We start from the raw sequence: 144,179 nt of genomic DNA, 5'->3' as shown, positions 1-144,179 counted from the left end.
GGTTTATTTTCAAGCCATTCTAGTGAATTGAAGTCCCTTAGTTTGTGTTTGTGTTTTCATGTAAGGGCAGTGACAGATTTGGTATTTATTCCCCTCCTTTGTCAGGTCTGGACACTGACGGAAAAACGCAGAGTAAAACTGAGCTGCGACACCTCTACCTGATGGAGAAGTATTCTTGGAAATGGAAGCAGTTCCTGAGCAAACGTGGAAAGAGGAATTCGCCTTTGGACCTCAAACTAGGACACAATAACTGGCTCAGACAGGTAAAGGTGGTAACAAGATGGAGGACGAAGGTATGCGAGCAAGACTGGTGTGGGCCATATACAGCAGTGTATCACAGACTTGCCATCTGTCATCTTCACCAATATGTATTGCGTGGCTGTAACTAGCACACTCAGTTTGGAGCATTTCAACAATAGAGTTCATTCTTTATCGGCCTCATTTTTGTTTTTTTCCCCACCCTCGCATAGTAACTTTCCCCAGGTCAGGGCAGAGAATATAGAAGCAGCCAAGCATTGGCCCTGTAAACAAGAACTGCCATTGATTAGCATTAACACCGGCAGAGACCAGTTGGGCAGGATGACCTGTCTTTGTGCTGAAAATTCTATATAGTCGGCCTTATTTCACTTTGGGGAGATACAGAGCCTTTGTTCAGTACAGCACTCTCAGCTCTGCACGAATGGGTGGTCCCAGGGAGGATCCAGCATTCGAACAATGCACCATGACTGTGTGACTATTGTAACTTGATTGTAATTTGAATTGGTCCCAGCCTGGCGCACTCTTTAAATATGTGCCCAACAATTGAAGACTGCAAGCAAAGACTTGTTGATCTTTGCTTGTGACAGCTTGCTTTTATACAGTTTTTGTAACACTCCTCACATTGCTGAATGTGTGAGCTTCACAAAGGGGAAGACTTCGACACCAAGCAGGAGGTGGAGGAATTAATGGGCTGGGAAGGAGGAGATTGAAAGCACAGGGAATTTTAAGGAAGCTTTTGAAGACAGAGGGATAGCACTGGGAAGTATACAGCACCAAACGAGACCATTCGGCCCATTGTGCCTGTGCTGACTTTTTGAAAGAGCTATCCAATTAGTCCCACTTTCTTGGCCTTAGCCATACCCCTGCAATTTTTTCCCTTCAAGTATTTATCCAATTCCCTTTTGAAAGTTGCTATTGAATCTGCTTACACCACCCTTTCAGGCAGTGCATTCCAGATCATCGTAGCACGCTGCATAAAAAAATGTTTCCAAGTGATCGTGGAAGAAATTTCCAGAGGGCAGAAGTACTGGCTCTGAGCTCGCCCTCCCAAAGTGAAGCCGGGTAATGCAGATCCTAAAGTAACTGGGAGTCAGAGGAGCAGAAGGTCTGGGCTGCAACTTGTGGCTGGAGGTTTCCCCAGAGAGAGTGGGGCAAGGCCATGGGGACATTTGAAATCAAGAATCTCAACATTGATTTGCTGAGACTTGGGAAGCTTTTGGAGCTGGGGGGGTGAAGGGTTACTGGGAGAGAGTATGGGCCATGGTTCTGGGTTCACAGAGGTTTGTGGAGTTGGAAAGGTTGCAAGGTAATTATTTGAGAAGTCAATCCTCAAGTCGTGGATTAGGATTTCAGCAGCGATGGGGGTGAGATCAGGTGCAAGCAAAATTGGTGTTCTAGAGGCTATGAGTAACCAGGTATTGAGACACAGGCATTGAGATACAATACAAGAATGAAGTCACTGCTGTAGAAGTATATGTAATGTATTTAAAATGCTGCAGCAGTACTGAATTAAGACAGGTGGTTTTCATAGTTTGTGGATTTCAAATCGGGCCAAAGTCATCTTTCCTCCTGTGGCCATTCAGCCATGTTTTGTTCTTTTGAGTGGAAGGAACAGGTTAATTCTTCACATACTGCCAGACCTTTTTAATGTGTTTCTAATCCTACCCCTGACCCTGTCACGTAGCAATTCTGCACTTGCTCATCTGGGTAGCCGGGAGTCCTCTCCCATTGGCTGGCCGGCTGGGAGACTGGAATGAATGGTCCTTTCCTGTTTTCTGCTGCTGTTCTAAAATCGCTGAACTACATTTGAGTAGTGACATCACCCATCCTACTTTGCTGTTTCTCAGGTCCTGTTCACTCCTGCAACACAAGCCGCACGGCAGGCTGCTTGTACAATCGTGGAGGCACTCACCACCATTCCAAGCCGCAAGCAACAAGTCCTTGATCTCCTCACCAGGTACCTTCCCGTTCACCACAAAGCTAAGCAACAGCAACTCCAGGTCTAACTGTAACATCATGGGGCCTCAATTACAGAGCACAAGGTCGACAGGGGCAGTAATGTGGTTTTTGCCCCGTTATATTGAGTTTCTTCCTTTTCAATATTAAACATGTGATTTTTAATTGCATTTATTCTAGTTCCCCAATGTCTCTGATGTTTGTGGAAGTTAAGGCAAGGGCAGACCAGCTTGCGTCTGGCTGTGTGAAGCTGTCCATGATACGATTTTGCACTCGTAAATTCTTAGAGGGGAATGTATTTTATTCCAAATAAATCACCCCTTTAATAAGAGGAAATAATTACTCCTAGTGGATATTTCTTCAACATTTTATATAAATATTAATTTTCTTGTTAACACGTCAGTCTTCATTCCAGCTAGTTTGTCAGTTACAGGGCCTGTTCTCTTACAGCTCCGTTTAAAAACAGCAGGATGAGGGGGTGACCAAGCTGGCCAGAGGGCTGTTCTAGAGCCGCCTGATCCCAGGAAAACACGCTATAGACTAGGATTGCAGATTTTCACTAACGCTAACTCCATTTGTCAATCTGTGAGCAGCCTCAGAAACACAATGTTCACAAGTGGAATCACTGGGACTTCTAGTCATTTTAATATTTCAACCTTCTGTGTTTTTGTTTTGCCAGTTACCTGGATGAGCTGAGTGTTGCCGGTGAGTGTGCAGCTGAGTATCTTGCACTCTATCAGAAACTCATCAAACCTGCTCATTGGAAGATCTACCTGGCAGCTCGGGGAGTGCTGCCATACATCGGGAACCTGATCACAAAGGTCTGTCACTGACCAGCCAACTTTGTTTCCATTCCAAAACAAATCAGAGAGAATTCTAGGTGCCACAATTTTTCAAAACATTGTGTCATGAGCATTATTTGCAGAACCGTCCGCTCCCACCCCTGAGGCTGCTTAATTTCTCAGTTATTTGGTTTCTGCCCAAACTTCTGGGAGAGAAAATGTTTGAACATTTGTGTTTTCTGTGTCTCCCTCCCACCCCCGAGTAATTCGAGTTAGTTAGTCTCGTTATTTGCGTGTCTTGTTGGTGATTAACTGCCAAAGCAATTAATAGTTAATCCCTCTGAGAGTCTGTCGTCTTGCTTGAGTTCATTAATTCCTAGACAGGATTAGCAACAGATGTGCACTACCAATGTGCAACACTGGTTTAGATCAGTTGTAACAGGCAGTGTGACATTTAAGATTTGTCATTGTGCTATTTGTACGTGTTTGAGGGGTCAGGATATGGTTTGGGGAGTGGTTGGTTGACCTTATAGGGACATGATTAATTGAATCTATCTTGCATTGCTTTAGAGTGACCTTTCATTGGATAACTGTTGTTAGCAAGGCTTGGCATAAGGTGATATTACCCTCTGATATACCAGTCTTGAAAGGGTTGAGCCCCAGTTGCCAGATTTTTTTCTGCTGCACGCACAGTTCAAGTACTATGTGAACAGAGTTTGCTGTAATTTAATTATATTTTTAAAATGTATAAACTTCAGTTATGTGGATAGACTGGAGAAGCTGGTGGTGTTCTCAAAGCAGAGAAGGTTGAGAGTGGGTTTGATGGAGATGCTCAAAATCATGAGGGGTCTAGACAGAGTGGATAGAGAGAAATTGTTCCCATTGGCGGAAGGGTCGCGAACCAGAGGACACAGATTTAAGCTGATTGGCAGAAGAACCAAAGGTGACACGAGGGAAAACTTTTTTACGCAGCGAGTGGTTAGAATCTGGAATGTACTGCCTGAAAGAGCGGTGGAGGCAGACTCAATTTTATCTTTCAAAAGGGAGTTGTAGAAGTATCTGAAGGAAAAACATTTGCAGGGATGTGGGGAAAGGACGGGGGAGTGGGACAAGCTGAAGTGCTCTTGCAGAGAGCCGGCATGGGCTCGACGGGCCGAATGGCCTCCTTCGTTGCTGTAACCATTCTATGATAAAAAGCCATGTGATTGCAAGCTAGCAAGAAACAGAACTGTCAGGTGTTTGACATAAAGCAAGAATTTACTATCCATTTAGTTATGAATCTGTATTAACTTTAAAGGACGCCAAATCTTACCATTAGAAATAAAAACTGAAAAATTCTGGAAATACTCAGTGGATCAGGCAGCGTCTGTGGAGAGAGAAACAGAGTTTGCTTTTCAGGTCGATGACCTTTCATCAAAACTTAACATTAGAGTTATTCCTTTCATTGTGTTGCTCTTGTTTCTCCCCAATTAGTGTAAATCTAATTTATCTGTCTTATATTCAAAGTTTCCTCCAGCATTTAAGAGATAACTTGTACATATTACAGTCTTTGATAATATTTGGCCAATGTTCTGTTAGCCTTAAGGTTTTTGAATGCTTACTTTTTCCTTTATGATGATGAGAGCTTATTCCTTGATTATATATTTTATTCCTAATTCTTTACAGGACAAAAGAGGCAGTAGCGACTAAGACAAACCTAAAATCACAAAAAATGAGAGAGATTCTGATTCATGAGTACAACAGGCGTCCTGTAAGGAGGAGGATGATCAGGGTTTGTCCCCAATAGCTTAACAAGTTTGCCGAGTGAATCACTGAACGCATTCTCCGGTTCCATCTCTTGTCTGTGCCAACTTAGCTGGATTCAGCCAGGGTGGCAGTCTGGCTACGGTTACTGTCAATGCCCCTGGTTTATGGGGGGGCGGGGGGAAATCAGCCAGCTCTTATGCTCCTGATCGCTATCCACTGACTCCTACTGGAACGTGCATGTATGTAGGTGTCAAGCGAGGACCAAATTGGGCTAAGCTGTCAAACCTCCCCCATGAAAACTGGCCACTTGAATGAGGTATGAGAGGGTGACCAGTGCCTCTGCTCCTGTACCACTTCAAGGAGTCGGTGCTTTCTACAGAACAAAAAAGAGAAAGAATAGCTGTCTTTTAATTGCAGAATCACCTTGGTCCACTGTGCCTGATTTCTAATGTTGTGATGCTCCTGTCCCCTGATTTGTGTTTTAGGAAATTGCTCATTTACTGGCACTGGAGGAGGCAACACTCAGCACTGATCTGCAGCAGGGATATGCATTAAAAAGCCTGACAGGTGAGATATACACTGAGTGTTACAATGCAGGGACGTACACTAATGCAGCAATAGGTAGATTGTTGTGTATTTTATATATTCACTGTTTTGCTGCCCTTTTTCAGCACTGCTTTCATCCTTTGTGGAGGTGGAATCAATAAAACGTCACTTCAAGAGTCGCTTGGTGGGCACAGTGCTGAATGGCTACTTGTGTCTGCGAAAACTTGTGGTTCAGCGAACAAAACTGATTGATGAGACACAAGATATGTTGCTGGAGATGTTAGAGGACATGACAACAGGTAATAACACAGGCACATTCAAATTTCTTAAAGCTGAGCTCTATAATTTAAAGGGGAAGCAAAGATTTGTACTTTGGTGACAGTGCTCCCTGTCTCTGGTAAAAAAAATTACAATGATGTCTTCTATCTAGTCGGTATAGCTTGATTTCTGCAGCTTAGTTTGGGTGCCTGCTCTGGTGATGCATGTCATAGCACATGGCGTGTCAGCTGTGGCTCAGTTGGTAGCGCTCTCGCTTCTGAGTCAGAAGGTTGTGGGTTCAAGTCCCATTCCAGAAACTTGAGCTCATAATCTAGGCTGACAATCCCAGTGTTGCACTGTCAGAGGTGCCGTCTTTCAGATGAGATGTTAAACCGAGGCCCCGTCTATCCTCTCGGGTACTACTTGAAGAAAAGTAGAGGAGTTCTCCTAGTGTCTTATCCCTCAATCAACATCACTAAAAACACATCCGTTTGTGGGATTTTGCTGTGTGCAAATTGGCTGCTGCATTTTCTGCATTACAACAGTGACCACACTTCAAAAGTGCTTTGGGACATCCTGAGGTCATGAAAGATGCCGTATAAATGCACGTTATTTCTTGATGACATGCTGCCTTTAGAATCTTGGAGTTTTACAATGTGGAAGCAGTCATTTGGCCCATTGTGTCTTTGCCAGTTGTCTGAAAGAGCAGTCCAATCTTCAAAAGCCTTTATAATTTTGAAAACCTCCATCACATTTCTTCAACTTTTTTCTAAAGAATTCCAGTTTGTCAAGTCTCCTCAAAATTAAAGCCTCTCATCCCTGGTATTATCTTAGTGAATTTCTCCATGACCGTGACATTCTTGCTGAAGTGGTTCACCCAAAACTGGACAGACTATTCAAATCAGTCATTTTTAATAGGTTTAGCAAACATCTTTGCTTTTGTATTTTATGTCCTTGTCTATAAAGCCTAGACTCTTTTTTTTCACAACTTTCTCAACTTGTCCTCTCACCTTTCATGACTTGTGCATCTGAACCCTTAAGTGTCTCTCCTCCTTTACTCCTTCTAAAATTTGCCAATTAGTGCCTCCCCCCTGTTGTATCACTGTATTTCTCCATGTTGAATGTTATTTGCTATCCATCTGTCCAGTCTACTAATCTGGGTACTCCTGAAATCCTTTCCACAGTTCACCACACTCCCTATTTTCGCATTGTCTGCAAAATGTGATATTGTGCCCTGTATACCAAGTCCAAATCATTTTGTCGCAATAGACCCAACACTGACCTCTGGGGAGCAATACTGTTTCCATCCCTCCGGTCTAAAAAACATTCATTAACCTTTACTATGTATTTCCTGTCCTTTAATCAGTTTCATATCTCTGCTGCCGCATTCCTTTTAATATCTACAATTTTTCTAATTTGTCAACATATTTCTTCCTCGATTCTCCTTTCACTGTTCAGTGGTCTGTAATATACGTCCAACAGAGTAACAGTTCTCTACTGATTCTTTAATGCTAACCAAATAGATTCAGCTTTCACAATATCTTCAGCACCATCCCTATGTTCTAGTACTGTACTGCAATAGAATCTTTTATGAACATTGCCACCTTCCTGTTTCTCCTACTCTATCCCTCCTGAATATTTAGTAACCAAGAATGTTAAGCTTCCAGTTCTGCTTTAGACTAGGGTACATCTCACCCCCCCACTCCCCACCCCAGCAGCTCAACTCTTGGAGTGGCTTAACTCTCAAACTCATTAGAAATTCTATCGTATTATGATCATTCTTCCCCAGAGGCTCCTTTACTGTAGGATTACTAATTAACCCTGTCTCATTACACAATACTCAATCTAAAATAGATTGTTCTCTGGTTGGTTTGTCGATATGTTCTAGAAAACTGTCTCAAATGCATTCCATGAACAACTCCTCCAAGCTACTTTTGCCAATGTGTTTCGCTCAGTCTATGAAGATTAACATCACCCATGATTATTGTATTACCCTTGTTACATGCTCCTCTAATTTTCTGATTTATACTCTGTCCAACTTTTATGGACTAGGATCCTTTCTCCCTCCTGTCTTTATCTTATCCTTTATTATGGTACTACTCACCGTGTTTCAGGAATTTGAACCCTTCCCTCCTACACCCATCTTTCCAGCCATGCATTTAACTCCCTTATCTTGCTATTCCTATGCTAACTAGCATGTGACACTGAGAGTAATCCTGAGATTACTATCCTTGAGGTCCTGTTTTTCAATTTATCTCCTGATTACTGAAACTCCCATTTAAGACCTCAGTTCTATTTCTTCCAATGGAGTTGATTTTTGCATGAATCTGGGCGTTCCATTTCCCTCAACATTTTTTGCACCCGATCTGTTCTGTCCCTTACTATGGCATCTTGGAGACGACATACCACTTGGTACTCTGAGTGCCAGCTATAAAAGCACCTGGGCTATTGATCCTGATGGGAGCCTGCATTTTGAAACTGCTTGGTGGCTGATCAGAAGTTACCCCAGTTTAGGCAGTTACTGCAGCCCGGTCACTACTGACCGCATACGGTAGCCATTGCCGGTCAACTTATGCTGCACAGTCAGCACGTGGGGATTTTCCAGGATTGGATTGGCTAACAAGCCAACTCAAAGTGCTAACTCCCATTAAAGTCACTGCAGCAGCAACACAGAGGTCATCCACATAATCAACAGGAGAGCAGGAACAGAGCAGAGACCAAAAATAATGCGTTTCCACAAGACTGAATATATTCTGATATCTGCTGATAGGAACTGTTATGATCTATTTACTTAAAAGAGCACTGACAAGTACAAAAAATACTTTTCCTGGCCTTTCTGTCTATAGGTGCCATTTCCACAACCTAGACTAGAATGTTCGAAAGTTGTTTATTTAGCAGGTTACTTTAGGGATTTCCAGAATAGACGGATGTGATTCAAGCTCTCTAAAGTTTGGGCCTGGCTTTCTCTTGGCAGTGAAGATGATGTTTGTTTATCGTGCTGATCATATTTTAACCCATACACTTCTGCAGGCACAGAGTCTGAAACAAAGGCGTTCATGGCTGTCTGTATTGAAACTGCTAAACGATACAGCCTTGATGATTACCGAACGCCAGTCTTCATCTTCGAGAGGCTGTGCAGCATCATCTACCCGGTAAGTACAGAGGAACCATGAGAGTATATGGATTTGTACATTGGACCAGCCACCTGACCTACAGGGAAGTTCTACATGTAACTCTGTTACAAACCACATTTCTTTGAGGGTTAAGGTTCTACAAGATGAGGCACATCAAAGCAAAAGATAAGCAACAATCCTTACCAGGTGTTGAGTCATCTCTGTTTAAGTCACCATCATACCAACAGTAGGATGAGCACACTAATGGGGCCCGCATCAACCCTAGTTTTTTATATATTTGTTCTCGGGATGAGGGTGGTGTTGTCAAGGTTAAATTTATTACTCATTTCTCATTGCCTGCCCCAGTGTCTGGGGAGCTGCAGGCACACCATTAGTGTCCTGGTTCTGACTTCCATGAATGGCTTTACTCTTTCAAATAATTCTGTATTTATGTTCCAAGATTTTTTTTAAGATTTACATTCATACATCTTCAGTAAAATTTGAAACATAAAATTGAGAAATTGCTACCACATTGAGTTATCAGAATTATATACTTGTTCGGACAGTGGCTCTGATGGTTGAACTAGTGTGCAACAGAGCAACATATACCAGAAGAACCCAACATTTATGTAGCATCTTAAATATAGAAAAATAGGGTGCAGAGTTTGTGGTGGGGAGAGTTAGAGGTTCGTAGCTCGATTGAGGCGGCGAGGTCGGGAGAGGGAGCTTTGGCTTGAAAGGGAAGGGGGAAGCAGCTCAATGGATGATCTCCACCTTGGTGACAAAAAAGTGCTCTTGTAACATTCTTGTGGGTGGATATGCAGCATTTTTCCTCACTGAATATGTGATATTCAATGCTGGTACAAACAAAGATAAAGATCAACACCTTTGTCAATAGATCTTCTCTCTTGGCAGGAGGAAAATGAAGTGACAGAATTCTTTGTGACATTGGAAAAGGATCCACAGCAAGAAGATTTCCTGCAGGGCAGGATGCCAGGAAACCCCTACAGCAGCAATGAGCCTGGCATTGGACCACTCATGAGAGACATTAAGAACAAGATATGCCAGGATTGTGACCTTGTAGCACTACTAGAAGATGACAGTGGGATGGAGGTATGAACCAATACAGAAACAGAAACAAAATAGTGTCCTGGCTCCAACAACGGCCTTATTAATAACACTCAGAACGGCAGTATTATAAATTGAAGATTGCAAGCCTCCAATTTTTTTTCAAATTTGTGCTCTGGATGTGGCAAGGCTGAATTTATTGCCCATCCGTAGTTGCCCCAAGGAGGTGGTGATGAGCTGCTTTGAACCGCTGCAGTCCATGTGGTGAAGTGCTCCCACAGGGGGGTTACGTAGGGATTTCCAGGATACTGGCTCAGTGACAATAAAGGAATGGTGTTGTATGTATGTCAGGATGGTGTGCAACCTGGAGGTGATGATGTTCACATGGCCTCTGTGGTGCTTTGTGATAGTTTAGCTTCTTAATTATTCCTTCAATTCCATTACTTTGTTCCAGAGCCGCGTTGTTGCTGTTGATCTTTTTTTTGTCTTCTCTCTCCTTTCTCCTCCCACCCCCCACCCTCCCCCTTTTTAAAAAAACTTTTCTGCTTCCATTCTCTCCTCCCCTCCACAGGACGGTGTGGCTGAGATTGGAAGCTGGCATGTGGCACGTCAGCAGAGTGCACTCATTTCCTGCTACTTTAATGACGAGCTCCACCCCCACATTAATTTTAGTTATGTTTAATTCTGACAAAATAACTTTTTCAATCAGTTTGATCCATTTTATAGAACTTGCTGTAAATATTTGGTTATGCTGATAGCTTACAGTATATCTTGTATTTAGTAAATGCGATATTGATGAGATTCTAATATTTGTGCTTTTCTTTCCAGCTCCTGGTTAACAATAAAATCATCAGCTTGGACCTGCCAGTGGCTGAAGTGTACAAGAAGGTCTGGTGTCCAGCCAATGAAGTGAGTGCAAGCCAGCAATACAGAGTGATCAGTATGTGGAATGAATTCCTGACGGAAGCAAAAACCTACAATCATTAAAGAGAGAATTGGCTGCTGCTATGGGAGGGGAATTGTAGTGTATCTCTGACTGGATCAACTAAAATGGGTTGAAAAGATTCACAGAAAAGAGTGCCATGTAGTCTGGTACCAAAACCTCTTTTTCATCCAGATGTGTGTTTAATGTTTGACCCAAGTGTAACTGAGGTATAACTTGCAAGTGATTATTCAGTAAGTAACATGTTTGAATGTTGCACAGGGGGAGCCAATGCGTATAATCTACCGAATGCGAGGGCTTCTAGGAGATGCAACTGAGGAGTTTATTGAATCATTGGATTCAACTACAGGTAACAACATCACTGACACACAGATAATTGTTGCATTTATCAAGTTTTCAGTCACTACCTCTTGTCCCACATCAAGTTCTAAATCATTAAACATTTCGACTGCTCTGACACTCACTGTCTGCTTTACAGCTACCATATTTACTGTCACTGTTCTAACCCTTAATTATTGCTCTTTCCATGTAGATGAGGAAGAGGATGAAGAGGAGGTGTATAAAATGGCAGGAGTGATGGCCCAATGTGGCGGTCTTGAATGCATGCTAATGCGATTGGCTGGAATCAAAGACTTCAAGCAGGGACGACACCTTTTAACTGTGAGTGGCAGAGATGGAATGTGTTCTGTACTAATCATTTCTAGATGTATTATATGAACATTAGGGCACACTGTCCTGGTTCCAGGCACTTGTAAAACATTAGCTTGTACTTTTCAGTTTCCATAGATTAGTGCCTGAATTGACTGAATGTTCACATCCTTAGAACAAAGAACCAAAAAGTTATACCGTGCTGTCCCCCTGGGGTCGGTATTGAGACCACTGCTCTTTTTGATACACAGGTATATTAATGACCTGGACTTGGGTATACGGGGCATAATTTCAAAGTTTGCAGATGACACGAAACTCGGAAATGTAGTTAACAGTGAGAAGGATCGTAGCAGACTTCAGGACGACATAGACAGTCTGGTGAAATGGGCTGACACATGGCAGATGCAATTTAACGCAGAGAAGTGGGAAAAGATGCATTTTGGTAGGAAGAATGAGGAGAGGCAATATTAGCTAAATGGTACAATTTTAATGGGGGTGCACGGACAGTGAGACCTGTGGGTGTATGTACACAAATCTTTGAAAGTGACAGGACAAGTTGAGAAAGCTGTTAAAAAGGTGTAATGTATGCACCTGTGAGTATGCTCACAGCTTTGTTGCATTGTGAGTGGCTTAGCCAGTCACGTGATGTTCACAGGACTCAGTAAAATCTCAGTCAGTTGATTCCAGGTCTTCCACGATGAGGTATGCAGTTGTGAGCCAAATGGATGAACTGGTAATGCATAGTTTGACTGTTAAACCTTTGTTAATAAACCAACTAGTTCTTAATAGCAATGTGTTGTTATGAATTCTTATGAAAGAACCCATGAAACAAATACATTACATATGGCTTTATAAATAGAGGCATAGAGTACAAAAGCAAGGAAATTATGCTGAACCTTTATAAATTACTCATTCAGCCCCAGCTGGAGTATTGTGTCCAATTCTTAGGAAGGATGTCAAGGCCTTAGAGAGGATATAGATGAGATTTACAAGAATGGTACTAGGGCTGCAGGACTTCAGTTACATGGAGAGACTTGTTCTCCTTAGAGCAAAAAATGTGAAAAGATTTAATAGAGCTGTTCAAATTACAAAGGGTTTTGATAGAGTAAATAAGGAGAATCTGTTTTCAGTGGCAGAAGGTAACCAAAGGACACATTTTAAGGTAAATAGCAAAAGAGTTGAGATTAGGAGAATTTTCTTTGAGACAGTGAGTTATGATCTGGAATGCACTGCCTGAAAGAGTGGTGGAAGCAGATTTAATAGTAATTTCAGAAGGGAATTGGATAAATACTTGAAGGGGGGAAATTTGCAGGGCTATAGGGAAAGAACAGGGGAATAGGACTAATTCGACAGTTCTTTCAAAAAGCCTGCACAGGCATGATGGGCCAAATGTCCTTCTGTGCTGAATCATTCTCTGACTACAACAGAAAGAGTCAGCTTCAGGTTTGTTTAGATTCATACAAAAGCAAAACACTGCAGATGCTGGAAATCTGCAATAAAAACAGAAAATGCTGGAAATACTGAGCATCTGTGGAGAGAGAAACAGTTAGAGTTTTAGATTGATGATCTTTCATCAGAACTGAAATATGTTAGAGATTTAACAGTTTATAAGCAAGTACAGGAAGCGGGAGGAAAGAGTCAAGGACAGGAGTGATTAAAGGGACGATGGTGCAAGGCAAAAGGTGGTGGTAATGGGAGAAGTAAAGAAACACAACATGGAGGTGTAACTGGTGAAAGCAGAGCCATTACCCAACACTTGCTGTCTGAGAAAATGGACGCTCTAAAACTATTGAACTCTGACGTCAGAAAGCTGTAAAGTGCCTAATCGAAACATGAGGTGCTGTTCTTTGAGCTTGCGTTGAGCTTCATTGGAACAGTGTAGGGGGCCACGGTCAGCATGGGATATTGAATTAAACTGGCAAGCGACCGGAAACTTGCTGTCTTAATAGAAGTGTTCATCAAAGCAATCACTCAGTTTGCATTTGGTCTCCCCATTGTAGAGGAGACTTGCCTAGGAGGAGTTTTTGGGGCCCTGGATGGTCGGAAGGGAGAGGTGAAAGAGCAGGTGTTGCATCTCCTGTGCTTGCACGGGTAGGTGCTGTGGGAAGGGGAGCAGGTGTTGTGGGTGCTGTAAGAGTGGACCAGAGGGAATAGTCTCTTCGGAATGCTGAAAGGGGGTGGGTAAGGGAAGATGTATTTGGCAATTATTTCTGGGGAATTGTGTGCCAGGTTCTTTCACCTGATTTTGATGTCAGAGATTTTAGGCAAGACTTATGCTCCTAACATTGTCTTCACGGTAGCCTTTAAAGGTTCCTGCCGAGGTTGTAGGTTACAATTGTTCTATTGTATGTTGCTATTGTTCTCGCAGTCCTTGGTAGTTAAAGTTTACAGTGCTTATTCCTAAATTTGTGAAGTTTTCTGGCGTCAGTCAGACGAGATTTCCGTTTGTCCCTTTTACCTTGTTCTTCATCATTGTTTTCTGTTTCCCTTCTCGTGTTTGATTCAGTATCTGCCAAGACTCGCTTTCATAGCCACATCTATTTCCTCGGTAACTATCTCCACCTCAGACTTAAGTCACATGGATTTCAACTGAAATTGCACCCTTCATGTTTTGGGTCCACCCAGGATTACAGATATGTCCAAGATATTGAACGTTCCTCGAACCACTGCTCTCGCTGCATCCTGAGATCCACACTCAACACTATGCGCTGCAACACGCACGTTCTCGCCCTCTCTTCAGCAGCACTGACTTGCTCTTATCTCTAAGCTGTCCTGGTCCGCAGTTCCATTTCATCCTTCGCCTCATCCGGTACTTTAACCAAAAACTTTTTTTCTTCCTTTCAGGTATCAAGGATTGTAAACTTCAACAACTCTTGTACACCAATGCCCCTCCGGAACTTCTTCCACTACACTTCTCTCTCATCCCATCCCTTTTTCCAATCTCACCCCCTGCCTTGTTTTCACTATTCCCTCTGACCTTCCTCTCTCTGACTCTCTGACCCCGAACAATCAGTCCTCAGCAAAGGTCTGAGCTTCATTCCCTTACACCCCACCTCAATGAATTTTGAGCTCGGCACAATGCTGAGCTCTCTTTTTGCTGCCTTCACCTCTGTGCCCACTTCTTCGGCCAGGAGTCCCCCCCCCCGCTGACCCTTTCTCACACTTTCAGAATTTTCGCTGTACCTGGACCCCTCCCTCTGGCCTCTTGCCCTCTAGATATTTTCATTGCAAACTGCCGATGGGACATCGGCCGTCTCAATTTCTCTGCTCCCCTCACTCACTCCAACCTACCTCCCTCTGAATTTTCAGCACTCCGCTCGCACAGATCCAACCGCAACCTTGTCATTAAACCTTCTGACAAGGGTGGCGCTGTTGTTGTTTGGCCAACTGACCTCTACCTTGCAGAGGCTGATCGCCAACTCTCTGACATTTCCTCCTATCTCCCCCTGGATCATGACCCCACTACTGAACATCAAACCATCATTTCCCAGACCATCATTGACCTCATCTCCTCTAAAGACCTTCCCTCCACAGCCACCAACCCCGCACAGCCCGCTTCTACCTCCTTCCCAAGATCCACAAACCGGACTGCCCCAGAAGACCCATCGTTTCAGCCTATTCTTGCTCCACAAAACTTATTTCTTCCTATCTCGACTTTTTTTTCACCCCTTGTCCACTACATCCGCAACTCCTCCAACGCCCTCCTTCACTTTAACAGTTTCCAGTTTCCTAGCCCCAACCTCCTTTTCACTATGCACGTCCAATCGCTCTACATTTCCATCCCCCACCAGGATGGCCTGAGGGCGCTCCGCTTCTTCCTCGAGCAGAGGCCCAACCCATCCTCCACCACCCTCCTCCGCCTGGCTGAACTTGTTCTTACATTGAACAACTTCTACTTTAACTCCACTCACTTTCTCCAAATTAAAGGTGTTGCTATGGGAACCCGCATGGGTCCTAGCTATACCTGCCTTTTCATGGGATATGTGGAACATTCTTTGTTCCAGTCCTACTCAGGTCCCCTCCCTCACCTCTTTTTCCAGTACATTGGTGACTGTGTTGGTGCTGTTTCCTGCTCTCGCCCTGAACTTGAAAATTTCATTCACTTTGCATCCAACTTCCACCCTTTCCTCACCTTCACATAGTTTATCTCTGACTCTTCCCTTCCTCGATTTCTTTGTCTCCATTTCTGGGGATAGGCTTTCGACAAGTATCCACTATAAGCCCACTGACTCCCACAGCTACCTGGACTACTCTTCCTCCCACCCCTATAAGGACTCCATTCCATTCTCCCAGTTTCTCTGTCTCTGTCGCATCTGCTCTGACAACGCCACCTTTCACACTAGTGCCTCTGACATGTCTTCCTTTCTCCTCAACCGAGGATTCCCCTCCACCATGGTTAACATGGCCCTTGACCGTGTCCGTTCTATTTCCCGCACCTCTACTCTCACCCCTTCCCCTCCCTATCAGAACCACGACAGGGGTACACCTTGTCCTCACCATTCACCCCACCAGCCTCCATGTTCACGGATCATCATCCGCCATTTCCGCCACCGCCAGCATGATCTCACCACCAAACACATCTTCCCCTCCCCTCCCCTCCCCTCATTCCGAAGTGACCGCTCCCTCCGCGACACCCTGGTCCATTCCGCAGTCACCCCCAGCACCCCCTTCCCTTCCCCCAGCACCTTCCCATGCAAGCGCAGAAAATGCAACACCTACCCTTTTACCTCCTCCCTTCCCATTATCCAGGGCCCCAAATACTCCTTCCAGGTGAAACAGCGATTTACTTGTTGTACTTTCAATTTAGTATACTGTATTCGCTGCTCACAATGTGGTGTCCTCTATATTGGGGAGACCAAGCGTAGATTGGGTGACCGCTTTGCTGAACAACTCCGTTCAGTCCGTAGGTGTGACCCTGAGCTTCTGGTCACCAGTCACTTTAATTCTCCACTCCACTCCCACTCTGATATCTCCATCCTCGGATTCCTCCACTGTTCCAATGAAGTTCAGCACAAGCTCGAGGAAAAGCACCTCGTCTTTCGTTTAGGCACTTTACAGCCTTCTGGACTCAACATCGAGTTCAACAATTTCAGAGTATAACCTCTGGCCATCTTTGGCTCCCTTTCCCTGCCCCCCCCATCTTATGTTTTTTTTTCTTCTTCTCTCTTAATTTTCTCCGTCTATAATGGCAGCTGGTCATTACAACGCCATTCACACCCTATCCAGATTAACTTTTTTCTAACTTCCGTCATTACCATTTCAATTTGGCCATGATCCCTTTTGTTTCTCGAATCTCTCCTGCCTTCCACCCGATCACAGACCTTCCCTTTTCTTTTTTTCCCCTCCCCCTTTCGGTGCTTAAGAATGTGCTCCGCCAAAAACTTTAATAAGCATTTTGCTAACCAGCCATTTACAATTACTCATGGTCACGATAGCTGTATTCTCTTGTCACCCAAGCACAACATTGCTGTGTGTCACATTTCCTTTGGGCAGGATCTATCCTATCTAAAACTCAGACAACCTCATTGTAGCAGCAAACTCTGATGAATTTCTTGGAATTGGAACAAATTGATGCCCTGCTGGGATTAGGCATTATTCCAATGGGTGGATGAATTAACTGCGCAGGCAGCTATTAACGATTATGATATAATTGGGATTACAGAGACATGGCTCCAGGGTGAACTCAGAAAGGATCGAGAGAAAGAAAAAGGAGGTGGGGTAGCGTTGCTGGTTAAAGAGGAAATTAATGCAATAGTAAGAAAGGACATTAGCTTGGATGATGTGGAATCTGTATGGGTAGAGCTATGGAATATCAAACAGCAGAAAACACTAGTGGGAGTTGTGTACAGACCACCAAACAGCAGTAGTGAGGTTGGGGATGGCATCAAACACAAAATTAGGGATGCGTGCAATAAAGGTACAGCAGTTATCATGGGCGACTTTAATCTACATATAGATTGGGCTAACCAAGCTGGTAGCAATGCGGTGGAGCAGGATTTCCTGGAGTGTATTAGGGATGGTTTTCTAGACCAATATGTCGAGGAACCTACTAGAGAGCTGGCCATCCTAGACTGGGTGTTGTGTAATGAGAGAGGACTAATTAGCAATCTTGTTGTGCAAGGCCCCCCTGGGGAAGAGTGACCATAATATGGTGTAATTCTTTATTAAGGTGGAGAGTGGACGGTGTTAATTCAGAGACTAGGGTCCTGAACTTAAGGAAAGGTAACTTCGATGGTATGAGACGTGAATTGGCTAGGATAGACTGGCAAATGATACTTAAGAGGTTGACAGTGGATAGGCAAAGGCAGACATTTATGGATTACATGGATGAACTTCAACAATTGTACATCCCTGTCTGGAGTAAAAATAAAAAGGGGAAGGTAGCTCAACCGTGGCTAACAAGGGAAATTAGGGATAGTGTTAAATCCAAGGAAGAGGCATACAAATTGGCCAGAAAAAGCAGCAAACCTGAGGACTGGGAGAAACTTAGAATTCAGCAGAGGAGGACAAATGGTCTAATTAGGAGGGGGGAAATAAAGTATGAGAGGAAGCTTGCAGGGAACATAAAAACTGACTGCAAAAGCTTCTATAGATATGTAAAGAGAAAAAGATCAGTGAAGACCAACGTAGATCCCTTGCAGTCAGAATCAGGTGAATTTATAATGGGGAACAAAGAAATGGCAGACCAATTGAACAAATACTTTGGATCTGTTTTCACTAAGGAAGACACAAATAACCTTCCGGAAATACTAGGGGTTCGAGGGTCTAGCGAAAAGGAGGAACTGAAGGATATCCTTATTGGTCAGGAAATTGTGTTGGGGAAATTGATGGGATTGAGGGCCGATAAATCCCCAGGGCCTGATAGTCTGCATCCCAGAGTGCTTAAGGAAGTGGCCCTAGAAATAGTGGATGCATTGGTGATCATTTTCCAATATTCTATTGACTCTGGATCAGTTCCTATGGACTGGAGGGTAGCTAATGTAACACCACTTTTTAAAAAAGGAGGGAGAGAGAAAACAGGGAATTCTAGCCTGACATCGAGGGTGGGGAAAATGTTGGAATCAATTATTAAAGATGAAATAGCAGCGCATTTGGACAGAATTGGTCCAAGTCAGCATGGATTTATGAAAGGGAAATCATGCTTGACAAATCTTCTAGAATTTTTGAGGATGTAACTAGTAGAGTGGACAAGGGAGAACCAATGGATGTGGTGTATCTGGACTTTCAAAAGGCTTTTAGTGTGCAAAATTAAAGCACGTGGTATTGGGGGGTAATGTGTTGACGTGGATAGAGAATTGGTTGGCAGACAGGAAGCAGAGAGTCGGAGTAAACGGGTCCTTTTCAGAATGGCAGGCAGTGACCAGTGGGGTGCCGCAGGGTTCAGTGCTGGGACCCCAGCTATTTACAATATACATCAATGATTTAGATGAAGGAATTGAATGTAATATCTCCAAGTTTGCAGATGACACTAAGCTGGGTAGCGGTGTGAGCTGTGAGGAGGATGCTAAGAGGCTGCAGGATGACTTGGACAGGTTAGGTGAGTGGGCAAATGCATGGCAGATGCAGTATAATGTGGATAAATGTGAGGTTATCCACTTTGGTGACAAAAACAGGAAGACAGAATATTATCTGAATGGTGACAGATTAGGAAAAGGGGAGTTGCAACGAGACTTGGGTGTCATGTTACATCAGTCATTGAAGGTTGGCATGCAGGTACAGCAGGCGGTGTAGAAGGCAAATGGCATGTTGGCCTTCATAGCTAGAGGATTTGAGTATAAGAGCAGGGAGGCTTTACTGCAGTTGTACAGAGCCTTGGTGAGGCCACACCTGGAATATTGTGTTCAGTTTTGGTCTCCTAATCTGAGGAAGGACGTTCTTGCTATTGAGGGAGTACAGCAAAGGTTCACCAGACTGATTCCTGGGATGGCAGGACTGACATATGATTGTATCCACTGGAGTTTAGAAGAATGAGAGGGGATCTCATAGAAACATAAAATTCTGACGGGATTGGACAGGTTAGAGGCAGGAAGAATGTTCCTGTTGCTGGGGAGTTCCAGAACCAGGGATCACAGTCTAAGAATAAGGGATAGGCCATTTAGGACCGAGATGAGGAGAAACTTCTTCACTCAGAGAGTGGTTAACCTGTGGAATTCCCTACCGCAGAGTGTCGTTGAGGCCAGTTCGTTAGATATATTCATAAGAGAGTTAGATCGGGCCCTTACGGCCAAAGGGATTAAGGAGTATGGAGAGAAAGCAGGAAAGGGGTACTGAGGTTGAATGATCAGCCACAATCTTATTGAATGGCGATGCAGGTACGAAGGGCCGAATGGCCTGCTCCTGCACCTAATTTCTACTTTTCTATGTTTCTAACAACTGTTGCAATTACACTTTGATGAGAGGAGTTTTTCAGGCAAGTAAGAGCTGCTTTTAAATAGCACCAGGAAAGGCTTGGGGCACTCTAAAGAATGCCATTGTAAAGCCAGGCTCCTTTCAAGGAAGCACCTGCCCCACCTTTTTTTATGCATTCACGGGATGTGGGTGTCACTGGTAATGCCGACATTTCTTGCAAATCCCTAATTGCCCTTGAGAAGGTGGTGGCGAGTCACCTTGAACCGCTGATGTCCGTGTGGTGAAGATCCCACAGTGCTATTAGGGAGGGAGTTCCAGGATTTTGACCCAGTGAGGAGGAAGGAATGGCAAAATATTTCCAAGTTGGGATGGTGTGTGACTTGGAGGGGAACTTGGTGTTCCCATGCGCCTGCTGCCCTTGTCCTTCTAGGTGGTAGAGGTCACGGGTTTGGGAGGTGCTGTCGAAGCAACCTTGGCGATTTGCTGCAGTGCATCTTGTAGATGGTACACACTGCAGCCACGGTGCACCAGTGATGGAGGGAGTGAATGTTTAAGGTGGTGGATGGGGTGCCAATCAAGTGGGCTGCTTTGTCCTGGATGGTGTCGAGCTTATTGAATGTTGTTGGAGCTGCACTCATCCAGGCAAGTGGAGAGTATTCCATCACACTCCTGACTTGTGCCTTGTAGATGGTGGAAAGACTTTCGGGGGTCAGGAGGTGAGACACTTGCTGTAGAATACCCAGCCTCTGATCTGCTCTTGTAGCCACAGTATTTATGTGGCTGGTCCAGTCAATTTTCTGGTCAATGGTGACCCCCCAGGATGTTGATAGTGGGGGATTTGGCGATGCTAATCTTGTTGAATGTCAAGGGACAGTGGTTAGACTCTCGCTTGTTGGAGATAATCATTGCCTGGCAACTTGTGTGGCGCGAATGTGACTTGCCACTTATTAGCCCAAGCCTAAATGTCGTCCAGGTCTTGATGCATGCGGGCATGGACTGCTTCATTTTCTGAGGAGTTGCGAATGGAACTGAATACTGCAATCATCAGCAAACATCCCCACTTCTGACCTTATGATGGAGGGAAGGTCATTGATGAAGTAGCTGGAGATGGTTGGGCCTAGGACACTGCCCTGAAGAACCCCTGCAGCAATGTCCTGGGGCAGAGATGATTGACCTCCAACCACCACAACCATTTTCCTTTTTGCTAGGTATGATCCCAGCCAGTGAAGGGTTTTCCTCCTGATTTGCATTGATTTCAATTTTACTAGGGCTTCTTAATCCCACACTTGGTCAAATGCTGCCTTGATGTCAAGGGCAGTCACTCTCGCCTCACCTCTTGAATTAAGCTCTGTTTTCCCTGTTTGGACCAAGACTATAATGATGTCTGGAGCCGAGTGATCTTGGCGGAACACAAACTGGACATAGGTGAGCAGTTTATTGTTATGAGTGCCGCTTGGTAGCACTATCAACGACCCCTTCCATCACTTTGCTGATGATTGAGGGTAGGCTGATGGCATGGTAATTGGTGTGATTAGATGTCCTGCGTTTTGTGGATAGGACATATTGAGCAATTTTCCACTTTAGAATAGATGGCCGTGTTGTAGCTGTACTGGACTAGCTTGGTTCGAGGCTAGTTCTGGAGCATAAGACTTCAGCACTGCAGCCAGAATGTTGCTGGGGCCCATAGCCTTTGCGATATCCAGTACTCAGCCATTTCTTGACATCACATGGAGTAAATCGAATTGGCTGAAGGCTGGCTTCTGTGATAGTGGGGACCTCAGTAGTAGACCGAGATGGATCATCCACTCGGCACCTTTGGCTGAAAATGGTTGCAAATGCCTGTACAGCAGCAGTTCTTTGGAGGTTCCATCCAGGGTTTGGGGAGCCATACTGATCGACCACTCACTATCCAGAACATGTACCATCCTCAAGGCTCTCACCACAGACCCTTGCATGTTATTGGATTTCCCTCTGCAACCCAACGGACACTCCCAGTAAACTGAAGGATCAGATGGAAGGTTGCTTTTAATGCTTTGTGATGTGTTGGGAGAAAATTATTGCCAATTGATAGCGACAAGCTCTCGTCAACCGCAGAAGTCAAATACATTCATTCCAATCACAGGAAAGGTTTTTATTCCCAAGGACCTATAATATCAAATTGAAAATGACTGTCCAACAGCGTCCTAACAGATCAGTTACTATCACATGCTGTATAATTCACATCTTTCCATATCTCCAATGCCTGTTTGACATAAGGTTACAGTCTATGTCCATTCAAGTAAATATTATAACTACTTTTGAGAATAGCACTTAGCATCTCATTTCATGCTGGAATGAGAATTTAAGTCTTGGGATGTTTTACTACGTTAAAGGCGCAATATAAAGAAAAGTTGTTGTTGTTGGATGTTGAATACATTCGTCCTGATCGTTCACTACTTGTCCCTAACTGGGATCTGAATTCAATCTTTCACCAATTAATGTATCCTCTATACAAACATCCTCTGAAAGTTTCTATCATGGATAACTGGAATTTCCTCTTGTAGCGTTAGTAATGACTAAGTACCTCCTCAATTATATTTGATTTGGCACATTGGATACCAAAGGTTTCAGTGGTTTTTTAATTTATGAAGGGCTGTTATTTAAAAAAAAATGTTGCCAGTACAGGAACTACAGCATTGTTGTCATGGTCTGAATACTCCGAGAGCAGTGCGTTACTGCACAGACGCTACCAACTTCTTCCAAAACAAACTAAGCAGTATTTTGTTTCTTACATTTATGAGACTTGGTGGAGAAAACCAGAGTCAAAGCAGCAGGTAGAAATGAATGGTGATAATTATTTTTTTTTATTTGTTCATCGGATGTTGGTGACATTGGCACGGCCAAATTTGTTGCCCATCCCTAGATGCTCAGAAGGTAAAGCTGGGCCCTTGATTCTTTGCAGTCGTTGTGGTGAAGGTGTTGGGTAGGGATTTCCAGGATTTTGACCCAACGACGAAGGAATGAATGATGGTCTGGATGGCATGTGACTCGGAGAGGAACTTGGAGGTGATGGTGGTCCCATGACACCTGCTTTTGTCCTTGATGTTAGAGGTAGTGGGGCTATCGAAGTAATCTTGGTGAGTTGCTGCAGTGCACCCTGTAGGTAATACATGCTGCAGCCACAGTGCATTGGTAATGGAGGGTGTGGATATTGAGTCCAGAGACAGGGGCCCCAATCAAGTGGACTGCTCCGGTCTGATTAGTATTGAGCTTCTTGAATATTGTGGTCCAGGTAAGAGATAAGTATCCCTTCACACTCCTGATTTGAGCCTTTTAGATGGTGGAGAGGCTTCGAGAGGTCGAGGGGAGAGCCATTCGTCAAAGTACCTGGCGTCTGCCCTGCTCTTGTAGCTGCGGTGTTGATATGGCTGGTCTAGTTAAGCTTTCAGCATTGCTGTTATTTCCTAGAGGGGAAACCCAATGTTCCAGTCACAAGTCATTCTACCTATTCCTGTGCATCACAAAATCATGTCCCAGTCAGCAGGATCTGTAAACCTCCTGTGTGGAGTACTCTCGTGCGTTAACTAAACATGGGCTAGATTTGGCAACTGTCAATAATAATATTCTTGGCATGTGTCCTTGGGCAGGCATTTCTGCCCCTGTAAAGACTTCTCTTTCTCATCATTGTACTTTGTTACTTTCCTACGATGTGGAGGATGCTGAATGAATGAGAGGTGGATTATCTACCTTGGAGAATGCCTCATTTTTTGAATGACATACTCCCCACACTTTGAGCTCCCTCCCAGCCATCCCGCAGATCTTGCAGCTTGCTTTACATTTTAGGGTTTTAATTTTCTCATTATTTGGTCCTGCTGAAAGTCAAACTGGCCAGGGCTTGCATATAACACAGGAGCAGGAAGCCACATGCACAGCAAAACATCATCAGATGAGTGTCCCTGCCTAGCATGTGATTTCCCAGAATGAATCCAGACGCAGAGTTATTCAGAGAATACATTCCATTTGAAAAAGGCCGTACAAGGTATTTTTCTGATTGCTCCCGAAGTATTTGCTGGATCAGTTGGGACTTTAAACTCATCGGTCAATGCGAAGTTACATGTTTAAAAATAATCAATCGACTAAGTTTGTTTTCCTCTTCTTCCCAGGTGCTGCTGAAGCTGTTCAGTTACTGTGTAAAGGTGAAGGTGAATCGACAACAGCTGATTAAACCAGAGATGAACCCACTGAATGTAATGCTGGGTACACTCAACCTGGTGAGTCTCGGATCTCAAGTAGAAATATTGGGTTATGTTCAATGGAAGTTCTCTAAAAAAAATAAATGAAAAGTTTGAGGGTGCGCTGCCTTAGTCCAGCGGCTAGCTGCTGAGTTGTTCTGTCTTGCCATAACAAGTGATTCTATGTGGGAGGCTGTAAATCCTGACAGATTTCAAGGGTCTTTTTAGTCTTAACTTCTGAAAGAGGGTCAACTTTTCAAAACAAACAGTTCTATTGTTGCAGAAAATGCTAATTATTCATGTAGATCGATAGAAATAAGTCAACAAATACAGAGGAAAATATAGAAAGAATTCTCCAGACAGTGTGTTCATGTTCCCAGACAGATGAAAAATCTGATGACCTTCTGGACCTCCTGGAATTGGCAGACCCCAGGATAAAAACCTATGCTTCGCATCATATGGCCATGATGTCAAAATTTTACCTGTGCTGACTAGAAATTTATTTTATTCAGTATTTCACGTTTGTTGGTGCAGCCGATATATTGGTGTTAGCCTGTGTTTAATGAGACGTTGTTTGTATTCTAGGCATTGCTGGCAGAACAGGAGAGTAAAGACAGTGGTGGTGCAACTATTGCTGAGCAAGTTCTGAGCATCATGGAGATAATTCTAGATGAAGCAAATGCAGAGCCACTGACTGAGGACAGGGTGAGTAGCTTTTTCAAATTCTCAAGCTCAGAAGATTCTTCAATAACTTGAATATGGAGAATGCAATGAATGGAGACCATCACATGTGGAACTTTACTCCAACAAGGAGTCAGCACATAGAATAGAGGAAATAAAATCTGAGGCAAAAAAGTTGTGCAAATTCGAGCAGCGCAGTCACAGTAAAGCTGAGGTCAGCTGGGGTATCAGTAATGGTATAGCAATTGGTGTTGATGCCCTTTGTAAAAGGTAGGGGGCTTGATCGCTCTCATGTATCCTGTAGATAGTACACATTGCAGCCACGTTGCGCCGGTGGTGGATGGGCTGTTGATCAAGTGGACTGGATAGTATCCAGCTTTCTGAGTGTTGTTGGAGCTGCACTCAGCCAAGCAAATGGGGAGTATTTCATCACACACCTGACTTTGTGCCTTGTAGGTGGTGGTGAGACTTTGGGGAGTTAGGAGGTGAGCCACTCACCACAGAATACCCAGCCTCTGACCTGCTCTAGTAGTCACGGCATTTATGTGGCTGGTCCAGTTGAGTTTCTGGTCAACGGTGACCCTGCAGGATGTTGATGGTGGGGGACTCAACAATGACAATGTCATTCAATGTCAAGGGAATGTGGCTACACATTCTTGTTGGAGATGGTCAATTCCTGGTGCTTGTGTGGTGCGAATGTTACTCGTCATTTATCAGCCCATGCCTGATGTTGCCCAGGTTTTGTTGCATGTAGGCATGGACTGTTTCATTATCTGAAGAATTGCGAATGGAGCAAAACACTCAGCAATCATCAGCGAACAGCCCCACTTCTGACCACCTGATGGAGGGAAGGTCCAATACCCACATATGCAAGATATTAGAGGAGCACTGGTGCCAGTAGGACCATGTTCCAGCAATAGTTGGTGCATTGGGCAGAAAATTGGCATGGTTAAAAACAAATTGAACCAAGCACTTTCTACTCTGTATAGCTCAGTACCAGCGCCCATAGTGCATTGACCCACTGAGCTATCAGCATAGCTGATGTAGGGAATGAAAGGCAAAAGTAAAACAGAAGAAAAAAGAATGAGTAAAACAAAAAAAACTTGCATTTGTATAGCGTTCCTCACACCAGAGTTTCTGCTAAAAGGTTGGTAGATGAAAAAAGTCTTTAGTGAGCTTTTGAAGGCAGGCAGGAAGGGAGGTGGTAATCGGAGGAATTTTGGGAGGTCACAATTATGGTAGCTGAAAATTCAGCCAGCATTGGTTGAGCAGAAAGAATGAGGAAACTAGGAACAGAGAAGCATAGGTTGTGAATGAAAACTTAGGACTGAAGGAGGTTACTGAGGAGATGGGGTGAGGTCATGGAAATATACAAAGATGTGGACTAATATCTTGAACTTCGTTTCGGGGTTCAGAAAGCCAATGGGCCCCTGGGTAATGGAATTGTGGGCGTTGAGCCACTGACAGTGGCATTCTGAATAAGTGGCAATTTATGGAGGGTGGAGGCAGAGCAGCTGGCAATGAGGGCATTGGAGGAATTGTGGCTACAGGTGATGAAGGCAAAATTAGCGCCTCCATGGCAGTGAGGAGAGGTCAGGATAGAATTGCACGATGTTCCGAAGATGGAAACATTAGGCATTTGTGACTGAACGTTTGTAGGGAAGGGAAAATTGGCTCAAGCAACACACCAATGGCTCCCCACAACAAGACTTTGCATAAGTTGACAGTGAGGGAGGTTGATAGTGTTAAGGGTCGAAGCATGCAGGAGTTGTTGGAAGCTAAAAAGCATGGCTTCAATTTTGCCTAAAGTAATCTGGAAAAAAATTTGTTAATTCAACCCTTAATGTCTCTCTTAAGAAGCGTTGAGGAATAGCTGTGGGGAATGGAGGAAGGAGATGGAAAGGTTAAAGCTGGGTGGCAGCAGCATATACGCGGAACATTATGCTGCGCTTCCGGACGATATTGCCAAGAGGAAGAATATAACCAATGATGAGGAAAGGACCAAGGATAGACCCCTGAGATACAATGAGGGAAAAGACAAAGCAAATAGAGAATTAACTCAACCACCTGAGTTCAATGTTCATGAATTAGAATCATCCAGGCTGTGAGGAACATAATGCAGAGGAAACATTGCGATGTTTCTGTGCTTTTATTGTTAATGTGTACCCTTGGAGCTGGTCACTACATCTGCTCTCTAAACCTAGCGTTCTCCTGTGTGTAATAGAAGTTCTACCACTAAGCCTATCTCTTGCCACCAGGGTAACCTGCTGCTGACAGGAGACAAAGATCAACTGGTGATGCTGTTGGACCAGATTAATTCGACGTTTGTCCGTTCCAATCCCAGTGTTCTCCAGGGTTTGCTGCGCATTATCCCATACCTGTCCTTCGGAGAACTGGAGAAAATGCAGATTCTTGTTGATCGATTCAAGCCCTATTGTAATTTTGACAAGTAAGTGACGGCTACTGGACTGTGTGATCCGTGGTCCTCCCCATGTGAACGTCCTGGAGCCAAGCACTTCCACCAACTACCTTTCATAGTGCTAAATAGTTCACTGAATTAAGTTACAATCTTGAGGGGTGGGGAGCATTTAACTTGTCTAAATCACTGCTAGCTTCATGATGCATCTGCACTTTTTTTGATTCAGAAGTGATGTGAATAAGAAGCCATTGTTTATGTTGAAATATTTAAGTACGCAGGGATGCCAATTTAAATGTGTAACTTAACAGAGGTTCTTATGCAAGTTTGAGCATCCTGCACAGCCTCGCTTTCACTCACTGGTTGTTGTACTAACGGCCTTCCGAATCCTTTCTATCTCATTCTTGTTCTGTTCTTAGATATGATGAAGAGCATAACACAGACGACAAGGTTTTCCTGGATTGTTTCTGTAAAATCGCTGCAGGAATCAAAAACAACAGCAATGGACATCAACTGAAGGAACTTATCCTGCAGAAAGGAATTACCCAGAATGCTTTGGAATACATCCAGAAGCATATTCCAAGTGCCAAGAAGTAAGATTCATTTCGCCAGCACTAAATGTTTTAAATGGTTTACTTTTTAGCTGTGTCACTCATTCTTTTGTGGGAAATAGTTGGGGTCAAAGAAGTGTTACTGGATGGGCAGCTGCGAGGCTTTGTATATACCTGCCTAAGAAGATGATACCAGGAGCAAGGGAGAAGGCGCAGGTCATAGAGATGTGCAATATCTGGAACCCCATTCTGTTCCTGATGACTGGATTGGTAACTGAAAGTTCGGGTTTTAACATTTATACTGTTATCTGCTTACAGCCTTGATGCAGATGTGTGGAAAAAGTTCTTATCAAAACCAGCTCTTCCTTTTATTCTCCGCCTACTGCGGGGACTGGCAATGCAGCACCTTTCCACACAAGTAAGTTTTTTTTCTCTTTCCCTGGCTCTTGTACATTTCCTGTTCTCCCAATTTGCTACACATAGTGAGCTGTCTTCAGTCTTGGAAAACAGAGCGTGCAGTTATTTAGTGGAGAACTGGGCTTTCATAATAGGATCTAGATTCAAGTGGCATGCTTGCCTGTTGTGGGCAAGTTTCATAACTTCTCAAGCACAGCTCTTGAAGGAATCACACAAGGGAAAAAGAATGATCTGGAGGAGAGATCGGGCAGCTGAGGAGTGGGCCAATTGGCCTCTGCCCCCTCTCGCCTACTCAAGTCCAGCGGGAGACGAGAAGACAGAGCATATAGAATAGAATTTTTTCAAATTTGTTTTTATCCCTGGTAATTAAACTGGTTTTACTTTCGTTTTGAAGTTTATAAACAATATTTTGCTTTGTAAAACTTCTGTATCTGTAGCTGAATCAATAAGTTTAAAAGACAGCCAGAGGGGAAAGAAGGCAGGAAGCACTAAAGACTGTTGTAGAAGCAATATGCAACCATAAGAGAATTTTCATTATTGTAACAGCAAACGAGCTATCAAAGAAGAATTGAGACACCCCGTTTTCCCCCCCCCCGTCCCCCGTCCCCAAATGGGGTTGAAACCGCAGATGTACCAATAATAATTAACTAAGAGTTAATGGTTACTTCCTGGAGGTATTCACCAGAGAGACACTAGCCATCCATCATACAAGATTCCACAACTAAACTCAGTGACTTTGACATCACTTACAGGGGCATCCTAGACGGTATTTAAAAATTAAAAAGCAATAAATCTCCAAGATGAACACTAAACTGGAGAGTGGTAAGTGATGCTCGGGACTTAGAGATAGATAAAAGGTTGATTGAAAGAGAGCAAGCAGTGGATCGTAATTGGGAGATTCAAGTGCGCCTGGGGAAATGTGCCGGTGAAGTGCACTAGGGATTGATACTGGGGCCCTTCGTGTTTCTGATCTACAGAAATGACTTGGATTTAGAAACCTAATATGAGTTGGTCAAATTCCCAAGCAATGCGAAATTGGTGGGACAATACGGTCTAACGAAGCAGCAACAAAAGGCCAAAGCAATATCTGCCAATGATCAGATCTTGATGAGTCATTACACAGCAACAATCCACAAAGCCATGCTGAGTTATTTTGACAAGTCTTGATTTGTTCTTGCGAGCTGGGCAACACTGACGAGGCTGAATTTATTGCCCATCCTCAATTGCTCTGAGGCCATTACGGGTCAGTCACATCGTGTAGGACTGGAGTCACACACAGACCAGGTGGGTGGCAAATTCTCTTTCTTGAAGGGCATTAGTGAACTTTGGGATTTTACGGTCATGGTTATTTTCTAATTCTTACCCACAAATGACCAGATTTATGGAATTCAATTTCACAACTTTCCACGGCGGGATTTGAACTCGACATCTGGGTTGCCAGTCCAGTACCATCATCACTGTATCCATAATGGTATACAAGTAGGCTAGAAGTCTGAGGTCCCCAAGCTGAAGCTTTATAGTATTTTGGTCAGACTACATCTTGAATACTGCATTTCACTCTGGACACCAAGGAAACTCTCATGCCCTGGAAGTAATGCAGGGAAGGGTCACAAGGTTAATCCCTTGTGTCAGAGGAATAAGCTATGAAGAAAGTATGGAAAAACTTGGTATTTTCAGCCTTAATAGAAGGTAAATGAGAGGTATAAAGTACTAAGTATAACACACAGGTTAATCCTGAGCACTAAGTCTAACCGCAACTGAGACAAGGACATACAAACTGGTAAAAGGTAAATTCAGGAATGATGTCAGGAAGCACTTGACACAACAGAGTGATCAATATCCAGAATGATTTTCATGTGATGTGGGTTGGTCATGACAAAAACCGGAATAATTCAAGAGGCAGTTACAGGCTGAGAGGAGGATGGAACGATGAGTTTGATGTTCTGAATGGGCCATCGCACTCCAGTGTTTGATTTGAACGGGTTCCTGTCCGTGTCCTAATGCAGTTCTCATAAATACAAATTACTGCCATGTTTGTTATTTGCTCTTTACGCTTTTAAAAATGTGTTCACAAGATGTGTACAAGGATGGCAAGGCCACACTATTTGGCCGTTCTAATTGCCCTGGTAGGCCTTTGCGTTGTGCTCCTGCATTCCTTGATTCTGTTCTGTAGCAGTTTTACAGATGAGTGACATACGTATGCCTCTTCAGAAGGCATTAAAATTCAACCTTGTATTGTGGAACTGGTGCTATGTGTAAACCAGCCCAGAGGGATAACATATTCCCTCCCCTGAATGTGTTGATGTTTTACAACAATGATCAGTTTTTTGCTAGTGCAAGCCCATAAATTACCCGGGTTGTCGCAACATAGAAAATAGGTGCAGGAGTAGGCCATTCGGCCCTTCGAGCCTGCACCACCATTCAATAAGATCATGGCTGATCATTCACCTCAGTACCCCTTTCCTGATTTCTCTCCATACCCCCCTTGATCCCTTTAGCCATAAGGGCCATATCTAACTCCCTCTTGAATATATCCAATGAACTGGCATCAACAACTCTCTGCGGTAGGGAATTCCACAGGTTAACAACTCTGAGTGAAGAAGTTTCTCCTCATCTCAGTCCTAAATGGCTTAACCCTTATCCTTAGACTGTGTCCCCTGGTTCTGGACTTCCCCAACATCGGGAACATTCTTCCTGCATGCTGGGATTTGAACTTTCAATGCCCAGTGCCATAACCGCTACGCTACCATAACCTCTCCCCCTGCTCCACCCCACCCCCATTTCTATTCTAGATGTACTGCACACAGTATGTATTTAATCAGACCTGCTTTGTTTACACAGTATGGTGCCTGTAAGAAGAATAGGGTGTGGATTCTTCCACATAATTCCTCTGGATGAGGAGCTTTACCTGAGGGAGAGAACATGTGGCTGTGTGGAACTCCAGCTCGTAGTGTGGCTTTGATTAGCGTAACTGTGTCAGGGAATGGTGGATAATGGGAGAAGACGTCCGACGAATGGAAAATCCTTTCAGGCCTGCTCTGTTAATAGTGGCATCTATGTTGTGAACACTGGAGCCCAGGCTGTTACTGTGCCCCTGGTAGCATCTCAGAGTAATTTATCTCTTGCACTTTGTATTATCAGATGTTAATTGGAACAGACTCCATCACAAACCTGCATAAACTGGAGCAGGTTTCCAGTGATGAAGGCATTGGGACCCTCGCAGAAAACCTACTGGAGGCACTTCGGGAGCACCCAGAAGTCAACAGGAAAATTGAAGCGGCACGAAAGGAGACGCGAGCAGAAAAGAAACGGATGGCAATGGCTATGCGGCAGAAAGCACTGGGCACACTTGGAATGACGGTAAACATTGAATGTGTTTAAAATGAAGTCCATGAGAATAGAGTGGGTGGGTTCATGGGATTGGGACTACAGCTTGTGTAATAAATAGCAATATGGCCTGTTTCCATATTGTAATTTCGATATACAGTAAACTCTCATTTACCCGAATTGTTTGGGGATTCGGCAACTCCGGGTAAATGAATGTTCCGATAGGGCGAGTTTACATTTTAAAGTTAATATTTGAAGGTGATAGAAGCACCCACAAAATATTTTATATAGCGTATCATATTGATCTTGATCCGCTCTTTCTAATGAGCTATTCAGATTGAAAATCTATTCATAACTTTTTGAAATATAAAACAAATAATTGATAAGTGCTAAAATTATACGGTCGAATAAATAAAATGAAGATTTAATTCATGTTATTTGAACATGAACGTAATAAAATAAATGAAAATTGATTCATAACTTTTTGAAATTAAAAATAAATGTCTAATAAATGAAACAAAATATTTAGTTCGCTATTTTATTCTGTTAAATTTGCTTATTCTGCCATTGCTGCTGCTTCAATTGCTACTTCTGCCAATGTTTCTTCGTCTGCAGGTGCTCCTTTTTCTGCGTTGACATTTGAGATTGATTTTTAAAATAGAGATCTTATATCTGCTTGTTTAAATGAATTCATTTTCTTAATTAAAATGTTGTGGATGATATGAGTTTGCAGAACCTCATGAGAAGTAAAATGAGAATTCTCCTCAAAAAAACCAACGACATATTTCTTTGCTTCTTCAGCACATGTCCAAGTCTTTTTTTGTTTTTCTTCAATTTCATTGTCTGAATCGCTCATCTCTTCGTCAGATTTGTCTTTATTGGTGACTATGCCGATAAATTCCTCATCAGTATAAGTTTGTGTTACATCTGTTTCGATGTCAACATCTATCCACTTAGCAATGCCATCTTCTGCTAAGGATTTAAGTGCGTTTGTTTCGTGTGCACTGCTGACAATCTCCACGATTTCTTTTACAGCCTGTTTTTTATTAGCCCATACATAGAAACTTTCAAATTCTTCGTCATCAGAAGCACTGTCTTCAAATATGACGTTGGGCCACAACTTGCGCCAACACCTCTTCAATGTAATGTTTTTTTTACTTCTCTCCATGCCAGCGAACATGCATAGATGGCATCTTTAATATTGTGTGCTCTCTGGAAATCAGATTGATTGATCGCTATTAATTAATTTGCACATGAAATTATTCCTATAGTGGCACTTGAAGTTTTGTATGACACCCTGATCCATAGGTTGAATGAGCGAGGTCACATTGGGGAGCAAATAGCATGCAAAGATGTTGCCACAACTAGACACTAATTTTGACTCATCGGTGTGCTCTGCAATTGTCCAAAAGCAGCACACACTTTCCATTAGGTTTGCCTATTTTCTTCATGTTTTCTCGAACTTGGGGGATGAATTCTGTTGAAAACCATTCCATGAATATGTCCTTGTCCATCCATGCACTTTTCTGAGCTTTGTAGCTAATTGGTACATGAGCAATTCCTTTTAAAGCACGTGGTTTCCTTGATTTGCCAATCACTAAAAGTGAAAGTCTATGTTCTCCAGGGGCATTGGCACAATTCAAGATTGTTAACCTCTCCTTATTCATTTTAAAGCCTACAGCTTCCTTCTCCCCTGCTGCAGCCAACGTAGCAGTTGGCAAACACTTCCATAGTAAGCCAGTCTCATCGGCGTTGTATATTTGATCTGCAGTCAATTTCTTTTCCTGCACCATTTCAGCAAATGTTCTTGAATAGTTGATTTTTTTCACCCGTCACATCCAGCTGGCGAATGCCGTGGCGATGCTTAAAACGTGTGAGCCAGCCTTCTGAAAAAATGCACTCTTCAGTTAAATTCATTTTCATCTTGAAGTCCTTGGCCTTTGCTGTAATCATTGGCCCTGAAATTGCTACACCTTCGGACCATTTCAAAGAAAACCATTCATAAAGCACCTGGTCTCGTTTGTCAAGCTTCGGCTTTTGCAAATTCTTGCGGGACATTGCCTTCACTGGGGATTCAGAAGCAGCGGTGAAACTTTCTTTTGCTTCTTGATATCATAAATTGTTGATGATCCAACTTCATATTCGTCCATCAAAGTATGCACACTTCTGCCAGCTTCAGACTGCTTTATAATTTCTAGTTTCTGCTGAATGTTCAATACTTTTCAATTCCTACTGCTCCATTTGCTTTTAGTGCTGTCAGAAGGCATTTTAAATTGTTTGATTTCAGGGTGTTTTGAACAAGTCCACTCGACAGACTGATGCGTTGCAATGAACTGCTTTCAATGTGTGTGACAGTTGAAAAGTGAGCAAGAAGTCCACGCCTGTGTCAATTTATGTGTAATTGAGCAACCTGTCCACGTTTGCGATAGTTGAAGTGAGCGAGATATTCATGTGTGACAGTTAAATTGCCGAAACTCGCAATATTTTTAATTCCGTTCCGGCTGGTTTTCCGTTACATTCGTATCCGGGTAAACGAGAGTTTACTGTAATACTAGTTCTAATCCCATGAGAACACCCTATTTCCATATCCCTTTATTTCCCTTCCCTTCAACCGCCTATCTAACCTATTCTTAAATGCTGACATGGTCTCCGTTTCAATCACTAACTCTGGTATTGAATCCTTATAATAGGCAGTATCCGAGTGAATTGCATTGTACTATCTTAATTATTTCAACATCCTCTTGTGTGGAGCCCAAAACTGCTCGCAATACTCCAGCTGTGGTCTTACTCTCGTTTATATAGATTCACAATTACATCTCGACTATTATATTCTATACCTCTTGCCATTAATCCATTACATTTTTGTGGCCTTACCTACTTGCGGTGCTGCTTTTAATATCTTGTGAGCTTGAACCTCAAATCCTTCTGCTCTTTCACATCACCCAGCTTTCCCCCATTCTCAGTATAATTATTACTTGTATTTTTTTTAACCGAAATGTACCACCTCACACTTACTGACATATAATTCCATCTGCCCCATTTTTTCCATTCTACCAACTTATCAAAATCCTCTTGCAGCTTCCTTTGATCCTTGGAATTATTTATTTTGCCCCATATTTTAGTACCTTCTACAAACTTGAGATACCACTCCCTCTACCGCTATATTCAAATTATTGACATACACAGCAAACAAAAGTGGTCCCAGAACTGAACACTGGGACACACTTCCAAACTGCCTTTAACTCCTGCTCTCTACTTCCTCCTTTCTAACTAATTTTTAATCCGATTTTCTACCCATCCCCTAATTCCATGCCCTTTAATCTTCTCCAATAGTTTCCGAGGTGTCAGCCTTGGCTCAGTGATAGCACTCTTGCTTCTGAGTCAAAAGGTTGTGGGTTCAAGCCTCACTACAGGACTTGAACACACAATCCAGGCTGACACTCCAGTGCAGTTATGGCGGAGGTGTTGTTTTTTAGATGAGACGTTAAACCCAGACCCCGTTTGATCTCTCAGATGAACGTAAAAATCCCAGGGTACTATTTAAACAAGAGCAGAGGAGTTCTCTTACTGTCCTGGCCAATATTTATTGCTCAATCAAAATCACAAACAGTTTAATTGGTCATTTATTTCATTGCTGTTTTGACCACATGCTGGAAGTAATTAATTGGATGTCAATGCTTTGCAAACAAATTAAGAACATAAGAAACAGGAGCAGGAGTAGGCCATTTGGCCCCTCAAGCCTGCTCCGCCATTCAATAAGATCATGGCTGATCTGATCGTGGACTCAGCTCCACTTCCCTGTAAATAATTGAGGACCCAGCACCGATCCCTGCGGCACCCCACTAGTCACTGTTTGCCAACCGGAAATGGCCCATTTATCCCGACTCTCTGTTTTCTGTTAATCCATGCTAATATATTACCCCCAACCCCGTAAGCTTTTATCTTGTGCAGCAACCTTTTATGTGGCACCTTATTGAATGCCTTCTGGAAATCCAAATACACCACATCCATAATATCTGTCACTTCAAAGAACTTGCAAAATCCTCCTTTCGGAAATCCATGTTGGTTGCTTCAGATTATTTTCTCATTGTCTAGAAATTTAGAAATGTAATCTTTCTTTAAAGATTCCAAAATCTCCCCTACCATACATTAAGCTAACTGGCCTGAAATTAACTGGGTAAATGGGTATGACAGTGTTCACTCTCCAGTCCTCCTGCACACACTATGTCATTTCTAAGGCCTCTATTATTTCTTTCCCATTTCCCTCAGGATCCTTGGAGTTGTCCTATCAGCTGCCTGCACTTTACATTAACTAACTTTTCTAATGCTTTTCTTTTGTTAAAGATTGTTGAAAAAAATTACATGGTCTTTAGAATTTATTGAGCTGTGAGCAGCTTACCTCTGGCATGCCTTTGGCATTGGTAGAATTTTAAATTGGTAAATTATTAAGTGAACAGTAAAACAAGCTATAATCAAGCAAAGCAATCTAACTTCACACATACTCCATGTTTATAACTAGGTTGTCACCACACTAGCAATCATCTTAGCCCTCAACTTTACTTTTTGCCAAAGCGCACTCATCTGTGCAGTGATGATCATGCACGCGTTGCTGATATTTACATAGCAGATAGTTATTGGATTGACTTAGTCTCCATACTTTACAAGTGTTGCAGCCCTCAGCTCCGTTATGTTGCTGGTAATAACCATATCATTTAACATCAGAATTGTACCAAACTATGTCTTGTAGCTGATGAGACTGGTGTTTAGTGTGAATTCCTCAGTTTACATTTCAGCCATTCTAACTTGAAGAATGGGAGAAGAAGATTGGGAAATAGATTCTTTCTGAAGATCTTTCATTAACATTTTACGTATTAATTGTTTCTAATCATTCTCATTTTTATTTCTCTTTCAACAGACTAATGAGAAAGGTCAGGTGGTCACCACAACAACATTACTGAAGCAAATGGAAGAGCTGATTGAGGAACCAGGTTTGACCTGCTGCATTTGCCGTGAGGGTTATAAATTTCAGGTACGCCCATTTTGCCCAAGAGAAATGCAATTGCTGTACAGTTTCATGGTATAGATGCCTGTTCTTTATAGCATTCACAACAGCATGATCGTTATTCATCTCTGTTACAGCCAACCAAAGTGTTAGGAATTTACACCTTCACAAAGCGTGTCGCAATCGAAGAGTTTGAGAACAAACCACGGAAACAGCAGGGATACAGTACGGTCTCACATTTTAATATTGTCCACTATGATTGTCACCTTGCTGCAGTCAGGTATTGGTATTCACTATTCAAATTGAGAGGTTTTGATGTTGGGTAAAGCTATGTCAAATGATGAGTGAAATGATAATTGGAGAACATAAATTTAAGACCATCATCAAAAGGACAAAAAGGAGAGGTTAAGACTCTCTCTTTTTGAACACACAGGGTTGTTAGGACATGGAATGTCTGATCAGCAATGTTGGAAGCAGAATCCATAATAGTGTTCACAAGGACTGTGGATAATTATTTGGAAGGATCTGGGGCAAGGAACTAAGTGGAATGGCCTGGATGCTTCAGTATTCAAGTCCCTCATGGCTGCAGCAACATTCTTGCACTAATTTAGTAACATTACATTTATTCCAAGAGTGCTGTAATTTAACAACATCAGAGAGAAGAATGTTGTGTTCCTGCGCTCGGGGGTACTGGATCAGCTGAGCACAGCAGATACATGACTAATTGGGCGGGGAGGAGTGATGTCATTAAATTTCTATTTAAATTAATGAGCAGGAAAACGGGTGAGGTCCGCCCCACCCAGTTATCCCACATTCACTGCACCCAAGTGACCAATACAGGAACAGGAAAATCTACCCCAAATAGTTACGGATGAAAAAAGGCATTCGACTCCTCGTAGCTCATCCCTTCAGTAAATTAATTATATTTTGGTTCTGTACATTGCTGTAATTGTACTTTATAAACATTTGAAAGGTTTTGTTTGCAAAAATGTTGTTTGAAAGAAATATTCTATCTTGTGGAAGGATTTGCCCATACTCACATAGTGAATGGTTTTATTCAATTACTAAAGAATCTCCCATGGCATAGTTCACAGGTAGTATGAAGTCAGGTCGGTGATTTTTAGCTATAAGGTAGGGCTCTGTTAAGTTCACCTCCTTTAAATCCATTGCTCAAGTACGCCCTTGGAACAGACAAATCAAGATAATTATGTCCGTTTACAAATTCCTGAGAACAATTATAGTTTTTCCTTTCTTTTAAATATTGTTTTGCAGCTGTAACAAAGTGTAATGGATACACAGTAGATGTGAGTTATTTATATATAATTCACAAACTTCTAATTAAGTCAACACTGATCTATGAGCAGGTTTTACTAGCCCAATGAGATTGGTTTCAATAATTTATGATGGTTACCCATGTAACTGCTGATGATCTGGCTGATTTTAGTGAGTTGTTCCTTTAGGCTGGCTCGTGGTCGGGAGGAATGGGAAAGTGCTGCGTTACAGAATGCAAACACCAAGTGTAATGGATTGCTTCCCGTGTGGGGTCCACATGTACCTGAATCGGCATTTGCTACGTGTTTGGCAAGGTAAGAGATTTCATTTCAACATAGGATATAAACTATGAAAATCTTCATTCTGAAATATTCCCTGTAATTTAAACAGGGGGATGAAGAACTTAGAACTTGAGGGAACAATATGGAAATTTGCTGATGATGCCATATTTGGAGGGAGATGTGGTAAATAATGATGACGGTTGTGAAAAGCCACAAGAGGACATAGAGAGGTTGGCAGGATGGGCAGACGGGCAGCAGATGCAGTTCAATTTAGAAAAATGTGTAGTCATATATTTTGCAAATAAGAATAGGCAAAGAAAATACACATTAAATGGTGAGCTTTTAAATGGAGGAGGTGGGCAGAGAGTTTTGGTGTTCAGATACACCAGTCATTTATAAAAAAAAGGGCAATAGAATTCTTGGTTTATTGGCGACACGGATTACAAAAGCGAGGAGCTGATGTTGAACTGGTAAAAGACCTTTGTTAGACAACATTTGGAACATTTTGTGTCATTTTTGGGTACCTCATTATAGAAAGGATATAAAAGCAAAGACATTTGCAGTTTAGGTTCACTGGGATGTTGCCATGGTTGCAGAGTTAAAGTTACGAGGACAAACTTGAGAAGTTGGGGGTTAAGTGATGACCTGATCAGAGTTTTGATATGGTAAATAGTTGTGGACTTTTCCACTGGTTGGTAGGAAGGTAATGAGAGAGGGTAAATTTAAAATACTAACAAAAATAAATAAAAGGAATATTAGGAAAAAATGTCTTTACGCAGCAGAATGTGGGATTCGCTGCCACAAACTCTTGTTAAAAGAGATTTCATTAACTCTTTTAAAAAGCAATTAGATAGTTGCTTGAAGAAGAAAGAAGAACTTGCATTTATAAAGCACCTTTCACAATCTCAGCATGCCCTAAGGAGCTTCACAGCCAATTAATCACTTTTGAAACATAGTCACTTGCTTAGCAGGCAAACAGAAGAGGCAGACAATTTCCACACAGCAAAGTCCTACAAACAGCAGTGAGATAAGTGCCCAGATAATCTTGTTTGGTGATGACTGAGGGATACATTTTGGAAAACTCCCTTGCTCTTCAAGTAATGCAATGTGATCTCTTGATCTATGCACTCTACCTGATTAGGCAAATGGGGCTTGGTTTAATGTCACATCTGAAAGTCAGAACCTCCAACAATGCAGCATTTTCTCAGAACTGCAATTTTGTATCACCCTAGATTATGTACTTAAGTCCCTGGGGTGAGACTTGAACACTTAAAGCTCCGGACTCGGGCAAGAGTGCTACCATTGGGCCAGGCTGACACTTGTAAGAATATTAAAAGTATGAGGAGTGAGCAGGATATTGGAATTAGATGACAACAACTTGTATTTATATAGCACCTTTAACATAGTGAAAATGTCCCAAGATGCTTCACAGGAGTATTATGAGACAAACTATTTGACACAGAGCCACATAAGGAGAAATTAGGGCAGGTGTCTTGGTCAAAGAGGTAGGTTTTAACGAGCGTCTTAAAGGAGGAAAGAGAGGTGGAGAAACTTGGGCAGAGAATTCCAGAGGTTAGGGCCTAGGCAACAGAAGGCACGGCCACCAATGGTTGAGCGATTATAATCAGGGATGCTCAAGTGGTCAAGTGGGCAGAATTAGAGGAGTGCAGACATGTTGGGGGTGGGGGGCGGGGCTTGGAAGAGATTACAGAGATGGGGAGGGGTGAGGCCATGGAGGGATTTAGAAACAAGGATGAGAATTTTGAAATCAAGGCGTTGCTAAACCAGCAACCAATGTAAGTCAGGCAAGCATAGGGATGATAGGTGAGCGGGACTTGGTGCGAGTTAGGACACAGGCAGCCGAGTTTTGGATCACCTCTAGTTTATGTAGGGTAGAATGTGGGAGGCCAGCCAGGAGTGCGTTGGAATAGTCAAGTCTAGAGGTAACAAAGGCATGGATGAGAGCTTCAGCAGCGGATGAGCTGAGGCAAGGAGGTTACGGAGGTGGAAATAGACAATCTTAGTTATGCTGCAGATATGTGGTCGAAAGCTAACTTCAGGGTCAAATATGACACCAAGGTTGCGAACAGTCTGATTCAGCCTCAGGCAGAAGTTGGGAAGAGGGATCGAGTCAGTGCTAAGGAACAGTTTTTTTAGCGGGGACTGATAACAATGGCTTCGGTCTTCCCAATATTCAATTGGAGAAAATTTCTGCTCATCCAGAATTGAATGTCGGACAAGCAGTCTGACAATTTAGAGACCGAGGAGGGGTCGAGAGAAATGGTAGAAGGTGGCCCGTGGAGAAAAACAGGTGCAGACTTGAGCCAAATGGCCTGTTTCTGTGTTGTAACATTCTAAGATTCATTCAGATGTTTGGCATGGTAGTTAAGTTCCTTGGTGGTATACTGTATATTAGATGACCTTGTTTCTAATTTCAGGCACAATACATACTTGCAAGAGTGCACAGGCCAGCGTGAACCCACCTACCAGCTAAACGTTCATGATATTAAACTACTCTTCCTACGTTTTGCAATGGAACAGTCATTCAGCGTTGATACTGGCGGAGGAGGCAGAGAGAGTAATATCCATCTCATTCCATACATAATGCATACAGTCCTTTATGTTCTTAACACGTAAGTACAGTAAATTCCTCACTGAATTGTCAGACTTTCATGAACTGTAAGTACATTGATGTTACTCAATCATATCACAGGACCCGGGCAACATCCCGAGAGGAGAAGAACCTACAGAGTTTCTTGGAACAGCCAAAGGAGAAATGGGTTGAAAATGCTTACGAGGTGGATGGAGCGCACTATTTCACAGTCCTGGCGTTGCACATTTTTCCACCTGAGAAATGGAAAACGATTCGTGTTGATTTTCTCAAACGTCTCCTGGTCACCACCCAAGCCAGGAAATCATCGCCGAGCGGCTGCAATAAGTAAGAGAATCCTGACTAGCAAATGTATTAGTATGAGGGAGTGTCTACACAGAATATTTACTGTAGGCATTATATGATCCTCATCAAACTAGAAAAGTGCCATCCGAGTGAACCTTTCCAGCACACATTGTTATAATCCAGAAGTTACATTTTTCCTCTTTAATTCAATCTCCACATATACTTAGGAGTCAGCATCATCCCCTTGAAGAAAATGACTCGAGTATTGTCTCCTTAAAAATATGATTCTTGGTCTGAGGCATTTGGTTTTTCAAGCTACTTTTCATGTAAGCATATTCTGTTGTCCTTTGTCTCAACATACTGTAGATACAGCACTGATGCAGATTGAGCCCAATAGAATTCAGTCCAGCATAAGAACAAGAGGAAATCTTTTCGAAGACTCTCTGTAGTTAACCATTCCATCAAAACCCTTCCCCCAACAAATCAACTCTCCCATCTAAGCCCTTCCCTAGTAAATCAACTCTCCCATCGAAGCCCTTCCCCAGTAAATGAACTCTCCCATCGAAGTCCATTTCTCTGCTACATTAACTCTCATCATGGCATCGATTTATATTTTGAACATCCCAAGCGCCTTCTCCTTTATTACCTTGCTTAGTGTATTATTTTAAACATTCAGCACTCTGCGTAAAGAATATTTTCCAGATAGTAAATTTACTTTTCATTCATTTTCTTTTGTGCCCTCTGGCCTTTGCTGTTTAATATACTTTTAAATAATATATGTTTATCTGATCGATACTATTATATACTTAAATCATACCTTCATAGAAACTTACAGCATAGAAGGAGGCCTTGAGTCCCGTCATGCCTATGCTGGCTTTTTGAACAAGCAGTCGTGCTTGATTCCACACCCCGCTTTTTGTGTGTAGCCCTGAAAGTTACTCATCCTCAAGTACCTATCCCACTCCCTTTGAAAATTATTTATAGAATCAGCTTCCATCACCTTTTCAGGTCGAGCGTTCCAGATCCCGATAACTGAGTGAAAAAAATTCTCATTGCCCCTCTAGATATTTTGGCACTGATATTAAATCTATGACCTCTGGTTATTGACCCACTCGTCAGAAGGAGTCGTTTTTCTCCATCTACCCTATCAAAACCATCATCTTGAAAACCTCTGTTCGGTCACCTCTCAACATTCTCTGTTCCAAGGAGAACAGTCTTAACTTTTCCAACCTCTCCTCATAACCGAAGCCCCTCACCCATGATAAAATCCTGGTAAACTTTCTCTCGAAAGCCTTTACATCTTTCCTGAAGTGTGGTGCCCAGAATTGTCCACAATACACCTGCTGAGTGATTTATAAAATTCTAGCATGATTTATTTGCTTTTATATTCTACACGCCTTTATTTATAAACCTAAGTAACCCATATGCTTTTTTAACCACCTTATCAACTTGCCCTGCCACCTGTAAGGATTTGTGTATATGGACACCAAGGTCTCTCTGCTCATCTACACTTTTCAGAATCATGCCATTTATAGTATACTGTCTTTCCATACAAGTCCTCCCAAAGTGCATCGCTTCATGCTTCTCCGCATTGAACTCCATCTGCCATGCTTCTGCTCATTTCACCATCCTGTCTAAAACATCCTGAAGTCTACAACAATCCTCATTACTAACTACTACATTGCCAGTTTCGTATCATCTGCAAACTTTATAATGCTGCTCTCTACACTCAAGTCGGGATTGCAAGTGGGGAACACCACTGCAAACCATCTCGCAGTCTGGAAAATATCCATCCACCATCACCCTCTGCTTCCTGTCACTGAACCAATTCCATATCCATACCACCATTATTCCCTTACTTTCAAAGGCTTCCATCTTCTTAACAAGCTTCCTGTGTGGCACTTTGTCAAATGCCTTCCGAAAGTCCATATATACAATATCTACTGCACTACCTTGATCAACCTTTTATGTTACCTCATCAAAGAATTCAGGTAAGTTATTCAGGCACGTTTTGCCTTTAACGGGTAGCACTCTCGCCTCTGAGTCAGAAGGTTGTGGGTTTGAGTCTCACTCCAAAGACTTGAGCACAAAAATGTAGGCTGACACTCCAGTGCAGTGCTGAGGGAGTGCTGCACTGTCGGAGGTACCGTCTTTCAGAAGAGACGTTAAACCGAGGTCTTGTCTCCCCCCTCAAGTGGACGTAAAAGATCCCATGGCACTATTTCGAAGAAGAGCAGGGGAGTTATCCCCGGTGTCCTAGCCAATGTTTATCCCTCAATCAACATAGCAAAAACAGATTATCTGGTCATTATCACATTTGTTGTTTATGGGAGCTTGCTGTGCGCAAATTGGCTGCTGCATTTCCTACATTGCAACAGTGACTAAACTTCAAAAAGTACTTTATTGGCTGTATAGAGCTTTGAGACGCCTGATGGTCGTGAAAGGCGCTATATAAGTACAAGTCTTTCTTTCTCCTTGATTAAATGAAAGTTTCTTTTATCCCTGACAATGGTTTCCAATAACTTTCTCACCACAGATGTTAGGCTGACAGGCCTGCAGTTTCCTGGTCTATCCCTCCCCTTTCTTGAATCGTGGCATAACATTACAATCCTCTAGTCTCCAATTAAAAACAAGGGCATACAAAGTGGCCAAAACTAGTGGGAAGACAGAAGATTGGGAAGCTTTTAAAAGCCAGCAAAGAACGACTAAAAAAAAATGATTAAGAAAGGGAAGATAGACTATGAAAGTAAACTAGCACAAAATATAAAAACAGATAACAAGAGTTTCTATAGGTATATAAAAAGGAAAAGGATGGCTAAAGTAAATGTTGGTCCCATAGAGGACATGCCTGGGGAATTAGTAATGGGGAACATGGAGATGGCAGAAACTCTGAACAAATATTTTGTATCAGTCTTTACGGTAGAGGACACTAACAATTTTCCAACAGTGGATAGTCTAGCGGCTATAGGGGGGTAGGAACTTAACACAATCACAATCACTAAGGAGGTGGTACTCAGTAAGATAATGGGACTAAAGGCAGATAAATCCCCTGGACCTGATGGCTTACATCCTAGGGTCTTAAGAAGGGATTGTGGATGCATTGGTTGTAATTTACTAAAATTCCCTGGATTCTGGGGAGGTCCCAGCAGATTGGAAAACTGCAAATGTAACGCCCTTATTTAAAAAAGGAGGCAGACAAAAAGCAGGAAACTATAGACCAGTTAGCCTAACATCTGTGGTTGGGAAAATGTTGGAGTCCATTATTAAAGAAGACATAAATAATCAGTTTCTTAAACGATAAGGAGTTATGGGGAGCAGGCAGGGAAGTGGAGCTGGGTCCGTGATCAGATCAGCCATGATCTTATTAAATGGCGGAGCAGGCTCGAGGGGCCATATGGCCTACTCCTGCTCCTATTTCTTATGTTCTTATAGTCCAATAAGGATTGAGGCCAAACCCTCTGCTATTTCTACCTTTGCTTCTTTCAGCAACCTAAGATGCATTCTATGTGACTTACCTACTTTCAGTAATGCTAATCATTTTAGTAGGTCTTCTCTAGTACTATCCTGTCCATAACTTTCCTCTCTTTTAGTGTAATCTTCACAACATCTGCAAAGTATTCATTTAACACTTTGGCCATGGCCAGGTGGCTGTAAATGAGGTCCTTTTGTCTTCAAAGTACATAATAAATGGTACAGATAAGTTTACTTGTATCCTCTCTCATGATTAGATGGACAATTGGCACTCTGAACAGGAGCCAGATCCAGCTACGTGGATGAACCCTCCACTTGAGGTGGTATTGAGATGGCCAGGATATGAGCAAGCTTGATAGCTGAAGTGCATGGTCTTGTTAATCCAGACAATTTGTTTCTTTTGGAAATGAGACTTTAAGAAAACCCATTTCTAAGCAGCTGTTAAGACATTGGATGGTGAGTGTAGCTTTCTCCATTTCCCCCTGGCAGGACACAGGAACATAGTAGAAAGTTCAAGCTTCTTAGGCCAATGTGAAGGGTTCCGTTGAAGCCATTTGAAACACAGCAACCTTTCATTAAACATTGTTGCTTTGGCAGGTGAGGACAATAAGTGAGGACACTGCTGGGTGCAAGCTGGTTTGAATATGTCGGTCCCCAAGATACACAACACCTGTATTTGTGCTACTTTCATATATTTCCTGACTGAAAGAAGTTCAGCATCACATACCCATCCTTCTCGTATTCTATCTGAAGAAGCATGGCTGGATATTTGTATATTAGAATTTTACTGTTGAATAGAAAAGAAAGAGCATGCATTTATATAGTACCTTTAGCATCCTCAGTATGTCACAAAGTGCTTCACAGCCAATTAATTACTTTTGAAGTATAGTCATTATTTTATAGGCAAACCCGACAGCCACTTTGCGCACAGCAAGGTCCCACAAATAGCAGTGAGATAAATGGTCAGTTAAATCTATTTTGCTGGTGGTAGTTGAAGGACACACATTGGCCAGAACACCAAGAGAACTCCCAGCTCCTCTTCGACTAGTGCCATAGGATCTTTTATAGCCACCTCAGTTTAACATCTCATCCAAAACAATACAGTACTCCCTCAAGATTGCACTGCAGTGTTAGCCTAGAAATTATAGAATCATACAGCACAGAAGGAGACCATTCAGCCCATTGGGTCTGTGCCGGCTCTTTGAAAGAGCAATCCAATTAGTCCCACACCCCTGCTCTTTCCCCATAGCCCTACAATGTTTTTTTTCCCTTCAAGTATTTATCCAGTTCCCTTTTGAAAGTTACTACTGAATTTGCTTCCACCCTCCTTTCAGGCAGTGCATTCCATTTCATAACTCCAAGTGAGGTGCCCAGGATTAGACACAATACTCCAGCGGGGGCCTAACCAGTGATTTGTAAAGGTTTAGCATAACTCCCTTGTTTTTGTACTCTAAGCTTCTTTTGTATAAAGCCAAGGATTCTGTATGCCTTTTTAACAGCCTTCTCAACTTGTCCTGACATTTTCAAAGATTTGTGTACATACAGTCTCAGGTCTCACTGTTCTTACCCCCCCCACCCCCCTTATAATTGTATCATTTAGCTTATATTGCCTCTCTCATTCTTCCTACAAAAATGCATCTGCTCACACTTCTCTGCGTAAAATTGCATTGAACTCCAGCTGCCATGCTTCTGCACATTTCATCATCCTGTCTGTCATCCTGAAGTCTATAACAATCCTCATCACTATCCACTACATTTCTAGATCATCATAACTCGCTGCGATTTTTAAAAATTCCTCATTTCCCTCCCGGGAATTTTTGCCAATTATCTTAAATCTTTGTCCTCTGGTTACTGACCCTCCAGCCACTGAACACAGTTTCTTCCCATGTACTCTTTCAAAACCCCTCATAATTTTGAACACCTCTAGTAAATCTCCTCTTAACCTTCTCTGCTCTAGTGTCTCCACATAACTGACGCCCCACCCCTTATCCCTGGTACCTTTCTAGATCGAACCAGTGATTTATAAAGGTTCAGTATAACGTCATTGTTCTTATACTCTAAGCCTCTGTTTATAATGCCAAGGATTCCGTAAGCTTCTGTAACAGCCTTTGTTACATCTTGAAACCCTGGAGTGGAGTTTGGACCTTTTGGTCTTCTGACTCAAGAACGCTACCACTGAGCTAAACTCTCATTTAGTTTTATTACTGTAATACTTCTGTACTCTTAGTTATTTGTTTTCCACTGCTTGCTTCTCTGAGCATTGTAGTGAAGGCCTGGTTGAGGTCGATAGAGATCACGTGATTGCCAAGGACACAACTATTCATAAATGGACAGTGTTATTGGTAATTTTCCACTGTTATTATGGAGATTATTCATTCTATGTGGAGGTTGAACTTCATCCACAGAGTAAGGAAGAATGCATGTACCTACAGTAAACACTGTGTTGGTGGCCATTCTACTCTTCTTGTCCCCTAAGTACTAAAAATTTAAATTGCATCTGTTAGAGCAGTTTGCAGAATGCTGTAAGTGTCCTGTTTTTTTGATGAAATGTCTTGATTTTCAGATTATCTGACAAATCTGTGAAGGAATACTCTGTGTACCGCCCTGTACTGCTCTGCTGGGGATTAGTGGAGCTTATCTATGGAATATTTAAGGTAAGTTGGGGGAGGCAACAGGAACATTGCTCTGGCCTGTTGGGGGAGACAGCAGGAACATTGCCCCGGCCTGTTGGGGGAGGGACCAGGAACATTGCTCTGGCCTGTTGGGGGAGGGACCAGGAACATTGCCCCGGCCTGTTGGGGGAGGGACCAGGAACATTGCCCCGGCCTGTTGGGGGAGGGACCAGGAACATTGCTCTGGCCTGTTGGGGGAGGGACCAGGAACATTGCCCCGGCCTGTTGGGGGAGGGACCAGGAACATTGCCCCGGCCTGTTGGGGGAGGGACCAGGAACATTGCCCTGGCCTGTTGGGGAAGGCAGCAGGAACATTGCCCCGGCCTGTTGGGGGAGGGACCAGGAACATTGCCCCGGCCTGTTGGGGGAGGGACCAGGAACATTGCCCCGGCCTGTTGGGGGAGGGACCAGGAACATTGCCCCGGCCTGTTGGGGGAGGGACCAGGAACATTGCCCTGGCCTGTTGGGGAAGGCAGCAGGAACATTGCCCTGGCCTGTTGGGGGAGGCAGCAGGAACATGTTGTGCATAGATTGAGCGCCACACTCTGCTCTGATGGAGCTCAGTGATTCAGCTAACTGAGCTGCAATTATTTAAAATAGTCAGTTTCCCCAAACAAATCTTTTGTAACACAGAAGATTGAATTGAAGCAAATTAGTTCCATAGTTTTAATTCTAAACCGGAAATGCAATCAGTGAGGGCAATGCTGTATGTTGTGTGATACCAGGTTTGTGTGAATGTTGAGGTTGAGATGAGATAGGCTATGTAACCCTCTGTGTATGCTCATTCATTTTACATCTAATGCCACTTGATTTTTTTTCTCAATAAGTTGCATGTTTTCTGTGTATTCTGCATCATTATAAACAAGCCATATTGTTCACACATTTACTGGGTTGTACAGTTGCGTTCTGAAGTCTTTTTCTACTTTGCCACTACAGAAGGTTCCTACGAGTAACACAGAGGGTGGCTGGTCCTACTCTCTCGCCGAATACATTCGGCACAATGACATGCCAATCTATGAGGCAACAGACAGATCTCTCAAAACTTTCCAGGATGAATTCATGCCTGCTGAGTCCTTTGCTGAATTCCTAGATGTTGCAGGTTAGTATTTAAATAAATACTGTTTATTCATTTCCTTCCTCCAGCCCAGTATAAAACCACTGCAAACCTTTTCCCCAAAGCAACCAGGTAGTTAAAATTGCCTCTATTTATTATGAGGTAGAACTGCTATGCCTTCAAATGCACGTTCTGCCTGAGACATTTGCCATGAATGTTGTCTCCGCTGCGGGACACCAGCGCCAGGAGATGATCTTCATTATTCTACTGGATCACAGACATCAGAGAGTTGCAAGTTTGAATCTCAGGCTTTACTTTCGGATTCTTTTTCCTGTCTGGGTAAGACTCGAAATCGAATTTTGTGTTCCATTCAGGTGATGTATCGTAACTGAAAGATCAGGCCTGTCTGTCCTCTGGTATTGGGGCAGACCTGCTTTATCTCGCTCCCAAAAACATCTCCAAGCTCTTCTCATACAATGAATGACTTTTACCTGCAGCGGTGTTTGTTATGTCGGCAAAATCCCACAATGACCACTTAATCTATGATTCCTCTTGTCTTCACTTTCTTTTAGGTCTCCTAACAGATATTGAAGATCCTGACAACTTCCTGAAAGACCTTCTTAACTCTGTCCCCTAAAATGTTCCAAATTCATCTGCTTAAAAACAAAGCAAATATTTAACTACTTTTAGAAATACTGTTTGCATTTTCACTCTTACAAAGTAGTTGAAATTAATTTCAGCCTCAGTTCTGCAGCAGACTTATCTAGTTACTGCTTTTTGTGTGTGAACTTTCTGAATTTAAGATTTTAACGTACATGTGTACAGAGGAATAGTGCTGGAATTGTCATTTAACCTGACTGATTGCATGGAGTACAATTGGTTTAATTTCCTGTTTTGTTCTTGTATCCAGTACGTCACTGTAACATGTCACGTATTTAAATGTTGTGCTAAAGCTCTGGTTCACTATTACATCCAATAAAGTTAAATCATGATCCTTCTCTTGATGTCAATTTATGATGTGATTTAATGTCGAAACACAGACTTACCTTGTCCAGCTCCACCTCACATTAGGGCTTCTGTAGAATTATTTATATGTTGCACAGTAAATGGCAGTTATTTTTCACTAGCCCAGCAAAAAAAAAACTTTAAATGAAAAATGGTGAAATTGATATTACATGTTGAGATATTAATGCATCCGGTAGTAACCTTCACTAAAAATGGTGCTAGTGGATGGATTCACTAAAAACGAAAAAAATAGCAAGCTGGGGTTAGTGTTACATTTGAAATGTTCACAATTGAAGACATCGACTGCTTGGTTAAAATGTAATAACACTTGTGAAACATTTATATAGCAACTTTAACGTAGTAAAACATCCCAGAATTTTTGGAGATTGTAGGGCTGGAGGAAGTTCGAGATAGGGAGAGACGAGGCTATGGAGGGAATTGAATGCAGGGATGAGAATTTAAAATTTGGATCGGGAGCCAGTGTAGGTCAGAAAGCACAAGGGTGATGGGTGAACGGGACTTGATGCGAATCAGAATATGAGCAGCAGAGCTTTGGATGAGCAGAAGTTTACGGAGGGTGCAAGATGGGAGGCCATCCAAGAGAGCATTGGAATAGTCGATTCTGGAGGTAACAAAAGCAGGGATGAAGGTTACAGCAGCAGATGAGCTGAGGCAGGGTTGGAGACTGGCGATATTACAGAGGTGGAAGTAGGCTGTCTTGGTGATGGAGAAGATATGGGGTCGGAAGCTCCGCTCAGGGTCAAATAGGACAGTTGCAAACAGTCTGGTTCAGCCTTAGACAGTGACCAGGGAGAGGGACAGAATCAGTAGCTGGGGCATGGAGTTTGTGGAGAGAACCAAAGACACTGGCTTCGGTCTGCCCAATATTTAATTGCAGAAAATTTCTGCTCATCCAATGCTGGATGTCGGACAAGCGTCGTGACAAATTAGAGGTAATGGTATGGGAGAGAGAAGAGAAGCCATTGCAGGAGATTCTTTGGGTATGACTGGATAGATAACAATGGAACCTGGTGACGGTAGTCCCACCCAGCTGGATAACAGAGGAGAAACATTGGAGGAGGATGATGCAGTCAACCTTGTCGAAGGCCGCAGACAGGAGAGATGGCTCCTCAATGGAAATGGAAAGACTCTTGTACTGCATGGCTCCAAATGTTTTAACTACTACAGAGATTTACAGCAACTCTCAGTTCAGTAAAACTGAGCATATTAAATGATAGTGTATCTTCATTTAAGGTGATTCCCTTTCTTCCTTATTCAAAGAAGAATTACTGCCACACTTCGGGTTGGCGGGTGGAATCACCAAAGAATGCCAAACCTTTAAAGGAACATCACACCTGGGGTCAAATGGTCACTTGGCCCAGCTCCAGTAATAGGACTAGAAATTTGTTGTAAGTACACTACCCGTCATATTGTTAAAGGCTCCAGTATAGGTGTCCAAGGCCCACACCTGAAACAGGCATTAGACCCTGTGCATATTCCTGAAACTGGAATGCCCTAAATGCAGCCAGTGTCTACATGTGGCGTAACTGACAGTCCTTAAAGGGACTGCTGTCCGCCATTTCAAAAAGGTAAGTTTCGTATATTTTTTTTAAACCTGAATGTGGAGCCGGGAGGAGCAGAAATGCTCCTCTGGCTCAATAGCAGTCCTGGAAATCATTGCTGGCCCCTCTCCCGATCATCTCCACCCCCTCTCCCGATCATCTCCACCAACTCTCCCGATCATCTCCACCAACTCTCCCGATCATCTCCACCAACTCTCCCGATCATCTCCACCAACTCTCCCGATCATCTCCACCCCTCTCTCCCCCTCCCCTCTCCCCCCCCTCCCCTCTCCCCCTCCCCTCTCCCCCCCCTCCCCTCTCCCCCCCTCCCCTCTCCTCCCCTCTCTCCCCCCCCCTCTCCTCCCCTCTTCCCCTCCCCTCTTCCCCCACCCCGCTCTTCACCCCCCTCCCCTCCCCTCCCCTCATCCCCTCCTCCTCCTCCCCCCTCACCCCCTCCCTCCCTCCCTCCTCCGCCTCCCTCCCTCCTCCTTCCCTCCCTCCCTCCCTCCTTCCCTCCCTCCTCCTTCCCTCCCTCCTCCCCCCTCCTTCCCTCTTCCCCCCCCCCCCCCCCCTCCCCTCCCCAGGACCTACTTTGAGGGACACTAGTGGCATCGCAGCGGCTTATAATTGGCGTGTGTGTCCCGGTCACCAGCGAGTTGTCTTGGGACACACAGGCATCTGCAGCTCGCTGGTCTAATGTAAATGAGGCTAGAGGTCCAATTTCAATCGGGCAGACCTGCAACCAATTCATGACGTCAGACTGGTGCTGTCCAGTTTCTCTCCATAGCTCCTCTTTGAGACGGGCTGTCTGCTTATGTTCCTCTATCATTAGCAACAAGCATGTGTTCTATTGTTTCTCACAACAAAGGTAAGTTTTGACACATTGCTGTCTTTTGGTTTCAAAGTTGTATAAATTGCATCATCGTATTATTTGCAACAGGTGGTGTGAAGGTGCAGTTCTTATGACTAATTAGGTAGGGTAGGCTTGTCCTATAATGAAAAATTTGAGCACTCTACTTTATCCAGGTTTCAGCTGCTAATTTAGCTATTGAGAGAATTAAGCAACTGTCCGAATAACCTACCAACCCAACATTATAGCAGTGATTGTCCTCTTGCAAAAAACCTTGCATCATATCATTGGGATTTGGACCTGGACCTTACCGAATGTGAAGTGACACAGACATTTGCTACTTCTCTATCAGAGTATAATGGCTTTCCAGATACTTATGAATGGGATCTCCTAAGGTGAACACTCCATGATTTCTGGACTTATATAGGGGTCTGGAAGATCCTACCACTCACCAAATCAACTTCCAACATGGGAGCTTAACCTGAGACAACATAAACTAATGTATCCTCTTCCTTGCTCCATGCTTGAGCTTTTCACTTTAGTAGACCTTAAATCGAAATGTGGAAGAGGGCACTACTTTTAAACTTTGGTTAAAGTTAGTGAAATCCATGCTTCAGCTATAATGAAATGAGGATAACGGTGCAACTGAACATAACTTTCACTAATGTGTTCTGATGAGCAGTCACCGACCTGAAATGTTAACTGTTTCTCTCTCCACAGATGCTGCCTGACCTGCTGAGTATTTCCAGCATTTTCTTTTTTAATTCCACCCACCTTTAAGAGATTTCATCACTATCCTATCTAATATCTAGTAACAAATTGCTGGATGTCTCCATTAGTATCTATCTCAAACCCCAACTGTTGGTGTCCTATGAAACCAATGTTTGCTGAAAAGCTGATTGGGTGACTGCATTCTGCTGTACTCTAGGATGAAAGGAACATTGTGCGCGGGGGTTCCTGCAGTCCCCACCGTTTACAGCAATCGTAATTTGCACATTAAACACGATGGCCGGTATAACACACTAGCATTAATAAATCATTTGCCTAGTACATTCCCTTAGATTTAAGATTATTTGAGTGTGAAATGGAATAAGCAACTTTCAAAAGAAACCAATAAAAGCTACAAATTAGGAAATGGCGAAACCCTGTGAATCGGAACGTTTCATGTATCGAGAAATTAAGATGCATTAACATCTGAACCAATGTAACACATTCCCAGCTTCCGAGCATAAAAATAATCATGCAGCAAAATGATGGAGCTTGGAAGTGAAATCTGCCCCAATAAGACTTTATTATATTCAGCGAGCATAAGCACAGCTGTTTCTGCCCAGAATAAACGGAGCACTTAAGATGCTATAACCAGCAAGTTTGAAATTGCCATTAGTGCACATGGTTAGCGGTTAGCGCTTTTTGCCTGATATAACCGACTGCCCGTTTTAAACGTGGACATTTTAAGTGGTAGGGACGGTACATATTTCTGTGTAGCATCAACTAGGCATAGCTTAGACACCAAGTACTGCCACCTAGATTTTAACTTCAGAGTAATAATGAGAAGAATGGTGAGGAGTCATCTTTAAAAGAGTAATTCTTTGAATTAAGGTTATACTTCATGTACTGGAACCCCTCTGTTCAGATTAGTCTGAGATGCAAATGTTGGGTAGTATTGACATCTCATCATCATTGTTTATATGATAAAAGGTGGAGTTTATTCACCTATCAATGTTTCTAGATGCTTTACAGCAACTTAGTTGAGGCAGAATGTTTCCACACCCTGTTACTGTATCTAATACTTTTATGGCATCTTCAGCAAAACTCCAGGGCGTGGTCCCCGTTCAAAAGATCTCTTTGCACGAAAGGTGTGTCAGTTATGTTTGGTTGCATAACTTGTTTTAATCATATGGTTTAAAACCTAACCTTTCAAATAATTGCAATTACTTAAAAGGGTGTGTAATCTGACATATTGGCACCTAAGTTGAAAGTGTTGCTGATATATTTGCTATTAACCCTCAATTGCTTTCAGAAGTATGAGAAGTGAAGCTTAAATGGTCCCTTTTCCACACTGCACTATTAATTAATAACACTTTTCTCAATACAAAGCAAGAACTCTCCAGGTCCCTCAGCCACAAATTATGCTGATAGGGTGAGATGAAGAGGGTTGGGATGAGGCTCGTGAGAAGCATAAACACCGGCATAGACCAGTTGGGCCGAATGGCCTGTTTCTGTGCTGTAAATCCTATGTAAAGCAACAAATGAATTATTGCTTTATTTTTTTTGTAAGTTTTTGAATATTTTACCTATACTGTATAAAAAGAAGAGAGTTATAATGAACACTATACCAACCCATCTATCCCGAATAACTAAAGCTGTTACACTAAGGCCGATGCTAATGGCATGTGCTCTTCACGCCCAGGTCGAGAACAGTTGGTTGTAACCTGAAAGTAAACCTGCTGGGATTTGCTAAAGCTAGTGACCAGGCAATGGCCCCAGTAAAATTCAGATTCCTTGTCCTGGCTGTCATTTAAAAGAAATGTGATAATTGAATTCTGGAGATGCCGCAAATGCATTCTGTAGCCAATGTGAAGAGGGGAGGGAGTACTCCAACTGTGATTTCTACAGAGATACCATGGTACCTTAAGAAAAAATCAGGGTTGGGATAACAGCAAGGCAGACTTTTTTTTTAAATCAGGACGACAAGTTAGCAGAAATGGTGGACAGGGGCAAGTGTGAGTTAACACATTTCATGAGGAAAAAGAAGGAATGTGAGTATATATTCAATGACAAGACACTGAAGGGTGTGGATGAGCAAAGAATTCTCAGGGTTTAAATACATAATTGTTGAATGTTATGAACTGGAATGCATTGTCTGAAAGTGTTGAGGAAGCAATTTCAATAGTAACCTTCAAAAGGGAATTGGATATTTGAAAAGGAAACATTTGTAGGGTTGTGGAGAAAGAGCAGGAGAGTGGGGCTAATTGGATAGCTCTTTCAATGAGCTTTCAATAGCTCCTTCAATGAGCTTTCACAGACATGATGGTGTGAATGGTCTCCTTTTGCATGGTATGATTCTATTCCTTTAAACTGAGTGCATGTAAATACTGTAATGTCATAAAACGCCAGCCGCATTTAAGGTTTTATAACTAGGGACATAGAGTGCAAAAGTAAATAATTATACAGTGGTACAAAATATTGGTTAGTGTGCTGTTTTGGGTGCCTTGTTATAGAAATAACATTAAAGCCATAGAGAGCATAGTGTAGATTCTAGTTAAGGGAAACTAGTTGGGAGGAAAGACTCGAGGATAGTGGGACTATTTCCCACTAGAACAGAGGAGATTAAGAGGATATTTAATTGAGGTCTTTAAGATTATGTAGAATATTTTTATATAGTGTAACGTTGGGGAGTCAGTGATGAGAAATCATCAATTTAAAATTAAAACTAAAAGTGTGAATAGAGAGGTTAGAAGACATTTCTTTACACAGAGGACTGTTGGAGTAAATACATCAGGATCTGAAAAGACTTTTTGGCCCAATGAAGCTCCTTCCTTTAATATCCCAACACTCCAAGCCTAGCATCCAACTACATTTTGAATGCTCCTTCTCGCTTTATCTCTACCATTTTGCTTGGCAGGCTATTCTAAACATTTATCACCTTTGAGTAAAAAGTAAAATCAGCTCCAAGATAATACATAGGAAATAGGAGCAGGAGTAGGCCATTCCAGCCCCTCAAGCCTGCTCTGCCATTCAATAAGATTATGGCTGATCTGATCTTGTGCTCAGCTCCACTTCCCTGCCCTCTCCCCATAACCCTTCATTCCCTTATCTTTCAAAAATCTGTCATCTCCACCTTAAATATATTCAATGACCCAGCCTCCACAGCTCTTTGGGGCAGAGAATTCCACAGATTTACGACCCTCTGAGAAGAAATTCCTCCTCATCTCAGTTCTAAATGGGCAACCCCTTATTCTTAAACTATACTCCCTAGTTCTAGATTCCCCCACAAGTGGAAACATCCTCTCTGCATCTACTTTGTTGAGCCCCCTCAGTATCTTGTATGTTTCAATAAGATCCTTCTCATTCTACTAAACTCCAATGAGTATAGGTCTACCTACTCAACCTTTCTTCATAAGTCAACCCATTCATCTCAGGAATAAACCTAGTGAACCTTCTCTGAACTGCCTCCAATGCAAGTAAATCCCTCCTTAAATAAGGAGACCAAAACTCTACGCAGTACTCTAGGTGTGGTCTCACCAATACCCTGTACAGTTGCAGCAGGACTTCTCTGCTTTTGTACTTCATCCCCCTTCCTGATTACTTGCTGTACCTGCATACTGACTTTTTGAGTTTCATGCACAAGGACCCCCAGGTCCCTCTACTGCAGAATTTTGTAATTCCTCTCAATTTAAATAATTTGCTTTTTAATTTTTCCTGCCAAAGTGGATAACCTCACACTTTCCTTCATTATACTCTGCCAAATGTTTGCCCACTCAGCCTGTCCCTTTGCAGATTCTTTGTCCTCGTAACTTGCTTTCCTACCCATCGTTGTATTATCAGAAAACTTGGTTATGTTACACTCAGTCCCTTCAAGTCATTAATATTGATTGTAAATAGTTGAGGTCTCAGCACCGATCCCTGTGGCACCCCACTAGTTACCGTTTGCCAACCGGAAATTAGCCCATTTATCCCGACTCTCTGTTTTCTGTTAGTTAGCCAGTCCACTATCCATGCTAATATATTAATGGAGGGAATAATGGAGGCATGTGAAAAAGGAACGGCAGTAGTCATGGGGGATTTTAACCTACATATCGATTGGTCAAATCAAATCGCACGGGGTAGCCTGGAGGAGGAATTCATAGAATGCATACGGGATTGTTTCTTAGAACAGTATGTTACAGAACCTACAAGGGAGCAAGCCATCTTAGATCTGGTCCTGTGTAATGAGACAGGAAAAATAAACGATCTCCTAGTAAAAGATCCTCTCGGAATGAGTGATCACAATATGGTTGAATTTGTAATACAGATTGAGGATGAGGAAGTTGTGTCAGAAACGAGCGTACTATGCTTAAACAAAGGGGACTACAGTGGGATGAGGGCAGAGTTGGCTAAAGTAGACTGGAAACAAGGACTAAACGGTGGCACAATTGAGGAACAGTGGAGGACTTTTAAGGAGCTCTTTCATAGTGCGCAACAAAAATATATTCCAGTGAAAAAGAAGGGCGGCAAGAGAAGGGATAACCAGCCGTGGATAACCAAGGAAATAAAGGAAAGTATCAAATCAAAGACCAATGCGTATAAGGTGGCCAAGGTTAGTGGGAAACTAGAGGATTGGGAAAATTTTAAGCAACAGCAAAGAATGACTAAAAAAGCAATAAAGAAAGGGAAGATAGATTACGAAGGTAAACTTGCGCAAAACATAAAAACAGATAGTAAAAGCTTTTACAGATATATAAAACGGAAAAGAGTGACTAAAGTAAATGTTGGTCCCTTAGAAGATGAAAAGGGGGATTTAATAATGGGAAATGTGGAAATGGCTGAGACCTTAAACAATTATTTTGCTTCCGTCTTCACAGTGGAAGACACAAAAACCATGCCAAAAATTTGCAGGCCACAGGAATGTGGGAAGGGAGGACCTTGAGACAATCACTATCACTAGGGGGGTAGTGCTGGACAGGCTAATGGGACTGAAGGTAGACAAGTCCCCTGGTCCTGATGAAATGCATCCCAGGGTATTAAAAGAGATGGCGGAAGTTATAGCAGATACATTCGTTATAATCTACCAAAATTCTCTGGACTCTGGGGAAGTACCAGCGGATTGGAAAGCAGCTAATGTAACGCCTCTGTTTAAAAAAGGGGGGCAGGCAAAAGGCAGGTAACTATAGGCCGGTTAGTTTAACATCTGTAGAGGGGAAAATGCTTGAAACTATCATTAAGGAAGAAATAGCGGGACATCTAGATAGGAATAGTGCAATCAAGCAGACGCAGCATGGATTCATGAAAGGGAAATCATGTTTAACTAACTTACTGGATTTCTTTGAGGATATAACGAGCATGGTGGGTAGAGGTGTACCGATGGATGTGGTGTATTTAGATTTCCAAAAGGCATTCGATAAGATGCCACACAAAAGGTTACTGCAGAAGATAAAGGTACGCGGAGTCAGAGGAAATGTATTAGCATGGATAGAGAATTGACTGGCGAACAGAAAGCAGAGAGTCGGGATAAATGGGTCCTTTTCCGGTTGGAAATCAGTGGTTAGTGGTGTGCCACAGGGATCAGTGCTGGGACCACAACTGTTTACAATATACATAGATGACCTAGAAGAGGGGACAGAGTGTAGTGCAACAAAATTTGCAGATGACATGAAGATTAGTGGGAAAGCGGGTTGTGTAGAGGACTCAGAGAGGCTGCAAGGAGATTTGGATAGGTTAAGCGAATGGGCTAAGGTTTGGCAGATGAAATACAATGTCGGAAAGTGTGAGGTCATCCACCTTGGGGAAAAAAAACAGTAAAAGGGAATATTATTTGAATGGGGAGAAATTACAACATGCTGAGGTGCAGAGGGACCTGGGAGTCCTTGTGCATGAATCCCAAAAGGTTAGTTTGCAGGTGCAGCAGGTAATCAGGAAGGCGAATGGAATGTTGGCCTTCATTGCAAGAGGGATGGAGTACAAAAGCAGGGAGGTCCTGCTGCAACTGTACAGGGCATTGGTGAGGCCGCACCTGGAGTACTGCGTGCAGTTTTGGTCACCTTACTTAAGGAAGGATATACTAGCTTTGGAAGGGGTACAGAGACGATTCACTAGACTGATTCCAGAAATGAGGGGGTTACCTTATGATGATAGATTGAGTAGACTGGGTCTTTACTCGTTGGAGTTCAGAAGGATGAGAGGTGATCTTATAGAAACATTTAAAATCATTAAAGGGATAGACTAGAGGCAGAGAGGTTGTTTCCACTGGTAGGGGAGACTAGAACTAGGGGGCACAGCCTCAAAATACGGAGGAGCCAATTTAAAATCGAGTTGAGAAAGAATTTCTTCTCCCAGAGGGTTGTGAATCTGTGGAATTCTCTGCCCAAGGAAGCAGTTGAGGCTAGCTCATTGAATGTTTTCAAGTCAAAGATAGATAGATTTTTAACCAATAAGGGAATTAAGGGTTACGGGGAGAGGGTGGGTAAGTGGAGCTGAGTCCAGGACCAGATCAGCCATGATCTTATTGAATGGCGGAGCAGGCTCGAGGGGCTAGATGGCCTACTCCTGTTCCTAATTCTTATGTTCTTATTACCCCCAACCCCGTGAGCTTTTATGTAGTACCTTATCAAATGCTTTCTAGAAATCCAAATACACCACATCCATTGGTTCCCCTATATCCACCCTGCTTGTTACATCCTCAAAGAACTCCAGCAAATTTGTTAAACGTGATTTCCTTTTCATAAAACCATGCTGATTCTGCTTGACTGTATTATGCTTTTCCAAATGTCCTGCTACTGCTTCCTTAATAATGGACTCCAGCATTTTCCCGACAGATGTTGGGCTAACTGGTCTGTAGTTTCCTGCTATGGTGATGGGAGACTGGCATCAAATCCTCTATTGCACTCCATAAATTGATACATAAGTTAGGGCAGGTCACTACCCTCTAGGGGATGATTGACGCGGCATAACAAAGAACGCTTATTTCCAATTCCGTATCTCCGCCCTTGCCTCGGCTCATCCGCTGCTGAAACCCTCATCCACGCCTTTGTTACCTCTAGATTTGACTATTCCAACGCACTCCTGGCTGTAAACTAGAAGTGATCCAAAACTCGGCTGCCCATGTCCTAACTCGCACCATGTCCCGCTCACCCATCACCCCTGTGCTCGTTGACCTACATTGGCTTCTGGTTAAGCAACACCTCGATTTCAAAATTCTCATCCTTATTTTCAAATCTCTCCATGGCCTCGCCCCTCCTTATCTTTGTAATCTCCTCCAGCCCCCCCCCACCCCCCCGAGATGTCTGCGCTCCTCTAATTATGCCCTCCTGAGCATCCAATTATAATCGCTCAACCATTGGTGGCCGTGCCTTCTATTGCTTCGGCCCCAAGCACTAAACCTCTCCACCTCTTTCAAGATGCTCCTTAAAACATACCTCTTTGACCAAGCTTTTGGTCACCTGCACTAATTTCTCCTTATGCGGCTTGATGTCAAATTTATATCGCATAATACACCTGTGAATATGCCTTGAGATGTTTCACTACGTTAAAGGCGCAATATAAATACAAGCTGTTGCTGATTGTCCAACAGCCTTGAACATTGATGGGACCTGGATGTGGGTGGGGTGGGTTGGACGTGAGGGGAGGTTGGATGAGGAAGAGGTGAGGTGCATATGATGTGGCGGGGTGGGGGGGGGGCTGTTCTAGTAACTTTTCATCTGTTGAAAATCCAAATATCACTTTTTTCCTTTTTTGGGGTTAAACGTACATAATTTTTAACACAATACAACATTTTCTGGGGAGCATGCCCCCAGGCCCCCTAGTAAGGTACCACTAGAATCACAGATTCATAGGCCATTTGGCCCATCATGCCTGTGCCAGCTCTTTGAAAGAGCTATACAATAAGTCCTACTCCCCTGCTCTTTCCCCAAAGCCCTGCAAAATTTTCCTCTTCAAGTAATTATCCAATTCCCTTTTGAAAATTATTATTGAATCTGCTTTCACCACCCTTTCAGGCAGTGTATTCCAGATCATCATAACTCAGTGTAAAAATATTTTTCCTCATGATCCCTCTGGTTCTTTTGCCAATTACCTTAAATCTGTGTCCTCTAGTTACCAACCCTTCTGCCATTGTAAAGTTTCTCCAAACCCTTCATGATAAACACTTCTATCAAATCTCCCCTTAACCTTCTTTGCTTTAAGGAGCACAACTCCAGTTTCTCTAGTCTTCAACATAAGTCTTTCATCCCTGGTACCATTCTAGTAAATCTCTTCTGCACCTCTCCAAAGCCTTGGCATCCTTAAAGTGTGGTGCCCAGAATTGGCCACAATACTCCAGCTGGAGCCCAACCAGTGTTTTATAAACATTTAGCATAACTTCTTTGTGTTTGTACTCTATGCCTATATGAGTCTTTTTAATGGCCTTCTCAACTTGTCCTGCCACCTTCAAAGATTTGTGTATGTGAACCCCCAGTCTCTCTGTTCCTGCACCTCCTTTAAAATTGTACCATTTAGTTTATACTAACTCTTTTCATTCTTCCTACTAAAATGTATCACTCACACTTCTCTGCATTAAATTTCATCTGTTTGACCATTTTATCAGTTTGTCCATGTCCTCCTGAAGTCTGTTACTATCCTCAGCCATGGCTTAGTTGGTAGCACCCTCACCTCTGATTCGGAAGGTTGTGGGTTCCACTCCAGAGACTTGAGCACAAAAAATCTAGGCTAACACTCCAGTGGAGTGCTGAGGGAGTGCTGCACTGTCAGAGGTGCTATCTTTCGGATGAGATGTTAAACCAAGGCCCTGTCAACCCTCTCGGGTGGACGTAAAAGATCCTATGGCACTATTTTGAAGAACAGCAGGGGAGTTATCTTTAGTGTCCTGGCCAATATTTATCCCTCAATCAACATCACAAAAAAATTAACTGGTCATTATCGCATTGCTGTTTGTGGGAGCTCGCTGTGCACAAATTGGCTGCCATGTTTCCGACATTACAACACTTCGATAGTAAAGCGCTTTGGGACATTCAATGGTCGTGAAAGGTGCTATATTAATGCAAGTCTTGTTTCAATACCGACCCCTGGGGAACACCACTGTATGCTTCCCTCCGGTCTGAAAAACAACCGTTCCCCACACCCTCTGCTTTCTGACCCTTAGCCAATTTCATATCCACATAGCCACTGCCCCTTTTAATCCCATGGGCTTCAATTTTGCTAACAAGTCTACTATGTGGTACTTTGACAAACGCCTTTTGAAAGTCCATATAGACAAGTATTATTGTCCCTTCAATATTTCCCCTTCAGGCTTTCATGTATTTATGCTTTTTTCCTCCACTAAAAGAAAGCTTGTGTCCATGTACAGCTTAGGTTACAAAGGCTGTGGAATTACTTGTTTTCGCCTATCAGGACAATTGTAAATTATCAGCTTTTTTAGATCTGTGTCAGTGTTTTTGAAGCTGTTGATTACATTTTGTTGGTTTTCTACATTGTTAAGTATGCTTCTGCTTACTTCCAATCCTGCAGAACCGCACCAGTGATCAATGATTTTTTCCATGATGTTAGCTACTGCTTTGCAATCTCCTTCCAAGTCTCTACAAGCCCGGTATGTAAGTTATCCGACCCATGGGGATTTCTCGCCATCAATCCCTTTAACCCATCAAGTACCTTTATCACATTGACTTCAAAATACACTCAGATGTTTGGTGTACATCAGTTAGTAATCTGGTATTATCCTTTTCAGTAAATATTTCTAGAAAATATGAATAGCTCTTTTATGCCAATAACCAAATGTACTGTACAGTCCTGTTTAGCAGACGATGTTGAAGATGGAGTGGGTATAAACTTTAGTTCTGTGACAGGCAAAGTTCTCCTCTCCTCAGATCATTGTGATTTCACTTTCACAACTATTGGAATTTTCCTCAAATAGAAAATGGTAATTGGAAAAGATAATGAATACAGCTGCCAAAACTCTGGACGCCATTGCTACTAAATGGATTAAAAGGAGTGTTGTATGAAAACTGTTAAATAGGCAAGCTGGAACTTAACAGATGTATCCAGCAAGAGTGATCAAGCACAGGGAGTATCCTCAATGACAGAATATCCTGTGCTGCATAAATGATAAGGTTCACAAGCAATCACAAGCCATGTTCTCAATAAATGTTAATCTCCCTCCCCAAAAAGAAACCATGGTCAGGAATAAAATCCCAAGTTTATAAAAGTTTAAATTACCCGAACGTTTAAAGCCTCTGTTACCCAACAGAAGGCAGACAAACAGCTGGTGGCTCTGCTCAGAAATTAAAGCAAATGCTATTGATGTAGTTGTGAGACACTTAGTTTGTTGTACATAAGGTAGTTACAGTAGGATTTTCATAGTGAAATGTGTGATTGAGCCCCGGTTACTTTTGTACATTTTATACATCTTGTTGTTGCCAAGACACTTCATTTACTTTTGTAGAGAGAAAAATGCTGTGAACTTCAGATACACACCCTGTAGTCACAACATCAAAACAACTGGTTCCAGACAGCGGAGCGTGTTTATACTCTGGGTAGAGGAAATGAGCAATATTTCTGACTTTCGTATTAAAATGACATCAGTAGTGGAAGCATCATAGGAGGTGTTAGAACATGAATAATCCCATTTAAAAAAAACATTGTTCTCACAATTATTGAACTCAACACCTGCCACCTACACAGGGTGGAGAAGAGTCCTTGCTGTACCTGGAACATCAAAGCCTACAATTAAATATGTTTTGTACAAAGTTTACCCGCAGAAGAATCCAGATATATAAAGTAAAGTGTTTACAACCACAACAAACCAGTACAGCCTTCCTCATATTTGTTTTACACTCAAACCCTAAAGCCAATGTTATCAGATAAGGCAACTGAATGTGGAAAGTGGACTCAATTATAGATTTTCTTTTCTAACTTTTTTGTAAGTAAATAAAAATGGAACTATACAATGACAACTGAATGTTAAAAGCTGACCTGTAACGTCCATCTCTTCAGAAGCCCTGCTGTACCTTGGGTTCCTTTTTGGAGGTGGTTAATTTATTTAATGTTAATGGTGAAAATTTTAAATGCACATATCTTAATTGTATCAGTTGGTGAACATCAGAATTGTGTGGTGCATCACATTCTACACTGGAATATTTCATCTGCTTGAGTTTCTCTGTTCTAACTATCTACTACAAGAAGCTTTCTAAAGTAAATATTCTTCATGCTCCAAATGATATTCCAAATTATCAATGGCAAAAGCACAAGCTCGCTGGTCGTTTTCAAACTGGGGTCTCGGAGATCAGACTTCTATCTGTCTGGTGCCAGGCAAATACAAATACACTTCTATATTTTTTCTGTACTTGATTCACTATCACTTCATTTCTGTCACTATATAAAAATACTTTCGCAAATGATGGTGCTATGTTTCATGGGTAGCTGACACAGTCTTTTAAAAGTTAGAACATTTCCCTGGAAATGTGTGAATATTTAGAGGGGTTCCCTAGCTGTATGTAAGTATTTTGAGTGTGCAAATATTTCAAGGGGTCACTACATTGAAAAGCTTGAAACCATTCCTTTCAGATGTTTTGATGTCATTATCTATCTCACATAATCCCACTCATCCCTGCACTGGACATAACCCCAACTTTTTGATCCAAGTTAAGACACCAGTGAACAATACTGATGTAATACTGATGTTCTACACTAGATGTCACTAACAAAGTTATAAAATAGTGAACAATAAAAATAAAGGCGCTATATAAATGCAAGAGATTGTTGTGTAGCGTCTTAAATGTAGAATGACATCTCAATGCATTTCACAGAGGTATAATAAAAAAAATAGACACCAAATAAAGGAGATCGTAAGAAGGGTGACCAAAAGCTTAGTCAAAGATATGGGTTTTTAAGGAGGAAAAAGAGATGAATGGGAAGAGGGATTTAGGAAGGAAATTCCAGAGCATAGTGCCTAGGTGGTTAAAGGTACGGCTGCCAATGGTGGCATGGAGAGTTCGTCGGTAGGGGATGGAAATTGTAGGGCCGGAGATTACAGAGATAGGGAGGGGCAAGGCCATGGAGAGTTGTAAATTTGAGGCATTGGGGGACTGGGAGCCAAGGTAGGTGAGGACCGGGGAGCTGTATAGCAGGACGGTGCAGGATAGGATATGGGCAGCAGACACCGTATCTGTAGATGATGTCGAGGAAGATTGAGAAGAGGGTTGGGGCGATTACGCCATTGTTTGATCCCGGTCAAGACGTGGATTAGGTCTGTAATGGACCCGTTGGTAAGGATCACAGCCTGCATGCCGTCGTGGAGCAGGCGGAGGATGGTGATGAACTTTTGGGGGCATCCGAAACAGAGGAGGACACTCCATAGACCCTCGCGGTTGACAGTGTCAAAGGCCTTCGTAAGGTCGAAGAAGGCCATGTATAAGGGCTGACGCTGTACTCTGCATTTTTCCTGCAGCTATTGTGCTGCAAAAATCATGTCCATTGTGCCCCATAGATGCCCTGCTTGGCCGTCTCCAGGCCAGGTCCAAGACCACCCCAACCTCTGCCGTCGAGCTACAGTACACGGACGATGCCTGCGTCTGCGCACGTACAGAGGCTGAACTCCAGGACATAGTCGACGTATTTAATGAGGCGTACGAAAGCATAGGCATTACGCTAAACATCCGTAAGACAAAGGTCCTCCGCCAGCCTGTCCTTGCCGCACAGCACTGTTCCACGGCACGGCCCTGGACAACGTGGACCATTTCCCATACCTCGGGAGCCTCTTATCAACATGAGCAGGCATTGACGACAAGATTCAACACCGCCTCCAGTGTGCCAGTGTAGCCTTCGGCCGCCTGAGGAAAAGTGTTTGAAGACCAGGCCCTCAAAACTGCCACCAAGCTCATGGTCTACACGGCTGTAGTAATACCCACCCTCCTGTACGGCTCAGAGACATGGACCATGTACAGTAGACACCTCAAGTTGCTGGAGAAATACCGCCAACGATGTCTCCGCCAGATCCTACAAATTCCCTGGGAGGACAGACGCACCAACATTAGCGTCCTCTACCAGGCCAACATTCCCAGCATTGAAGCACTGACCACACTTGATCAGCTCCGCTGGGCAGGCCACATTGTTCGCATGCCTGATACAAGACTCCCAAAGCAAGCACTCTACTCGGAACTCCTTCACAGCAATCGAGCCAAAGGTAGGCAAAGGAAACGTTACAAGGACACCCTCAAAGCCTCCCTGATAAAATGCAAAATCCCCTCTGACACCTGGGAATCCCTGGCCAAAGATCGCCCGAAGTGGAAGTAGTGCATCCGGGAGCGCGCTGAGCACCTCGAGTCTCATCGCCCAGCCCCACCCACCCCTTACCTGTGACAGAGTCTGTGGTTCTCATATTGGACTGTTCAGCCACCTAAGAACACATTTTAAGAGTGGAAGCAAGTCTTCCTCAATTCCGAGAGACTGCCTATGATGATGAGATGATGTCACCAAGGAACAGCATATATATGAGAAAGTGAAAGGGCCAAAGATGGGTCCTTGGGGGACTCAAAGATAACAGTGTGGGTTGGGAAGAGAAACCATTGATGCGGAGTTGCACTGGGTGGAAATTCTGGAGTAGCCTGGAGACATGCTCAGACACTCCCCTTTGATGTAGAGGAAAAGGGCCAAAGACGTGATGACTTCTGTCCCGAGCTGGAATTTACAGGGCACTTTGCATGGGACAAAATCTTGCCACAACTGGGTTCTGTCCCAAATTTCAACACCCAACAGATGATACACCCACTCTGCACCCTGGAATTTCAAGACAAAACTTTGTAAACACACGGCACGGGCTCAACTTCTGAACAAGGAAGTGAATAGACAGTTGATAGTTAATAGTGTGGAACAGACTTCCCTGGAAGACAGTGGAGGCATACTGACAGAAAATTCAAGAGGAATCTAATTCAACTCTCTTTTACTATTTTTATTTTTGTAGTTTAAGCTTCCATGAATGCTTCTGTTGTATAGTAAATTAACTTTGCCAAATTTGTCATATGATGTCCTGTATAGCTGTTTGATCCTATTCACATTCTTTAGTCATTAAGTTTCTTTATTAATGACCAAATTAAATTTTAGTCTTTTGAAACTCACTCGGCCAAGGCTAGGGGCGGGCAGGAGAACTGATAGGAATCATCCAGGCAGGAGCACCATTAGTTCTCCTGCTCGCCCACCCCTAGCCCAGGTTGAATGGCCTCCGATATACCTGCCTGTGCTGATTTCTTAACTCTCCGCAAGGGTTTTCTGAAGTGGCCACATACGCTGGCCTAAGTAGATTTGGAGTAACTATTAGCTGGCCAAAGTTGCTAAACGGGCAGAACTGGCGTAGGTGGCTGGTAACGACCCTTTTGAGAAAAAAAAAACTTTAAAAATAGTTACTAACTCACTTACACTAGTGAAAATTGAATGTGCAAAATGAGGATTTTTAAGTTACGTCAGAAAAATCAAGTTACTCCAAAAAAAACGAAGCAACTCCTGGCCAAAATTAAGCCCATTGAAAGCAAACATGCAGATGCAGCAAGCAGTTAGGAAGGCAAATGGTATGTTGGCCTTCATTGAAAGAGGATTTGAGTACAGGAGCAAGGATGTCTTAGTACAGTTATACAGGGCCTTGGTGAGACCGCACCTGGAGTATTGTGTGCAGTTTTGGTCTCCTTACCTAAGAAAGGATATGCTTGCCATAGAGGAAGTGCAGCGAAGGTTCACCAGACCGATTCCTGGGATGGCAGGACTGTCGTATGAGGAGAGATTGGGTCGAATAGGCCTGTATTCACTAGAGTTTAGAAGAATGAGAGGGAATCTCATTGAAACATTTAAAATTGTGACTGGGTTGGATAGACTGGATGCGGGGAGGATGTTTCCCCAGGCTGGGAAGTCTCGAACAAGGACTCACAGTCTCAGGATATGGGGTAGGAAATTTAGGACCGAGATGAGAAATTTCTTCACTCAGAGGGTGGTGAACCTGTAGAAGTCTCTGCCACAGAAGGCTGTGGAGGCCAAGTCACTGAATATATTTAAGAAGGAGATGGATAGATTTCTAGAAACAAAAGGCATCAAGGGGTATGGGGGAAAAGTGGGAATATGGTGTTGAGATAGAGGATCAGCCATGATCATATTGAATGGCAGTGCAGGCTTGAAGGGCCGAATGGCCGACTACTGCTCCTATTTTCTATGTTTCATGTTTCATGTTTCCGGATCATTCAAGCCTCTGGATTACTAGTCCAGTAACATAACCACAAAGCCAAGTTGCAGGCACATTATCTGAGCATGTGTGCCGGTTACAACCAGTGTTTTAATTCTACTTAGTTGAACTATTTCTGGGACAGCTTCTGACTGTTTGTGTCCTTTGGATGGGATTGAGCAGGAATCCCAACTCTGTGATATAGAATGGGAAGGTGGTGCTGTTTCCTTTGCTTAATGACCATCCACTGAGAGTGTACACTAAGTTAATGAGGTATTACATAGGATATACGGCAGAGAAACAGGCCATTCGGCTCAACCAGTCTTTCCAGAAGATGCAAGTAAGGTAGCCTGGTGGTTAGTTATGGCATTTAAAATTCATATACATGTTCATCGCCAGCAAGGCCAGCATTTATTACCCATCCCTAATTTCCCTCGAGAAGGTGGTGATGAGCTGCCTTTTTGAATAAGTGGCATTTCAGAGGACAGTTAAGAATCAACCATATTGCTCTGGGTCTGGAGTCACATATAAGCCAGACCAGGTAAGGACGGCAGATTTCCTTCTCTAAAAGGACATTAGTGAACCAGGTGGGTTTTTATGACAATCTGCTGGGTTCATGCTTTTTATTCCAAATGTATTTAATTAATTGAATTTAAATTCTCCAGCTGCCGTGGTGGGATTTGAACTCGTGGCTCCAGATCATTATTCCAGGCCTCTGGATTACCAGTCCAGTAACATCATAACTATGCTGACTACTGACCCTTCACATCCCCAAAAGCAAAATTTGGAAATTTGTGCGTACCAGAAAAAGTAACTATTGGCAAGGTCAGTTTATCATTAAAAACCCAAAGATTCACTAATACCTGCAAAGAAGTGACCAGCCATCCCAAAGCTGGTCTGACCTACACGTCACCCCAGTGCCACACTATGTGGCTGATTCTTCCTGCCCACAGAACAGCTCGGGAGGGGAAATAAGTATTAGTTTGTAAATGTCACCACATGTCCAGAACATGACATAACCAGGCAGTTTTTCTGCTAAATGATTGAGGTAGAAAATATTTGGACTGTAGTGCTCTTTAGGATTGCGTGCTCTTTTCCAATCATGTGCAATCCTATGTTCCTAATTATTTAAGTAAGGATGATCCTGGAAATTAGAAGCCTTTTAACTTGCAATGTATAGCAAGAAAGAATCTGGGACTGAAATTCTGGGGCCAGAGTGGACGTACAGCAGGTGATTGTCTGAGAGGGGAGGCTGCAAATTGGGGCAGAACTGGAACAGCCCAAATTCTTCGAGTGGAGTGGGGGGGGGGGGGGGCGCGGGATATGTCACCATCATAGGCAGTCCCTCGGAATCGAGCAAGACTTGCTTCCACTCCCAAAATGAGTTCACTGGTGGCTGAAAAGTCCAATACGAGAGCCACAGACCCTATCATAGGTGGGACAGACATTCGTCGAGGGAAGGGGTGGGTGGGGCTGGTTTGCCGCGCACTTCTTCCGCTGTCTGCGCTTGACCTCTTCACGCTCTTTGCGTTGAGACTCGAAGAGCTCAACCCCCTCCCTGATGCACTTTCTCCACCTCGGGTGGTCTTTGGCCAGGGTCTCCCAGGTGTCAATGGTGATGTTGCACTTTACCAGGGAGGCTTTGAGGGTGTCCTTGTAACGTTTCCGTTGTCCTCCTTTGGCTCATTTACCATGAAGGAGCTCCGCATAAAGCATTTGCTTAAGGAGTCTCGTATCTGGCATGCGAACTATGTGGCTTGCCCAGCGAAGCTGATCGAGTGTGGTCAGTGCTTCAATACTGGGGATGTTAGCCTGGACGAGGACACTGATGTTGGTGCACCTGTCCTCCAAGGGATCAGCAGAATCTTGCGGAGACATTGTTGCTGATATATCCCCAGCGACTTGAGGTGCCTTCTATACATCGTCCATACCTCAGATCCATAGAGGAGGGCAGGTATTACAGCAGCCCTGTAGACCATGAGCTTAGTGGTAGATTTGAGGGCCAGGTCTTCAAACATTCTTTTCGCCAGACTGGCACACTGGAGGCAGTTGAATCTCCGCTCGATGTTGATACAAGGCTCCCGGGATATGGGAAATGTTGTGTATCTGTAAAGCATGCACTCCCATGTTCTGCCACCAGGGAGCACTTCCCCTGAAATCGCAAGGGATCCCAGCATCCCTTGGGAGCACTGTATATAAGCCGGCCCCTAAGGCCTGTTCCTCACTCTGGAGTGTCTTAATAAAGACTGAGGTCACTGCTACTTTAACCTCCCTGTGTGCAGTCTCATCTGTGTTAGGAACACAATAACTGGCAACGAGTATACGAATTCAACGCAAAGATGCAGCAAACTGTAGGCATCCTGGAGAAGTTCTCGGAGGGTGAGGATTGGGAAGCCTATGTCGAATGGCTAGACCAGTACTTTGTAGCCAACGAGCTGGACGGAGAAGGAAGTGCTGCAAAAAGGAGAGCAGTCCTCCTCACAGTCTGCGGGGCACCGACCTACAGTCCCATGAACAATCTTCTGGCTCCGATGAAACCCACAGATAAGTCGTATGAGGAGCTGTGTACACTGGTTCGGGAGCATCATAACTCGAGGGAGAGCGTGCTGATGGCGAGGTATCGGTTCTACACGTGCCAGCGATCTGAAGGTCAGCAAGTGGTGAGCTACGTCGCCGAGCTAAGGCGACTTGCAGGAAAATGTGAGTTTGATGGTTACCTGGAGCAGATGCTCAGAGGCTTTTTTGTACTGGGCATTGGCCACGAGACCAGCCTATGAAAACTTTTGACTGTAGAGACACCGACCCTCAGTAAGGCCATTGCGATAGCACAGGCGTTTATGTCCACCAGTGATAACACCAAACAAATCTCTCAGCAAACAAGTGCTAGCAATGTTCACAAATTAACTGGAACTGTGTTTGCGAGCAGAAATGTACAGGGCAGAAACCACGAATCTGCAACTGCCAGCAGGCCTCAGGTGACCAGGTTATGAGTCCAGAACAAAGGATGAATGCAAGGCAAGTCACATCTTGTTGGCGTTATGGAGGCTTCCATTCAGCCTATTCATGCCGCTTCAAAGGCTATGTTTGCAAGAGCTGTGGAACAATGGGGCACCTCCAACGAGTTTGCAGACTAGCTGCAAGCTCTGAAAAACCTGCTAACCACGACTTAGCAGAGGAAGATCGGTCCATGGTGGATCAAAGCAATTTTGAGCCTCAGAGAGAGGAGGCAGATGCTGAAGTACACGGGGTGCACACATTTTCGACGAAATGTCCACCTATAATGCTAAACATAAAATTGAATGGCTTACCCGTAGCCATGGAACTGGACACTGGCGCAAGCCAATCCATCATGAGTAAAAAGATGTTTGAGAGACTGTGGTGCAACAAGGTACTCAGACCAGCCCTGAGCCCCATCCACTGAGAACATACATCAAAGAGCTTATCACTGTCCTGGGCAACGCCATGGTCAAGGTCACCTACGAGGGCACGGTGCATGAACTGCCACTCTGGATTGTCCCGGGCGATGGCCCCACACTGCTTGGAAGGAGCTAGCTGGGCAAAATCCGCTGGAACTGGGATGACATCTGAGCGTTATCACATGTCGATGAGGCCTCATGTACCCAAGTTCTTAACAAATTTCCTTCCCTTTTTGAGTCAGGCATTGAAAACTTTTCTGGGGCGAAGGTGCAGATCCACTTGGTCCCAGAGGCTTGACCCATTCACCACAAGGCGCAAGCGGTACCTCACATGATGAGGGAGAGAGTGGAAATCGAACTGGACAGGCTGCAATGCGATGGCATCATCTCCCCAGTGGAATTCAGCGAGTGGGCCAGCCCGATTGTTCCAGTACTCAAAAGTGGTCATCATTTGAGGCGATTATAAAGTAACTATTAATCGTTTCTCGCTACAGGACCAATACCCGCTACCTAAGGCAGACGACCTATTTGCGACGCTGGCTGGAGGCAAGACGTTCACCAAGCTCGACCTGACTTCGGCCTACATGACGCAGGAACTGGGGGAGTCTTCGAAGGGCCTCACCTGCATCAACACGCACAAGGGACTGTTCATCGACAACAGATGCCCGTTTGAAATTCGATCGGCTGCTAGAAACATGGAGAGCCTACTCAAGTCAGTACTACGCACAGTGGTTTTTCAGGACGACATATTGGTCACGGTTGGGACACCATCGAGCACCTACAAAGCCTAGAGGAGATCCTCCAGCAACTGGATCGCGTAGGGCTGCGGCTGAAGAGGTCGAAATGCGTCTTCATGGCAACAGAAGTGGAGTTTTTGGGGAGAAACATCGCGGCGGATGGCATTCGGCCCACAGACGCCAAGACAGAGGCTATCAGGATCGCGCCCAGGCCACAGAATGTCACGGAGCTGTGGTCATTCCTGGGACTCAACTATTTTGGTAACTTCCTACTAAGTACCCTTTTAGAGCCCCTACATGTATTATTGCATAAAGGTGAGCACTGGGTATGGGGAAAAAAACAAGTAATTGCTTTTGAGAAAGCCTGAAACATTTTATGCTCCAACAAGCTGCTTGTATTGCATAACCCGTGTAAAAGATTCGTGCTAGCATGTGATGCGTTGTCGTACGGAGTCGGGTGTGTATTACAACAAGCTAACGTTGCAGGGAAGTTGCAACCTGTTGCCTATGCCTCCAGGAACTTGTCTAAGGCCGAGAGGGCCTACAGCATGATTGAGAAAGAGGCATTAGCGTGTGTGTTCGGGGTAAAGAAAATGCATCAGTACTTGTTTGGCCTCAAATTTGAGCTGGAATCCGATCACAAGCCCCTCATATCCCTGTTCGCTGAAAACAAGGATAAATACTAATGCCTCAGCCCGCATACAAAGGTGGGCACTCGTATAACTATACCATCTGCCACAGGCCAGGCACAGAGAACTGTGCGGATGCTCTCAGTCGGCTACCATTGCCCACCACGGGGGTGGAAATGGTGCAGCCTGCAAACTTGTTGATGGTGGCGCAGCCTGCAGACTTGTTGATGGTCATGGAAGCGTTTGAAAATGATAAATCACCTGTCACGGCCCGCCAGTTTAGGACTTGGACCAGCCAAGATCCTCTGCTGTCCCAAGTAAAAAACTGTGTACTGCATGGGAGCTGGGCCAGCATCCCCGTTGAAATGCAAGAACTAATCAAGCCGTTCCAGCGGCGAAAGGACGAGCTGTCCATTTAGGCAGCCTGCCTGTTGTGGGGTAACCGTGTAGTGTTACCCAAAAAGGGCAGGGAGACGTTCATCTCGGATCTCCACAGCACACGCCTGGGTATAGTAATGATGAAATAATAGCCAGATCCCACGTGTGGTGGCCCGGTATCGACTCTGACTTAAGAGTCCTGTGTACAGCAATGCAGCGTGTGTGCTCAGTTAAGCAACGTGCCCAGAGAGGCACCACTAAGTTTGTGGTCCTGGCCCTCCAGACCATGGTCGAGGATCTATGTCGACTATGTGGGCCCGTTTCTCGGTAAAATGTTCCTGGTGGTGGTGGATGCTTTTTCAAAATAGATTGAATGTGAAATAATGTCGGGAAGCACCGCCACCACCACCATTGAAAACCTGAGGGCCATGTTTGCCACCCACGGCCTGCCTGACATACTAGTCAGTGACAACGGGCCATGTTTCACCAGTGCCGAATTTAAAGAATTTATAGGGTCCTTACACCTTACTATGGAATCACACGAGGCATGTATTGCAGACAAGGTCACTACGTGACCTGAACCTTTATTCCCAGGACCAAGAAGTGCTGACCCTGCGTGGGACCTCCCTTTTCTACCTGGATGAGCAGGTGAGGAGTGTCTCCCACAAGTTCACCCCCTGTGGTCAAGGTGTGCATTACTCAGGTATATACAGTGTACAGTGTTGTTGCATAAAGGTTACAGTTATGTGAAGGTTACAAACATGACATCACCTCCCCCCAACATCTTTGGGTCAAAGATTGAGTCTTTCAGGCGGTTGATGCTCTCTCGTGAAGCGCTGCAGTTGGGGCTCTGGTGGTTGGGCCTTGGCATGCGTCTCTGTCGCCTGAGATGATTTCGGCCTGTCCGGGCTGGCCGCAGGGACTGTGCATGCTGTTGAATGTCCTTGTTGCTCGTTCACTGGCAGTGGTGTGGGTGACATCTCATGATCTTCCTCAGGTTCCTCAGTGTCCATGCTGAACCTCTTCCTTACTTGGTCCAGATGTTTGCGGCATATCTGCTCATTGTTAAGTCTGACCACTATGACCCTATTCCCCTCTTTGCCAATTACAGTACCCTCAAGCCACTTGGGTCCCAAAGCATGATTGAGAACAAATACAGGATCATCAATTTCTATGCATCTCCCCACTGAATTGCGATCATGGCACTCGATTTGGGACTGGCGCTTGCCCTCAACAATGTCTGACAGGTCTGGGTGAATGAGGGACAGCCACGTTTTAAGCGTGCGTTTCATCAGTAGTTCCGTGGGCGGGTCCTGTGAGCGAATGCGGGCGGAACCTATAGGCCAGCAGGAGGCACAATAGGCGGTACTGAAGGGAGGATCCTTGAATCCGGAGCATGCCCTGTTTTATGATTTGAACCAAATGTTCCGCCTGGCCATTGGAAGCCGGCTTGAATGGTGCTGTCCTGAGGTGTTTGATACCATTACCCGATATAAACTCCTGGAATTCATATCTAGTGAAACACGGGTCATTATCGCTAACCAGGATGTCCGGCAAGCCGTGGGTCGCAAAGACCGTACGCAGACTTTCCACGGTGGTGGATGTCGTGCACGAATTCAATATGATGCACTCGATGCATCGACAACAATCAGGAACATTTTTCCCATGAACGGGCCCGCGTAGTCTACGTGAATACGTGACCATGGCCTAGTGGGCCAGGGCCATGGGCTGAGTGGGGCCATCCCTGGGACATTTCCCAGCTGAGAACACGTCGTGCACCTGTGAACCCAGTGTTCCAGGTCTGAGTCAATTCCCGGCCACCATACATGTGACCGGGCACTGGCCTTCATTAGCACGATGCCTGGGTGCTCGCTGTGGAGTTCCCTGCTAAATGCTTCACTTCCTTTCTGGGGCATGACTACCCGGCTGCCACATAGCAGGCAATCTGGTTGGATGGAGAGCTCGTCCATCCGTCTGTGAAACGGCCTGACCTCCTTGGGACACGCTCGGTGTGCGGGCGCCCAATCACCAGTCAGGACACATTTCTTTATCAGGGATAGGAGATCTCTGTTGGTCCAAATTTTGATCTGGCGGGCTGTGATGGGGGAGCCTGCGGTGTCGAAAGCCTCAACGGCCATGACCATCTCCACGCTTTGCTCCGATGCCCCCTCGGTGGTCGCCAGTGGGAGCCTGCTGAGCGCGTCAGCGCAATTTTCGGTGCCTGACCGGTGCTGTATGGTGTAGTCATACGCAGCCAGCGTGAGAGCCTACCGCTGTATGCGAGCTGACGCATTGGCATTGACAGCCTTGCTGTCGGACAACAGGGATGTTAAGGGTTTGTGGTCCGTTTCTCACTCGAACCTTCTGCCGAAAAGGTACTGGTGCATCTTTTTCACCCCGGAGATACATGCGAGTGCTTCCTTTTCAACCATCCCATATCCCCGTTCTGCCTGGGAGAGCGACCTGGAGGCATAAGCCACAGGTTGGAGTTGGCCCTCATCATTACTCTGCTGCAACACGCACCCAACCCCATAGGATGATGCATCACACGTTAAAACCAGTTTCTTACAGGGGTTGTACAAGGTCAACAGCTTGCTAGAACAAAGCAGATTCCACGCTCGATTGAAAGCCCATTCTTGACAGTCCCCCCAAAACCATTCACAACCCTTACACAGGAGCACGTGCAGCGACTCCAACAATGTGCTTAAGTTCGGCAGAAAGTTCCCGAAGTAGTTCAACAGTCCCAGAAATGACCGCAACTCCGATGTGTTGCCGGGCCTGGGCACACGACGGATCGCCTCCGTTTTGGAATCGGTAGGCCGGATCCCGTCTGCGGCAACCCTCCTGCCCAAAAACTCGACCTCTGGGGCCAAAAACACACACTTGGACTTCTTTAGTCGCAAGCCTACCTGGTCCAGTCGGCGTAGCACCTCCTCCAGGTTGTGGAGATGTTCCTCGGTGTCTCGATCAGTGATAAGGAATATGATTGTTCCAGGGATGGATTTAAGCAAGCGTTCCATGTTCCTCTGGAAGATAGTGGCTGCTGAACGAATGCCAAACGGACACCTGTTGTAAACAATTAGCCCCTTGTGCGTAGTGATGGTGGTCAGAAGCTTGGATTCTTCAGCCAGTTTCTGAGTCATGTAGGCTGAAGTGAGGTCCAACTTGGTGAACAGCTTGCCACCCGCCAGCTTGGCAAAAAGATCCTCCGCTCTCGGAAGCGGGTATTGGTCCTGTAGTGACACTCAGTTGATGGTGGCCTTGTAGTCACCACAAATCCTGACCGAGCCATCCGCTTTAAGGACAGGAACGATGGAGCTTACCCAGTCACTGAATTCAACAGGCAAAATTAGCAGTCTGTCCAACTCACTCTAAATTCTCTCACGCATCACATACGGCATGACTCTGGCTTTGTGGTGCACTGGTCTGGCGTCCGGGGTGATGCGTATCACTACTTTGGTGCCCTTAAAGGTCCAGACACCTGGTTGAAAAAGTGGCTTGAATTTCTGTAGGAGCTGTGAGCATGAACTTCGCTCCACAGATGAAATGGTGTGCACATCCCCCCATTTCCAGTTCATCTCGGCTAGCCAGCTCCTCCCCAAGAGCGCAAGACCATTCCCCGGGACAATCCAAAGTGGCAGCCGGTTCTCCAATCCATTGTGTGTGACCACCAAGTTTGCACTGCCGAGTACTGGGATGATCTCTCTGGTGTACGTCTGTAGCTGCGTGTCAATGCATTCCAGTTTGGGCCTGTTAGCTTTGCGTGGCCATAGTTTTTCAAATTGTTGGGCACTCATAAGTGACTGGCTGGCTCCTGTGTCCAGTCCATGCGTACCGGGATGCCATTTAATAGAACTTTCATCATCATAGGTGGCGTTTTGGTGTACGAGCTGTGGACATCTGCCACATGAACCCGCTGGACTTCAGCGTCCATAGCTTTGCCCCAAGCATCACACTGCCTTGCAGACCCCTCGTTTGGTTCCTCTGCCTCGTAAACTAGCATTCTGCACATTCTGGCCAGATGTCCACTGAAGTTAAAGTTTCTACAGGTAAATTGTTGAAACCTACAGATTTTCGCAACATGTCTGCCACCGCACCTCCAGCATGAGCTGAGATTGTTGTGAACAAAGGAATTGTTAACAGGCATTCCTCTCTGATTGTCTCTTTGATTACTCCTGAGCACTGTTGCTGAGTGTCAATGGTCCCATCCCGGAATGCATTGTCCCTTATGATGGCGTGAATTGCCGATCCCCCTTCCATTGTCTCTGTTGCTGGCCCACCCTAGAGCCTGTTGTTGCCTGTGTGGTGTCGAATTGCCCTTTCCTGCCTGCGGGGTTCTGTGTCTCGTTTACAATGTTAACTCCCTGGTCCATCGCCACATTGGAACCAAGGCTGCACGCGTAAATTATCTTGGTCTCCTCTTCCCCTGCCATGAAGGTCTGAGCTATCAGTGTTGCCCTTTCCAAAGTCAAGTCCTTGGTTTCAATAAGCTTCCTGAAAATCCCGGCATGACCAATGCCCTCAATGAAGAAATCTCTTAACATCTCCCCCCTGCAGGCGTCTGTGAACTTACAGAGGCTGGCCAAACGCCGAAGGTCCGCAACAATGTCCGATATGCTTTGTCCCTCCCGACGGCAGTGTGTATAGAACCGGTGCCCGGCCATGTGTATACTGCTCGCCAGTTTGAGGTGCTTACCAATCAGAGTGCTGAGCTCTTCAAAGGACTTGTCCACCGGCTTCTCGGGTGCGAGCAGGTCTTTCACCAGCGCATACGTCTTGGATCCACAGCTGGTCAGTAGATGCGCCCACCGTTTGCCAGCCGCTTCCTCTCCCAGCCAGTCCTTCGTGACAAAGCTCTGCTGGAGCCTCTCAATGAAATCGTCCCAGTCCTCACCAACACAGTACCGTTCCTCTGTGCTACCGGTGGCCATCCTCGTGAGTCGTTGATTCCCATTTCTCATCGCCAAATGTAGTGTCCTTACACCTTACTATGGAATCACACGAGGCATGTACGGCAGACAAGATCACTACGTGACCTGAACCTTTATTCCCAGGACCAAGAAGTGCTAACCCTGCGTGGGACCTCCCTTTATATACCTGGATGAGCACAAGTTCACCCCCTGTGGTCAAGGTGTGCATTACTCAGGTGTATACAGTGTACAGTGTTGTTACATAAAAGTTAGTTATGTGAAGGTTACAAACATGACAGAATTCATGACCCGCAATGGGATCAAACATGTCACCTCGGCCCCGTTTAAACCAGCTTCCAATGGGCAGGCAGAGCGGGCAGTACAAACAATCAAACAGAGCCTTAAATGAGTCACAGAAGGCTCACTCCAAACCCGCCTGTCCCGAGTGCTCCTCAGCTACCGCACGAGACCCCACTCGCTCACAGGGGTGCCCCCGACTGAGCTACTCATGAAAAGGACACTTAAAACCAGACTCTCGCTGGTTCACTCCAACCTGCATGATTAGGTAGCAAGCAGGCGGCAGCAACAAAATGTAAACGATGGTCGCGCCACTGTGTCATGGGAAATTGATCTGAATGACCCTGTGTATGTGCTAAACTATGGACATGGTCCCAAGTGAATCGCGGGCACGGTGATAGCTAAAGAAGAGAGTAGGGTGTTTGTAGTCAAACTAGACAATGGACAAATTTGCAGAAAGCACCTGGACCAAACGAGGCTGCAGTTCACAGACTGCCCTGAATAACCCACAGCAGACACCACCTTTTTCGAGCCCACAACACACACCCAAAGGATCAACGGCACCACCCCGGACCAGGAAATCGAACCCTTCACGCCCAACAGCCCAGCAAGGCCAGGCTCACCCAGCAGCCCTGCAGGGCCAACAACACGCCAGCCCAGTGAGGGCACAGTCAACACACCAGACCAGACATTTGTACCGAGGCGGTCCACCAGGGAAAGAAAGGCTCCCGACTGACTCACCTTGTAAAACAGTTTTCACTTTGACTTTGGGGGGAGGGGGGGGAGTGATGATGTGTATCTGTAAAGCATGCACTCCCATGTTCTGCCACCAGGGAGCGCATCCCCTGAAGTCCCAAGAGATCCCAGCATCCCTTGGGAGGACTGTATATAAGCCGGCCCCTAAGGCCTGTTCCTCACTCTGGAGTGTCTTAATAAAGACTGAGGTCACTGTTACTTTAACCTCCCTGTGTGCAGTCTCATCTGTGTTAGGAACACAATAGGAAATGGTCCACATTGTCGAGGGCCGCGCCATGAATCTTGATGATTGGAGGGCAGTGCTGTGCGGCGGGGACAGGCTGGTGGAGGACCTTTGTCTTACGGATGTTAAGCGTAAGGCCCATGCTTTCATATGCCTCAATGAATACATTGACTATATCCTGGAGTTCAGCCTCAGAATGTGCGCAGACACAGGCATTGTCCGCATACTGCAGCTCAACGACAGAGGTTGGGGTGATCTTGGACCTGGCCTGGAGGCGTAGGTTAAACATGTGATATGTCACATGTCCTATATGTTTACCTACTGTGGAATTAAATACCTGTAGTTTGTTTCGAACTAGACCGTATCACCTGGTTCTAACGTAGTCTACCTTCAGAGCGATTGAAGGAGTACACGTGTATTAGACAAGGAGATCCATTCCAGATCATACAGTAGTTTTGTTGTTATACTACTGGGTTCAGCTACCACAGTTCGATATAGAGCAGTGAGAGTTAACTTCCATAGAAGTTCCATAAGATTGCTTACGGGGGTAAACTGACACTGCTGGACCAGAGAGGATACCTGTGGCATTTGTAACATTTATAAATAGTGAAGAAACTGTGGTGGGGTGGACATGAAAAGAAAAGAACTAGGAAAAATGAAAGGTCATCGACACGAAACTTAAACTATGTTTCTCTCTCCACCAATGCTGTCTGACCTACTGAGTGTTGCCAGCATTTTCTGTTTTTATTTTAGGATCTATTATTATAAGCTAAGAAACCACAGGTTAATGGCCCAAAGACCCTGGTGCCAGGCAACTGTCCATCTCGAGACTAAACTGGATGCTTACTCCATGGAGGGAGTTTGCAATTGGGTCAACATTCATAAACTTGAGCTCATCCACAATTCTAACCCTCATCATGTCCCATTCACCCATCACCCCTGTGCTCACTGATCTACATTGGCTCCCGGTCCGCAATGTCCTAATTTTTAAACTCTCACCCTCCTGTTCAAATCTCTCCAGTCTTGCCCCTCCCTATCTCTGTAACCTTCTCCCACCCAAATACTCACTGAGAATGGTGCATTCCTTCAACTCTGGCCTATGTGCATTCCCCACTCCCTTCACCCCATCATTGATGGCCGTGTCTCAAGCAAACTAGCCCTAAGCTCTGGAATTCTATCCTTAAACTGTGCCTCTCCACCTCCTTTAAGACACTCAATAATTAACTTTGACTAAGCTTTTAGTCACCTGTCCTAATATTCTTTGGCTCAGTGCCAATTTTTTGTCCTATTATGCTCCTATGAAGCACCTTTGAACATTTCCCTACATTAAAGGTGCTCAAGTGTCAGCAGTGTTTCAGTGGTAGTACTCTTGTCTCTGGATCAAAAAGTTATACGTTTAATTCCCACTCCAGCAACTTCTAGACTGACACTCCAGTGCAGCACCAAAGGAATGCAGCAGTCAAAAGTGCCATCTTTTGGATGAGACATTAAACGGAGGTCCCATCTGTCCTCTCAGGTGGATGTAAAAGAGACCATGGCACTAACATGGGAGTTCTCCCTGGTGTCCTGGTCAATATTTATCACGCAATCAACATCACTAAAACAGATTATCTGGTCATTATCACATTGCTGTTTGTGGGACCTTGCTGTGCGCAAATTGTCTACTCGGTTTCCGACATTATAACAGTGACTACACTTCAAAAGTACTTCATTGGCTGTAAGGCGCTTTGAGATACCGTGAAAGGCACTATATAAATGCAAGTCTTTCTTCCTTTATATAAATTGTAGTTGCTGTGAAACCCTACAACTGCCCCTATTGGAACAGGACACACCAGCATTGCTTGTCAGGCTAAGGACTGCAATTAGTTCAAAATTGGGACAAAGCTTTTGAGCTGCCTTTGTCAAGATTGATTCCCTTCTAGGAATGGTACACATCCCCAGGAGCAACCCAACGGGAATTACTCTCAATCTGAGGATAGAACAGCACTTGGGAGTTTCCTCAATGGGTGTTTAAACAGTGAGGTGCCCCTGTTAGCCTAACCTCTGACAAGTGTGAGGAGCTCATGGACTTCCTTGTCTCCAAGATTGAGACCATCCATTCAACTGCCTCTGCCACTTCCCTTCCTTCCCCTAGCCCACTGGGCCAAACATCCTCTTGGGTTCCCCCCTGGTTTGGCGAGAATGTGGAATGCACTACGACAACAACTTGTATTTATATAGCGCCTTTAACATAGTAAAATGTCCCAAGGTGCTTCACAGGAATGTTATGAAATAAAATTTAATACAAAGCTACATAAAGGGGTATACGGGCAGATAACCATAAGCTTGGTCAAAGAGGTAGGTTTTAAGGAGGAAAAAGAGGTAGTGAGGCAGGGGGAGGGGAGGGGGGGAGGCGGGTTTAAGGAGGGAATTCCAAAGCGTAGGGCCTTAGTAGCTGAAGGCACGGCCACCACTGGTGGAGCGAATAAAATCAGGGATGCTCAAGAGGCCAAAATTAGAGGAGCACAGATACCTTGGAGGGCCGGAGGGTTGTGAGGCTGGAGATTAGTGACAGGAAGGGACGAGGCCATAGAGAGATTTGAAAATGAGGATGAGAATTTAAAAATCAAGGTGTTGCTTAACTGGGTGCCAATGTAGGTCAGGGATCACAAGGGTGATGGTGAACGGGACTTGGTGCGAGTTAGGACACGGGCAGCCGAGCTTTGGATGACCTCATGTTTTCAGAGGGTGGAAGTTGGGAGGCTAGCCAGGATTCCGTTGGAATAGTCAAGTCTAGAGGTAAAAAGGTGTGGATGAGGGTTTCAGCAGTGGATAAGCTGAGGCGGGGCAGAATCGAGCGATGGAAATAGTCGGTTTTCGTGATGGAGTGGATATGTGGTCAGATGCTCAACTTGGGGTCAAATATCACACCGACGTAGCGAACGGTCTGGTTCAGCCTCTGACAGTTGCCAGGGAGAGGGATGGATTCGGTGGCTAGGGAACGGCTTGGGGACCAAAGACAATGGCTGCAGTCTTCGTAATATTTAGTTGGAGGAAATTTCTGATCCATCCAGTACTGGATGTCGGACAAGCAGTCTGACAATTTAGAGACAGTGGAGGGATCGAGCGAGGTGGTGGTGAGTTAGACCTGTGTACCATCAGTGTACATATGGAAATTGTTGCTTGTGTTTTTGGTTGATGTCACCAAGGGGCAGGTGAAAAATATGAGGGGTCCAAGGATAGATCCTTGGGGGGCACCAGAGGTAACAGCGTGGGAGTGGGAAGCGAAGCCATTGCAGGTGATCCTCTGGCTACGATTAGATAAGAATGGAACCAGGCAAGTTCAGTCCCACCTAGCTGGACGATGGTGGAGAGGCATTAGAGGAGGATGGTGTGGTCAACTGTATTGAAGGCTGCAGACAAATCAAGACGGATGAGGAGAGATAGTTTATCTTTGTCACAGTCACATAGGATGCCATTTGTGACTTTGATAAGAGCCATTTTGGTACTGTGGCACGGGTAGAAACCGGAGTGGAGGGATTCAAACATGGAGTTCCGGGAAAGGTGGGCACAGACTTGAGAGGGGATAACCCGTTCAAGGACTTTGAGAGAAAAGTCGTAGTTGACGAGGAGTAGTGTAGGAAAATAGCATAGATGCATTTAAGAGACGCTAGATAAGCATGAAGGAGACCGGAATAGAAGGATATGCTAATAGGGTTAGATGAAGTAGGGTGGGAGGAGGCTTGTGTGGAGCATAAATGCCAGCATAGACCAGTTGGGCTGAATGGCCTGTTTCTGTGCTGTAAACGCGATGTAACTTGATATAAGAATTATTCTCAGTCAGAATATGATGATATCCTTCCAAGTTTTGGTATTTCTCTCCACCTGGGATGGAATTATGCCATCATGTTGCTTCTATTGTGATGGTGCATGGAAGGCTGCTCCTTCACAATTACTCGGTCCTCTATGGGATACAGTCTATTCTTAATTCAAAGTTGCTTAATTATAAATTGAATTGAAATAGTACAAAATTCATGTTGTTTTATTAAAATGTGACTTCAAATTAACAGGAGTAAACAGTAATGCCAAAGAATTCATCTTGGTTGGAACTGTGCTAGGGAGCTACTTATTAAATTACTCCCAATCTGTGATAATACAAAGCCCAATTCAGGGATTCCCCATGGCTCTGTCCTTTCTCCCATTCTGTTTTCTCCATATTGTTCCCTTCCTCAACTCACCATCATCCAACTCGATCCGCTCCTTTGCTGATGATTCCATTCATGACGTGTCAGCTTCTGTCAGATACCATGCCTTTAGTAGATACAACCTCCAGTCCTCACATGTATTGGCTGAATCACTATAGCTTGATGTCTGTGCTATTGGTTGGGGCAATAAAATACCGATTCTATCAATTCTACAAAGATTTGTTATCTCTTGCATGTCCAAAAAACAGCTATTATTTGTAACGTTTGATTGCTCCATCCTTCATGATATTCTTGACCTTACTATCTCCTCTGATTTAAAATAAAATAAGTCTCCACTGCTATGACTGCCTTCAGAAACTTGTTTTTTTTTTTACCCAAACTCTTTTCATCCCTTGCAAAATGAATACTGCTCCCATATTTGGAGAGACTATTCTCACACTTCTTGTGCACTCCTGGCAATGATGGAAGTAGAAGCATGTTTTTTGATCACTCATCTCACCTCAAGCCTCCCACCTCTTTCTGCACTGCAATGGTGTTACTATGAACTTTTCACTTGTTTTCTCCTCAGCTTCAAATACGCCATCTTACACACACAATCCTCTTGTTAAAACAAAGACTCTACGCAGGACCCCAACCTTTCCTCTCCACAGCCCTTTAAAGCTTGGCTTCAACCAGTCACTACCATCCCCCCCTTCCACCCTCATCCCTCCTCAACCCCTCATCCATCCCTCCTCACCCCATCTCCCCCTCCCCTCAATCCCCCACTCATCACCCCCTCCCCATCAATCCGCCACCCATCACTCCATCTCCCCCATCTCTCCCTACCCATCAATCCCCCACCCATCTCCTCCATCTCTCTCTCCCCCTCACCTCACCCAATCTCTCTCTCCCCCTCCCCAAGTTCTCCCCCCTCACCCCCCTCCCCTCACCTCATCTCCCCCTCCTCCTCACCCATCTCCCTCCTCCTCACCCCATCTCTCTGCCCCTCCCCTCACCCCATCCTCTCTCCCCCCCTCCTCCTCACCCCATCTCCCCCTCCTCAAACCCCTCACCCCACCACCCTCTCCTCCTCACCCCATCTCCCCCTCACCCCATCTCCCCCTCACCCCCCCAACCCATACTTCATCCCATCTTCCCCCCCACCTCATCTCCCCCCCTCAACCCCCTTCCCCCCACACCTCCCCCCTCACCCCATCTCCCCTCCACTTCATACCATCTCCCCCTCACCCCTGCTCATCCCATCTCCCCTCACGTCCCCCTCCCCCCCCCAATCTCCCCCTCTCCCCCCTAATCTCCCCCTCATTTCCCCCACCCCTAATCCCCTCCCCCCATCAATCTCCCCCTCATCCCCCCCAATCATCTCCCCATCACCCCAATCTCCCCCTCCACCACCTCAATCTCCCCCGCCTCCACCCCAATTTCCCCCGCATCCCTCCAATTTCCCCCTCCCCCTCATCCCCCCTATCTCACCTCTCCACCACCCCTTCACCCCACAATCAACCCCTCACCCCCTCCCCCCATCTCGTAATTATATAGTGCCTTTAACATGCAGCACCTTAGGATGGTTTACTAAGAGCGATTATCAAACACAATTTGGTACCCAGCTACAGAGATATTAGATAAAAACAAAAACCGCTGGAAATGCTCAGCAGGTCAGGCAGCATCTGTGGTTTGGTGAGAGAGAGAAAACACAGTTAACCTTTCAATGACCTTTCCTCAGAACCGGGAGATATTGGGGCAGGTGACCAAAAGGTTGGTCAAAGAACATAAGAATGAGGTGTAGGAGCAGGAGGAGGCCATTCGGCCCCTCGAACCTGCTCTGTCATTCAATTAGGTCTTAAAGGAGGAGAAAATGCCAGAGTTTTGGTGCTCTGAGTCTCACTCAACTGCTCCAGCGCGAGAGGACGGCCAGGAAAGGGCGCGAGGGAGCCGCGCGCGCGTCCACGAGCTCCCGCGCCCCAGTCCGCAGGCACGAGCTGAGGAGGAGCCGCAGGAAGATGCCGCCCAGCAGCAGCCCCGCCTCACCGTCTAACGGTGCGGGCTACAATCACCCTGAAGCCGGACACGACGCTATTTTGCTCCGAAGTGACTGACGAGGCCGGACCTGTGAGGCCCCAAGTCCCAGAGCGGCGAGGCGAACCCCCCTCCGACACTGCGCCGACCCCGGCACCGAGGCCCAGGCGGCTCCCCAAGCTGGTCTCTCTTTCTCTCTTTCTCGGGCCTCTCCGCGGGCCATGGGCTGCGGTCCACGTCACTGAGTCTCTCACTCTATCTCTCTCTCTCTCTCTCTCTCTGACTCCCGAGCATCGGCGTGAACATGAACCCGACGGCCATGCCTCCGCTGCTGAGCTGCGGCCTGTCCGAGCCCAACCCCGTCACCCTGGCGCTGCGCAACGACCTGGGCTCCAACATTACCCACCTCAAGACGCTCAACCTGCGCTTCCGCTGCTTCCTAGCCAAGGTCCACGAGCTCGAGCGGCGCAACAAGCTGCTCGAGAAGCAGCTGCAGGCGGCGCAGGAGCCGCGGCGGAGCCGGCTCGGCCGCACCCGGGCCGTGGCCACCCAGACCCGGCTGGACTTCGGCTACACGCCCGGCTCCGGCTATGGCTTCTCGATCGGCGGTTATAGCTACACGCCCGGTGCCGGCTCTGGCTATTCCTCCGGCTCCGGTTCTAGTTACACTCCGGGATCCGGCCCGGGTTTCACGTCCGGCTCCGGTTCTAGTTATACGCCGGGCTCCGGCTTCACTCCCGGATCCGGCTCCGGCTTCACTCCCGGATCCGGCACAGGCTATACTCCGGGCGCTGGCTCCGGTTTCACGCCCGGCTACACTCCGGGCTCGGGCTCCGGCTACACTCCGGGCTCGGGCTCGGGCTCCGGTTACACACCCGGCGCCGGCCCCAGCTACACCCCCGCCTCGGCTCCTCAGCTCCATCACCATTACCCGAGCCGCCTCCCCGGGACCATTTGGAGCTTCACCCATATCAGGAAGGTGGGAGGCGGCCTAGAGACGGTGCAGGGACCCGGCGTGTCTTGGACCCACCCGGACGGAGTCGGTGTTCAGATCGACACCATCACCCCCGAGCTGCGGGCCTTATACAATGTGCTGGCCAAAGTGAAGAGGGAGCGCGATGACTACAAGAAAAAGTGAGTGAGCGCTTTTACTGCGGAGCTTGGCGCAATGTCCCAGAGCGGGCAGCAGCTGGGAGACTGACTGATAAATGAGCAGCCTCGGGTACACTGCTGACAGTGGGCTGAGGATTGTAATTCTTCAAAGTTAAATAGTTGAAGGCAGCTTATTGGTAATCAACATGATTGAAAATAGGAGCCAACTGAATGTTTCATTTAATAAGTAGAGGGGAGGATGCTTGGGGAGCTACAGAAAATAAACCCGTTACATTACCATGTAATGATCAAGTATTGCATATGCATGTTTTTATATTGGCAGTTGCAGTGGTCTGTTTATGATTAGTCTCCAGCTTGTATTCTGAGGAATAGATGTTTTACAAGTTTTAAATATACAGTTTTTGGGGTAATGGTATCTTAGAGATCTATGCTAAGAATTGCTGACTTTCCTTTTGAGGTGCCTGACTGAGATTGGGAGGTAAACTCTGAGGCACTCATGACCATGTTCCAGTGCTTTTATGGTTTCTATCCTATGGAGCAGTAAGGGTGCTCCTGGTGAGATTGAAAACTATCAACCAATCTCTAATATTGAGGGATTATTTAAGTCATTGCATTGGATCCTTTGTAGGTCCATGGTGTGATCAAAAAATACCACGATCAATTGTATTCTGTTGTGGAATGCATAGGCAGGTTTATTAAATTGGTTTACATAAGCTGGTAAAATATTGTAAGGCTCAAAGGAAACCCATTTATATTACTTTGAGGGTTTTATAAGATGTTCAATTTTATGCCTAATGTCCTCATGATGAAGGTATGGAGATGAATTAATGGGGGACTGTCTCACTCAAAAGAGGAGTCATGCAAGGTTTTCATGGAAATTTATGGCACAGAAAGAGTCCATTCGGCCCATCGTGCCTGTGCCAGCTGAAAAAGCTATCCAGCTGAATCCCACCTTCCAGCTCTTGGTTTGTAGGTTATGGCACTTGAAGTGATATCCAAATATTTTTTTAAATGCAATGATGGTTTCTGCCTCTTGCCAGGCAGTGAGTTCCAGACCCCCACCACCCTCTAGGTGAAAAAGTTCTCCTCAACTCTCTAATCCTTCTACCAATTACTTTAAACCTATGCCCCCTGGCTATTGACCCCTCTACTAAGGGAAATAGGTCCTTCCTATCCACTCTATCTAAGTGCCACATCATTTTATAGACCTCAATTAAGTCTCCACTCGACCTCTTCTGTTCAAAAGAAAGCAATTCCAGCCTTTCCTCCAAGCTAAAATTCTCCAGTCCTGGCAACATTCTTGTAAATATCCTCTATCTCTCTAGTGCAATCACATCTTTCCTGTAATGTGGTGACCAGTACTGTACCCAGTTTCCCACCTTCACTGATGCCACTTGATGTCTTAATTGTATATAGTAAATGGTATCAAGAGGGACAGAATCACTCAGTGCACTCATTACTCTAAGAATTGCAAATGCTCTCACTGGGAAAACTCATCTACTCTATTGGCCATCCTGAACAGATGGGCTAACTAATACAATATGGCGGTGGTGTCTCCAGTGTGGTATTGTGGCTATCCACCACTCTTGATTTTGATTTGTAAGATGTAAGGAACGTCTGTCCTAATTGTTGATTCATCTTGTGAGTTGTGCTGCTCGCCATACACAAGGGTTGTTCCTGGTGCCTACACTCTTTGTAACAAGGGCTTAAACTCCTGCTTGTTAAAGTCAATTAGGACAACCTCCTTGGAGGCATGGGAGAGGTAAGCAGGGCCCTTTTACAGGGTCTGGTTAGCTCTAAGGTAATATGCCTAGCCATGGAAGATTGGAACTCCGTAATCCTCTGTGGCAGACTCAAGTAATCTGATATTTGAGTCAGACAGTTCTGCAATATTCCAGGGTACTGTTGAGATTAAGCAGCATTGATGGGGCAGGGATGCTTTATTCTTCCCATTCTGTAAATAACACAACAAGCCAGTGCCCTAACAAGTGGGCAAGCAGGGTAGCATATTTTGGCTAATTAAACTCCCCCATGTATGTGTGAGGGTCTTGAAATGTGTAAATCCTGTAATATGATGAGATAAAAGGAGCCTATATTTTCCAACTATAGATAACTATTCATGGTTAAACCTACTAACCTACGTGTAAAGAAACTATTGCTGCTCGTGCTCTGAGTTTATCAGGCAAATGAAAATTCTACTTGTGTGGTTTTCTGAGTCGTTTTGTTTGGAGACTCTCGATCGTTTTCGCGTGAAACCTGACTGACAAAAAAAGTAACTTGTTATACTTCAGCCAAACTTAATGTTTATGTATAGAGTCATGTATGTGGAGAAGTCATATTCATGATGTGGTAGATAGTTTCTAATGTATTGTAGCTGTGCAGTGTTGTGAAATAGTGATCTCCCAAAATTAAGTGACATCACCTTTCTTGGAGGGGAAGGGTAATGTGAAATTATTAATGTACTTCTAAATTCGTGATCAAAAATATTCTCATTTTAGGTTGGATAATTAAGGGAGGTGGAAGCTAGCTGTAGAACACAAGTTATGAATCCAGAATTTGTCAGTTACATAACTTTGTAAACCATTCCATTGTGTAAAAAGTTGAGACTTTGTATGGAATCTGACTTTCTACAGAACCTGTAGAAAATTATGAATTTTATCCTTTTAAAACTATTTATTTAAATAAATGAAATCAGGAAGTCACTTAACTGTGTACGTAGAGTATGCGCACATGTAGTGCAAATTAGAGAAAATACATGGGCTGTTAATTCAAGCTATCTGAATGCTGAAAATTAATCCAAGTATTTGTCATTTTGTTTAACTCTAAAACCTAAATCTCTGCAACGGCAGAATAGTTCTCCTCTGCCTCAGTAGAGCTCAACATCATTCTGAACAGTCTGTAGACTTCAATGAAATCCTGTTGAATTTGCTTAAAATTCACTCATCAACTCCAGTAGATTAACTTTTGCAATCCTGTATGGTCATTGATGTCATTACGGTTTTGCTTTACAGGTCACACCTAGAATAAAGTATGGATGACTTCAGCAAATACCAGGGAGTGGTGAAAAAAATGTGTTGCATGAGTAACATCTTTGGGTTGGGTATTGTAATAAAAAGTATTACTTTAAGAGCCAGTGCTGGTATCAATATTTTAGCTCATTCATAATGTCCTGCATTTGTTTCAAGATGTATTGCCCTAGTACAGCAGTACATTAAGCTAATAGAGAATGGAAAGCACCCCGCTGTAATGTGCTAGGTTGCACCAAATAGTTGAAAATTTAGGGATGTAATCTTTTCTGTTCCTTCACTCTTGATTCTTATCATTTAAAATATACAGTCCACACCATTTTATAGTGAGGGTGTTGGTGTTAATGTGATTCGCCTGCTATAAAGTGTCAGGTTAAACTATAATAGGTCTGTAACCAGTCAACAAACGGTGCCTGCCGTTAATTAGACTTGCCGTTGCCTATTTAATCTCCATGATATTTTACGTGGCAACTTGCTGGAAGTGGGAGATGGAAATGGCACAACACCCTCTACAGGACAAGCAACTGTGTATCTCAACCAATCAGATTGAAGGATTGTGAAATGAACAGTGCAAGGTAGAATGGTGAATTCAGTGTCGTTGGGTACAGAAAGAGAAATAGAAAGATTGGATTAAGAGAAAGAATAAAGAAAAAGTAAAAAAATACATGAAAAATGTTTTAAAATCTCCCAACAGTTAAAATCTGAAGGCACGGCTAATTTTCAGTGCCAGAGAGGTTGACCGGCAGTAATTAAAACTTACCACATCGTTAAAAGTGTACTTATATTTGCAGTGACTTGACTTAACTTTCTGTTGCGGGTTTAGTTCTCATCTGCCGTGCAAGTATAGGACCTTCACGCCGCTCATTTCATTTGAATGGGGAGCCAGACACCATTTTCACAAAGCTAATAGTGGAGCAGCACATCTCTGACAGCAGCGTCTCGATTTCCACATTTTAATCACGCATCTATCCTCTCCTGAAGTTGCTGTGATACTTGCAGTTAAACAAAGTGAGCGCTATTAGCCTAGCCATTATTTTGGTAGCAATTTGTGTTGCCCTAACAGACAAGCGAGCTAACCTATTCTCGACAGGCTGAAATTAAACAATATAGGTGTTAAGGATTAAACGGCAGCCTATGAATTCACGGCCAGTTTCGATTGTGCTTTTCTTTCTTTCCACACCCCTTTCATGGCTCTATTTTGATGCCTTTGATGAATTCAATTTTCAATACAAAGGGCTGTTTTCACACATAAAGGGGATTAACAACGTGTACATTTAATGCAATGCCTGAAATAGCTAGTACACTGTACTCTTAATATGTTGTAAGTGTCACCATTGTAATTGACTCCTATGGTACTGGCAAATAATTAGTGCTATTTACCCAATTATAGATGGCTGCCTGTGATAAGTATGAACAGCATAAATGGTGGGGACTGTACTTGCTTCCACTGTTTTTCATAATGTACTAAGCATATCTGCATTGAGCTTCATCTGCCCACTCTGCTGCTCTATCTATCTCTTGTATTCTTCATCACAGTTTGCAATGCTTTAATTTGGCATCAGCAAATTTCAATATAATTCTTGTTAATTTATGCAAATGTTAAACAAGAGGTCCCAGTACAGATCTCTGGGTACACCATAAGTCTCGTGGCTCCTTATTGAATGCCTTCTAAAATTCCATACACACATCAATCACATTCTCTTTATCTGCACATTTGGATTTCCTGGAAAAACTCAATTAAGTTAAATTAAGTACCACTTGCCCATTACAGAGCTATGCTGATTGTCCCTGATTAACCCACGTCTTTAACACATTTCATTCTGTTTTATGGACTCTAGAAATGTACTCTCAATTGAAGTAAAACAAATTGGTGTATAATTTACTTATTTTTTTTCCCCCCCTTTTGAACAGGGGTATAATACTTGCCACCCTCCGATCCTTTGGCATGTTCTCTGTTTTGCGGTTAATGCCTCTTCCAGTAGCCTGAGATAGATATCATTTGGGTATTGGACTTTTTTCTGTTTTTGCTATTAACTTTTTTAATAGTGTCCTTTTGAATACCTATCCAGTAATGGCTCTACTACATCCTCCAGTTACTCCTACAGCATGACTTTCCTCCATAATCAACAAATTTCACACCCACTTGTGGCATTCGACTGGATTAAGCTATATTCTAATCCTGACCTCCTTCCTGTAACCAACCTTTCCCAGTAATACTCCTTGGAGATTGTTTATTAATCCTGTCTCATTACACAGGATCAGATCAAGATAGCTTGCCCCCTGGTTGGTTCCGTTACATACTCCTCAAGGAACATGGTTGCAAGTTCACTGGAAAGTGTATATATGTGGGGAGGATGTTTCCACTGATAGGGGAGACTAGAACTAGAGGGCATAATCTTAGAATAAGAGGCCGTCCATTTAAAACTGAGATGAGGATAAATTTCTTGAGAGGGTTGTGGATCTGTGGAATTCGCTGCCTCAGAGAGCTGTGGAAGCTGGGATATTGAATAAATTTAAGACAGAAATAGACAGTTTCTTAAACGCTAAGGGAAAAACGGGTTATGGAGAGCGGGCAGGGAAGTGGACTTGAGTCCATGATCGGATCAGCCATGATTGTATTAAATAGTGGAGCAGGCTCGAGGGGCCGTATGGCCTACTCCTGCTCCTATTTCTTATGTACTTTGATCTTCCCCTTGTCTTGCGTGGGAATTGTGGGTAGGAGTCTGATGCATAAATGGAGGATCATGAAATCATACAGCACAGGTGACCATTCGGCCCATCATGCCAGTGTCGGCTTACCAGCATGTTTCTTTTAGATATTTTGACTGTACATGGGTTGTGAATTTTTAATATCTCATTCTTGATGGGCAGAATTTGAAGAGAATGTTTCTCAATTTCCTGAAATGCAAATAAAATCTGCATATTAGATCAGTAAGACTACCTGGCTAAGACCAGAATTGGTCCAGGCTGAGGCGTAAACAAGATTGCAAGTACCAGTCAGAAGTTGTCTTGTCATTTCTTGGAAGTGGTGCAATTTGGAAATCTTTCCATTAATTTGACATGTTGGGAGCAATTTATGAAAATCGGTGCACACTGCTATCAGAAGCTTGGTATATCAGGGTAGTAAATGCTCCAGAAATGTGTACACTTTAACGCAGATATTGGCAGTCTTGTCAGTTCTATAATGGTGTTGTTAAACTGAAGGTACAGATTTTGATGCTGACAGCATGAACTGGCATTATCGAGTTGCATGGCAGGCTCTATATCACTTTCTGTTCAGGGAACGCAAATGTGCATGTACAGAGCACCAGTCACCATTGCCCACATATTTATAAGACACACCGACAGGACAGTTAACTTTTTGCCATAATTAAGAAATTCTCTCTTTCACTTTGCACTAATGTAATACTAACATCTCAAGATAAGTTGCATTTAAATCCCTATTCTGCTTATACTGTTAGTTTACTAGTGTTTTTTTTCATTGAGCCAGTGAAAGATGTGTAATCTCTCAATGAGGCTTGTTTGTTCAGTTGTCCCAGTTTTTGTTTTGCTGTACAAATGTCAATGGCGTGGTTATGTTGGACCAGACTTAGGTTGACGAGAACTCCTTCATTTATTTGAACTGAAAATTCTTTTGAACTGAGAGTTTGTTTACAAAGAGGCCCACTTGTAGTAGGGCTCTTCAGAATTGGAATAGTGCATTGCAGTTCTTTCTGACCCGAATACTAATGATTAGTGTTACGATTTGGAGTCCCTTTACTTCATTAACTCGAGATACTTTTGACTTCATGTTTCGGACTAGTCTTGTAGATGAATTCTAGCTCCCTATGTGTGTTTTCATTTGCAATATCGAGGTAAATTTGTATTTGCTTAGGGAATGAACAGAGAACCTTCTTTCAGTTTATTTCAACTACTGGTTTTATCACATGATCTTCCTGGTCGTCGTGAATAATATTATAGTAAACTTTTATTTAGACTTTAACTGGCAAACACATTGATTAAACTGTAAAAGAACAAGCAAATTACATAATACGGCATATATTTACAGTACAGGTAGTAACACCTTCAATTTCATTGCCATTTTTATTGTTTAAAATTCTAACTTCCTCTAATTGTTATACATAGGGAATTGTTTGTGCTTAACATCCTTGGCTGTTTTCATTTCTAGGGCTCTCTTTTTACATTTGCAGGAGTTGTGACTCCCAAGCCCAAATGCAAGACCGTAGCCTTATCTGTAATGCACCCCATAAGGTTTTGTACAAGGTGATTTATCCCATAGTTTACACCTATGGAGTTAGAGGCAGAAAAGTGTGAGGTAACTGCAGGAGAGGGCATCCTTGGAAATGTGAATGATATGCTCCTGAAAGTACACTAAGACCAATGGGCAACCGAGGCTGCATCCAATTATAGAAAACACGTATTAGATAGTGGTATTTTCATAAAATAATGTGTCCTGGACCAAGCGTTATGATGAATGTCTCCACTCACGAGTCATATTCAAGCTTATAAGCAGAGATTTTTATAAAATGTCATTCATGATCGTGTTTCTTACATTCATATCAACTGGGCTTGTATTCACTGGAGTTCAGAAGAATGAGAGGGGACCTCATAGAAACGTTTAAAATTCTGACGGGTTTAGACAGGTTGGATGCAGGAAGAATGTTCCCAATGTTGGGGAAGTCCAGAACCAGGGGTCACAGTCTAAGGATAAGGGGTAAACCATTTAGGACCGAGATGAGGAGAAACTTCTTCACCCAGAGAATGGTGAACCTGTGGAATTCTCTACCACGGAAAGTTGTTGAGGCCAATTCACTAAATATATTCAAAAAGGAGTGAGATGAAGTCCTTACTACTAGGGGGATCAAGGGGTATGGCGAGAAAGCAGGAATGGGGTACTGAAGTTGCATGTTCAGGCATGAACTCATTGAATGGCGGTGCAGGCTAGAAGGGCCGAATGGCCTACTCCTGCACCTATTTTCTATGTCTATGTTTGTATATCTTGCCTGTCATGAAAGTGTTTCTGCAGCTTAAGAATAATTTCAGTTATTTTATGTTCCAAGTAATGTAGAGAATATAAGTTGGGGACAAATGGATTACAGAAAATGAACCAACTTCCCCCCCCCACCCCCATTGAAATGTTAGACAGATGTAAAGCATTAGATGTTGGGTGGAAAATGAGTAACATACGAACACTGCATTGGGTAATGGGGTAAAATTATCCCAATGACATCAGGAGGTTAGAAAGTTACTTATAATTATTAAGAGGACTGGGGTTTACATAGACATGTGGCTCCTTTATATCTGGGTAAAGAATTTTAAACGATTTGCGCTGCTGCACCTGACAGCACAGCTAGCACATTTTCATGTATGTGCAATGTGACTGAAAGGCACAAATAATTTATTACTGTCAAACATGTACAGGTAATATTCATAATGTGATCACATTACATAATGCACGTGAAGTATAGAAATCTGGAATTCTCTTCCCCAAAAGTCTGGATGCTGAGATAATTGAAGCTTTTAAGACTGAAATCGATAGCTGAGTCAGGTGAATGGAGTTGAGGTACAGATCAGTCATGATGTCACTGAATAGTGGAGCAGGCTCGAAGGGCTAAATGGCCTCCTCCTATTCCTAAATTCCGAAAGCTATTTGCAGTGCCGATCTTGGGTAGCACTGTTGCCTCTGAGTCAGAAGGTTGTGGGTTCAAGCCACTCCAAAAACTAGAGCAAATAATCCAGGCTGACACTTCAGTGCAGTACTGAAGGAATGTTGTACTAAGGTGCTGTCTTGCGTTAAATCGAGGCCCAATCCATTCCTTCAAGTGGATATAAAAGATCCCAGGACACCATTTGAAGAAGAGCAGGGGAGTTCTCTCGGTGTCCTTGCCAACACCATCAAACACAGATAATCTGGTCATTTATCTCATTGCTGTTTGTGGCACCTTGCTGTGTGCAAATTAGCTCTCTACATTAAAGCATGGGTTACATTTTAGAAGCACTTAATTGCCTGTGAAGCACTTTTGGATGTTCTGAGTTAGTGAAAGGTGCTATATAAATGCAAGTTCTTTCAAATGTGCCAATTACTTAATGGATACTGGTGTTCTTTCAGCTTGATATGTTTATCAAATCTACTGCATTCTAAATTCTTCAGACAAGTAACAATTCTTATCCCAAGGTGTGTCTGATCAAACGCATCGATGTTGTTGACTCAGATGGGAAGCCTTTGTATGTTTTATCTTGAGGATTGCACGCATAGCTTGAATGATGCACTGGGCAGGGTGGGGCTGAAGCCTAATATGAGTAATGCATTTTTGATATTGTAAGCTAGAAATTTTGCCTTGAGCTAAGGTTCCACCACTTTTAAAATTTTAGGAAATCTAGTGGCACATGCTAGGGTGAGAGAGAGCTGCTCTCGAAGAGAATACAATTACTGTGGTACTGTTTAATTATGAACAAAAGGTATCCACAATAAATAAAAATCCTACCTTGCTGTCGGTCAAAACTGACTTTTAAAAAAAAAAATGGTGCTGTTAATAGTAGAACGCTCTATTTTTGGAGGTACTTTCTCTGCTTCTTACTGCCTTCCATCTCGCGTGCCGTGTACAATTTCTCATTGAGTAGACAGTCTGATATCCTACTTCCATCAGCGTTGCATTATATTATGTTATGGTATTTACAGCCCAAAAACAAGCTATTGCTGTGAAGCTGGCTTGTAGAAGGTGTGTAAGTTACTTGAGATGACTCTTCCAATGGTGGTGAACAGCTGGCTTCTCGGCATTCCCTGCATGGGACTATCCTTTGGGGTTGGGCGAGATAAGCAGGGTCTCTTTGGGGGCAGTTTGACTTCAGAATGACATGTCTGGGACAGAAGATTTTAACGTCGTCCACCATCTTGAACAGTATCCCTGCACACCCATGCGGGGTTATATAGGGCCCAAGTTTCCACATGATTTGCGCCTGATTTTTAGGAGCAACTGGTGGAGAACAGACTATCTTAGAAATCGCAATTCTCCACTTTTTTTTCTGCAGTTCTAGTCAGGTAGAACAGTTCCACTTTGGAACAGAATTTTTTCTTCAAAAGGGGGCGTGTCCGGCCACTGACGCCTGATTTGAACGTTTCCACAGTGAAAACGTACTCCAAACTAACTTAGAATGGAGCAAGTGAAGATTTTTGTAGAACTGAAAAAAACCTATTCTACACATTAAAAAAATCAGGCGCAGGTTACAAATTAGGCGTCCAGAACAAGGTGGTGGGGGGGGAAGGGAAGTCATTAAATTCTATAATAAATCCTAATTTATACTTCTACAAATATTATACAAATAAATCCAACCTGAATAAACATTTATAAGCAAAGAAAAGATTAAATAAACCATCTTCCTACCTGTGTGAAAGTGATTCAGGCAGGCCTTTCGGGACCGAAGGCTGAACGGGCCGGCCTGAGACTTCGGGCAGGGCCCGTCCCCAGCACCAGATTTACAGGTAGGTGGTGTTGGGTCGGGTCGGGGAGAGAGAGGTCAGGGAGGGGGAGGTCAGGTCGGAGCCAGTCCGGGGGCGGCGGGGCGGGAGTCGGGTCGGGTCCAGTCCGGTGGGGGGGGGAGCGTGTGTCGGGTCCGGTCCGGAGGCGGGGGGGCGGGGGGGGAAGCAGGAGCTGGGCGTGGGAGGAGCCTTATTCACTCAGCCCCAGTGAGGCCATTCGGCCAGGGGTAGGGGCTGCGTGCTTTGGGCCCTTCCCACACAGTTTTGGGCGCCTGGAGCTACTGCACTTGCGTGCCCACTGTAGCGCGCATATGCAGAGGTCCCGGCACTGTTTTCAGCGCAGGGACCTGGCTCCGCCCCCCCCCCCCCCACAGCTCATGCTGCCTGCGCCGAGGACCTGCAGGGAGGTGGAGAATACGGAGGATTTTTTTAGGCGCATTTTGTGGCGCGAAAAACGGGCGTCCAGGTCGGGACTGCGCCGTTCAAGGCGCGTGTGGAAACTTGGGCCCATAGATTTGGCAATCTACATCTAATTTTTCAAATTGGATAAATAGAGATTATCCTTGTGCGATTATCCTTGTAGGAAGAAAGTGTGCAGATAAACTTAATCTGTGGATATCTCTGGGTGGGGGAAATATTCACATTTATTGTCTTTTCACATCTCAACGACATAGTGAAGAATATATTTTAAGTGTGCACTAGTTGTAGATCTGGAGGTAAATATAGCAGCCATTCTATGCTGAGAGATAAGTGAACAGTTACTCTGTATCCAGTGGAAATTGTTGAGGAATTTTAGCCAGAACACAGAATTTTGAGTAGCATCATGCCGGCTTTAATATTCACTCTGAAGGGCAGACAAAGTGATAGCTGAACAGAAGAGAGTACTTGATATTGCAGTTGACCTCAGAATGTGACTAACGCTTAGTTAGGACCTGTTTCTTGTTTGCAAGCCATGTGGTGTTGAATCATTGAAACCACTTTTTTATGCTGCTAACTGACTTGTGGTATAGTGCTTTGCTGCCTTGATAAAGGGATCATTATACAAAGTTGGAATTTAAGGATGTAATAAATACCAATGGAGGTGTGAAGCCTGTGTACTCTGGAATTACTAAGTTCTGTCTGTCTCTGTCTTTCAAGGCAGTAAGAATTCTTCTCAAGGATTTAAACCAATGACAGGTATATGCATGTTGGTTGCCTCCTGTGCAAATGTGTGGTTTTGAGTTGTCTTCTGAAAGAAGTAGACAATGCAGTACCTGTATATCTGAAAAACCAAATTCATCTTTGGTTCTCTCCTCTTTCTTATCTTCTCCCCCAGCCCACAGAAGCAGATGACAACTACTAATGTAAATGTCTCAGTTGCCTTCCTCTGGGTTACTTTACCATTTCTAACTCTTGAGATTCGGTGAAAGCTGTGAAGTTACTGTGTTAGACTGGGAGGCAGCAGGAATACTGTTCAATAAAGTCAATAGGCCATGTTTAATTGTACGAATATAAATGTTTTTTTTTAAAGTTTTTCAGAATTCTACAAATAGCTTGAACTTTGAAAGCTTCTCACACCCTCTGTGTGCCTGTGCTTTGTTAATTGTTAGAAAATGTCAACATTCTCATTGGTGATAGCTGTGAGAGGGGGTAGATAGACAGACTGAGAGAGACACGTGTCCAGAAACCAATAACGAAACACTAAATTCAATGTTTGCACAGATCTCTTGGAAAAGGGGGGCCAAGCTAATCCAGGTAATTGCTGGCCAGTTGGTTTAACATCTGTAGTAGGAACCCTTTAGAAACCTGCAGTTATAGATGAAATTTAATAAATATCTATATGAAGAGAAAATTATTGGAAGCAACCAGTACAGATTTCTGAAAGGAGAATTGTGGTTGAGAAACCTGATCGAGTTCCTTGAGGAGGCGATTGATACGGATGGAGAAATACAGTCTTTGTGGTGCACATGGACTCTCAGCCTCCCATGCAGGATGCTATTAATATTATGGGGTATGTAATTTGGGCTAGGTTACAAGTTGGATTAAACACTGGTTAGAAGGGAGGAGACCGTAATAATTAAGGGTCATTTCTCAGTGGTTGGAAATGTGTTGCGGTGTCCCAGAGGGTTGTGTCTAGGATCGTTTCTGGTCACCATGTGCATCAATGATTGGATACGGGGCTGGAGGGCGTGCTGTCCAAATTTGTACATTATACTAAAATAGTAAGCATAGTAAATAGTTTGTAAGACCAAAAGAAGCTGCTTTGGAATATTGGTAAATTGGTGGAATGGCCACAAAACTGGCAGATGGAATTTAATGTGAGGTGGTACGTTTTGCATTCTTAAAAAAAAAAAGGAAGTAATTGTACTTTTGGGGAAAGCTGGGTGATGTGGAAGATCAGAGGGATTTAAGACCAACCCCTTGCTCTGCCAAACCTCGGGTTCCCCTTTCACAGTTTTCCAGATTCCACATTCCACCTCCACAGTAATACCTATCCTCTTATTGTCAAACCTCATCAACCCCATCCCAGCCTATCAAACACCAAGGTGCTCCCGAAGTCCAGGATCACTCCCAGTGCAATTAAAACCCACCTTCGCTCCCCAGTATTGCTAAATCCCAGGGGTGGAATTTTCTGTGGGGAATTTCGAGGAAATCCCACCCTATTTTTAAGTATGATCATTAAAGTTTCAAGTCATTCATGCAAATTAGGTACAGTATGTTTAAGAACACACAATCTTGGAAACATACCAATTTTTAATGTAACTCATACTGATGTCATAAACATACATTCAATGGTAGTCTCTGAGGATACATTTTTTGTTTTTTTTATTTAAAATGATTTTTTTTTTTGCTGCGCCATAAATTCTGGGAGTAATTTTACACCCATTTTGAACCATTGTAATTGCAGGAAATTTGCATGAATGGCTCCACCCCACTAATTGAGCCGAGATATGTTTAGCTGCATGAATCAAAAGATAGGTCAAGCATAATGCATACATAAGGAATAGGCCATACGCCCCTCGAGCCTGCTCCGCCATTCAATAAGATCATGGCTGATCTGATCATGGACTCAGCTCCACTTCCCTGCCCGCTCCCCATAACCCCTTATCCCCTTATCGTTTAAGAAACTGTCTATACCCAAGTTTCCTCTATCTTTTACCCTGGGTATTTAAGTTTCAGTTACATGTGCCTCTCGGTACAAATAAGCAGGAAATGCCATCCCCAGGTACTCACCTCCAACTAGTGAATCTTGCATACTATGTTGCTTTGAATCTCGACTTCAAAAATGGTATGGGATAAAAGTTAGGATGCAGTTAAAGGACTGCATATAAAATAAAGGTCACTCATTTAGGTATTCACACAATAATTCACAGTTTTGCAATAAAAATCCAAGAATACCTTGTAATAAAAATTTTATTTTATTGGTAAGTCATCTTGTCTGGATGGAATGCATCCTAGGTTGCTGAAAGAAGCAAAGGTAGAAATACTAGAGGCATGGTCACAATTTTTCAATCCTCATTGGATACAGGAGTAGTGCCGGAGGACTGCTAATCACCTTCCCACTATTTGGTGGTTTGTGGTATAAATCCAGCATCGTAACTGCTCCCCTTCTGCTCGTTAACTCTAACTTTTTCTGAACTACTCTTTATTCTACTGTTGTTTGTCTCTCCCAGTCCTCTGCATCTTATTTCACCTCCCTGATGCTTCATCCTGGTGCCCGTCCCCCCACCAGAATAGTTTACCCACCCCCAGCACTAGTGAACCTCCCCACAAGGACATTGGTCCCAGCCCTGTTCAGATGCAACCTGTCCACCTTATTTAGGTCTCCCCTGCCCCAGAACTAGTCCCAATATCCCAGGAATCTGAAGCCTTCCTCCTGCACCATTTCTCCAGCCACTCATTAACCTGCTTTATTTTTAATTCCTACATTACAACAGTGACTACTCTTCAAAAGTACTTCATTGGCTGTAAAGCGCTTTGGGATGTCCTGAGGTCATGAAAGGCGCTATATAAATGCAAGTCTTTCTGTTCCTGTACTCACTAGCATGTGGCACTGGGAGTAATCCAGAAATTACTATATTTGAGTAACTGCTCTACAGTTTTCTCCCTAGTTCCTGAAACTTTGTAGGACCTCAACCTGTTTATTTCCGATATTATTGGTTCCCACATGGACCACGACCTCTGGTTCTTCCTCTTCCTGCCCCCGGCAGAATGGTCTGCACCCGTTCTGTGACGTCCTCTACCCTGCCACCAGGGAGGCAACACACAATGCAAGACTGGCATTGGTGGTTGCAGAATTGCCTGTTATTGGAGCTGCTTTGGTGATTAAATGATCTCTGGGTAATAAGGAGTTGAGATGGGCTTTTCTAATTAGTCCCGTATTTGACTTCAGAGAAACTAACTTGCAGGGATGAGCATCAAAACAAGTTCAAGTTACTAAATAGAATTGTTGAGAGACTGTTGATTTTTGACACATTACTTGATTAAAACTATATACCTATATCCTTGGTGCACATAACATTTGAGGAAGATGATGGCAATTATGTTTTATTTGGAGTTGCTTCTAATGTTGGGACATGCTTATGGGTTGTATCCTGTAGCAGGTAATCTAAGGTGTACTCACCAGTTGAACAAAAGCCTATGTGATTTTTTTTTTTGTATGTTCTGTAATTAGTTTGGTATAAGTCAATGTTTGCTGCACTGTGATGACTGTTATTTAAGCTGTTACTGTGTTGTAACCTGTTGATTCAATAATTGTGATGATATGTAGATCCCTGTAGTAACAATACTTATGTCTTCTGCCTTTAGATGGGAGCAAGAACTCAATCTCAGACAGCATCTGCAGGAGATTGTCGCTGCACTGCAAGTGGTAAGATATAAAAAAATATATATTTCATGAGGTACTCCAAGACATCCAAGTGAACTTTTGATGTCTCATGTACGTGTGCATTGGATTGGTTTTGCGGAGGAGGGGGGGGCACAGTAATATGGGATGGGATCAGGCGGATTTTTAGACTCAAAACAAAATTCCATCTGTACTTTATGCAAAATCTAGACTGCATTGACACCCATTGCCTAAATTAAGATTGGATTTCAATTTCTTATGATTACAAAGCATTTACAGCACAGAAACAGGCCATTCGACCCACAGGTCCATGCCGGTGTTTATACTCCACACGAGCCTCATCCCACTCTCTTCATCTAACCTCATCAACATATCCGTCTATTCCTTTCTCCCTCATGTGCTTATCTTTGCTATTTTTAATGGCCTTATTAACCTGCATTGCTACTTTTAGCATTTTAGATTTGGCTATCTGTACCCCCAGATCCCTCTGTTCCTTTACCCCATTTATACACGTATTTTCCAAGAAGTATGTGGCCTCCCTTACTCTTCATTCCAAAATGTACTACCTCACACTTTGTGTGTGTGTGTGTGTATGTATATTGGCAAATTTGCTTCAATTACACGCCCATTCTGCAAGTTTATTAATGTCTTTGTGTAGTCCTCCCCGGTATCAACTACACCCCCCACTCCAATTGACTGTCATCTGCAAATTTTGAAATTCTACTTCCAATTCCAGAGTGCAAATCAAATTGATAGAGTAAATGGGGAGAAATTGTTTCCACAGGCAGAAGGGTCGGTAACCAGGGGACGCAGATCGAAGATAATTGGTTTTTTTAAAAAAATGGGAGCAAATGAGAATTTTTTTTATGCAACCAATTATTATGGTCAGGAATATACTGTCTGAAGGGAGGAAGCAGACTTTCAATAGGGAATTAGATTACTACTTGAGGGGAAAATTTGCATGACTATGGGGAAGACAGGGTAGTTACATTAATTGAATAGCTCTTTCAAAGAGCCAGCACTAGCACAATGGCCTACTTCTGTGCAACATGATTCTATAATTCCTTTCTCTGCCAAATATTCTTTAAGTTCCATCTTAAACTTGATAGAAACATAGGAATTCAATGTTGAATTACACATTAAAAGTTTATATCATAGAGGAAGTCATTCAGCCCATTGTGTCTGTAACAGCTCTTTGCAAAAGTAATCCAAACCTAATCCTCCTCTATCCCTAGTGTCCTCATCTTCCTCTGCTTGATATATTTATCCAATTTTCCTTTTAAAAACTGCAAATGGTCTCTGCCTTAATCACTCTGTCAAAGCATTCCATGCTCCAACAACTCTCAACTTCTCTCCTTGTACTCTTAGTGGCCATTTTAAATTAACTTCACAACCAGGGGAAGTTGTTTTTTTCTATTCACCCTATGAAAACACTTCACAATTATAAAAACTTTAATTCTATCTCCTCATATCTCATCTGTTGCAGTGGAAATAGTGGCAGTATCCCCTTCAAATCTCTCTTAACATCTTCCTTGTGAATCTATGCTGTTTGTGTTCTCATGGCTTTAATGTTCAAAACTGCACACAGTACTCTTTACTGTAGCCTAACCATTGTCTTGTTCCCTTGTACTTTATCTTCCTAATTACAAAAGCCAAAATACTATTAGCCTTTTTTATGGCTTTATCTATCAGCACTTGCACTTTCAAAGATTGTATATTTGAGCTTTAGGACTTTCTTGCCATCCACACCCTTCAGTGTCTTTCCATTGAGTCTATTCTCCCATTGCATCTGCCATCAGGCTGCCCATTCTGACATTAGTCTGTCCTAAACTTGTTTACAGTCTTCCTTACTGTTTGCTTCTTACTCTTGTATCATCAGCAAATTTCAATAATTGTGCCCTCTATGCCCAAGTGCAAATTATGGACCTCATTACTAGGTTGAGGTTGTTTCAGGCTCATTTCAGAAGACCCTTTCATGGTCTGGGATAGATTTAAAACTTTGGTCCCAAAGATGAGAGGATAGTGTTTTAACCCATGCCATTTAGTATCACCTTTTAATTTTTTAAATTCTAATTGTCACTATATAGCAAGTCTGAATACAGGCTTTCAATCATAGGATTTTCGCTGAGCATTAAGGAGATTTTAGTGATGTATTGGTTTGATCATTGAGTTTAACTGATGATTTTCTCTGGTTGATGCTGTGCTGGTGCTACTTTGGGTTTCATGATTGTGAAATCATGACTAAACCTGTACTTTGTTTCATTTTTGCAGCTGTTCCATCTGTGAATTGATATTGGCTTGCAGACAAGAGTCTGAGAGCTCAGCTATGAATTTGTGATTTCAGGATTCTCAGGAAGCTGAAGCCATTCAGACGGAACTCAATGAGAAGGTGGAAAAGTTAAAGTCGGAGCTAGTAGTGTTTAAGAGCCTGATGACTGATGTAAGTACTTTACAGGTGAGCAGACAGATAAAAGATCATTAATGCTGTGCAGTAATTTGTGTTTTTCAGTTTTTTTTTTAAGGCATTAACCATCCTCCTCACAATCATGGTGTGTAAAGTAAGAATACGTTTTTCGTATTTCCATCGTTTTATATGTCCACCAGGTACATTGATTTATTTTTCCAGTGCAGCTTGCTTCTGTCCCATTCCTGGTTTGTCATTGGCTTCCCCCACTTTCACGTTCATCCTTTTTGATAATCTCTTGAAATCTGACTTTGCTACATACCATCTCATGACGACTGCTCATCAGCCCATTTCACGGAGTTCCAGGTACTTGCGCAAGTTTTCAGAGCCTAAACAAGTTACGCTTAGGAGGCTGAACCTGAGTGACTGGGGTGATGTAATTGTAAGTACTGCACCTGAACTTCTAATTTCTTACTATAAAGCAAAATGAACTTTCAATTTAAATTAAAAATCAGAATTGTGTCCGGTAAACAATGAAGGAAGTTACATTTGTAAAATATAAGTGGATCACCAAAGCCTGCAGTATCCACTGTTCGCTTAATTTTGATCTATGCTGACAACATTGGTATAGGTTTATTTGCATGTAAAGGAGGATGTGTGATTCTATGGTTGTATGATTAATGGCCTGATCCTGTTTTGTCAGAGGACCAGTGTCCAATGTGACAGGTTCACTATTGTACTTCAGCCAACCTCAGCCAGTATTGCTCAACAGCAAGGAAGAGAGTGACACTGCATTTCAAGGTTTTGGATTTCATTTCTGTTTTTCAGAATCTGAATACCTGTATATCCTTAAAATTCATATTTCATTTCAAAATCTGACTCCGTTGCTTTGTTCAGAATGTGACTATAGCCGCCAGCCAGTATGCTGGTTTGCTCTAGCTACTTCAAACTCCCTTGGCTTCCCCTGCTTCTCTTTTTTTTTTTTCTCTCAATCTTGCCCTTCGTATAAACTCTCCACACATGTCCTTGGCTACCCCTTCAACCCTAAAGTGGTAGTCACCACTTGTAGCATCTCTGCACCAGAGGTCCTGATTACTGATGAGGCCATCTCTTCATCTCCATACCAACCAGATCACCTTTCTTTCTCCCATCCCACCATTCCTGTGTGGGGAGAAAAAGAACCCTCCCCTAGTCCCGTACTAATTCGCGCTTGGCCTCCCTTTTCTCTGACCATCTGACTGTCACGGCACTGCTGGTGTTGCCCTGATAAACTGCTCTTCAAGCTCTGTCTACAATATCTTTATTCTCAGAAAATCAATTTACTGCTTCTCGCCCTATCATTCCTGCTGCTATAGCCCTCGCCTTTGCTCCCTCAAGTCTGAGAAGTGTAAACTTGTATGATTTGTTGAGCCGGCATGGACCTGTTGGGTTGAAAGGCCTGTTTCTGTGCTACAAATACTATGTACCGGACACATACCGATCTCGTCATTAATTGCCAGATTTGGTATGACCACATCAAGTATTACCATGTCTCAATCTCCTCAGCCAAAATTATCTATTACTCTAGAATGATCCCTGAAGGCAAGGACAATTCCAGGCACCTTCCCCCACAGTAAGACTCCAACTGAAACCTCTTCTTTCTTTCCCCCCCCCCCCGGCCCCTTACATTCTCACTCCCAATACCAAGTGAGAAACTCGTGGATTTCTTCATTTCTGAGATCAGGTCTATCTATGCAGCTGCCTTTGCTCCATCCTCCCCTACAATTGCTTCCTGGCCCCTGACCACCCCACCAGTCTCCCAGTCTGTCCATGTCATTTTGCAGTTGTTCCCCCATCTCTCCCTTGTCCCCTCTTCAACAAGAAGTACCTCTTGCTTTCTGGATCCACTCCCCATTCAATTCCTGATCACTCTCCTCCCTTTCCTAGCTCCCATGCTGCCAGACATTGTCAGTGGTTCCTTCTCCGATATATAGGAACAGGAGTAGACCATTTAGCCTCTCCAGCCTGTTCTGCCATTCAGTGACTGATCTGTGACCTAACTCTATATACCTGCCTTTGCCCCATATCTCTTAGATTTCTGTTAATCAAAGATATTATCAATCTCAGATTTAAAATGAACAATTGACCCAGCATCAACTGCCGTTTGCGGAAGAGTTCCAAACTTCTACCACCCTTTGCGTGTAGGAGACTTTCCCAACTTCACTTCTGAAAGGCCTGACCTTTGAGTGGGGAGTGGATCCAGAAAGCAAGATGTGGTTCTTGTGGAAGAGATGGCAAAGGGGGAGATGACATAGAATTTACAAATTGTGCCGGTGTTTATGCTGCACACGAGCTCCCTTTCATTTCACTTCATCTCTCCCTATCAACATATCGTATTCGTTTCTCCCTCATGTACTTGTACTTGTACTTGTACTTGTACTTGTACTTGTACTTGTGTAGCTTCCCCTTAAATGCGACTATGGTAATGAGTTCCATATTCTCACCACGCTTTGAGTAAAGGTTTCTCTTGAATTCCTTATTGGATTTATTAGTGACTATCTTGTATTTATGGCACCTAATCTTATATTTATGACCCCATATCTTCTATTTATGGTACCATCCCTTCCCCTTTCCAAATCACTGTTGCTATACTAATCTCTCAAAATCTGTCCTCTCTAATAGCTACCCAACCTGTAATCTCGCTTTCCTCTCATGTCCTCAAACGCGTCACCTCTCTGAATCCCTCCAATCAACCTTATTCACACTTAAAAACAACACTAGCTAAATTCATGGATTACGTTCTCTGTGACTTTGGTGTGTTACATAAGAACATAAGAAATAGGAACAGGAATAGGCCATACGGCCCCTCGAGCCTGCTCCGCCAATCAATATCATGGCTGATTTGATCATGGACTCAGCTCCATTTCCCTGCCCGCTTCCCATAACCCCTTATCCCCTTATCGTTTAAGAAACTGTCTATTTCTGTCAATTTATTCAATATCCCAGCTTCCACAGCTCTCTGAGGCAGCGAATTCCACAGATTTTCAGGCCTCAGAGAAGAAATTTCTCCTCATCTCAGTTTTAAATGGGCGGCCCCTTATTCTAAGATCATGCCCTCAAGTTCTAGTCTTCCCCCATCAGTGGAAACATCCTCTCTGCATCCACCTTGTCAATTCCTCCTTGTCCTCCTTAACCTCTCTGCAGCCTTGGACACAGTTGATAAAGTGCTCCTCCTCCATTTTCCAGCTCTATGTACTAAACACAGCCAGTATATATCCAGCAATGGCATCTGTTCCCTTCCTGGCACTGTCACCTCAGGATTTTTTCACGGATTTATCCTTGACCCTTGGATTTGAGGCATGTAAGCAATGATGTTCTCCAGGAGTCAGCGGGATATGGAGTACAATATTAATAGGTGGCACAAGGATAGGGAGTGTGGTTAACTGAGCAACTTCAGGGGGACATAGGCAATTTAATGAATTGGGCAGATAGATGTTTAATGCAAAAAAATATGAGGTGATATATTTTGGGAGGAAGAAAATAGAAATATACACTGCATGGTAAAAGTTTAAAAGGAGAGAAGTGTATATTTGGGATGCAGATATCAACATCTTTAAAAATGAGAGGACAAGTTAAGGCAGTTTTTAAAAAAAAATACAAGATTCTAGGTTTTACAAAAGCATAAAGGTAATGTTAAACCAATATAAATCATTAGAATAGTGTACAAAAGCAAAATACTGTGGATGCTGGAATCTGAAATAAAAACAGAAAATGCTGGAAATCTCAGCAGGTCAGGCAGCATCAGTAGAGAGAAAAACAGAGTTAATGTTTCAGATCTGTGACCCTTCGTCAGGGTCATCGATGAAGGGTCACAGACCTGAAACGTTCACTCTGTTTTTTTTCTCCACGGATGCTGCCTGACCCGCTGAGATTTCCAGCATTTTCTGTTTTTATACTAGAATAGTGTTTCCAGTTTTGGGCACCTTACTTTAGGGAGGTTGTCGAGCTTATGGAGAGGGTGCAGAAGAAGCCATTCACTATGATACCAGGGATGATGCGCTTTAATTTTGAGAGAGACAAGCGAAACTAGGTGTCTTTTCATTGCAAAAAAGAAAGATGGCGTTCAAAATTGTGAGCAGTTTTGATGAGGTAAATTAGGAAAAAATCTTTTGCACTGTTCAGTGGGCATAAATTTAAGATCCTCAAAAAAAACAACGGGAATTAGTGGGTCAATTTTTTTTTACTCAAGGTTGCTCGGAAATGGAATCCCCTAACGGAAACTGGTGGAAGTCGAATCTACAACAGCTTTTAAAAGAATCATACAGGATTAAATAGGCCATTCAGACCATCATGCCTGTACCGGCTATTCAAAAGAGCTATCCAACTCCTCTTTCCCCATAGCCCTGCAAATTTTTTCCCCTTCAAGTATTCATCCAATGTCCTTTTAAGTTATGAGTGAATGTGCTTTCCACCACCCTTTCGGGCAGTGCATTCCAGATCACAACAACTCTTGTTTTTAAAAAAAAAAAATTAAGTTATTCTCCTCATCCTGGGGGTCCGGTTACATAGATCATTATGATATGAACAGGTACAAAAAATAAGCAAAAAGCCTAATGGAATGCTGGCCTTTATATCTAGTGGACTAGAATACAAGGGGGTAGAAGTTATGCTGCAGCTATACAAAACCCTGGTTAGACCACACCTGGAGCACTGTGAGCAGTTCTGGGCACCACACCTTAGGAATGATATCTTGGCCTTGGAGGTTGTGCAATGTAGGTTTACCAGAATGATACCTGGACTTCAAAGGTTAAGTTACAAGGAGAGATTATACAAATTAGGATTGTATTGCCTAGAATTTAGGCGGTTAAGGGGTGATCAGATCGAAGTTTTCAGGTTATTAAGGGGAACAGAGAGGGTAGATGGGGAGAATCTATTCCCGCTGGTTGGGGATTCTAGGACTAGGGCACAGAGTCTAAAAATTAGAGCCAGATCATTCAGGAGTGAAATTAGGAAACAACCCTACATACAAAGGGTGGTAGAAGTTTGGAACACTCTCCCGCAAATGGCAATTGATGATGCTAGATCAATTGTTAAATTTAAATCGGAGATTGATAGCTTTTTGTTAACCAAAGGTATTGAGAGATATGGGCCAAAGGTCTATATATGGAGTTAGGTTGCAGATCAGACATGACCTCATTGAATGGCGGAACAGGCTCGAGGGGCACAAAGGCCTCCTCCTGTTCCTATCACCTTATCCATTACAACTGTCGTCACTGATCTACTTTGCCTTCCTGTCCCCGAACACAAATTAAAAATCCTCATCCTCAGATCTCTACAGTTTTCTCCAGCCTATGCCCCCTCCCACAAGCTCCAGGTTACTAGCTCAGATATTTTGTATATTCCCCTCCCTTAGCTTAAGCACTGGTGATGAAGCCTTTCACTGTCTTATCTCTGCACTCCGGAATACTCTTCCCCCAACCCTCTCCTCTGCTTTCTTAAAACCCATATTTTCAACTAAACTTTCATCATCACTCCTAATCTTCCAGGCTCAGTGTCTGTTATTTATTTCTATTTTGTGGAGTGCCTGGAGATGTTTGTATGCTAAATGCAAGTTGTTGTCATTAACTATCTAGCTGGAGTGTACTGATTTTCAGCATCCACCTGTCCTGCTAACGCACTTTTAATTGTGATTAACAGTTTCTGAATGTTTGAGAATTATCATTTATTTTTTTGATCCTCTTTAAACCTCCCTTTGCCACACCTTTTCTTGCATGAGGAGCCAGATGATGTGCTCTTGCCGCTGTTGAACAGATTACTAACTGGTGCATGAGTGATCGGGTGACGCGCCCTCTGTTTTTTGTCCCCCTCCCGATGGGGAGGTTTCTGCCTTTCAAATGGCTGTAAGTTCAGTTGGTGTCATGTGCTAAGACTGCAATGTGACTCATCTGAACGCAGACACCTGTTGCTCTTTATTGTGTATTTTTTAGTTTCAATAAAATATACAGTAACGTGGGCTGAACATAAACTGCATTAGCGGGGGCTGAAATTACATTGAAACTTGAGGCTATTGTGGTGGTCTCGCTGGGAAATAAATAATACCCATCATGTGGTTCCCAGGAGGGTGTAACATGATCATTTTGCTTGTGGGAAATACAAATTTGGGTTTGAAATCCTCATGGATAGCCTCGCCACTCAGTCCTAATAATGCAGAAGCATTGATGGGGCATATTGAAGTTGAAAATGTAAACATTGCTGAGAGATGGTCTGGAGCTGGGACCCAGCTAAAGATTGCGTGAGCTAATCACATTCTGAACCGATATAGTAACAGGAAAGTTCAGCACAGGGTCTTTTTAAGTATTGTGTTTGACAGGATATTCTTGATAGTAACTAGGTGGGATTTGCTCAGGTAAAGTGTATGTATAACAAAACCCAATATGTATAAAATAAAGCATTAACAGGTTAATTTATTAAAAATTCACACTAATTGGTGAGACGTGGCATACCTAATGAGCCAGGATGATATCACGTCAAAAATAAAACTTCAGCTAAAATTTTGTTTTTGTTATCTGGATTTCTCATTAGTGTGCTTTGACTTCCAGACTCCAGATGGTTATCTACTATGACTGTTCTAACTACAGACCTAGCAGTGTGGGTGTGCAAGACTTAACTGCAGCTGGGACATATTTATTCTGATACCATATTTGGGCGAATTGCTATTGGAATGTGACCATGTGATTTTGCTGAAAGGTTTCCACTTTTCAAACAGGGTTTTCACTTGAATGCAATTTGATATACACCAGTTGAAGATGCAGTTTCTTAAATAATGAGCCACTTGTAACTCTGATTACTGAAAAAGCTTTTCATCAAAAAGATTTTTTTGTTTCCTGATTGATCAAACATAAATAGAAGTTTACTGCACAGAAGGACTCCATTTGGCTCATTATGTTTGAGAAATGTTTGAATGAAGGATTCATTCATCATTATGATCTTAAAAGTTGTATTAGTTTATGGGTAGAAATGCTATTGTAGTGTTTAAGTGGATTTGTTTTCGACAGTAATTCATGCAGAACTGGAGGCCAATGATCTTGACCATTTGTCAAAATCTTTCCACCCTTTACTCTCCATCCTCCACCCACTGAAAAAGTTGTTGCAACAAATAGTAAGGGTGGGAATGAATTTGGTTCTTTGTAGTGTATTTACTGGTGCTGAACATGGACCCAAGAGACCTTTTGGTCATAATGACTGGTAAACGCTCATGATTTGTTTATCTGAGAATTCAGGGAAAGAACAGATGACTAGACAGCAGGTTATGAGTGGGCATTTTATTAATAGCAATGTGCAATCTGCAGACACTCTGGTTTTAGAAGTGCTGCATATTCAAAGGACTAGATTGGGCAGTGGTTAAATGTTTAATCTACTTATGTATGATGGAGCAGTGAAACCATGATTTCTCTAAGGACATCACTTATCAAATATGAAGCAGCTGAATCGTAGTGTCGTATAGATGTTTGCTGCAGTCATTGTTCTAACTAGACAAGGACTGAAATCAGAAATTTCAATGGGGATCTCGCTGGGTGCAACTGCCCTTATTTAGCCAGTGTACATGCCTTCCTACTGTAAATATAGCCGCTTCAACCTTTACTATCCACTAAGTATATCATTCCTTAAAGCATGGTAGTTTGTACATTTGGAACTTTTCGTTCTGCACAGCCAGGTGGTGAATGTTTGCAGTTTGAAGGTTGAGATTGGAGGATTTGAGTGCATTAATCCCTTTGTACATAGGGATGCACATTACAATATAAACATACAGTGTTGATTACTTTGTAAATCAAATATTTTGACTTTAGAATCAAGGGTAGGTGGTAAGGCAGTGTGACAGTGTGCTTGTCAGGGAAGTAGGATGTATTTTTCTGGGTTTGTAATTCCTCACATGATGAATTCCATAACTCGGGCATGTCAAACACAATAAGAACTCTATTGGACCACTGACTCTGTCATCGCACAACAAGTTCCTCGTGTAGCTGTTGCATGTGAGTCCACTTTATTAAAAAAAAAATAGTGGTCAAGGAGCCGAGTGACAAGCTGATACCGACTTTTTCTCGTTTTGGAACCTGCAAATTAACCAAACACTGACACCAACTTTCTGTGGAAGTGAATGTGACCTAATTGAGATCTTTAAAATTATGAAAGGTTTTGATAGAGGTAGAGTATTTCCACTTGTGGGGAAGAGCAAAACTAGAGGCCATCAATATAAGATCGTCACCAAGAAATCAAATAGGGAATTTAGAAGAAACTTCTTTAGCCAGAGATTGGTGACAATGTTGAGGCGAATAGTATAGATGCATTTAAGGGAAGGCTAGATAAGCATATGAGGGAGAAGGGAATAGAGGGTTATGCGGATAAGTTTAGATGAGGAATGACGGGAGGAGGCTCGAGTGGAGCATAAACGCATGTAGAGCATGGACTAGTTGGGCCAAATGGCCTGTTTCTGTGGTGTATATTATATTTAATCCTGTGTGTGTGGCTAAGGAGTGTACCAGAGATGTTGCTATATCAGAATAACTGACTGTGAACAGGATGGATGTAAAATTGTAAATATTTGAAGTCTCCGTGACCGGTCAACCCAATCCTGTTTGTGCTGCATTGCTGCAGTACAGGATTGTAACAAAAGAATTACAAGTGAGCTAGGTAAATCTAATTCACTGAGAAAGGTGGGTGCTGTAAACTGTGGTCTAGTGCCATAAATACCAGTGTATTACTTTAAAAAGGTCTCCAGAAAATTTAGATTTTCTAAAGTTTTTTCTTCCTCAACAAATAAGTGAATCGGGTCCAGACCGTTGGCATTTCCTGCCTTGTGCAGAAGTAAATGGATTGATGACTCCTTATCATTGACTCCCCAACCTATGGAACTGGTCTTTTACTAATCTGTCATAATTTTAAAAGCCCCCATTAAATCTCCTAAAGCTTCTTTACACTGGTGGAAATTCAGTGTCTCAATTCTCTGCTCATAACTATAGTTTTCCATCCCTGGAATCACATGGTGAATTTATGCTGTAAGCTTTCTCTGGATTTAATGTCCTTTCTATAATAAAATACTCAACCATGCACTACTTCACACTTCTCCACATGACACTGTATTTGCCACTAACCTGTCCACGTACAGCATCTTAGAACAGATTGGAGAGTTTAATTACATGAACAGGCGGAGGCCATTCAGCCTCTCTAGCCTATTCTGCCATTCAATTAGATTTAAAAAAACAAATAGAAAAAGCATAGAAGGGAACCCCAAAGGGTGATTAGGAAGACTGGGAATTATGAAATAAAATTGTTGGTCAACATAAAGGGAAATAACAAGGACTTTATAAAATGATATAAATAATTGGATAGCCAAAGAAGGGGCCATACCACTTGGTCATCTTGTACAGTGTGGCAGTGATTCTTAAGTGTTTCACTTTTACAGAAGATGCTGACAGTGAGTTGGAATAACTAAACAGAATTGGAAAAATATTTGAAAAATAACTATACCGTCTCCTATGTTGTAATTTCTATTGAGCTAGCAAAAGATTTGAAAAGGAACAGAACAGCTGATCGATGCACTTCTCTTCCTGATTTCAGGCACTTTCTCCAATCTCTTAAATGCTGCCACTGGGCTTCGATCTCACAATTCTTTGTGCATTTTATCTCCAAATCTTTTGTCTGCTCAAAAATATTGTGGAATTTGGACACTGCCTTTACCCATTTTGATTCCTACAACTGACTGAGAAGTGCATCTGCTCACCTGTGTCCTGCTCTTACTGCATCTCCATATCCCATAACGATTGTTTCACACTAGCAGATTAGCACAAGGACTGGTAAAAGAATAGCTTTATTTAATATTATGAATGGGCTGTAGTTGAAGAGCTGCTCATCAATCTTTTTTTATGGGTACTATATGATCACTACTTGTCCTGTGAGATTAAACCATGTGTGCTACCGTCTGAGTCCCAATATCTGAGAAGAAGTTGGCAACTGAAGTTGGCAGTTGATGTATACTTTAAACATGCCCAATGTTTGACGTGTTGAGACCACAACACTGGGACTCGAATAGCAGCTCGTCTCTTAATCTTGCAGGCAATGTAGCACACATTTCTGTTTAACAGCCCTTTAGTACTATTGTTTCACTTGTGCTAGTTTGTGTACACTATTGTGCACTCCACTGACAACTGAAGCTAAGCAGAACGACCTGCTTTGTACAACATTATGCTGTTCTCCCAAATCCTATGAAAGTTCTAAGAAGTGAGAATGGAAATAATGGGAGATGAATAATTAAGATTAGTTGTACGTACTACATTCCTTCCATGTATTTACATGTTATGATCATCTGTTTGTGTAATCATCAAATCTGCCTGCAACTAATACTGGAACATCTGTTTCATAAAATTCTAATGGAATTGATTGTATTACGTGCCATGGGATGTTTTGCTACATTAAGGCGCTATATGAATGCAAGTTGTTGACTGTTTAGCTTTAGAGGGGCAGTTGTTGGTGTGTGGTCCATGCTCTGACAAAATTGTTGGGATGTTATGAAGCCATATTTATATTTTAACATTAAAAGTGCATGCTGCGAACAGCAGAAACAAAGCTGCCAGGGCAGTTGCCATGTAATTGCTATACCCCAGTGAAATGAGCAAAATGTTTTTTTTACAGTTTGAGGTTGTCTTATATAGGCATGGTTTGAATTGACTTTGACTGTAGCAATTAATCAAATTTGTGAGAGTTTAATTTCCATCACCTGATCTAACAGCATAGTTCATGAAACTGATGATAACATTACCTTCTGTGCCATTTCAGCAAATGTCTGATTTGGACACCAAGATTCAAGAGAAGGCTATGAAGGTGGATATGGATATCTGCCGGAGGATCGACATCACTGCCAAACTCTGTGATGTGGCACAGCAACGAAACTCTGAGGACATGAGCAAAATGTTCCAGGTAAAAGGAAACAGCAGTTGGGATTCAGTTAATAAGCATGGGGCTAAAAGCTTTTAATATTGATGACCAGTAAATTAACATAGTCTGTGCCCTGGAGTGATTTAAGATGCAGTATAATGATTCGCTCTCCACCGGTTGAGTTCCCAATTTCATCTGGACAGTCTGCACAGGAATCATTTCTTGCGGGAAATGATCTACAGAGCGATTGTTGGCTGAAGCTTGGTCACCTGTTGTACAAATTTTGCCTTTGTAAATTTAAATTCTGTTTGGAGTTCAACTGTATCATAGAATTTCTGAGAATTAATTGGCAAGTTAATCAGTAGAAATGTCTTTGTCAGATATATTTAAATGAAAAATAGAATGAATCCAATTTGTTGGCAAATAATTTTTGAAATATTAAACAAAATCTGATTTAATTACCTCGAATGTTGTTTGTCAGGTTTAGAGCTTCCCAGCTGCATTAGCCATAGAATTATAAAGCCATTTGAGCCATTGCATTAAGAGCTATCCCATAGTTCCATTCACCTGCCCTTTCCTTGTACCCTTTAAAAAATGTATTTATCCATAAATATATTAAGATTAAAAGGGTAACTAAGGGCCTATTAGAGACCATGAGGGTAATCTTTGTGAGGAGGCGGAAGATGTTGGTAGGGTTCTTAACAAATACTTTGCATCTGTTTTCACAAAGGAAAGAGGTAATGCAGATACTGCTATAGACGAGGAGTGTGATATTCTGGATGAAATAAATATAGTGAGAGAAAGTATTAAGGGGGTTAGCAGCTTTGAAAGTAGATAAGTCCCCAGGCCCGAATGAAATGCATCCCAGGTTGTTGAGCGAAGTAAAAGAGGAAATAGCAGAGGCCATTATTTTCCAGTCCTCTTTGGATATAGGCATGGTGCAGGAGGATTGGAGGACTGCTAATGTAGTAACCTTGTTTAAGAAAGAAAAAGGGGATATGCCGAGTAATTACAGGCCTGTCAGCCTAATGTCGGTGGTGGGAAAATTATTGGAAAAAATCCTGAAAGGCAGGATAAATCTGCATTTGGATAGGCAAGGATTAATTAGGGACAGTCAGCACAGATTTGTTAAGGGAAGATCGTGTTTGACTAGCTTGATTGAATTTTTTGAGGAGGTAACCAAGAGGGTCGATGAGGGTAGTGCATATGATGTAGTATATATGGACTTTAGCAAGGCTTTTGATAAGGTCCCGCATGGTAGGACTGGTCATGAATGTTAAAGCCCATGGGATCCAGGGCAAAGTGGCAAGTTGGATCCAAAATTGGCTTGGAGGTAGGAAGCAAAGGGTAATGATTGGTGGATGTTTTTGTGACTGGAAGGATGTTTCCAGTGGGGTTCCGCAGGGCTCAGTACTGGGTCCCTTGCTTTTTGTAGTCTATATCAACGATTTAGATTAGAATATAGGGAGTATGATTAAGAAGTTCGCAGACAACACTAAAATTGGCTGTGTAGTTGATGATAAAGAGGAAAGATACGGGCTGCAGGAGGATATCGATCTACTGGTCAGCAGTGGCAAATGGAATTTAATTCAGAGAAATGTGAGGTGATGCAATTTGGGAGGGCTAATAAGGAAAGGGTATACACATTAAGCGGTAGGCTACTTAATAGTGTAGATGAACAAAGGGACCTTGGAATGCTTGTCCACAGATCCGTGAAAGTAGCAGGCCAGGTGGATAAGGTGGTTAAGAAGACATATGGAATGCTTGCCTTTATTGGCTGAGGCATAGAATATAAGGTCAGGGAGGTTATGCTTAAATTGTATAATACTTTTGGTTAGACCACAGCTGGAGTACTGCATGCAGTTCTGGTCGCCGTATTATAGGAAGGACGTGATTACACAAGAGAGGGTGCAGAGGAGAGTTACTAGGATGCTGCCTGGAATGGAGAATCTTAGTTATGAGGACAGATTGGATAGGCTGGGTTTGTTCTCATTGGAACAGAGGAGGTTGAGATGAGACCTCATCAAAGTGTACAAAATATTGAGGGGCCTGGACTTAGTGGATAGTAAGGGTCTATTTCCATTGGTGGAGGGGTCTATTACGAGGGGGCATAGTTTTAAGGTGGTTGGTGGAAGGTTTAGAGGGGGGGCTTCTTTACACAGAGGATTGTGGGGATCTGGAACTTGCTGCCTGGAATTGTGGTGGACACAGAAACCCTCACCACTTTTGAGATGGTTGGATGGGCTGTAACCTGCAGGGTTACAGACCTAGAGCTGGTAATTGGGATTAGATTAGACGACCTTTTGTTGGTCGGCGCAGATATAATGGTAAGTACTGCAGGGAATAGAATATGGCCAGGGTGATCTCCTGAGCTAGTTTTGATCGCCTGGATGGGTCAGAGAGGAATTTTCCCAGATTTTTTCTCCCTAAATTGGCCTGGGTTTTAATCTGGTTTTTGCCTCTCCCAGGCGATCACATGGCTCCGGTTGGGGTGGAGTGTAGATGATTTTAGAATGGGGAGGGTATTGCAGTTGTGTGGGGCGGGCTGGGTGCTCCTTTGCCTTTCCATTATTGTTCATGGGTTTGTATGTAACCTTTGGGGCTGCTGACGAGGAGCCGTGCGGTTCTTTGTCGACCGGCGCGGACACCATGGGCCAAAATGGCCTCCTGCGCTTTAAATTTCTATGTTTCTATCCATTTTTCAATAACTTTTATGAAATTGGGTAAAACTCCTCCACAGCACTAGTCAACTCCCCCCAGAGGACATTAGTCCCAGCCCTGTTGAGGTGCAAACCATCTTGTACAGGTCCCACCGCCCCAGGAATCTGAAGCCTTCCCTCGTATGCTATTTCTTCAGCCATATGTTAACCTGCCTTATTTTACTGCTCCTATACTCACTAGCACATGACACTGGGAGTAATCCAGAGATTGCTATCTTCTGAGGTGCTGCTCCTTAACGGTCTCCTGCTCTTTTAACTTATTAAGGTGACAACTGTCAGCAAAAAGAAAGAGAAAGAGAAAAAGCCAGCATGTGATGACGAGAGCTCGGAAACTGATGGGGATACCACACGGCACTCTGATGATGATGTCAGCACATCCCTCAATATAACTGATGAAATGAAGCGAATGCTCAATCAACTGTAAGTAAAAGGCTCCTCTGGTCAGTTAATGCATTTTGCATACAATTACAGCTTGCCTTCTGTAATTAATAACAAAGTAGCTTTCTTGCTAATATGTCATTAACTTGGGGAAACTGGGGAGGAAGAGCATCATTTGTGGTTACTTTAAAGCTATATAATGCAAGTTCAATTAGTTTAGTTCCATTTGAGATTTTTAATTTTGGATGTTGCAGGCTGTGTAGGAGGATGCACTGGAGGAGAAAGGAGGATAATGGTTAGTCTCTCAATGCAAGAATGCATCATTGTGCTGTGCTTTTAGAGGGTGTTTCCTAAATGTGACTAGTGCTGCAGCATGGAGGTCTGAGAGTGCTTCTATGTGCTCTGCATTTAGAGGTAGGAAGATTATTGATATCTGCCATTTCCTACTCAGTAAATTAATTCCAGTCTTGAGGGGAAACACATAAACTGGTGATGCACATGTTCAAATGAGGGAAGGAAGAAACAAATTGTGTTGTGGGCATTGTTTAGTGGACAGTTATAGAAAGAAAAAATATGTATAGTTAGCGCACTCCTCTGAATCCGAAGGCTGTGAGTTCAAGCTCATTCCAGGACTTGAGCATAAACACTAGGCTGACCTTTCATTGTAGTACTTGCTGTCAGAGGTGGCCTCCTTCAGAAAGGCTTTAATCCAAGGCTGTTTGGGTGGTCAGTAAAGATTTCATGGAACAGTAGAGAATTATAGTGTCCAGACCACCTACCACCAAAACCCATCTCATTTCTGTTTGTGGGATCTTGCTGTGCACCAGTAACTGTCCAAACTATCATCTTGCGGTGCGTTGTGCAGCTCACCGTCCTGCTCATGAGTTCCTGGTGAGTGCCGTCTGCCAAGTGAGGGTTCAGATTCACACTGGTCAGTGTGCTAATGATGAGTGACTATCTTCCTCGAGGGGGAGAAAGTCTTTTGGAAGTTCAGATGGTTGCAAGATGTCATGCTTAGCGATGGAAGATTAGAATTGAGTCAATGCACTGCCAGACTTTGAAATGCTGCACCAAAATCAGACCAGTCCACAGAACACATTGTTGATTTACTTGCAAGCCTGGATCATTAATGGGATCTGGCATTTCGAGCTGAAATTCCTCCATTGTGGCTTCAGATAATACGATAGGCTTCAATAACCCTTTGTGCCAGTACCCTAATGAGTAGGGTGGTCCTAGATGAACAAGTAGCAGGAACCATACTGGTTGGCTGTACTGGTAGGCTGCATTATTTTAGTCAGTTAAACTCTCCACAGTAGCCCTTTGCACATTTTAGGGGTCCAGATGACTAAGCTGTCTGGACTTCGATAAATGAGATATGTCCCTACGAGGAAAATACACATTCAATATCAGACAAAAAAACAGCCTTGTGTGGATTTTTCAGTAACTTGGTTTGGAGACTTGTAAGTGTAGTGATGGGTTGCTGCACATGTCACACATCCTGCTGGCAAAAAAGTTACATGCGTTACTTCACAGTAATTTGTATGTAAATCACTAATGCGGTGAGATGTTTTTCTAAACTTTTGTTTGAAGATCGAATGCAGTACATAGTGAGAGCATATGAACTTTGTTCTCATTCCCCCACATGGTTTGCTTCTGAGCTTGGCTGGACAGTCTCAAGTTAGCAATATAGGATTTTAAACTAAACGTGTACAATGGATGTAAAAATAGCTTTTCACATCTGGCACTACAGATGTGTTCGTGCCAATTTACAGGAAAAGGAAGAAGCCAACCACAATAAATCCTGTTTCCTAATGGTATTTACTTTTACGCTGCCTATAATGTGTCAAAGTTCTCTGATGAGTAGTGATCAAAGGTTGTACAAATGCAGACTTCGTGGCTTTTCCCACCTTCAATCATTCCTTTTAAAGAGGGCAAATGGAATCCTGGGTTTTATAAGCAGGGGTTTGATGAATCTGTGGTAGTTTTGTATAGAAATTTACAGCACAGAAACAGGCCAAGTCTTCTGCTGAAGCAGAGTACTGAATGTAGTTTTGAATCTCCATTATAGAAAGAATATTTGAGCCATGGCAAAGGTGCCAGTGATGCCCACATTCCAAGAATGGATATATTTTATAAAAATTGATGGTACATTCCTAACCTCTTTAAAGATGGGAGTCACATTTGCTGTTTTTCCAATCCTCTGGGATTTGGCCAGAGTCCCTGAAAAATATCTGCAAAGAGGATTCTCAATCATCTATGTCAATTCCTTCAAAACCCTGAGTTGAAAGTTGTCCGAGCCAGGAGCTTTATCTACCTTGAGTTTCAACAACCTGCCCAATATGTCCCCTTGTGATTTTTAAATGTTTAAACTCTATCTTAGTTAGTGGTGTGCCACAGGGATCGGTGCTGGGACCACAACTGTTTACAATATACATAGATGACCTGGAAGAGGGGACAGAGTATAGTGTAACAAAATTTGCAGATGTCACACAAAGATTAGTGGGAAAGCGAGTTGTAGAGGACACAGAGAGGCTGCAAAGAGATTTAGATAGGTTAAGCGAATGGGCTAAGGTTTGGCAGATGGAATACAATGTCGGAAAGTGTGAGGTCATCCACCTTGGGGGGGGTGGGGGGGTGGGGGGGGGGGAAACAGTAAAAGGGAATATTTGAATGGGGAGAAATTACAACATGCTGAGGTGCAGAGGGACCTGGGGGTCCTTGTGCATGAATCCCAAAAAGTTAGTTTGCAGGTGCAACAGGTAATCAGGAAGGCGAATGGAATGTTGGCCTTCATTGCGAGAGGGATGGAGTACAATAGCAGGGAGGTCCTTCTGCAACTGTATAGGGTATTGGTGAGGCCGCACCTGGAGTACTGCGAGCAGTTTTGGTCACCTTACTTAAGGAAGGATATACTAGCTTTGGAGGGGGTACAGAGACGATTCACTAGGCTGATTCTGGAGATGAGGGGGTTACCTTATGATGATAGATTGAGTAGACTGGGTCTTTACTCGTTGGAGTTCAGAAGGATGAGGGCTGATCTTATAGAAACATTTAAAATAATGAAAGGGATAGACAAGATAGAGGCAGAGAGGTTGTTTCCACTGGTCGGGGAGACTAGAACTAGGGCACAGCCTCAAAATACGGGGGAGCCAATTTAAAACCGAGTTGAGAAGGAATTTCTTCTCCCAGAGGGTTGTGAATCTGTGGAATTCTCTGCCCAAGGAAGCAGTTGAGGCTAGCTCATTGAATGTATTCAAGTCACAGATAGATAGATAGATTTTTAACCAATAAGGGAATTAAGGGTTATGGGGAGCAGGCGGGTAAGTGGAGCTGAGTCCACGGCCAGATCAGCCATGATCTTGTTGAATGGCGGAGCAGGCTCGAGGGGCTAGATGGCCTCCTCCTGTTCCTAATTCTTATGTTCTTATGTTATCTCCAATTCCGGCATTTCTCCCCCCATTTCTTTCGTGAGCACACTTGAAAACTAACAGTTAAATACTTTAGCAATTTTATCTTCAGAAACCACTTCCCCATTGTCATTTTTAGTGGGCCCATCCTTCTCCGCACCCTTTGTTTACTGCTGAAATTGAAGAATGCTTTACGGTTCGACTTTCTTGCGAGCTATATTTCCCTCCTGATCCCTCTTTGCAGCGCTCACTGGTTTCCTGGCATTCCTCAGAATATATATGTATCTCCATATTTCTTCCTTCTCCCTGTATATTTCCTGAATATTTAAAGATTTAGGATGCCTTCCCTTTCTCCCTAATGTCTTTCACAAGTTTGTTAGTAAGCCAAACTGGTCTTATTCTTTTATTCTATCCCTAACATTTTCCAGGCATAAATTCCTTTTGCATCTTAAAAACTATTCCACATCTTTCTTTCTGGTATCTCTTCCCTTTTTACCATTGTTATGCATTCTCTCTCAGCCTTAAAATCAGCTTGTTTAAAATTTAGCTTTTTTTTAAATTTTCCTTTTTGTTTTCTACCCATGTTAACCCTGAATTATGCCCACTAGATTCCAAAGGTTGCCTTCTACTTTGCATATTGTTCCCTCCTCGTGCTGATTCATTGATGATATTAGGAGAGAGAAAACACGCAGAACACAACCTGCTTTACCTGTAAGCACATCTAGAATTAATATTTTGTATGTTTCTCTCCAGGCGAGAAACATTTGACTTCGAGGACGACTGTGACAGTTTGAGCTGGGAAGAAAATGAAGAGACCCTACTGCTTTGGGAAGATTTCTCTGAGTACACCGCCATCGTGGAACCTGCAGCAGAGGTACCCCTATTCACAAGTGAATCATTCAATTTATACTGAGTGGGGGTATGTCGTGGTGTTTGTTAGGCTATGGATAGTCTAAAAAATCTGACATGTCCACAATTCCACATTACATTAGGGTGTTATTCATTAGTGAAGCCTTTGTCCAGAGTGAATTACCTGACCCAGAGATTCTGATTGAACAGAGGATAGTATTTTCTCATGCTTGAGATCTCATTTGAAACCTTTGGAGATTTAAAAGTAAATAAGTAGTTTGTGCCCCTCTAAAATATAGAAAGCAGAGGGAGTCCAGTACTGCCCTCCTTGCCCTAACATGTTGAAGTGACCCCTTTAACCCCAGTTGAAATATTTCAGGGCAATATGTTTAAAAATTCAAATGTACCATTCGCCTGTGAGCAAGTCATGTAATATTTTGAATCCTTGCATCATATGCGATGTCGCTATTTGCCATTTCTCAGCAGATAATTTCTTCCTATCTGCCGGAGGCTCTGTTAGTGACAATTAGAAAGTGGGCTGAATAATCTGGCCTTGTTTACCCCTCTTCTGTTCTTTTCCGTCACCCTCCAGGCTACCTGGATGGCGCATTGTATGGAGATTGCAGTAAGTACTTGCCTGTACTCCCATATCTGAGTAATGTAATGCTGCCAATTATGGTTAATTTAATTCCACCTTCAATGGTGTTTTCTGCCCTAGATTCGGGTCTCAACACTAAATCTGAGTTATGTACAGAGAACATGCAGAATCAATAGCAACATCCGCCCAATCATATTTTTCAGCTTGAAAGAAGTGCTTTCTCTGCAGAAGTGATTCAATAATGAAGTTGTTCATTGCTCATGCTAATCTCAAACTTTATGAAGGGTGACTTCTTTATTTAGTCTGATCTTGAATATTTGGGTAAAGAGTATGTATATTTGTGATCTTATAGGGGATTTTTCTTTTAATTATTTATAGATACTGGTGAAGGGTGTTTTAAATGTATTATTGTTTTACTCAAAGGATGAAACATTGGAAACTGTGATCAAAGAAACTGAATCACTCTTCAAAACTAGAGAAAAGGAGTATCAGGAAACCATTGGCCAAATAGAGGTGAGATTCTTTCAGTGTACATTAGACATTGCCTGATCAATAAATGTTAAATATTTTACTAACCATAATCTCATGCTCTGCAGCCACTTACTGCCCATTTCCCCGCCCAATGCACATGTTGCCTCCTCTTTCACTCCCATCACACTTCACTCACTGCATCTTTCTTTTGCTTTAGCTGGAATTGACCAGTGCCAAAAGTGATATGAACCGACATCTCCATGAATACATGGAAATGTGCAGCATGAAACGCGGCCTCGATGTGCAGATGGAAACCTGTCGTCGACTCATTAAACAGTCAGGAGGCAGGTAAGAGAACCCATGATAAACTTAACAATTTTTAAATTGGTCTAACCTTTTGTAAGAGCAGGAAGTTGCTGCACATTTACTAGTGTGCAGTATCCTGACCCCAACAACACCAGTCTAATCTGGCTGTTTTTTGGACCTGACATCAAATGATCTTTTAATGTGGGTGTCAGTGGTGTGACTGTTTCAGCAGAAATTGTCCACCCAAGTTTCTAATAATGGGTCGGGTCTTGTTGGAGCAGCATGCCCCGTTGGGACTTTTTTCTGCACCCTTCAACTCAAAGATTTTGCACCATAACTTGCTGGAAGTGCGAAGTGCGAGCTGAGGGCAGCGGGGCATCTGGGGCCTCAGTGAACGGCAGATCCAACAGTTTATCTCCTTCACCAATGAGATTTAAGGATTGAGAAAGAAACCGAGAAACAACGGAAGAGGAAATAGGGTGAATTAGAGTCCAATCATGTACAGAAATACAAGTAGAGAGGGAAAGAAAGATTGGGTTGAGAGAAAAAAATTTAATTTGACATTTTTTAAATCTTTAAACAATTTACCACCTGAAGGAATGAGACTCCAGTTTAAACTGTGCAAATTTTGGGCCAGAGAGATTGATTGGTGCTGCATTAACAATTACCACATTGTTAAAAAGGTATTTGCACTGTTAAATGACCTTCTATGGCAAGTTTAATGGACAATTAATGTGCAAACCCAGCAGGTTCTTCAAATAACTGGGAGTTTGAGGGCGAGATGCCGTTTGTGGGATGCAAATGGCGGAGGGGCATAAATCGACCAGCAAATTCTGGAAACTCGCAGCTCACCATATCTCTTAATCCACTGAATTTGCTGTGGATTTGTGCATTAATAACGGCGTGCACCATGTGTTATTTTTCCAGCAAGATCTGGCCCATTAATTGAAGTCTGCAAATTTCCCTGCAGAGGGCTCTTCAACTTGTTATAATTTCATTATGTAATTGTACATTAGCTGGGTTTAGGTAGAATTTGCATTTATACAACATATTATCCAAATTCGGCATGTCGCAAAGCACTTCGCAACCAATTAATTTGTTTTAAAGTGCAATAATTGGTATGTAGACTAGTACAAGCTAACTTATCAAAATGATACGAAGAATTTTTCCTTCTCCATATCATCTGATTGTGGCCATCCGGATTGGTGGGCTGGCAAGATTATGACTGAATATAGTATTTACTGACTTAATATTCTTCTTGGTTTTGATATCTATTTGTTACTTTTATTTTTCTCTCAAATATTGTCTGCTCTCTTCCCTCCAATTTCCCAAAATACTGCACATTAATCCCTGGTGAGTGGGTACTTAGGACTTTGCCAGTGCCGTTGTATGACTGCATGTTCGGAGATGGGTGAAAGCTACCCAAGCGACCTACCCTGTATTCAGCATCTCTTCCTGACAAAAGGATTAAGAACCTGTGTAAGGAACTGTGGCACAATCCTGCAGCTTTTTGCATTCCATGGCAAAGTGTATTGGAGCAAAGCACCAACTTTTATGATTTATTCCAAAATTATTAAAGGAACTCCCAAGGATCAGTGAACAGACTAGAGAAGCTAGGATTGTTCCCCTTTGAGCATAGAAGGATAAAGGGAAATTCAAAAGGTGTTCAAAATTTTGAAGGGGTTTTGATAAGAGTAAATGGGGAGAATCTGTTTCCAGTGGCAGAAGGATCAGTAGCTTGTGGTCACAGGTTTAATGTTAAGTCAAAGGAACCACATGGAAGATGAGGAGAAATTGTTTTACGCAGTGAGTTGTTATGATCTGGAATGCACTCCCTGAAAGGTGGGGGGCGGGGGGGCGGCAGAAGCAGATTCAACAATAACTTTCAAAAGGGAATTGGATTAATACTTGAAAGGGAAGCATTTGCGGCACTATGGGAAAAGAGCAAGGGAGTGGGGCTAATTGGACAGCTCTTCCAAAGATGGGCCGAATGTCCCCCTCCTTTGCTGTAAGATTCTGTGATCTTATTAGTACCTGATTTTATGTCTAATTGACTTTTAACATATAATTTGAGATTATTTCTTCTTTCTTTTCTTTTCCCCCACCCCCACCGAACAGAAAATCTCCGTCATTCAGTTCCGCAGCCAGCAGTGACTCAGGGAACACAGACGAAATCACTGATGAATTTGAGCGAGATGGGGAAGGTGATGGTTCTGTGAGCTGATGAATGGATACATGTGAAATGGACGCAACCTGCCTGTACCTACAGCAATTACCTTTTAACCCTATTTTTGCTAGGGTGCAAAGGGCTTTGTTCATGTACATATAGTGAAGCCCTGAACATTGGTGCTGTACATTTGTATGGTTGTACAGAACAGTACTATCAGACAGAATTGGAAAAACATTGAGGACTTCCAACTGGTGCAGAAACCCACCATGATGTTAACTACTATGCAAGTGGCTTGCCTTACACATCAAGAGCCTTCACCTCCCTGGGGGAGACGAACTCCACAGCATTTCTGAAAGAGTAGCTAAGTATCTTTTGAAATGCATGTGGTAGCTGTTAAATAATTATAGAATGGGTTAAAGGAGTGGTTTATTTACTAAGTATGTTCATGTTATTTGATAGATGGGATCAGCATTGGCCATTCTGGGTTTCTACAGGTCTTTAATGTAAACAATTTGAATCTGATTAAACTGCTGTCACTAAATAAGCAATCACTGAAACAGTTTGAACTGTTTGGTATGGTCTATACGTTCTGCACTGAAAGTTACTAACATCCTCTTTATTCTCTGTAAACCGATGGATTATTGTGACCTGTACGCAATCATTGTTTCACTGGGATGTATTTAATATCTTAATACTGCCAGGACTGTGAGCAAGCACAGTGCTGTATTTGGGGATAAGTTATTATAGAATCCATGTAGAGTGCTCTTCATGTCTGAAGAATTGGATTACATTTATAGATTGAAAACTGGATATTTTATCCAATTTTTTAATCCTTACTCCCACAAAAAATAAATTCGGAACAACCATTGTGTAATCAGGAGCACCTTGATTTTACCTTTTCCTGAACTGTTTGGTTTCATTGCTACAGTCTGTGGTCCTGAAACGAAGCTTGATGGAATCTACATTAAAGTTGTGCAGAATGGGAACAGACTGGAGTGAATGATCCAGTGATCATGAATAATTGATAACTTTGGTGCTTCTGTTCTGTAAATTTAGCATTTTACATCCATTGCAATACCTAGAACCCTTCTGCAATTCAGTTTTAAACAAAACAAAATACCTCAAGGTCCTGATTGAAAGGAAATGTTATTTATGAATAACAATCATTTTTAAAAGTGTTCTAATAAATTATCCACTAACCAGCAGCAACTTCATATGGGATATTGTTTCCGCGATAGGACTTTGGATGCGAAAGATCTAGAATCAGGCAACACCACAGATACCTGAGCTTTAAGACTGTCTCACAAGCAACGGATGTTCCTTTCACGGCAGTTTTATTCCATCCATGAGTGATCATGCTTGACACAAAAGAATGTTAGTTCACTGCCATCGTTTTCCCTTTATCAATTTAGCATGCATATTATTTCAGTTTGTAAAGTGAGCACTTGGTTGCTTGAGACTGTATCACACTACCTGGGATGTGTTTGTATTAAAATGAGGGGACTTACACATTGCCAGTGCTGGAATCTGACCATGGTGCAGAGGATGTAGTCATCAGTAACACCAACTTGGGAATGTTGCCAAAAAAGCTGCTGTCCTTAACAAATCAAATTCACTCTTCCATGTTTTAAGTTAAGTGCCCCCCCATCCCATTTGACTTTTATATATTTTCTCAATCTTTAGCAAATCAGGTTAGCAGGTGCCGGGCCTCACCCCTGCTAATTTTGAGCTGGTGTTTGATAAGTTTATTTCAGAAACTTGGATAACTGGGTCTCTGATTCATTTTTGCCTTAGTTTTTGTGAGAATGTCTCATCTGCCTCAGTTAAGTTGCTTAAGACTTTTATCAGCATATGGTGATAGGAAGACGATTTCAGTGATTGGGCGAAGTTCTGGGAATGAAGATTCTATTTTTGTACATATTCAAAGACTTTCCTGTCTAAAACTATGTATGCTGACTAACACAATTAAAGAGGAAGTGATCTGAACAGGAGAGCAATCCCTGAAGCCAATTGTTGCTTGATATGGTCCCATCTTTCAGATAGCAAAAGCGCTCCATTCTTTCTCCAAAAGCCACATTTTAATAACAATATACATTAGTAGTGTAGGACTGAGTGGTATGGTCAGTTTAAAATATTGTCCTGTCACCTGTACAATCTGGCTTCGAATGCCATGATTGACAATCTCAGGCCATAATAAATAGTTAGTGGTAAAAAAAATGGAAATGTGGCACTGCTGCAGCAGGTGGAGGTCTGGTGCAGTTGGGGGAGCTGTGGCACATTGTTGAGGCAGAGTAAAGTGAGAATTGCTCGAACAGTAGAAAGAGCTTTACTCTGCATCTAATTTGTTCTGCACCCGGCCTGGGGGTGTTGCCAATGCTGGGCAAAAAATGGAAAAACATTTTGTAACATTTACATGCTTCATCTTGGCAACCTCCAAATTATAAGGACATGAAATGGTCATTAGGCCCAGCAAGCTTGTATTAAGTGTAATGGTAGCTGAATTAATAAATCTATAATTTATCCATTCTGTTGTGGAACCGTATTTACATTTGATGCTTGAATTGAATGGAGTATAACTGAAGAGACCTGGAGAAAAACTGTTTCTCACTACAGATTTTACAGTGGTATTTCTGTAAGTAAATGGAGTGGTATCCTGATTCTTCAAGGATTAATGTTGTATTGATGCTTCCATCAAGAGTGGGTGTCACTTGGTAACCAAGGAGAGCAAAGTATGTCCTCCTTTAATCCCTAACTAAATATTGGTGTATCCAAGTAATCTATCTTTTTATTTAAAATTTAGATTTTAAAAATTGGGCAGCTTTAATGAAAGTAAATACGTTACTTTAACCCATAACCCTTTTTTAATGTTTTGAAACCATTTCAGTATATAGATGGAATAATTTGGAAATAATTGGTTTTCCTCCACTTGTACCTTGGTGGCATTTTTTACTTTTTGTAATCCTTAAAAAATCAACCTAACCACTTGGATGACCGTTTTCCCAAAGCCTTCATCTATTGTAGACCGGCCAGGGTCAAAGCCAACTATTGTAGATCGGACAGGGTCAATCCCATCTATTGTAGATCGGTCAGGATCAAAGACAACCATTGCAGACATGACCAGGGTCAAAGCCAACTATTGTAGATCGGCCAAGTTCAAAACCATCTATTGTAGACATGGCCAGGGTCAAAGCCATCTAGTGTTGATCGACCATGGTCAAAGCCAACTGTTGTAGACAAGTCCAGGGTCAAAGCTTTCAGCTAGCAGACAAGGCCAGGGTCAAAGCCATCTATTGTAGACACGTCCAGGGTCAAAGCCTTCAGCTAGCAGACACAGCCAGGGTCAAAAGCTTCATCTATTTTGGTTGGTTCTGGTGAAACTCTAAATTGAACTTTTTGATAGAATGTTACGCTTAACTTTCCAGTATCAACATATTTTGTCATTATTGTACAGAAGTTGCCTCTTTAAAGAATGGACCATTTAATGAGCTACCTGTGAATAGAGCAAAGATCTGTAAAACTGTTGGTCAAGAACCAAATAAATGCTATGACCATAGTTACTGAATGCTAAGCTGCGATGTTGTCTCTGTCCCTCCCTCTCCTGAGGCTTGTATGGGACTGTTTTCTATCTTTTTTTCTGTGGCGTTCAGTTTGCCAATTTGAAAGCGTTTACTTTAATATTGTAAATAGTTGTAATAGGATTATTATTTAAATGAGTGTAATTCAAAGCAATTGTCATGACATTAAATCCCAGAATTGTAATAGAAATTATGTTATTAAATGTACCTGTTGAAAAGCTTATTTGAAGGGCCAAAGAGATTGTTGATTTGGTAGCCGATTTGGATGCTGATTACACTAATCTCTTGGTTTCAGAAAACTCTGAAAATAAACTCCATACACTCCAGTTGGTGGTGGTGATTTGTGCAGTTAATGGAAGAATGGGAACGTTGCATGTTTAATGGTTTGACTTCTGTAAATTGTGTCCCCTCCCACTCGGGATGTAATTTCCTTCGGTGGCTACAATTGGCTTCCAGTGGTTGCCTATATTTTCTCTGTTTAAACTTGGTACCCATGGCGAGGATGGCTTTGTAGTGGTTATTAAATGGGCTGCTTTGCGGATCTTTTCTCCGAAGGCTGTTCAGAGCTTGTTTGTAGGAGTTAATGTGGAAGAGGATTAGATGCAACAAAAATGATCTCAATGCTGTTTTCTTATTAAAGGATGCTAACATTTCAGTTTCACTTCTCTTTGGATATTTGTATCGACAGAGGAACAAGAGCTCCAATTGGCTGCAGACAGGATTGAAACGGCAAAATAACGCGCTCTAATTTTAGCGGCTGCCGCCACCATGTGGCGATGTATAAATAATCATTTACACGGTTTTTTTTAATGCGTTAACTATATTATCCATTTTATTTATAATTCCAGCATTTTCTGCAAATGTGGATTGTGACAGTGTGAATGGGGCTTGCTTTACTAATTGTCAGCCACGTAGGATCCTATAAAGGAATATTAAAGGTGCAAAATTGTGAATTTATTCTCAATTAACAGCTGTATGAAATTAAACTGCAAAAGGTCGCAATAAAGTGGATGATTACTCACGTTTGCAGACACTGCAGCTTTCTATTATCAGCCAATCATGACGCTGGGTGGGAAAAGTAACATCTCCCATGTGTGCACTTTCTGGTGTCCGGTTACAACCGCTCCTCAGTTACTGGGTTCAATGCGGTTGGATTACGCTTGCCCTTGTGCTCCAACGTTCTGAGATTTATTTGACATCGATTTTGTTTCTGCGGCTGTATTGCATTTTTGAAAATGTGTTTTTAAAAAATCAGCTGGATTGAATGGACGGCATTGGTTACCGGTTATAAATTAAGCCTTGGAGCTGGCCATTCAATTTATTCTTGAACAGTGGTCTCTTGGGAAACGGTAGTAAAATTAACTAAAAGGCAGCAAATCTGATGGTTGCCATCCTCTGAGGAGCTTTCTTAAATCACTGGCATTGCCTGACGGAGCAGGCTCAAGGGGCCGTATGGCCTACTCCTGCTCCTATTTATTATGTTCTTATGACCCAGATGAATTGTACGAGTCTGGCATGTTGTCGAGAGCAATATTCTACAATACATGTCAGATAGGCATTGCCTAACATTGAAAGGTTGCAATTATTAACATGGTAAGTTATTTGTCATGTTTTTAATATCCTACATCTTTTAATATTGTAAATATCCATGCTGGGAAACGTGCTGTGCATCCTTCCTGCACATCATTAACGGAGGCCGAGGATACTGATGAGGGTCAAATTTGAAAAATTCATCAGCTTCGTCAGTGGTTTTAAACTAATCTGTGTGGAGAGCCCTGTCCTAATTTCCATCTATTTAAAGAGACAGTGCCATCATTACTGAAAACGTATTTCTGTTGCTGTATTCAATTAAAGAAATCCAAGTCCAAAGCAGAAATCTGATGGGACAATAGAAATCCAAATCTCGTGCATCCCTGCTCTCTAGGATCCCAGTTTGGGAGCCACTGGCTTTTATCATAAGGGGAGGAAATAAAAGAAACTGGAAAAAAAGTTTTTTTTTTAAACTGCAAAAATGTAGTCACTGGTGAAATTATCAAAGTAATTAATTTATTTCAACAACAACAACTTGTATTTATATAGCGCCTTTAACACAGTAAAACGTTCCAATGTGCTTCACAGGAGTGTTTTAAGAAAATACAAATAAATTTGACACCGAATCACAAGGAAATGCGGCAGCTGAAGTTAGGTTTTAAGGAGCATATTAAAGGAAGAAAGAGGTAGAGAGGTTTAGGTAGGGACTTGGGTAACTGAAAGCATAGCCACCAATGGTTGAGCAGTTATAATCAGGGATGCTCAAGATATATGGGGAAATATCTTCACCCGGAGGGTGGTGGGGGGTCTAGAACTCATTGCCTGAAAAGGTGGAAGAGGCAGAAACCCTCACCATATTTAAAAGATACTTGGATGTGCACTTAAATAGCTGTAACCTATGGAGGGATTTATAAACAAGATTGAGAATTTTGAAATTGAGGCGTTGCTTAACCGGGAGCCAACGGGCTGCTGAGTTTTGGATGACCAAGTTTATGTAGAGTAGAATGTGGGAGACCAGCCCGGAGTGTGATGGAGTAGTCCAATCTAAAAGTAACAAAGGCATGGATGAGGGTTTTAGCAGCAGATGAGCTGATGCATAGGCAGAGACGGGCAATGTTAGAGGTGGAAATAGGCGGTTTTAGTTCTGCTGTGGATATGTGGCCGGAAGCTCATTTCAGGTTCAAATATGACCCCTAGGTTGCGAACAGTCTGGTTCAGCCTTAAGACAGATGCGCGGGAGAGGGATGGAGTTTGGGGCTGGGAACACAGTTTATGGCAACGACCAAAGGCGATAGCTTCGGTTTTCCTAGTATTTAATTGGAGAAAATTTTTGCACGTCCAGTTGTGGATGTCAGACAAGCAGTCTGACAATTTAGAGACTGTGGAAGAGTCGAGAGAAGTGGTGGTGAGGTAGAGCTGGGTGTAGTCAGCGTACATGTGGAAACTGACGCCATGTTTTTGGATGATGTCGCCAAAGAGGCAGGATATAGTTGAGAAATAGGATGGGGCCAAGGATAGATCCTTTGACCTGGGGGGGGGGGAGGGGAGGAGGAGGAGGGAGAGAGGAACACCAGAGATAACGATGTGGGAGTGGGAAGAGAAGCCATTGCAGGTGATTCTCTGGCAATGATCAGATGGAACCAGCTGGACAGTGGTGCAGAGGCGTTGGAGGATGGAGTGGCCAATCGTGTCAACGGCTGCAGACAGGTCAAGAAGGATGAGGAGGGATCATTTACGTCTCGGTCACAAAGGCTGTCATTTGTGACTGATGAGAGCCGTTTCAGTACTATCGCAGGGGCGGAAACCAGATTGAAGGGATACGAAAATGGAGTTCTGGGGAAAAGGGCATGGATTTGGGAGGCAACAACACATTCAACGATTTTGGAGAGGAAAAGGAGGTTGGAGATGGGGCGGTAGCTTGTAAGCACAGTGGGCTAAGGATTGTTTTTTGAGGAGGGGGTGATGACAGCAGATTTGAAGGAGAGGGGGACAGTACCTGAGGCGAGAGAACCGTTAACAATGTCAGTTAACATGGGAGCCAGAAAAGGAAGTTGGGTGGTCAGCAGTTTAGTGGGAATAGGGTCAAGGGAGCAGGAAACGGGTCTCAAGGACAAGATAAGCAGCGAGAGATCAAGAGGGGAGATCAAAAAGAAACTGGAGAGAGATGAGAGTTCAGGGCTAGGGCAGGGGCGAACCTCGGAGGAAATTTGGCCAGTGGGCTAGGGGAAGAAAGGGAACTGGCGGAGGCAGCTGATCGGATGGTTTCAATCTTTGAGACCAAGAAGTCCATGAGCTGTCGCACTTGTTGGAGATAAGTGGTGGAGACAGGGGAGAGGGGTTTAAGAAGACGGTTAGCAGTAGAGAATAGGAGCGGGGGGGATATCTTTGCATTCCAGAATGATCCTGGAATAGTGAGCAGTTTTGGCAGACGAGTAGGACCTGATTATGCTTTATGTGGTCCAGCCAAATCTGGCGGTGAATCGCAAAACCAGTTGTCCGTCACATCCATTCGAGTCTGCGTCCCTTGGACTTGAGGGAGCGAAGATGACGGCTGTACGAGGGGGAATGGCCAGCGTGAGCGAGAGTAATGGTTTTGATAGGGACTAGGGCATCAAACATGGTAGTGAGGGTGTGGTTGAACAGATCGTGGCTGCAGAACTGTCATGGTGAATGGAGGGCCAAACGGCGGACAGTTTGGTGTTGATAAATGCAATCAGAAGAGCGTGTTTCCAGGAACGGACACAGAGAAGGAAGTCGGGTTGGGTGGGGAAAGGGAGATGTGGGTGGAGTGTGATACAAGGAAATGGTCTGAGATGGCCTCATCAGCAATTGACATGGTAGGAATAATGAGAGAGGGTAAGATCAAGGGGGTGGTTGTGAATATGGGTTAAGGAGTTCACTTGGCGGGAGAGATTAAGGGAGGATAGGAGGGTAGTGAACTCAGCGAGAGAGTACGAGTAATTGAGATGGGGGTTGAAATCACCGAGGAGGAGAAGTCGCTCGGTTCAGAGGCTGAGGGAGGAAAGCAGTGAAGATATCTCAGTGATAGCCTTTTTATGGTACTTGGGTGGGCAGGAGAACGAGAATTTTAAATGAGGTGTGAGAGGGGTGGAATAAGACGAGATGTTCAAAGGAGGAGAAAGTGCCGGAGGAGTAGGGGGACAGACCAAGGTATGATTTGGTGATGAGAGCCACATCGCCACCACGACGATCTGGGAGGGGCAAGTGGGGGAAGGTATAGCCAGGTGGGGAGGCTTTGTTTAAAGGTAAGATGTCATCACCCCTCAGCCAAATTTCTGTCAGGGCCATGATGTTGATGCAATCATCCACGATAAGCTCATGGATGGCAAGGGCCTTGTTCACAAGCGAACAGACGTTCAGGAGGGAGATGTGGAGAGGGTCAGTGAGGGCTGATCCATTGTCAGCATCCACAGGGTCAGCACTTGGAGGGATGAGTTGAATGGAGAGGAGTTTGACAAGGTGAGCCCCCTGCGGGCAAGGTCAGTGAGAGTAGGGTGGGACAGTTGGGGTTGCTACTCATGAGACAGCGACGAGTGCCACGGTGGGCCCTTCGGAGGATGCCAAGAGAGCCACAGGGGGAAAGCTGTAGGCTTATCTAAGAGGGAGTCAAGCCTGGGACGGCGGCAGGAGTGTAGGAAGGTCAAAGAGTAATGAAGAGTTGGGGTAGGGATTTGGGAGGACAGATTATCCGAGAGAGGAGAGATGAAAGGCGGCATGACGAGAGGAGAGACCGGTCAAGGAGGGATGGAGAGAAAAGAAAAAGCGGGGGGTGGGGGAAGTGGAAATAGAAGTGAATTTCATCTCTACATGTCAATCAATCTAATTCAAATTTAAAAAGTATTATTCTCCGAATTGGGTTTGATACCACAGCAAGGATGAGGTCTACCCTTGTCCTTGCTAAATGTAGATGTCATGTTTTGGAAACAGACCTCTTTTAGGGGAAAAATGACATCAGCGACACCAACGGGATGCAACAAGGAAATTAAACACAAAGATACAAACTTTGGTGGGTAAGAGAAAAGATTGCGAGCTGGTAGGGACAGATCTAAATCACACGCAGCCAAACAATTTTTGCTGAGCTCTCTTAGAGAGAATGGGACATGAATCTTCAAAGAAACAATATTGTTGCACAGAGCCAGAGGATTTTATTTTCTCCAATAACATATTACTTAAGACAGAAAGAAACAGGATAGTACCACTTCTCGAAGCAGGAGGAAGCCAGTTAGCCATTTGAGCCTGCTGATCTGTATCTTAACTTCATTTACCCACCTCAGTTCCGTATCTCATAAACACTTACCTAACAAAAATCTATCAACCTCAGTTTTGACCCCCAGCTACAACAGCATTTTGGCAGGGGAAGACAGTTCCAGATTTCCACTACCCTTTAGGGGTGATGTCAGGAAGCATTTCTTCACACAAACAGCCTCGCTCTCATTTTAAGGTAATACCCCCTGTTCTGAACTCTCCACCCACCTGCCAGAGGAAAAAAGTTTCTCCTTTAATCATCTTAAACACCTCCATTACATCACCCTTAAACTTTGGTACTCTAGAGAATACAAGCCAAGTCTATGCTACGTGTTCTCAATTAAGCCTATCATTCTGCACCTCCTCCAAGACCAATATGTCCTCCTTGAGGTGCGATGCATCACCATTTAGAAAATACTGATCTATCTTTCTTGGGTCCAAAGTGGATGACCTCGCGCTTCCCAACATTGAACTCCATTTGCTGCAGTTTTGCTGATTCACTTAATCTATCAATGTCCCACTGTAACTTTCTGCTCCCTCAAATTAATTGGCGCTTGGAAAAGTATGGACTAATTGATGAAAGTCGGCATGGATTTGTTAAAGGCAAATCGTGATTGATTAACATGATTGAGTTCTTTGACAAAGCAACAGAGAGGATTGATGTGTATATAGACTTTCAAAAGGCCTTTGACAAAGTACTACACAATAGACATAAGCACAATTAAAGCCCATGGATTAAAGGGACAGTGGCAGGGTGGATACGGAATTAGCTAAGGTACAGAGAGCAGAGAGTAGCGGTGAATGGGTGTTTTTCAGACTAGAGGGAAGTATATAGTGGTGTACTTCAGGAATTGGCATTAGGACCCCTGTTCTTTTTGATATTAATGACCCAGACTTTGGTATACAGGGAATAATTTCAAAGTTTGCAGATGACATAAAACTTGGACATGTAGTAAACAATGAGGAGGATAGGAACAGACTTCATGAAGACATAGACATACTGGTGAAATGGGCAGACAAATGGCAAATAAAATGTAATGCAGACAACTGTAAAGTAGTACATTTTGGTAGGAAGAATGAGGAGAGGCAATATAAATTAAATGATACAATTTTAAAAGGGGTACAGGAAGAGAGAGATCTGGGGGTGTATGGACACAATCTTTGAAGGTGGCAGGACAAGTTGAGAAGTCTGTTTAAAAAAGCATATGGGATCTTTGGCTTTATTAATAGAGGCATAGAGCAAGGAAGTTATGCTAAACCTTTATAATGCACTGGTTCGGCCTCAGCTGGAGTATTGTGTTCAGTTCTGGGCACCACACTTTAGGAAGGATGTCAAGGCCTTAGAAAGGATGCAGAAGAGATTTACTAGACTGGAGCCAGTGAGGCCTCACCTGGAATATTGTGTTCAGTTTTGGTCTCCTAATCTGAGGAAGGATGTTCTTGCTATTGAGGGAGTGCAGCGAAGGTTCACCAGACTGATTCCAGGGATGGCTGGACTGACATATGAGGAGAGACTGGATCAACTGGGCCTTTATTCACTGGAGTTTAGAAGGATGAGAGGGGATCTCATAGAAACGTATAAGATTCTGACAGGACTGGACAGGTTAGATGCGGAAAGAATGTTCCCGAAGTTGCGGAAGTCCAGAACCAGGGGACACAGTCTTAGGATAAGGGGTAAGCCATTTAGGACTGAGATGAGGAGAAACTTCTTCACTCAGAGAGTTGTTAAGCTGTGGAATTCCCTGCCGCAGAGAGTTGTTGATGCCAGTTCATTGGATATATTCAAGAGGGAGTTAGATATGGCCCTTACGGCTAAGGGGATCAAGGGGTATGGAGAGAAAGCAGGAAAGGGGTACTGAGGTGAATGATCAGCCATGATCTTATTGAATGGTGGTGCAGGCTCGAAGGGCCGAATGGTCTGCTCCTGCACCTATTTTCTATGTTTCTATGATGCACTTCAGTTATGGGGAGAGACTGGAGAAGCTGGGGTTGTTCTCCTTAGAACAGTTAAGAGTAGATTTGACATGTGTTCCAAATTATGTAAATAGAAATGATAACCAGAGAACAGGGATTTAAGGTGATTGGCAAAAGAATTAGAGGTGACATGAGGAAACATTTTTAATGCAGTGAGCCATGATCTGGAATGCATTGCGTGAAAGGGTGGTGGAAACAGATTCAATAGTAACTTTCAAAGGAACATTTTTTTCAAGAGGGCTGTGGGGATAGAGCTGGGGAGTGGGATGAAATGGATAGCTCTCTGAAAGAGCTGGTGTGATGGGCCGAAAGACCTCCTGTCCTGTTATTATATGATTCTATATACACTAGTTACTGTGCTCTATTCCTTCATTAAGTCATTTATAAATATAGTAAAGAGCTGAGGACGCAGTAACAGATCTGTCAGGGACACCACTAGTCACATCCTGCCAATTTGAGTACTTACCCATTACCCTTACTCTGTATTCTACCTCCTAACCAATCCTATACCTATGTCAATAGGTTGCCTCCAATTATGTGTTCTCATTTTGTTAAGTCTCTTGTGTGGAACCTTATGCCTTCTAGAATTCCATATAAATAACATCTCGCTCGCTAACCTGTTTTCAGTTCTGGATATCGGTGAGGGCGATGGTTCCTCTGGGGCGTGCAGCCAGAGCCAAGTCCACTGCACTTTGGGTGGCTCAGCTGCACAGGGGGGAAGGAAGAAAGATGGAAGAGCAATAGTGGTAGGGGATTCGATAGTTAGGGGTACAGACAGGCAGTTCTATGGCCGCAGACGTGATTCCAGGATGATATGTTGCCTCCCTGGTGCCGGGGTCAAAGATATCACTGAATGGCTGCAGAACATTCTGAGGGAGGAGCGTGAACAGCCAGCGGTTGTGGTCCATGTCGGTACCAATGACCGGTAGAAAGGGGGATGAGGTCCTGCAGGCAGATTTTAGAGAGCTAGGAAAGAGATTAAAAAGCAGGACCTCAAAAGGTTGTAATCTCCAGATTACTCCCAGTGCCAAGTGCTAGTGAGTACAGAAATAGGAGGATAGAGCAGATGAATGCTTGGCTGGAGAGATGGTGCAGGAGGGAGGGCTTTAGATTCCTGAGGCATTGGGACCATTTCTGGGGGAGATGGGACCTGTACAAGCCGGATGGGTTGCACCTCAACAGGGCCGGGACCAATATCCTCACGGAGGGGTTTGCTAATGCTATTATGGAAGGTTTATACAAGCTTGGCAAGGGGATGGGAATCTGAGAGTAGATTCAGAAGGGAGAGAAGCAAAGCTGGAAATGGAAGGCAGAACGTTAGTAAGCAAGTTTGGAAGGCAAAAGAAACAAAGGCTAGAAAATAGACAACAAGGCAGTTTGGAAATGCTAAATGGTATATACTTCAATACAAGGAGTCTAGGGAGTAAGGCAGATGAGCTGAGGGTACGGATAGACACATGGGAGTAGGATATAGCTATTACTGAGACATGGCTGAAAGAAGGGCAGGAACGGCAGCTCAACATTCCTGGTTGCAGTCTTTTCAGATGAGATAGAGAGGGGGTTAAAAAAGGAGTGGGTGGCAATATTGGTTTAAGAAACAATTACAGGTTGTGAGAAGGGATGATATGTTAGAAGGATCATCAAATGAGGCTATATGGATTGAACTAAAGAACAAAAAAGGAGCAATCACACTGCTAAGAGTGTACCATAGGCCCCCAAATAGTCAGGGGTAGATTGAAGAGCAAATTTGTCGGCAAATTTCTGACAAATGCAAAAACAATAGGGCAGTAATAGTGGGGGATTTCAAATACCCTAATATTGACTGGGCTACTATCAGTGTAAAAGGTATAGAGGGCACAGAATTCCTAAATTGCATTCAAGAGAACTTCTTTAGCTAATACGTAGCAAGTCCAACAAGAGGGGGGCCGTTCTGGATTTCGTTTTAGGGAAGCACCTTGGGACGTTTCACTACGTTAAAGGCACTATATAAATACAAGTTGTTGTTGCATACAAGAGCAGGGAAGTTATGCTTGAATTGTATACAACACTAGTTAGGTCCCAGCTTGAGTACTGTGTTCAGTTCTGGTGTTAGATCTCTTAATTTTAATGAAATATGAACTCCGATGGTAGTTTTAACTTTTTAATCTTGGCAGAGAGTAACAAGCTGCTGGCTGATTGCCAGTTTCTTTGTCTTACTCAGACACATGGTCAAAATGGCTGTATTTTATACCGGGTTCAATTTACAGAAAAGAACTCGCCTTCTTTGACCTTATTGGCTCACTACCCAAGGTCCGAAAGTGTCAAGTTGATTGATGACTTAACGCAATGTGGCTGAAATGCATATAGCATCTCTGACTTGTTGTCTGTGAATTTTCACAGCCTGTCTAAATGCAGCCTGTTTGAATTCTCTATCAATCCCCCCTTTGATTCTTTCACAAACTGAATCATAAAACATCAGGTATCACGGGTTAAACATTCTACAAAATAATTTCATACATGTTAATAGAGTTTCCTTCTAAAATTTGTTGATGTGTTTCGCCACATGTCCGGACTAGTAGCTTCCACATAAATTTACACCAACCCGAGTTCCATCGTGGCCACAATGGAAGTCTGGTTTTAGTAAGTTAATTAACCTTATTCCAATTTAATCCAAATCAATATCTTAATTCAACCAGTAAACAACCTTTTCTTAAGCATAACATACCCCTGTGCCACATACAGACGGTCTGCTGGGACCTGCAAGGTGTCTCACCTGCGGGACAGCAGCTACAGCCGCCTGGTCGCAACAACATTTAATCAACATAAACAAACAATATAAAAGTAAAAGGTATTTACATGTAATTCCCTTGCTACTCTACTATTTCCCTTTGGTGCAGAGGGTCGGCTAGTAAGAAGTAGGCCTATGCCTAGAATACCTACAATCAATACTACAGTAAATTTATACATTTTCGCGAAAAGTAATTGACCTTATTAGATTTCAGCTTCAGTTATGGGTGCTTGTTTAACATTTGAAGTGTGGATCCAGGCTTTCTTTCCTTGGACTTTAACAGCTGCCTGGGTGGTCAATAACACTTGATAAGGTCCCTCCCACTTGGCACCCAAAGGTTCTTTATGCAACTTTTTCACATACACCCAGACTCCCGGGATGATGTCGTGTCCTCCTTCGGGTGGATTACCCCAAGCTGCCGATACCTGTCGGGAAACAGAACTAATAGCATTGGTTAGGTTCTGACAGTATGATAACAAAGTGTCACTCATTAAGTGAACATCAGCTTTCCATAAATCGATAGTTCCTGGCAGCGACATGGGTCTTCCTGTTATAATTTCAACTGGGCTTAGACCTGTAGTTCTGTTCGGGGTTGCCCTAATGCTACATAGCACTATTGGTAGTGCCTGGGGCCATGGTGTTCCTTCTTGGTGATATTTGGCAAGCCGTTGTTTCAGAGTTCGATTCATTCGCTCTACTTGTCCTGATGATTGTGGATGATAAGGACAGTGTAAATCCCACGTAATGTTCAGTAACCTACAGACTTCTTGGCAGACAGCACCTGTGAAGTGTGTTCCCTGATCTGTGTCAATACTACTCGGGACTCCCCATCGAGGAATGTAATCCTTACACAAGACCTTTGCAGTGTGATTAGCTGTGGCTCTTTTAGTTGGGACAGCTTCTACCCATCTAGAGAATCTGTCGACCATGACAAGAATGTTAGTATATCCTTGGCATGAAGGAAGAGATATATAATCAACCTGCAGATGCTGGAATGGTCCGACAGGGGCAGGGGGCCTCAGTTGGGGCATTACCGTGATGAGTCCAGAATTATTTTTCTGGCAGACCACACAGCGGTCTGTTACCAGCTGGGCATGTTTTTTAAATCCCCGACCCCACCAGCTTTTCTGGAACCGTGCCGTCATCTGTTGTGAGGCCAAGTGTCCCCACAAGTGGATCTGTTGGGCTAAAAAAGGCATAAGTGCTTGTGGCGCGACTGGCTTGTCGGTAACTCTTTGTCTCCAGACACCATCTTCGCATAGCTTAATTCCTGCCTCAATCCATGTCCATTTTTCCTCTCGAGAGCACTTGCCTTGCATTGTTTGAAGGTCTCGTGTCAGAGTCCTGAGTGCTTTCAATCTGCACATCTGTGTTGGTTCTTCTGGAGGAACGCCCTGTGAGGCGGCATCTTTAGCTGCCTGGTCGGCTAGGGCATTTCCCTGTGCTTCTGTGGTATTTCCCCTGGTATGGGCCTTGCACTTCAGGATGGACACTTCCTGAGGTAATTGTATGGCCTCCAGTAAGTCTCGGACTTCTTTTCCATTTCGGATAGGTGTACCAGCAGCAGTGAGGAATCCTCTTTTCCGCCATAACATACCAAAGTCGTGAGCGACTCCAAAAGCATAACGCGAATCTGTGTAGACATTAGTTGTCTGTCCTTCTGCTATTCGACATGCTTCTGAGAGGGCCCGTAACTCGGCCTGTTGTGCTGACGTTCCTGAGGGTAAACATCCTTTTGCCACTACCTCATATAAGGTTGTAACTGCCCATCCTGCTTTTCTGGTACCATTGTCAACAATTGTCAACAAAGGAGGGACCATCTGTAAACAGGATGAGGTCTGGGTTGTGCAGATGCTCCTCTGCTGCTAAGGCTGCTTCTTCTGTTTCTTTTAAAATCTCCACGCAGTCATGCTCTTCACATTCTCCCCCCTCTTGCTCCCTCGATTCTGACATCGGGAGCATAGTTGCGGGATTAACCGGGCTGGCCCGGACGATATGGAGATTAGGAGCTTCCAAAACTGCTGTCCAGCGGGTCCATCTTGCTGCTGTCACCTGAGACATTCTATTCATAGACAGCAAAGCGTGTATGGTGTGGGGACACTTGACAATCAGCTTTTGGTCGAGGACTAGACCCGCAGTGATCATTACCGCTCGACATGTAGCTTCCATGGCCCTTAGGCACCTTCCCCATCCGAGGGCTACCGCATCCAGTTTTGCTGAATAATAGCCAATAGGTCTTTGCCGATCCCCATGTTCTTGTGTCAGTATAGCTGTCATATATCCTTCTTTCTCATGGACAAACAGGGTAAATGACTTACCACTGTCGGGGATTCCTAGAGCCGGTGCCAAACACAAAGCCTTTTTCAAACTCAGGAAGGCCTCTTGCTGTTCTTTAGTGAGGGTGATGGCTTCTTTAGAGGCACGTTTCCCCTTTAAAATATCATTCAGTGGCTGAGCAAGCTGTGTGAAGGAATCAATCCAATTTCTGTTAAAGTTACACAATCCCAAAAAATACCTTAGTTCCTGAATAGTGGTGGGTTTTTTAGCAGCCCGAATGGTTGCAGTTCTATCCTGGGTAAGTTCTCTCTTTCCTTGTGAAATCTTTTGTCCCAGGTATACAACCTCTTCTTGGGATATTTGTGCTTTGTCGATGCTGGCTTTATGTCCTTTCAGCCGAAGGTGATCCAGCAAAGCTCGTAAATCTTGTTCATGCTGTTCTTCCGTGTTTGAAGCTAGCAGGATATCGTCTACATATTGGATGACTGTGGATGACAGGGGAGGTAATTCTCGCAAATGGCTTTGTAAAGCCATGTGGAATACCGTAGGGCTGTTGTGGAAACCCTGCGGTAACTGGGTCCAAGTATACTGTTGTCCTTGGACAGTGAAAGCAAACCACTGTCGAACTTCCGGTGCTAGAGGCACCGACCAAAATCCATTGGCCATATCTATAACCGAGAAATATTTATGTTCCGGTTTGAGGGCATTAAAAATGGTGAAGGGATCTGCGACCAAAGGAGCTTTTTGATCAATACACTGGTTAGTTTTCCTATAATCGACAGTCAAACGCCAAGTCTCATTAGATTTCTGTACCGGCCACACGGGGCTATTGGAGGAGCTATGCGTTTTAATAAGCACCCCTTGTTTCTCCAATTGTTGAATAACCGGTAAGATTCCCGCGATGGCAGTTGGACTGATGGGATACTGTTTAGTGCATGGAGGCTTGGTCCCTGTAAATGACGCAGGCTCCATCTGGAGTAGGCCACAATCGTTCTTATCTTTAGCCCATATCGGGTGTTCCTTCAATTCTTCTTTCTTCAAAGTTCTAATTGACCATGTCACCCGACCATCCTCGAAATGCAACGATGAATCTATTTGGATTAGAACATCCATTCCCAAAAGGGGTTGATCTACTGGGCCTATCCAGACCGGCGTGGTTAGTTCATGTGGACCCAGCCCAATAAGTACTGGTGTTGTCCTTTTAATTTCCATTTTATGGCCCCCAACTCCATAGGCTGTACGTGCCCTACCATCCAACGGCAAAAAGTCTCCATATTGTAGGGGTAAGCATGTTAATTCCGCCCCTGTGTCTAAAAGACAGTCCACATCCTTATCGCCCACCCTCACAGTTATATATAGCCCATCTCCCCTTTGTTGTATTAGTGCGAGGAGGGGGGCCAGGGTGGGCTCTAATCTTTTTTTGCTATCCCAAGTAACTCCTTCTGTTGTTGTATTGTCAGTCGCTTAAATGCTTCTATGAGGTCGTTATCTTGTGACAAGCCTGGCTTGTTGGCTGAATTGTATCCCTGGCTGCGTCCTCTTCCCCAGCCACGACCTTGCTGTTTTACCCTGCACGTCTTGGCCCAGTGACCTTCTTTCCCACAATAATGACATTTTCCGGGTAATTTTCCTAATGACTGTTTATCAAAATCCTGGGATTTCCATCCCATAGCCTGTACAGCTCAGACTTTAGCTCCCATATCCCGATCTAATTGGTTACATCGATCCACCAATGCTGCAAAAGTAGTTCCTCTACCTTCCCAGTCCGGTAACACTACCTTAAGCATTTTGGACAGTTCTGGCTTTAGACCTGCCACGAAAGCTGCTTTCAGGGGTCCAAACGCTTGTTCATCCATTTCCTCATCCGTATTATTCATACCCGAATGTTCTAGCCACGTGCATCTAAATCGCTCGTCATACTCCAGGACCTCCTCTGTTCCTTTCTGTTGGCAAGCTGCAATTTTCCCCCAGTCTGTCTTAGCTGGACTGAAGGATTGCAGCCAGTGTTTAATCGCCTCCCATCCTGCGTCTAATTCTTGCTCATTCTGCCCCAAAGCTTCATCTACCTTGTCGTGCAATTTTCTTCCCTGTGCTTTTGGCACCATTATGGTCAAAATTTGCACTCCGTCCCAGGGATGAAGTTGATATATATTTCTTAAGCGGCCCAATTGGTCCCACATTTTTACTCCCCCTTTCTTTGGATTGGGCAATTCCTTGGACCATTTATCAATTTTCTCTGGGTCTGCCGGAGCATGAAATAAGTATTCTGCATACACCCTTCTCTTTGTTTTTTTGGTTCCGCCCTCATCCGCAGTCTCTTCTGATTTGACTACAACTCGTCTTTTTTTAAACGGGGCAAAGCACACCCCTA

The 144,179-nt window shown here is 43.4% G+C and overlaps 2 protein-coding genes across 12 annotated transcripts in view; both read left to right on the top strand.

Annotated features, from left to right (window-relative positions):
* Nucleotides 1-48,915, top strand: part of ubr4 (ubiquitin protein ligase E3 component n-recognin 4) — a 206,153-nt gene extending 157,238 nt beyond the window's left edge. For 9 of the 10 annotated variants that reach the window (XM_070860353.1, XM_070860352.1, XM_070860351.1 and 6 more), the window contains 24 exons: nt 106-263; nt 2,106-2,215; nt 2,894-3,035; nt 5,228-5,309; nt 5,414-5,587; nt 8,577-8,698; nt 9,575-9,772; nt 10,556-10,636; nt 10,932-11,019; nt 11,203-11,330; nt 23,810-23,917; nt 24,464-24,583; nt 26,818-27,008; nt 27,395-27,568; nt 27,845-27,944; nt 31,085-31,303; nt 36,186-36,299; nt 36,410-36,552; nt 37,733-37,858; nt 40,264-40,458; nt 40,539-40,763; nt 46,756-46,846; nt 47,801-47,963; nt 48,491-48,915. In XM_070860353.1, coding sequence (XP_070716454.1) covers nt 106-263; nt 2,106-2,215; nt 2,894-3,035; nt 5,228-5,309; nt 5,414-5,587; nt 8,577-8,698; nt 9,575-9,772; nt 10,556-10,636; nt 10,932-11,019; nt 11,203-11,330; nt 23,810-23,917; nt 24,464-24,583; nt 26,818-27,008; nt 27,395-27,568; nt 27,845-27,944; nt 31,085-31,303; nt 36,186-36,299; nt 36,410-36,552; nt 37,733-37,858; nt 40,264-40,458; nt 40,539-40,763; nt 46,756-46,846; nt 47,801-47,963; nt 48,491-48,555 — 3,317 coding nt within the window. In that variant the 3' untranslated portion in view covers nt 48,556-48,915. Of the gene's footprint in view, nt 1-105; nt 264-2,105; nt 2,216-2,893; nt 3,036-5,227; nt 5,310-5,413; nt 5,588-8,576; nt 8,699-9,574; nt 9,773-10,555; nt 10,637-10,931; nt 11,020-11,202; nt 11,331-23,809; nt 23,918-24,463; nt 24,584-26,817; nt 27,009-27,394; nt 27,569-27,844; nt 27,945-31,084; nt 31,304-36,185; nt 36,300-36,409; nt 36,553-37,732; nt 37,859-40,263; nt 40,459-40,538; nt 40,764-44,449; nt 44,781-46,755; nt 46,847-47,800; nt 47,964-48,490 lie in introns of those variants that run through there. The other variant, XM_070860355.1, reaches the window with a different exon arrangement.
* A 35,629-nt stretch (nt 48,916-84,544) lies between these two features.
* Nucleotides 84,545-129,649, top strand: iffo2b (intermediate filament family orphan 2b). 2 transcript variants are annotated; one of them, XM_070860345.1, is made up of 9 exons: nt 84,545-85,901; nt 101,172-101,232; nt 103,553-103,648; nt 114,422-114,562; nt 117,506-117,660; nt 121,779-121,899; nt 122,896-122,985; nt 123,161-123,291; nt 125,368-129,649. In XM_070860345.1, exons 1-9 carry the CDS (start codon nt 85,072-85,074, stop codon nt 125,471-125,473), a joined length of 1,731 nt encoding a protein of 576 aa, XP_070716446.1. In that variant the 5' UTR covers nt 84,545-85,071; the 3' UTR covers nt 125,474-129,649. The 2 variants fall into 2 exon arrangements, with proteins under 2 accessions (XP_070716446.1, XP_070716445.1); XM_070860344.1 differs by having other exon boundaries at nt 84,547-85,901; nt 103,553-103,663.
* Nucleotides 129,650-144,179: the final 14,530 nt, after the last annotated feature.

The sequence above is a fragment of the Pristiophorus japonicus genome, chromosome 18 (genome assembly GCF_044704955.1).
Source record: "Pristiophorus japonicus isolate sPriJap1 chromosome 18, sPriJap1.hap1, whole genome shotgun sequence".
In the NCBI taxonomy this organism is placed as follows: domain Eukaryota; kingdom Metazoa; phylum Chordata; class Chondrichthyes; family Pristiophoridae; genus Pristiophorus; species Pristiophorus japonicus.
The sequence above is the reverse complement of the archived record's forward strand: the minus strand, read 5'-3'. Positions and strand labels throughout refer to the sequence as shown.

What these genes read in the sequence shown, in the direction of transcription:
- iffo2b (XM_070860344.1), top strand. Translation starts at nt 85,072, where the DNA reads ATGAACCCGACGGCCATGCCTCCGCTGCTGAGCTGCGGCCTGTCCGAG. An exon ending in CTGATGTAAGTACTTTACAG is followed by an intron (nt 103,664 to 114,421) that starts GTGAGCAGACAG and finishes GTGCCATTTCAG; the next exon opens with CAAATGTCTGATTTGGACAC. An exon ending in ATTAAACAGTCAGGAGGCAG is followed by an intron (nt 123,292 to 125,367) that starts GTAAGAGAACCC and finishes CCCACCGAACAG; the next exon opens with AAAATCTCCGTCATTCAGTT.